Source organism: Callithrix jacchus, chromosome 18 (assembly GCF_049354715.1).
Source record: "Callithrix jacchus isolate 240 chromosome 18, calJac240_pri, whole genome shotgun sequence".
In the NCBI taxonomy this organism is placed as follows: Eukaryota; Metazoa; Chordata; class Mammalia; order Primates; family Cebidae; genus Callithrix; species Callithrix jacchus.
Genome location: NC_133519.1, coordinates 16,910,182 through 17,045,286, shown reverse-complemented (window position 1 = coordinate 17,045,286; position 135,105 = coordinate 16,910,182). Strand labels below are relative to the sequence as shown.

The window sequence follows — 135,105 nt, the reverse complement described above, 5'->3', positions numbered from 1 at the left end:
CTGCACTCCAGCCTGGGTGACAGTGCAAGACTCCATCTCAGAAAAAGAAAAGGGAAGGAAAAAAAATGCCCCAGGCAGGGATGCAAGACTGAAAGGGACAGAGGAAGGTGCCTGGGAGACTCTGGGGAGGAAGGGACCTCAATCTCTTCACTTCGTTAAACAAATATGAGTTGAACTGAATTCCAACTGTGGACCAGGAATTGCTCGAGGCCTGGAAATGAAATCCCAATTCTTCTAGTAGAAAGAGGGGATCTGAGAAGGCCTTTGGGGACAGGTCTGGGCAGCCTTAGGATATCTTTTTGCTCTCTTTAGAGCTCAGGAAAATCCCCCTGCCCCAGGACCATCTCAGCATGGATGCATGTGTTCAGCCTACGGGCTCGACAGGGCTTGAGGCCAGGCCAGCCAGGCTCAGCCAGGCAACCAAGTGGCTGAAATTTAATTCCAGTGGTGGCTCGGATGTAACCACAGTTCTTGCCTCAGGGAAACCTGGCTGTGACCAGAGAATGCAGAAAAAGTGACCTTCCTTACCACCTCTCCTCATGACCAGAAATGTTGGCACTCATTTTGGTGCCCTGGGGGAGTCCATCCTTGACTGAGGCCAGCAGCACTTGGGTCTGGACAAGGGCTGGTACCAGACAGTCTGTTCCAAAAGGCAGATCCCTGGTGGGAGACCAGACATGGTGAGAGAACAGGCAGCTGCTGTTGCGAACGCGAGGACTCTGGTATCACTGGCACTGAAGTCAAATTTCTGTTTTGTCATTTGCAATAGCAAACCTCAGAAAGGGCCCAGTTCCTCTGAAACTCTCACTTCTGAAGAACAGGCTGAATAATATCTACTGCACTGGGCAATATCTGCTGTACCTGGACTGGGCAAAGGAAACCCCTGGCCCATAACTTGGGCTCAGCAAAATCTAGTTCTTTTCCTTTGCCAATCACACACACACATGCGCGAACACACGGCAACCTAATCTGCTCAGATCCCCAGGCCAGGAGGCCAGGAGGTCAGAGGACCACTCCCCTGTGAATGGGATGGAGGGCTCATTGTTTGGGAGTGGAGTTCTTTCCAGAGGATTTATCAGGGGAGGAAATGGGCACCTCTCTGAGGCTTTTCCAACATTTCCAGCTGGGAAAATTCATACTGAAGGCTAACCGGCAGTTTGAACTGGCAATTGCTGATCAGGGGCTCTCTTTACAATTATGGCCATAAGCATCTTCTCCTGTTTCTCTTCACCTTCTGAGAGGAGGCAAGAACCAAGACCTCCCTCTGCCTAGCCCCTCCAGATCTCAGAAAGAGAGCGCCGGGGACTGGCTGAAAGCAAACAGAATCAATGGCAGCAGGAAGATTAAAAGCCAGATTTCAAGAAGAACCTCCTGTCTCAGTAATAGGAGAAACATTTCTCCAGTAACCTTGAGTATCTTCTGAACAAGGAAACTGAGACCCAAAGAGGTCCAGCAACTGTGCAGAGTCACACAGCATGGACTTGGCTGAACCAGGACCAAAACCCGAGTCTCCTGACTCCCAGGCCAGGGTTCCTGACAGGGCTCCCCAGATGTCTATCAGAGGAGGGAGAAAGAGGGAGGGAGAGTGTGGGCAGATCTCCTCCCTCTCCCACGTGCTGCCCAGCTGGCTGCCTCCCAGTCTCCTGGGCCCTGGGGAGTTTTCCAGCCTCTCTGGATGAGAACAATCAATCTCCTGCCTCCACCAGCCCCCCAATATCCCCCATCCATGCCAAAACCGAGGCCATGACCCAAGTTGAGAAAAGAGAATCTCCCCTCCATGCTCCTGCACCCTGAGTTCCCCCCATCTCCAGCATTAGCCCTGGCCCTTCCTCACTGGATTCCACTCCACAGGGGCCACTGGGGAAGCCTGTCCTTCTAACCTCTTTGAACACCTGCCCCCTTTCTCCCAAACTTGGAGTGGGGGCCTAGGCAGCTGAGTTCCTCTCTGAGACCCTGCACAGGCATCTGGGTCCTGTGCCACGGGCATGTGGGAGTAGGACTGAAGAGGGGGATGTGGGCCTGAATGCTGGCACAGCTGTGCTCAGAGAATGGGGGCTTTGATAGCTTCTGAAAAAGGCCAGGAAGCACAGGACCCCAGCCCAGGGAGGAGGGGGTTGGGGCAGAAATGGCTAGTATGGCTCCGAGGGCTCCTGCAGCCACAGACAGCGAGTGTGCAGTGGGCGGGGAGTGGGGCAGTAGGGAGACAGCAATGGGACCTACAGGCTGAACAGCATCATCAGAGAGTCCCCCTGCTGCACTAGCAGGAGCCAGCTGTCCCTGTATACTGGTCAGACTCTCGCTTTGAGGGCTGTAAACCCATGTGTTTAGAGGAGACCATCAGCTTGTTCCATAAGGAATAGCCAGAGAGGCTGGGCATGGTGGCTCATACCTGTAATCCCAGCACTTTGAGAGGCCAAAGCAGACAGATCACAAGGTCAGGAGTTTGAGATAAGCCTGGCCAGCATAGTGAAATCCTGTCCCTACTAAAAATATACAAATTGGCCGGGCATGGTAGCACGCACCTGTAGTCCCAGTTACTGGGGAGGCTGAGGCAGGAGAATTGCTTGAACTCAGGAGGCGGATATTGCAGTGAGCCAAGACCATTCCATTGCACTCCAGTTTGGATGACAAAGTGAGACTCCATCTCAAAAAAAAAAAAAAAAAAAAAAAGAATAGCCAGAGGACTCGGAACTGGAGGGCTGGAGCCTGAGTACATCTGAATCTACCTCTCAGGGTCCCACCCGAAGGCTGCCTGCAGCGCCTCTCCCAGCCTCCTGTGGGGAAGGACCACTCACTTCTCTGTTAGGTTGGGGCAGGTACTAATCTCTCTGTGCTTCAGCTTCTTCACCTGTAAAATAGTAATAACCCCTTGTTGTATGGTTTTGATGTTGGAACCATGTAAATGTTTTATATAATTAAAACACAAAATCAATTAGAGTTTACATTCATTTTAGGTCAAACTAAAAAGAAGAAAAATAAAGCAATCCCTGCTAATATAAAACAAATTGTAACAAATGTACCCAACTGTATATGAAGTTGGAGCAAAACCACATAGAATAATTTTCTTTTGGCTGGGCTCAGTGCTATAATCCCAGCACTTAGGGAGGTAGAGGTGAGCAGATCACCTGAGGTCAGCAGTTCGAGACCAGCCTGGCCAAAAAGGTGAAGCCCCATCTCTACTAAAAATAGAAAAATTAGCTGTGCGTGGTGCTGCACACCTGTAATCTCAGCTACTCGAGCAGCTGAGGCACGAGGATCACTTGAACCTGGGAGGCAGAGGTTGCAGTAAGCCAAAATTGTGCCACTACACTCCAGTCTGGGTGACAGAGTGAGACTGTCTCAAAAAATATATGTTTTCAAGTGATTATAAAACTCAGCATTCAGCTGGGCGTGGTGGCTCACACCTATAATCCCAGCACTTTGGGAGGCTGAGGCGGGTGGATCACGAGGTCAACAGATCAAGACCATCCTGGTCAACGTGGTGAAACCCCGTCTCTACTAAAAATACAAAAATTAGCTGGGCATGGTGGTGCGCGCCTGTAGTCCCAGCTACTCGGGAGGCTGAGGCAGGAGAATTGCTTGAACCCAGGAGGCAGAGGTTGCGATGAGCTGAGATCGTGCCATTGCACTCCAGTCTGAGTAACAAGAGCGAAACTCCGTCTCAAAAAAGAAAAAAGAAAAACAGCATTTTGACTATATGTCTCCAATCTTAAAGGGCAAAAGGAGCCATGGATAAATTTTAATGTTGGCAGTATTATTTTGAGCATTATTATAACACACAGTCTACCATAATAAAGCAAATAAGTAATTAGTTATATTAATAGTGTTAGAAACCAAGATTCTGACTATAAGAGAAGGAGAGTTAAGCAAAAACTGCTAATCTTTTTTTTTGAGACACAGTCTCTTTCTGTGGCCCAGGCTGGAGTGCAGTGGTGCGATCTCGGCTCACTGCAACCTCCGCCTCCTGTGTTCAAGTGATTCTCCTGCCTCAGACTCCCAAGTAGCTGGAACTACAGGAGCATACCACCATTCCTGGCTAATTTTTCTATTATTATTTTTTTTTTTGAGACAGAGTCTCACTCTGTCGCCAGGTGCCAGGCTGGAGTGAAGTGGCACAATCTCGGCTCACTGCAACCTCCGCCTCCTGGGTTTAAGCAATTCTCCTGCCTCAGCCTCCCGAGTAGCTGGGACTACAGGCACACACCACCATGCCCAGCTAATTTTTGTATTTTTAGTAGAGACAGGGTTTCACCATGTTGGCCAGGATGGTCTCGATCTCTTGACCTCGTGATACACCCGCCTCGGTCTCCCAAAGTGCTGGGATTACAGGCTTGAGCCACTGCACCTGGCCTATTTTTGTATTTTTGATAGAGAGAGGGTTTCACCTTGTTGGCCAGGCTGGTCTCAAACTCCTGACCTCAGGTGATCTGCCCACCTCAGCCTCCCAAAGTGCTTCGATTCCAGGCATGAGCCACCACGCCCAGCAAATACAGCTAATCCTTCATCTGAATTGGAACTATCCGCATGAACTCACGCTACTGAAAAGGCTCAGAAGCAGTGACAACCCAATAGTAATGAATCCCTTGTGCGTCCCAATTGTGAGCTCTACATAGCACTTCCTACTAAAAGGAACAAGGACTCTTTGGAGAAAGTCCAGCTCTGGGCCAGGATAGCTCATCAGACTAGAGAATAAGGAACTTTGGCTGGATGCAGTGGTTCACATCTGTAATCCCAACACTTTAGAAGGCCAAGGCAGGAGGTTTGCTGGAACCCAGGAGGTTTTTGCTGGTACACCAGCCGGGCACACAGCAAGACTTGGTCTCTACCAATAATAATGAAGGAAAGAAAGAAAGAGAGAGGGAGGGAGGGAGGGAAGGAAAAAGGATTGGTCAGTTGGGCATGATGTCACATGTCTGTAGTTCTAATTTCTTGAAAGACTGAGGCAGGAGGATCACTTGAGCCTGGAGTATGAGGCTGCAGTGAGCTAGGACAGTGACACTGCACTCTAGCCTGAGTGACAGAGCAAGACCTTGTCTCTCTAAAAAAAAAAAAAAGATGAAGAAGAAGAAAAAGAGAGAGAGAATAAGGAATTTACAGGTATAAAACTCAGGTCAGGTCAGGGTCATTTAAAAAAGACCCAGTAACCAACGTGAGAAGACTCCCACTGGCCAAAGATGACACAGTTTCAGCATTAGAATGACTAAGTACTGTGGGAGATGGAAACATAGCAAACATGAAAAGTCCATGAGTCATAATGATACCAAAAACTAAAATCACTGGTCACCTTTGGACATCGATAGGGCACCGATTCAAGGTTTTGAAAATTAATAGGGGGTAGCAGATCTTGTTGGTGCCCTGATTCATGTTCCCTTAGCACTCAACAAGCCAAAGACTGCTTGCTGAGGACATTTTTGTCTGTGGAGGAATGCCCGGCCTAAGAGGGTTAATGCTCCTGGGACCAGCTCTCCACAAGTGACAGATGAGGAGCTGGTGAATTATTATTTTTATTTTGAGAGAGAGTCTCACTCTGTTGCCTGGCTGGAGTACAGTGGCATGATCTCAGCTCTGCAACCTCAGCCTCCTGGGTTCAAGTGATTCTCCTACCTCAGCCTCCACAGTAGCTGGGATTACAGGCGCATGTCACCACGCCTGGCTAATTTTTATATTTTTAGTATATATGGGGTTTCACCATGTTGGCCTCAGGTGATCTGCCCACCTCAGCCTCCCAAAGTGTTGAGATTACAGGCATGAGCCACCACACACAGCCGGAATTGGTAAATTAAAACCCCACTCTCCTCATCACTCAGGTGGGAAAACTGTGGCAAGTTCTACACTGGCTCCCAGGCGCCCCAGCAGGCATGCATTTCATTCGTCCATGGCCGCAGCCTATTCCATTACACAACCTTTATGGGATTCCTTCCCTTTCTTGTCTCCGCTTGCCGTCAAGATCTGGGACTTTTCAGACCCACCAAGTCATGAGGACACATGGGCACAGTGGCAGCCACAGTGGTACATTAAGGATTAGATGTATGTCCAGAGGGCATGGATAAAGTACAAGTGCAGGGTCCAGACCCCACCCTACCTGTCTCTGTTGCTCTGTACCTCTCTCAGCTCACCCTATAGTCTTGTGGGCATTTCTCTATAACCAGGTTTTAGAGGAGGGAAAAACGCAGGCCTGGTTTACAGATGGGTGTGTCTGATCCATTGATGTGAGCTAAACTTGGACGCTGCCACGCTACAGCCCCACTCAGGGCTGGCCTTGAAAGACAACGTGAGGGGAAACCCTCCAGGGAGGTTTCCAGCAGCACACTGATGGTCTACTCCGCAATAAGAGAGGTGACTTGAGGAAAGTATATCCACGTGGATTCTTGAGCAGTGGCAGGGGCTTGGTTGGCCAGGGGCCAGAAGAGAGCAAGGTTGGAAAGCTGGAGATAAAGATGTCCAGGGAAGAGATGTATGAATGGATGAATAGGAGTGACCACAAAGTGACAAATTTCTGTGTCTTATGTCAGTACCGTTAAAGAACATTCACTGCACAGGGGTCATTGGACAGCTCAGGGGGCATTGGACAGCTCAGGGGGCATTGGACAGCTCAGGGGGCATTGGACAGCTCAGGGGGCATTGAACAGCACAGGGGGCATTGGACAGCTCAGGGGGCATTGGACAGCTCAGGGGGCATTGGACAGCTCAGGGGGCATTGAACAGCTCAGGGGGCATTGGACAGCTCAGGGGGCATTGGACAGCTCAGGGGGCTTTGGACAGCTCAGGGGGCATTGGACAGCTCAGGGGGCATTGGACAGCTCAGGGGGCATTGAATAGCTCAGGGGGCATTGGACAGCTCAGGGGACATTGAACAGCTCAGGGGGCATTGGACAGCTCAGGGGGCATTGAACAGCTCAGGGGGCATTGAACAGCTCAGGGGGCATTGGACAGCTCAGGGGGCATTGGACAGCTCAGGGGGCATTGGACAGCTCAGGGGACATTGGACAGCTCAGGGGGCATTGGACAGCTCAGGGGGCATTGAACAGCTCAGGGGGCATTGAACAGCTCAGGGGGCATTGAACAGCTCAGGGGACAGAAGTACTCCAGCAAATAAACCAGGCTTTGTCATGCCAGGGTTTCATGGTGGGCCCGTGAATGGAGTCTAAGCATGCGCCCCCAGCACGGGCGGCCTCTCAGCGAGGCTCAGCCAGCTACTGCCACTGCTGAATGTTTGTCCTGTCCGCAGCAGAGACAGATGCTGACCCCTCGACATGGCACCAGCCCTCAAGGAGATCAACCAGCCACTTGATAGTTTGCTTTCTGTTTGTTTTGGAAGCAGGGTCTCACTCTGGTTGCCCAGGCTGGAGTGCAGTGGTGCGATCTTGGCTCACTGTGGCCTCGCCCTCCCAGGCTCAGGTGATTCTTCCACCTCAGCCTCCTGGGTAGCTGGGATTACAGGTGTGCAGTACTGCTCCTGGCAATTTTTTTTTTTGTATTTTTATTTTTATTTTATTTTTTGAGATGGAGTTTTGCTCTCGTTGCCCAAGCTGGAGTGCAGTGGTGCAATCTCGGCTCACCACAATCTCTGCCTCCTGGGTTCAAGCAGTTCTCCTGCCAAGTAGCTGGAATTACAGGCGTGCACCACCATGCCCTGTTAATTTTGTATTAAGACGGGGTTTCTGCATGTTGGTCAGGCTGGTCTTGAACTCCTGACCTCAGGTGATCTGCCCACCTCAGTCTCCCAAAGTGCTGGGATTACAGGTGTGAGCCACTGTAATCAGCATCTGTATTTTTATTTATTTATTTTTAGATGGAGTCTTGTCTGTTGTCCAGACGAGTGCAGTGGCGTGATCTCTTCTCACTGCAACCTCTGCCTCCTGGGTTCAAGCCTCCGTCTCCTGAGTAGCTGGGACTAGAGGTGCATACTCCCATGCCCGGCTAATTTTTTGTATTTTTGGTAGGGACAGGGTATCACCATGTTGGCAAAGATGCTCTCAATCTCCCGATCTCGTGATCTGCCTGCCTTGGCCTCCCAAAAAGTTGGGATTACCGGCATGAGCCAACGAGCCCAGCAATTTTTAAAAGATATGGGGCTTTGCTATATTGCCCAGGCTGGTCTGAAACTCCTGACCTCACGTGAATGCTTGCCTTGGCCTCCCAGAGTGCTGGGATTACAGGCATGGGCCACCGTGCCTGCCCAATGGTATGTTGGTTGCAATGTATCTCTTTCAATCTGCGGGAGGAGCAGTATGTCCTTACTGGGATTAGTGCATATTCTGGAAATGGATTTGTCTTTCCTGACCAAAAATGCCTTGACCAGCACCAAATATCCAAGGGCCCAAAGTCGACGATTTGTCCTTATAAGACCCTTTATAGTCTTACCTCTAACCAAGGGTCTCTACTTTATAGTGAAGGAAATGTGACAATGGACATGTAGCCACAGGGCCAGTGGTTCTATGCTACACTATATCACATCACCTTGAAACCGCCGCTTGGTAGTCCATTAGTATGGCCTCTTTTTTGTTTTAGAGACAGGGTTTCTTTTTTCTTTCTTTCTTTTTTTTTTTTTTTTTAGATGAGGTTTCACCATGGTGACCAGGCTGGTCTTGAACTCCTGACTTCAGGTGATTTGCCCACGTTGGCCTCCCAAAGTGCTGGCATTACAGGCCTGAGCCACTGCACCCGGCCCTAGTATGGCCTCTTTACAGCACATCTGAAGCCAGCTTGGGGAAAAGATCCTCTGGGATTGGGGTGCTGTCCTGCAAAATGCAGTACATATTTTGAGCTAATGGCCATTATATATTTCCAGATGGCTGGAAATCAGGGGTACAGGAACCAAGGCATAGAAGAAGGAATGCCCCTCTCACCATCAGTCCTAGTGACTCACTTGGAGGAATTGGTTCCTCCTGTCTTTATACATTTAAGGTCTACAGGATAGAAGCCCTGGTTCCTGGAGTGGCAGATGCAGCTACCAGAGGTCACAGTGAAGACACTACTAAACCCAAGGCTACAGCAGCCACTGGGTTTGGGGCATCTCATACCAACTGGCCAGTACACAAAGAAAGGAATTATGTGGGTCGGGCGCTGTCGCTCACACCTCTAATGCCAGCACTTTGGGAGGCCAAAGGGGGTAGATCACCTGAGGTGAGGAGTTCGAGACCAGCCTGGCCGACATGGTGAAACTCTATCTCTACTAAAAATACAAAACTTAGCTGGGCGTGGTGGCACCCACCTGTAATCCCAGCTACTTGAAAGGTTGAGGCAGAAGAATTGCTTGAACCTGGGAGGCAGAGGTTGCAGTGAGCCGAGATCATGCCATTGCACTCCAGCCTGGGCAACAAGAGCAAAACTTTGTCTCAAAAAAAAAAAAGGAATTATACAAGCAGAGATATTTGATCTTCATTATCCTATAAACCCATGAACAGGCAGTTGTATCCGTGATGACCTGGCTGGCAAGGGCATGGTAATGTAAGGTGAACTTCAGGTATGAAAGTCTGGATTTTCCATTGAGAAAGCCCTGCAGCCCTCTGCAGAATGAACTGTAGAGGAGGGAACTGTTGACTGTTCATTTCAGCCTTGAAACCAACTGCACTCATGGTTACAGTTTGTCCCACTAACCCTCCCATTGCACAATTTTTTTAAAAACACGGTATGGGATCTCACTCTGTCACCCAGGCTGGAGTGCAGTGGCACGATCATGGCTCACTGCAGCCTTGAACTACCAGGCTCAAGCAATCCTTCCATATCAGCCTCCCTAGTAGCTGGGGCTACAGATACATGCCACCACATGTGGTGGATTTTTAAATTATTTTTTAGAGATGGAGGTCTTGCTTTGTTGCTCAGACTGGTCTCGAACTCCTAGCTTCAAGGCCTCCCAAAGTGTTGGGATCACAGGCATGAGTCACCACACCCAGCCTATTGTTAAGACTTTCTTTTAAAAGAATTGGAGGCCGGGTGCGGTGGCTCACGCCTGTAATCCCAGCACTTTGGGAGGCCGAGGCAGGTGGATCACGAGGTCAAGAGATCGAGACCATCCTGGTCAACATGGTGAAACCCCGTCTCTACTAAAAATACAAAAAAAATTAGCTGATCATGGTGGCGCGTGCCTGTAATCCCAGCGACTTGGGAAGCTGAGGCAGAATTGCCTGAACCCAGGAGGCGGAGGTTGCGATGAGCCGAGATCGCGCCATTGCACTCCAGCCTGGGTAACAAGAGTGAAACTCCGTCTCAAAAAAAAAAAAGAATTGGAAATTGCAGTCAGCCACCACCTTGAAGCATCAGTGACAGGACAGCGTGAACTCATGAAATGAGAGGCACAAAATGGATTGGAGCAGTGCAAAGGGTAGATGGTAGCTATGACCCATATCCTTCAGCATTCACCTCAGAAGGAGAAGGCTTCTTTGTGAACATCTGTGACTCTGCCCCGAGGCATTTGTTCTGGCTGTGAGAGCACGTTTGTGCACAGGGCAAGCCAGGAATGCTAGAGAGTTAATGCTCCCAGAAGATCTCAACCAACAGACAGAGAGTTGACAATTATATCCTATTTCTTTGCCCCTTGGGTGGGATTCTCTGAGGCAGCTTCTACACTTCTGCCAGGTTCCTCAGCAGGATTGAGTCCCATTTGCCCACCTGCTCTATTACATGCCTCTAACTGGCTCCCTTCCCTTCCCCGTCCCACTTCTCCACTCCTCTCCCACCACCTGTTAGCATCACTTCCCAAATAAACTACTTATGCTCATGTTCCTGACTCAAGATCTGCTTTTAGGAAACCCCATCTAAGACAAATTGGAGAGAATCAAGCATTAATTCTACCTTTCCTGAATGGGTGAAATGTCAGAGTAACAAAACACTTATTGAGAGCAGTTTTTCTCACGGATGAGTCACAGCTAATACATGAAGGTGGGCCTGGCACAGTGGATCAATCATGCCTGTAATCCCAGCACTTTGGGAGGCTGAGGCAGGCAGATCACTTGAGGTCAGGAGTTCGAGAGTGGCCTGACCAACATGATTAAACCCCTTTTCTACTAAAAATACAAAAATTAGCTGGGCTTGGCGGTGTGCACCTGTAATTCCAGCTACTGTGGAGGCGGAGGCAGGAGAATCACTTGAACCCAGGAGGCAGAGGTTGCAGTGAGCTGAGATCACACCACTGCACCTCCAGCCTGGGTGACAGAACAAGACTCTGTCTCAAAAAAAAAAAAAAAAAAAAGGAGGAATGATAAAATTAGACAATCTCCATTTTGCAACTCCTAATGAATTAATGAATCTAGACAATGATCATCAGTGTCATCAGATAAAAGGTTGATAGGTATAGGGAGTTGAATAGTGGCCACAAGAAAATATGTCCATGGCCTAATCCCTGAAAACTGAATGCTACCGTGTTTGAGGAAAGGATCTTTGCAGATGTAAGTCATTACATGAATTCGTCCCTTACCTTCGGTTAAGGATCATGAAATGAGTTCACCTTGGATTAGCTGGGTGGGGTAAATCCTATGACTGACAGGTGTCTTTATGAGAGGTAGAGGAGGAAAAGACCCAGATGCATTAAGAGGAGGAGGCAACATGACCACAAAGGCAGAGATTGCAGCGATGCAGCTGAGGAAGCCAAGGAACAGAAGCCACCAGAAGCTGGAAGAGGCAAGGAAGGGTTCTGCCCACAACCTCCAGAGAGAGTGCGGCTGCTGACACCTAGGTTTTGTTGCTGCTGTTGCTGTTTACCACTGTGCTATTGAAAACCTAATTTGGGACTTCTGGCTGGTGGAGAATAAATGTCCCTATGGTAAGTTAATGAATGTCTGTTGTTTTAAACACAAAATTTGTCATAATTTGTTACAGCAGAAACTAATACAATGGAGAACCTTATAATGAATGGACTGACAGTCTCTGAATCTGTTAATTAATCTCAACATTATTGAACATAGATCAAGGGTGGGGCGAGGTGGCTTACACCTGTAATCCCAACATTTTGGGAGGCCAAGCCAGGAAGATCTTCTTTTTTTTTTTTTTTTTTGCACTCCAGTTCCCCCGCCCAGCTGGAAAATCTTTTGAGGCCAGGAGCTTGAGACCAGCCTGGGCAACATGGCAAAAACTCGTCTCTACAAAAAAGTTACAAAAGCTAGCTGGGTGTGGTGGTGCACGCCTGTCATCCCAACTACTCAGGAGGCTGAAACAGGAGGATCACTTGAGCCCGAGAGGCAAAGGTTGCAGTGAACTGAGATTGTGCCACTGCATTCCAGCCTGGGTGACAGAGCAAGACTCCGTCTTAAAAAACAAAAGAAAGTAGAACGGGCCAGGCGCAGTGGCTCACGCCTGTAATCCCAGCACTTTGGGAGGCCGAGGCGGGTGGATCACAAGGTCAAGAGATCAAGACCATCCTGGTCAACATGGTGAAACCCCGTCTCTACTAAAAATACAAAAAATTAGCTGGGCATGGTGGCGGGTGCCTGTAATCCCAGCTACTCAGGAGGCTGAGGCAGGAGAATTGCCTGAACCCAGGAGTCGGAGGTTGCGGTGAGCCGAGATCGCGCCATTGCACTCCAGCCTGGGTAACAAGAGCGAAACTCCGTCTCAAAAAAAAAAAAAAAAAAAAAGAAAGCAGAACAACTAGTCACCAGGTGCCTCCTGATGTGATGAAAGAGAAAGTATACAATATCACTCATGGATTGTTCCTAGAAAACAGCGACTGTGAATTTATTTATTTATTTAGAGATGGAGTCTCACTCAGATGCCCAAGCTAGAGTACAGTGGTGCAATCTCAGCTTACTGAAATGTCTGCCTCCTGGGTTCCAGCGATTTTCCTGCATCAGTCCCCCAAGTAGCTGGCATTACAGGATCCCCACCACCATGCCCGGCTAATTTTTTGAATTTTCAGTAGAGACGGGGTTTCACTATGTTGGCCAGGCTGATCTTGAACTTTTGACCTCAGGTGATCTGCCTACCTTGGCCTCTCAAAGTGCTGGGATTACGGGCGTGAGCCACTGTGTCTGGCTTGAATTTAATCAAACTTCTAAATATAATCACAGGGGACAAAGGAACATGATAAATGACATTTGCAAGGATACACTCAGCCAAACCCAGAATGTGGGAAACTTGATGGGAAAAAAATGACCTAGTTTCTTAAACAAACAAAATGGCATGGATAAAATGAAGGGGACAGAAGTATTATAGCTTAACTGAGGCAGAAGGAAATTACTCAGGAGGATAACTTGAATGCCGGAATTAAAGTCTAGCCTGGGCAACAGTGAAACCTTGTCTTTAAAAAAAAAAAAAGCATCAGGCCAGGCATGGTGGCTCATGCCTGTAATCCCAGCACTTTGGGAGGCCGAGATGGGTGGATCACAAGGTCAGGAGTTCAAGACCCACCTGGCCAAGATCGTGAAACCTTGTCTCTACTAAAAATACAAAAATCAGCCAGGCATGGTGGTGGATGCCTGTAATTCCAGCTACTCGGAAGGCTGAGGCAGGCAGCAGAATTGCTTGAACCCAGGAGGTGGAGGTCGTGGTGAGCCAAGATGGTACCACTGCACTCCAGCCTGGTGACAAAGAGAGACTCAGTCTCCAAAAAAAAAAAAAAAAGCATCAATTAACCCCCTCACCCTCCAAATTAACCAGTTGCAATGTTGTAGACCTTAGCTGGATTCTAGTTTGAGCAAATCAACCATAAAATTTTATTGTTTGGCCATTCAGAGAAAAATAATCATTTAAATAAAAATTAGTTTAATTTTTGGGAGGAAGTGTGATAACGGAATTATGGTTATTTTTAGAAGTTATTGTTAGAAACGAATATTGAGTCTTACAGTTGAAATGAGAGAATATCTGGGATTTACTTTCAGATACTCCAGCAAAACCGAACACGACTGAGAGGACCCAGGAAAAAAGAAGGGCTGAGTTTGATGATGGTCATCCAGGTGATGGAGTAGGTCATCATACTATTCTCAATACTTCCGTGTGCGTTTGAAGTTTTCTATAATAAGAAAGAGTGGTGTTAGCAACATGCAGAGTAGTTGTAGGAATGAGTGCTGCTGCAGTCTTATAGTTGAAGAAATGTTTTGCAGCAAATGGAAAGCTCCTCTCCTGGCCTTTTTGACCTTTTTTTTTCCTTCTTCTTCTTTTTTAACAAGGGGTCCCGCTCTGTCACCAGGCTGGAGTGCAGTGGTGTGATCGTGGCTTACTGCAGCCTTGACCAACCTCCCCGGCTCAAGCGATCCTCTCACCTCAGCCTCCCGAGTAGCTGGGACAACAGGCATGTGCCACCAAGCCCAGTTAATTTTTGTATTTTTTGCAGAGGTGAGGTTTTGCCATGTTGCCTAGGCTGGTCCCAAACTCCTGGGCTCAAGTAATCCACCCGCCTTGACCTCCCAAAGTGCTGGGATCACAGGCGTGAGCCACCATGCTCCCCCCATGGCCATTTCTCATATGATCTCTTGCCCTTGGACTGAAGACATTACACTGAAGAAAAGCCATCCTCCTGCTGGCTGAGCTGCTGGGGTCCAGTATCTTGGCTTTCTGGGGCTCTGACTTCATCATAGGCCATAGCTTAGAAAACCCCGGAAAGGGGTAGATGGATGGGTGACTACCAATATGTCCCAGAGTCTAGACTGCTCTCCTTGGTGCTTGTGGTGGACACTGAGGCTGTTATCAAACATTTCCACTTTCTCTATTTCTCGGCCAAAGAAGGATTGCTCTTTCTTGCCCCCTTGTGGTTGAGTGGAGCCATGTGATTAGTTCTGGCGAATGAGTTATGAACTGAAAGGACAGGTGTCACTTCTGGGTGGGAGTTATTAATTGCGTTTGTGAAACCCTGCAGAGCTCTTTTTACTTTTTCCTTCTGATGTGGTGATTGACAGTCTTCGAGATGGTGGCTGCTCTATCAGCCTGTGTTCCTGAATCACAAAAATAAGAGCTCCCTTCTTGACCACGATGCACATGTAGACTGAGTGAGAAATAAACCTTTTTATTTATTTATTTGTTTATTTCGAGACAGACTCTAGCCCTGTTGTCCAGGCTAGAGTGCATGGTGTGATCTCGGCTCACTGCCACCTCCACCTCCCGGGTTCAAGCAATTCTCCTGCCTCAGCCTCCTGAGTAGCTGGTATTACAGGCACCTGTCACCACATCCAGCTAATTTTTGTATTTTTTTTTTTTTTGAGACGGAGTTTCGCTGTTATTACTCTGACTGGAGTGCAATGGCACGATCTCAGCTCACCGCAACCTCCACCTCCTGGGTTCAAGCAATTCTCCTGCCTCAGCCTCCCAAGTAGCTGGGACTACAGGCACGAACCACCATGCCCAGCTAATTTTTGTATTTTTAGTAGAGACGGGGTTTCACCATGTTGACCAGGATGGTCTCGATCTCTTGACCTCGTGATCCACCCGCCTCGGCCTCCCAAAGTGCTGGGATTATAGGCGTGAGCCACCGCGCCAGGCCTAATTTTTCTATTTTTTAAAGTATGGATGGGGTTTCACCATGTTGGCCAGGCTGGTCTCAAACTCCTGACCTCAAATGATCCACCCACTTCAGCGTCCCACAGTGTTGGAATTACAGGTGTAAGCCGCTCTGCCCACCTGACTTTCCTATATTTGATAGTAGTCCCTGCATACCCTGCTGGGAGGTCTGCAGGCTGCACATTTGAAATGTTTAGGTCATCTTACATTTGTTATCTGAGATTTGGGAGTTGTTTGTTATCACAGCGTAATCTATCTGATCTTGACTAATATAGTGCCATACAACAACCAGTCCTCCAGGCTGCATGGTCAGAAGCTGAAAACTTATTGTCGTTGCCATATTACCATCATCACAATAATTATTAATTATTATAGGTACCACTTGCGTGCCCATTATGTGTGTACCAGTCATGTACTGCCCAGTACATGCAATGCCTCAACTGATTGCAATCACAAAAGACAAAAATTGGGCCGGGCATGGTGGCTCATGTTTGTAATCCCAGCACTTTGGGAAGCCAAGGCGGGTGGATCACGAGGTCAAGAGATTGAGACCATCCTGGTCAACATGGTAAAACCCCGTCTCTACTAAAAACACAAAAAATTAGCTGGGCATGGTGGCGAGTGCCTGTAATCCCAGCTACTCTGGAGGCTGAGGCAGGAGAATTGCCTGAACCCAGGAGGCAGAGGTTGGGGTGAGCCGAGATCGCGCCATTGAACTCCAGCCTGGGTAACAAGAGTGAAACTCTGTCTCAAAAAAAAAAAAAAAAAAAAGACAAATTATTATCCCACACCAAGATGAGAAAACCAAGGTTTAGGAAATGGCACAAATACCTCATTTGCTGTTGATGGTTATTGAAGATGGTGTTCATTCTATCATTCTCTGCAGAGAAGGGGTTTCACTGTGTTGGCCAGGCTGGTCTCTTTAGCAATTATATCAAGAACCCCCTTGGAAATCAATTTTGCAACATATATCAAGCACCATTAGAGTGTTATACCCTTTGCCCCAATCACTACTATTATCTAGCTCAGGCTTTTTGTGGTATAGTTAGAAACCAATGTATATACACCAATCTATACGTGAAAAGTGAATTAATAGCATTAGAACTTGTCTCTTGAATTGCTAGTATGTTTCCTGTAGCCACGGTGGAGAATGTTACTTGTCCAGTTCCCCCTTTGCCTTGGTAGTCCTGGTGTTCGGTGTTTGCCTCCTCCTGCTGCAGGGTTAATTTCCTGTCAATTCTAACAACAGTATCACTTTTCTATCTTTAATAGTAGTCCCAGCAAACGCTTCAGGAAGGTCTGCAGGCTGCTGCACATTTTGAAATATGTTTAAGTTGTCTATTTGTTATCTGGGGTACACAGGGTAGGCCTGGGGGCATGGGGCGCCCTGGCAGATTTGAACTAATCTTAGGTGAGTGTGCAGCGCCCCCGCGTGGCGCCTGGCGCAACAACATCCTGTGCTCTCCCGCGTGGGTCCCGGCCAGGCTCCCACGACGTCTCCACCTCTCCCTCTCCCTTGGCCTATGGGTGCCCTCCGGCCGCACTCCTGCTCTTCCACTGACCCTCCCCGTAACGGCAACAGCCCTGTCCCTTACTCTGTCTTAGGAGCTCAGTGGCCACGCAGGGTCCCGGGTCATCAGGCCAGACACGCACACACGCACACTCACACACACATCCACGCCTCGCAGCGCTTACAGCTCCGTCCAACACAAAAGGTCCCCAGGTTATTTTATTGCCATTAATACTCCCGGCCTCCCCTCCCGCCCACCGGCGGCTGAGCCCACTGCGGGGGCTCGCGAACCTCAGCGGGTCCGAGGGTCACCGCCGCACCTCGCCGCCGGGGGCGCACCCGCCTCCCCTCCCCATCGCCGGGCCAGCCGGGATCCGGGGCCCGCAGCACCCGCTGGGAAGGCAGGTCTGGAGAGGCCGCTCCGGGTCTGAAGCTCCGGAAAGGGGTGGCGAGCGAACCCCGCAACGACTCCCACGCGTTGTTGCGCGCGCTGGAGAGGACACGATGACACTAATTCTCGGCATAGCAGTAGGTCCCGTAGGCTGCCTGCTGGGGCCTGGGGAAGCCGAAGCTGCGCACTCCGGGATCCGGGAGACCCCCGCAGCGCGGCCGCGGCGTGGTGATGGGGAAGCGCACACTGCCGTCAGCCAGCCAGCCGCCGTCGCACTGGTCTAGCCCCGAGAACTTCCAGGCTGCGTAGAGGTGCCCAACCTTGGCCACCACGGCGCCGCGTCGCCGGCACGCCGCGTGGGCTTCAGACAGCGTCAGCCGCCCGGGTACGAAGAACACTTGGCCTAGGGACCACAGCGGGTCACTGACCGAGAGCAGGGTGGGCGGGGCGGGACAGGGAGGCCTACTCCCAGGCGGCGGAGTTGGGGCGCAGGCCGCAGAGGGGCGGGATCGGGCTTGGGTACCAGGAGTGGGGGGATCGAGGCAGAAGTGCCGGGAGGGTTTGGAGAGGTGGTCTGGAACCTGGGCGGTTGCTGGCGGGCTGACGGAGGGGCGGTGCCTTGGAGGGACCCGGAGACCCTGCCCTAATCTCACGCTGAGGTCCACTCCCCGCCTCCCACACTTTTCAGACCCCGCCCCAAGACCCTGTCTTCACCCCTCCCCTCACCCGCCAGCGCCGAGGTGAAGCAGAAGGCGTCGTAGCGGTCGCGCATCAGGTCGCGGGGCCCGTAGCTGCGGATCCCGGGCCTGCCTCGGCCTCCACACGGGGCGCGCGCGGTGAGCACAGGGTAGCGCACGGAGCCCTCGAGCAGCCAGCCCGCGTTACACCAGTCCAGACCCTCGGTCCACGCTGGCGGAAGACGGCGGGGGTCGGGGATGAGAGGTGTTCCAGGCCGGAGCCAGACTGAGCTCGCCTGGCGCCCTCTGTCGGGCCCCTGCGACAGCTCGGCGGGGCCTGGGCTGTGCTGGGTTCGGCCGCTCACCCTGGTAGAGCTGGGAGTAGGTGGCCAGGCGTCCGTCCTGCTCCTCGCACGCCTGCTTCGCCTCGTAGTAATTGAACTGGTACCGGCCCCGGCTGGGTTGGTACGGAAATACCACACCTAGGGGGTGGCGGGGTGGCAGGGGAGGGCCAGCAGACGATGGTGGAGGGGGAGGAAGGGCGGTGCTGCCTGGGAGAGGGAGCTGCGGTCCCCGGGGGTGCGAGGGAGATACTGGGAAGGAGCCCGGGGAGACCCCAGGCGAGACGGCCCCGCCTGCTAGAGAGGAATAGGGCGGGAGCGGAAGGGCCTCACCCTCCAGGCTCAGGGTCAGCGCCACGCTCTCGTCCTCAATGCCGTTGATGAGCTCGCAGCGGTACCGGCCCTCGTCCTCCAGGCGCACGCCCGCGATGACCAGGGAGGCGTCTAGCCGATGCCCCCTCCGCATCCTGGCGCGCCCTCCCAGGGGCCCGTACCCCCGAGCTTGCAGTCCGTTGGTGACGAGGATCAGCGTTTCCCGGAGCTCCCCGGGCTCCACCTTGCTCCAGCGCACCTTGTAGCTGGGAGGCGAGGTGCCCAGGACGCAGGGCAGCGTGGCCGTGGCCCCACGATGAGAGTGAATGACCTCGTGGATGGGGGGCAGGAGGTAGTGGGGGCCCGGGTGGGATGCTGAGCAGAGGGGGCCAGAGTGGCAGGAACCCCTTGATCCTCACTGCCCCAAGTGCCCATCAGACCCTGCTCCCCAAATGCTTTCTCCAGAGCCCCCCAACCCTCTCCTCCATTGCCTTCTCAGCAATGACTTTCACTCCCTGGGTACCTGCAACAGCTGCCCTTTCCCCTTTCCCCACCCTTGCAGTCTCTGCAAGCCTTCCTCAGAGTCTGGGCTGGGCTGGGGTCTTACCTGGGTCTCCCTGGGCTTTATGGAAGATGGTGAAGGCCCAAAGGAGCAGGAAACAGCAGAGCGCGGGGAGGGTGAGCCAGCCTGGCATGATGGAGAGTTAGCCAGGAACTGTCTGCAGGGCAGGAAGGATGGTAAGTTCTCAGGACTGAGGCAAAAGGGTGGGGAAGAGCAGGGTTGGGGGTGAACTCCCATCAGAGATTCCTAGAAGGGACTGTCCAGCTGGAAGCCACTGGGGCAGAGAAAAGGGGTTAGTGACAAAAGGAAGGTGATGAGGGGAGGAAGGCAGTAGCAACCCCCTTCCTCTCCCTCTCTTCCTCTCACATCCTCTCAGCCTGCAGGTACTAATTTAGCACCTCCTCTACCTGTCCCCCTCATCACAAGTGCTACTTCCCAAGCTTGCCATCTGGACTGCCAGCTCATCTCTATCCTCTCCCAGCACCCATTCTCCATCTTGAGAATGCCAAAGTCAAAATGATCTTGTCACTCTCTTGCCTTTTTTTTTTTTGAGATCAAGTCTCGCTCCAAGGTCCAGGCTGGAGTGCAGTGGCATGATCACGGCTCACTGCAGCCCCTAGCTTCTAGGCCCAGGTGATCCTCCCACCTCAGCCTCCTGAGTAGCTGAGAATACAGACATGCGCTGCCACACCCAGCTACTTTTTTCTTTTTAAGTTTTTATAGAGACCAGGTCCTGCTGTGTTGGCAAGGCTGGTGCTAGGATTACAGCAGGCGACTGTGCCTGGCCTTGTCATTCTCCTGTTGGAAAGTGACTTCTGATTGCCCTGAGGATAAAATCCAGTGTCATAACCACAGCTTCCAAGGCTGTCTATAATCTAGTTGCTCCATGCACCGCCAGCCCGGCCCCGCCTCACCTCTTACCACGTTGGCCTCTGCACTGTGCCCCAGACATGCTGGACTTCTGGCAGTTTCCCACACAGTCCAAGTTTGCACTCACTTCCTTTCTTTTGTGCCCGTCTTGGTTACACAGGCCTCACCTCCTTTGGGAAACCTTTCCTCACCCCCAGTTTGCTACACTGTAGTGCACTGTCATCTGCTGAACTGGGGACTTTTTTTTTTGTTGAGACAGGATTTCACTCCTTCACCCAGACTGGAGTGCGGTGGCATGATCACAGCTTACTGCAGCCTCCTCCCAGGCTCAAGCCATCCTCCCACCTCAGCCTCCCGAGTAGCTGGGACTATTGGCACACACCACCACGCCCCACTAATTTTTTTTTCTTTTGTATTTTTTGTAGCGATGGAGCTTCGACATGTTGCCCAGGCTGGTCTTAACTCCTGGGCTCAAGTAATCCATCTGCCTTGGCCTCCCGGAATGCTGGGATTACAAGCCCGGGCCAGCACTTTTTGTCTTACAAGTACTCTTACTGGCACCTAAATTTAACAGTGTGAGTTTGAACTATATGCATATGCATATATAGACTATATCAAGTAGGTTTTCCAAAAACTATGAAGTTAAAAAATATAAAATTATAAAGTTTTTTTTAAAAAACTATTTTAAATGCAATTATCTATTTCAGTACAGTAGTTGATACCCCTCCTCTTTATTTATTTATTTTTTTAATTTTTTTTTAGAGACAGGATCTCTAAAATGTTGCCCAGGTTGGCCTCCAACTCCTGGGCTCAAGGAATCCTCCCACCTCAGCCTCCCAATTAGCTGGAACTACAGGTCTGAGTCACTGCATCCGGTTCCTCCTTTATTGTATCATTCTTATCACCCTGACCTTTAAAAAAAAAAATGAACCCACCAACAAAAAAAGAAAAAAAAATGAACTGGGTCAGGCACAGTGGCTCATCCCTGTAATCCCAACACTTTGGAAGGCCAAGGCGGGTGGATCACTTGAGGTCAGGAGTTCAAGACCAACGTGGCCAACATGGTGAAATCCCATCTCTACTAAAAACAAAAAATGTAGCTGGGTGTGATGGCATGCACCTGTCATCACAGCTACTCAGGAGGCTGAGGCAGGAGAATCGTTTGAACCCAGGAGGTGGAGGCTGCAGTGAGCCGAGTTCGTCCCACTGTATTCCAGCCTGGGGGGTAGAGCAAGACCCTGTCTCCAAGAAAATAAAAAAATTGACTGAAGACTTCCTGACTTCACTGCATTTATTTTCCAAATCTGGCTCCTCTATTTCCTAATTGCATGACTATGCATAAGCTACTTATGCATAAGTTACTTGCCCTCTCTCTGCCTCAGGGTCCTCATCAGTGAAATGTGGGGAATAACAGCACACCTACCTCACTGGGTAGTTGTGACGGTTAAATGAAGTGAGATGTGAAAATGCTTGAAATAGTGTCGGGAATGTAATAAGTGCTCTGCATGTGTTAGCTGTTATCTCCAGTTCCCAGCATAGCTTCTGGCACATAGTGGTGCTGAATAAGTGTGTGTGGTTTAATGAATGAACTTACATTAAAGACTCATGGGAAGACAGGATGGGGAATGGAGAGAGGGAGGAAGCACCCAAAGTCTCACTCTTGTCCCCCAGGCTGGAGTACAATGGCACAATCTCAGCTCACTGCAACCTTTGCCTCCTAGGTTCAAGCCATTCTCCTGCCTCAGCCTCCCAAGGAGCTGGGATTACAGGTCCCTGCCACCATGCCTCGATAATTTTTGCATTTTTAGTAGAGACAGGATTTCACCATTTTGGCCAGGCTGATCTTGACCTCCTGACCTCAGGTGATTTGTCCACCTCAGCCTCCCAAAGTGCTGGGATTACAGGCATGAGCCGCTGCGCTCAGCCACATGTATATTTTTATATTTACTCCTCCCAGCAATCCTCTGAGGCAGAAACAATGATAAATCCCATTGTACACCTGTTGAAACAAAGGTTCACACATTTTAGGAAATGAGGTCACACAGCTAGTAAGAGGAAGGGTTTGCTGGGATTTGGATCCAGATCTGACAGTGAGGCTCGAGCACTTAATCACTGATCTATATTTCTGTATTTCAAAACGGGTGCGCATGCTCTTCATACCCCCTAACAGAAAATGAGAGTAGTCAGCGGCTCCATTGCCTACCTGGTCTCTTCACAGAGATGGAGGGAGCAGTGCTTAGCGGCTTTTTGCCTTGCTTGAGGAAGAGGTTCTGGAAGAAGCTGTTGCCAGGCTCCTGGGAGTTCCAAGCACCTTAAAATTCTGGAACTTGAGTACCTGAGCAACATAGTTTCTCCTTTTGCACCTTTGAGGAAAAGCTTCTGTCCTGTGCTCAAAGAAGCAGCCAAGGTGCTAAGAACGACCCCCCACCCCAACCAGTCCACTCAGCCCTGTTAAGTGACCTGTGTCCAGCCCTGTGACTATATCTGTGAAAAGCAGTATTCTGGAACTAGGGGAAGATGATGGGCTTGGGATGACGGCTGGGAACCCACTAAGGGGAATGGAATAAAGGGGGCAACTCAGGCATGATGACCTGGGAGAGTGCAGACAGTGAGACACTTCATTGTTTCTCGATGCCTTTAGACCAGAGAGGGGTAGATTGATCGTTGGATATGAAGGTGTTGGACTGATGGGGATGGGGATGAACTCTAAATGTGGCTCAAAGATCCATAACTGCCAAGCTCCAGCTGCCTCGTTTTCCATACGCACCTCATCTAAGCAGCACCCCCGTCTCCCCTCACCCCGCAACAGAGTACTCACCTCTGCCCTCTGGTGCCTGAGTGCGCATTGCCTTTGTCAACGGACTCTCAGGTGGGAACCATCCAGGACTTCCAGCTGCTTCAGGAAACCTGACCTCTTCTGTACAGCCCCCTGTCTGTCTGTCTATCCTTTCTTTCTCAGTCCCCACCCCATCGGAAGCACAATTTCCCATTGTCTCTGTCTTTTCCCCTATTGTTGAATAACAGGGCCCCTTTCTTTATTCTGTGGGTAATGGCAATGAAATGTCAACAGCTGGGGATGTGGGATGCAGGACGCAGGACCGGCTGGCACATACCACCGGAAAAAGGCCTGGGTGGGGGGCGGGCTCAGAACAGGAATTGACATCTCCAAGAGAAGAGAATAGGGTGAGGGGCAGACAACGGATGGTGGAAAGGTTGAAATGGAATCTCTCTCAATACTTCAAACTACAGGGCTCTAAAGAGATTTTGTCTGCAGCCAGGAGAAAGGCTGGGCTCCATGAGGGCAGAGGGAGTGGCTAGCATTGCAATAGGAGAGATGGAGATTAGACAGGAAAGAGGATTTTTCTGTCCTTGGGGAGGAACATGAGAATTTCTGAGGATAGCAGGCCTTTGGAAATCTCTCCAAAACAGAGGTTATCTTTTTTTTTTTTTTGAGACAGAGTTTTGCTGTTGTTACCCAGACTGGAGTGCAATGGCACGATTTCGGCTCACCGCAACCTCCGCCTCCTGGGTTCAAGCAATTCTCCTGCCTCAGCCTCTCTAGTAGCTGGGACTACAGGCGCGCACCACCATGCCCAGCTAATTTTTGTATTTTTAGTAGAGATGGGGTTTCACCATGTTGACCAGGATGGTCTCGATCTCTTGACCTTGTGATCCACTCGCCTCAGCCTCCCAAAGTGCTGGGTTTATAGGCGTGAGCCACTGTACCCAGCCAACAGAGGTTATCTTTTTGCTTCCCTAATTTTCTACCTCTTCCCTCAGCACAAATAGATAACCTTTTTAAAGTACTCAGAAGGAGGTCCTTAATCTTCCTAGATGGAAAATCATTTAAAGAGACAGGGGTCTCCATCTGTTGCCCAAGCAGGAGAGCAGTGGCCCAATCACAGCTCTCTGCAGCCTCAAACACCTGGGCTCAAGTGATCTTCCCGCCTTCGCCTCAGAATTAGCTAGGACTACAGGTGTGCACCACCACACGTGGCCAATTAATTTTTTTTTTTTTTTTTTTTTTTTTGAGACAGAGTCTGGCTCTGTCACCCAGGCTGGAGTGTAGTGGTGCAATCTCGGCTCACTGCTACCTCTGCCTCCTGGGTCCAAGCCATCCTCCACTCACCTCTCAGCCTTCTGAGTAGCTGGGACTACAGGTGTGTGCCACCACGCCCATCTAATTTTTGTATTTTTGTAGAGATGGGGTTTCACCAAGTTGCCCAGGCTGGTCTCGAACTCCTGGGCTCAAGCAATCTGCCTGCCTCAGCCTCCCAAAGTGCTGGGATTACAGGTATAAGCCACTGTTACCGGCCTAATGAAGTCCGTTTTAAAAACTTTCCCAGGCCGGGCGTGGTGGCTCAAGCCTGTAATCCCAGCACTTTGGGAGGCAGAGGCAGGTGGATCACGAGGTCAAGAGATCAAGACCATCCTGGTCAACATGGTGAAACCCCGTCTCTACTAAAAATACTAAAAATTAGCTGGGCTTGGTGGTTCGTGCCTGTAATTCCAGCTACTCAGGAGGTTGAGGCAGGAGAATTGCCTGAACCCAGGAGGCGGAGGTTGCGGTGAGCCGAGATTGTGCCATTGCACTCCAGCCTGGGTAACAAGAGCGAAACTCCGTCTCGGAAAAAAAAAAAAAAAAAAAAAAACCTTTCCCATTGAGGCATGATTTACATACAAAAAGTGCATGGAAATTATGTGTACAGGTAAATGAATTTTTATCTGCATAAATATGATGTACACAGGTAAAAACCCACCAGATCAAGATACAGAACATTTCCAACAAGGCCGAATAGGCCTGACTGTGTTTTGTTTTCTATCATTCACAGGGCGGACCCCTCCACCTGCCCCTGTAAACAGCCATTTAGAAATGTTCTGACCTTTAAGTTGCATTTTAGCCTTATTCTCTCTCTGTTGAGCAGCCCCATGGAAGTTCCTTTGCATTATTAAAAACACGTAATTTCATGTTCTGTAAGTTAAAACATTAAAATAAATAAATAAATAAATAAAAAGAGTCCGGGCACTATGACTCACGCCTGTAATCCCAGCATTTTGGGAGGCCAAAGTGGGTGGATCACCTGAGGTCAGGAGTTCGAGACCAGCCTGGCCAGCATGGTGAAACTCTGCCACTACTAAAAATACAAAAATTAGCCAGGCGTGATGGTGCACACCTGTAATCCCAGCTCCTCAGGAGGCCTGAGGTGGGAGAATCATTTGAACCCGGGAGACAGTGGTTGCAACGAGCTAAGATGGCGCCGCTGCACTCCAGCCTGGGCAACAGAATGAAACAGAGTGAGACTCCATCTCAAAAAAAAACAAAAACAAAAACAAAAAACCATCCCCTTTCAGAACTGGAGGAGACCTCAGGATGCTGAACATTTACTAGAGGAGGAGACAGAGGAGATGGAGAGGAAGGTGGCTTCCCCCAAATCACACACAGTCCTTGAGTCAAACCTAGAAATTTCCCCTTTTCCCACTAATCTTCTGCCTCTCTCCTTGGCTGTCCAGTTCAGACAAGTTCCAGGTTTTTGCTTAGGCCATATCTAATAAGAGGAAGCCCACCCTGAACATATATATTTTTTCTTTTTTTGAGACTGGGTCTCATTCTGTCACCCAGGCTGGAGTGCAGTGATGTGATCACAGCAGACTGCAGCCTCGACCTCCCAGGCGCAAATGATGCCTCCCACCTCAGCCTCTCAAGTAGCTTAGTGCCCAATGTGTAACACCACACCCGCCCAACTTTTAAAAATTATCTGTAAAGACAGGGCCTCCCTATCTTGCCCAGGCTGCTCTGGAACCCCTGGACTCAAGTGACCCTTCCCCCTTGGCCTCCCAAAGTGCTGGGATTACAGGCATGAGCCACTGCACCAGGCCGACTACACTCTTGAGAGATTTGACTATCTTTTCCCTCTACTCCCTGTTTTTAAGCACTTCCCTCCTCCTCCCACGACTGTCTCTCTCATGGGAGAAGACAAATAGTCCCCTGTCTCCTTGGTCAGGACACCCTGATCCAGTGCATCTGATTGGCTTCCTCCCAACTCAAACAAACAGCCTCCGGCAGAGGGAGGAGTAGATATAAATGGCTCCACAGCCTGGGGGCCACTGCAGCCATTCCCAGGCTCATTCTTTACTGCTCCTTTCTCCACAAATCACTTCTGAATGGTGGCTTGGAAGTCTCCCGGTATGTAAATCCGTAAAAGGCTGGAAGGGGAGGAAAGCCTAGAACTATTTGATAGATGCAAAAACAACCCATTAAGGATAGAATAAGAAAGGAACAGACAGGAATACACGTAATGAATAGCTAAACTGTGTTTAGTTTACTCAAGATCACTTTCATTCTGTTTCCCCCCAGACGCTAAAACAGGAGTGGAGTGAGATGACTGAGATATCTGGGGTCTCCTCACTGACCCAGCGTCTCTGAGGAGGGGCTTTGACAGTCCTGTACCTACTGACCAGGGTGTGGTGCAGTGATTTCAGACACGCACGGAGTCTCAACGTCTCCTCCTCTCTTTTTTATTTTTTATTTTTTAATTATTTTATTTTATTTTCTTTTTTTAAGATGGGGTTTCACCATGATGGCCAGGCTGGTCTTGATCTCCTGATCTCAGGTGATCCACCTGCCTCGGCCTCCCAAAGTGCTGGGACTATAGGTGTGAGCCACTGCGCCTGGCTCTTTTTTTTTTTTTAAGATGGAGTTTCGCTCTTGTTACCCAGGCTGGAGTGCAATGGGGCGATCTCGGCTCACCGCAACCTCCACCTCCTGGGTTCAGGCAATTCTCCTGCCTCAGCCTCCTGAGTAGCTGGGATTACAGGCGTGCGCCACCATGCCCAGCTAATTTTTGTATTTTCAGTAGAGACGGGGTTTCACCATGTTGACCAGGATGGTCTCGATCTCTTGACCTCGTGATCCACCCACCTCAGCCTCCCAAAGTGCTGGGATTACAGGCTTGAGCCACCGCACCCGGCTGATTTTTTTTTTATTAATAATTTTTTTTTTCTCAGCCCTATACTGGCTGACCGACTTCTCCTTCTCTAACACCCACACTCAGCTTCTTCCCTCCACGCGGGTTCAGCTAGCCAGTTTTCCTGACCCCAGTTTATGATCAGGATTGTTGTGTGAATGGCTGAAAAGGTTAGCAAGACAACAACGCTTTAGGGAGGACTTTAAAAGGGATAGCTGTCTCTGGTCAGGATGGTCTCGATCTCTTGACCTCGTGATCCACCTGCCTCAGCCTCTCAAAGTGCTGGGATTACAGGCTTCAGCCACCGTGCCTGGCCAAAAATTTTTTAAAGAGATGTGATCTGCCTCTGTAGCACAAAACTGCAGTACAGTGGCATGATCATTGCTCACTGCAGCCTCAAACATCTGCGTTCAAGTGATTCTCCTGCCTCACCCTCCTGATTAGCTGTGACTACAGGCAGGCACCCCATGCCTGGCTCTCCAGCATTTCTCCAGGGCCAAAAGGCAGGAACATTGAACTTAGCCTGGTGCTTTAGTTGAGCTCTCACCTAGATTCTACTCCTGGCCACATACAGAGGCCTGGGGTATGCGAGGCACACTGCCCAGAGCATGCGAGGTAGACTCTGCAGTACCAACCTCTACAGCCACTGGGCATAGGAGAGCTTCTATTAGAGGACAGGAGGCTCGGGTTCTACTTACAGTTCTACCACTGTGTCACCTTAGGTAAGGGCTTTGCCACCGGGCCTGTTTCTTCATCTGCACAATGGAAGCTGAATTCCATTTAAATTAGTTTCTGAAGGGTCTCAGTGTGCAGAGACACAGAAGCAAATGACCTTATGAAGCTCCTGACTGTGTGAAGTTCTCAGTCAAACGGAATAGTACCTCTACTGCCCATCTCAGAGGTAGAGGAGGGTAAGGTAAAATAATGGAAAGCACAAAGAACAGTAAAAGTCAAGAAACTGCAAAGTTACCAACATATAAAATTAGATTTTACTTATTAATAATCATGTCACTTGTCACTCTGTTTATAACCATCAGTCCACTGCTGATATTCAAGTAGACCATTTAAACTGTGTTTTTGCTCAGCTACCCCTGCAAATGTCTCAAGATCTTGACTCTTCATTTTCTTTCTTTCCTTCCTTCCTTCTTTCTTTCTTTCTTTCTTTCTTTCTCTTTCTTTCTTTCTCTCATTTTCTTTCTTTCCTTCCTTCCTTCTTTCTTTCTTTCTCTTTCTTTCTTTCTTTCTTTCTTTCTTTCTTTCTCTCTCTTTCTTTCTTTCTTTCTTTTTTTTCTTTTTTTGAGACGGAGTTTCACTCTTGTTACCCAGGCTGGAGTGCAATGGCGCGATCTCAGCTCACTGCAACCTCCGCCTCCTGGGTTCAGGCAATTCTCCTGCCTCAGCCTCCTGAGTAGCTGGGATTACAGGCACGTGCCACCATGCCCAGTCAATTTTTTGTATTTTTAGTAGAGACCGGGTTTCACCATGTTGACCAGGATGGTCTCAATCTCTTGACCTGGTGATCCACCCGCCTAGGCCTCCCAAAGTGCTGGGATTACAGGCGTGAGCCACCACGTGCGGCCCGACTCTTCATCTTCTTAGCCCATCTCATTCTCCCAGGCCTCAAAGCTTGCTGTCTCAAGTCCCTGCTTCTCTTCTCATTCTGGCCAGTCTAGGCAGGGTCTGACTTCAGTTTGTACAGATTCTCACTCCCAATCTCATATTGGTCAGACAAACCCAGAAGTAAGAAGATCTACAAGTATTAATCAACCATTCTTAGACCAGGATTAGAATAATTTAAAAAAGTGAACCCTGTCTTATAGCTCTATATTCTTTCATGTGGGAGAAATAAGTTCTATCACAGTATTATTATTCCCATTTTGTAGATCAGGAAACTGATGCCCAGAACGGGTAAGTTGGTATCTTGTCCCAGTTCATACACTAAGTAACCCAGGTAGCTTATCTCCAAAGCTAGCTGAGTTCTTCTTTGCTGTGAAAGAATAATTTCTGGAAACCCGAAAAAGGTAAAAAGGATTTTTCGGTTTCTTGCTTTTGTTTTTTTGATATCACATTAAAGCATTTTCTATTCTTCTTCTTTTATTTATTTATCTGAGATGGAGTCTTGCTCTGTCACCCAGGCTAAAGTGCAATGGTTCGATCTCGGCTCACTGCAACCTCCGCCTCCTGGGTTCAAGCAATTCTCCTATCTCAGCCTCCCAAGTAGCTAGGATTACCAGCATGTGCCACCACACCCAGCTAATTTTTAAAAATTACTTATTTATTTATTTATTTCATTTTGAGACGGAGTCTCACTCTGTCAGCCAGGCTGGAGTGCAGTGGCGCGATCTTGGCTCACTACAACCTCTGCCTCCCAGGTTCAAGCAATTCTCTGCCTTAACCTCCCGAGTAGCTGGGATTACAGACATCTGACATCACGCCCAGCTAATTTTTGCATTTTTAGTAAAGACAAGGTCTCATCATCTTGGCCAGCCTGGTCTTGAACTCCTGACCTCGTGCTCCACCTGCCTCGGCCTCCCAAAGTGCTGAGATTACAGGCATGAGCCACCAAGCCCAGCCATTTTTTTGTATTTTTAGTAGAGACTGGGCTTCACCATATTGGCCAGGCTGATCTCAAACTCCTGACTTCAAGTGATCCATCCGCCTCAGCCTCTCAAAGTGTTGGGAGTATAGGCATGACCCACTGCACCTGGCCTAGAGCCTTCTCTAATAAGCTTGCTTGACACTGGTATGACTCTCCCAGGGAATGTGACTTTGTTGTCACAGTACATTTGATAAATAATCTACAACTTACAAATGCACAGACATTTATAGTCGTGTTGGGTAAAAGCTAACCACACCCCGCCAATTTTTTTGTATTTCCAGTAGACAGTGGGGGTTTCACCATGTTAGGCCAGGCTGGTCTCAAACTCCTGACCTTGTGATCCACCCGCATCAGCCTCCCAAAGTGCTGGGATTACAGGCGTGAGCCACCACTCCCAGCCTGACAATTATTTTCTTATTTAAATTCCTGTTTAAATTCCTGTTTCTTGGGCCAGGCACAGTGGCTCACCCCTATAATCCCAGCACTTTGGAGGCTGATGTGGGCGGATCACAACGACAGGAGATTGAGACAATTCTGGCAAACATGGTGAAACCCTGTCTCTACTAAACAATACAAAAAACTCCCCAGGCATGGTGGCACATACCTGTAGTCCCAGCTACTCAGGAGGCTGAGGTAGGGGGATCGTTTGAACCAGGGAGGTGGAGGTTGCAGTGAGCTGAGATTGTGCCATTGCACTCCAGCCTGGCAACAGAGCAAGACTCCATGTCAAAAAATAAATAAATAAATAAATAAAAGTCCTGTTTCTAAAATGCTCCTCAAAGCAGCTTTTTTGTCTCCTTATTGGTTCACTCATTAATGAGTTAAATAAAATGATGACATGACTTAACAAATAACAAAAAAGCTTGAGAATTGTGTTTTTCCACTTCTCAACTTCCCTTTATCGAGGGCAACAGACTAGCAGCCTCCTCTTCCCTTCAATAAATGCGCTGGCAGAACTACTACAAGAGTTCCTAGGGAGCTAAAACTCTTGGAAGGATAGGACCACTTTGTATCTCCAGCTATGGGCTCCAAGAGGAAGTGGCCATTATCAGCAAGAATCCTCTGCAAGGCCTTCTCCTAGCTAAGGACATCCTTTGCTCTTTGCTGGTCCTGTGGGCCACCATTTTTGCTCCTCAGTCCCACTAGCAACATCAAAGACACTTTAGGTGCACCCATTTGTGCTTCCTCCGGGGAAGCTTTCCTTAACGAAAGCAAGAAGCAGGAGCCAGGCACAGTGACAGGTGCCTGTGGTCCCAGTTACTCTGGAGGCTGAGGCAGGAGAAATGGCAACATGTAATAAGGCAGACAGCCAGCAGGTGGGGCAAGAAGGCTGCATCTCCACCGCTGAGTGCCCCTGTAGCGTTCTGGGCGCTGCACCTGGCTCAGGTCTTGTGCACGTTTGAGGGATCACCAGGTGTCGTGGGGGGTTGGTGTACAGATTATTTTTCAGTATGTAAAGGTATTAGTTTTGTTTCATTAGAAACAGATAAAAATCGTTAAGTAAGTGGAATGTGATTTTCATTTGTTTATGGATTTTATGTCCTTTTCTTTCTTTCTTTTTTTTTTTTTTTTGAGACGGAGTTTCGCTCTTGTTACCCAGGCTGGAGTGCAATGGCGTGATCCCGGCTCACCGCAACCTCCGCCTCCTGGGTTCAGGCAATTCTCCTGCCTCAGCCTCCTGAGTAGCTGGGATTACAGGCACGCGCCACCGTGCCCAGTTAATTTTTTGTATTTTTAGTAGAGACGGGGTTTCACCATGTTGACCAGGATGGTCGCCGTCTCTTGACCTCGTGATCCACCCGCCTCGGCCTCCCAAAGTGCTGGGATTACAGGCGTGAGCCACAGCGCCCAGCCCGGATTTTATGTCCTCTTAAAAATTAGGTGGCTGAGCCCAGTGGCGCACACCTGTAATCCCAGCACTTTGTGGAGCTGAGATGGGTGGATCTCTTGAGCCTAGGAGTTTGAGACCACCAGCCTGGGAAACTTGGTGAAACCCCATCTCTACAAAAAAATACAAAAATGAGCTGGGCATGGTGGCACACGCCTGTAATCCCAGCAATTTGGGAGGCTGAGATGGGAGGATCACGTGAGCCTAGAGAGGTCGAGGCTGCAGTGAGCTATGATTGCACCACTGAACTCCAACCTGTGCCAGAGTGAGACCCTAAAAAAAAAACAAAACAAACAAAAAACCAGCACTTTGGGAGGCTGAGGTGAGCCAAACCCTTGAGGTCAGGAGTTCAAGACCAGCCTGGCCAACATGGTGAAACCCAATCTCTAATAAAACACAAAAATTAGCTGGATGTGGTAGCAGGTGTCTGTAATCCCAGTTGCTCAGGAGGCTGAGGCAGAAGAAGCATTTGAACCTGGGCAGAGGTTGCAGTGAGCCTCGAGCAACTGCACTCCAGCCCACGAGACAGGGAGAGGCTCACTCTCAAAAAAAAGAAAAGAAAAAGAAAAAAATTATTCAATGACACTTGTTAATGCATGGTAAGGTGACTTTATTCAGGATCATTGAGATAGGTATGGAGACCACCACAGTGGGATTTTGCAGTGGGAGAGAACAAGAAATTGGGCTCAACTCTCAATACAGCATGGGAAGTGGGAATTTATAAGCGAGGTGCAGGGTGGTGGTCAGTAGATGGGAAATTATTAAGAGAAAACACCAGGGGTAAAGGGGATTTGTGCTAAAACCTTACAAGATTCTTGCTGAAGACAGGCTTGGGTAATCAGATATCACCAGATGGCTGGTGAAGGATGAGGAACCTGATCAGATATCAAGGGTGATCAGGTATCAAAAGTAGGGGGCTTAGGATGGGCGCAGTGGCTCACTCCTGTAATCCCAGCACTTTGGGAGGCCGAGGCAGGAGGAACACTTGAGCCCAGGAGTTGGAGACCAGTCTGAGCAACATGGCGAAACCCCATCTCCACAAAAAATACTAAAATTAGCCAGGTGTGGTGGGCCATGCCTGTGGTCCCAGCTACTCAGGAGGCTGAGGTGTAAGGATTACTTGAGTCCAGCAGGTCAAGGCTGCAGGAAGCCATGATCTCGCCACTGCACTCCAGCCTGGGCAACAGAGAAAGACCCCATCCCAAAAACAAAACAAAACAGAATGGGGGGGGGGGCTTCATGCTAAATTGACTTAACAGGATTCTTTCCTTTTTTTTTTTTTTTTGAGACAGTCTCACTCTTGTCACCTAGGCTGGAGCACAGTGGCACAACCACAGCTCACTGCAGCCTTCACTTCTCAGGCTCAAGCGGTCCTCCCACCTCCCAAGTGGCTGGGGCTATGGGTGTTGGCCACCACACTCGGTTACTTTTTAGATTTTAATTATTTTATTTATTTATTATTTTTTTTTGAGACAGAGTTTTGCTCTTTTGCCCAGGCTGGAGTGAAGCGCGGTCTTGGCTCACTGCAACTTCTGCCTCCTGGGTTCAAGTGATTCTCCTGCCTCAGCCTCCCGAGTAGCTAAGATTATAGGCACCGGCCACCATGCCAGCTAATTTTTGTATTTTTAGTAGAGATGGGGTTTCACCATGTTGGCCAGGCTGGTCTCGAACTCCTGACCTCAGGTGATCCACCCACCCTGGCCTCCCAAAGTGCTAGGATTACAGGCATGCATGAGCCACCACACCCAGCTAATTTTTATTTTTTAATTTTTATTTTAGTAGAGATGATGTCTCACTACGTTGCCCGGGCTAGTCTCAAACTCCTGAGCTCAAGTGATCCTCCTGCCTTGGCCTCCCAAAGCACTGGGATTACAGGCATGAGTCACTGTGTGCAACCAATACCATTTGTTGAAAAGATTATTCTTTCTCCGTTGAACTGTTTTGGCACTTTTGTTCAAAATCAATTGCCCATAAACGTATGGGTTTATTTTTGGATTCTCAATTCCATTTCAGTGATCTATGTATCTATCCTCTTTGAAAACCACAAAGTCTGTAGCTTTGTAATAAGTTTTGAAATCAGGAAGTGTAAGTCCTACAACTTGGTTCCTTTCAAAGACTGTTATGACTATTGTGGGCCCTTTGCACTTCTTTTCTTCTCTCTCTCTCTCTCTCTTTTTTTTTTTTTTTGAGACAGAGTCTTACCCTGTCACCCAGGCTGGAATGCAATGGCATGATCTCGGCTCACTGCACCTTCCACCTCCCAGGTTCAAGCGATTCTCATGTCTCCCAAATAGCTAGGATTACAGACTTGTGCCACCACACCTGGCTAATTTTTGTATTTTTAGTAGAGATGGGGTTTCACCATATTGTCCAGGCTGATCTCGAACTCCTGACCTCAGGTGATCCTCCTGCTTCTGCCTCCCAAAGTGCTGGGATTACAGGTGTTAGCCACTGGGCCCAGCCGGCCCTTTACATTTCTACATGAATTCTAGGATGAGCTTGTTGATTTATGCAAAAAAAAAAAAAAAGCCAGCTGGGATTTTGATAGAGATTGTGTTGAAATTATAGATCAATTTGGAGAGTATTGTCATCTTAACAATATTGTCTTCCATTTCATGAACACCGGATATCTTTCCATTTACTTAGCTCTTCTTAGTTTTTTCAATGAGGTTTTGTAGCTTCAATGTATAAAGCTCGCACTTCTTTTGTTAAATTTATTCCTAAGTATTTTATTACTTTTGATCCTATTGCCTTTGAATTTTTAACATAGATAGGTTCTTGCTGTAGGTAATATTTTGTATTTTCTTTCATTTCAATTACATCACAGACATGTACCCAAGCTATTAAGAATTCTTTGGCCAGGCTCGGGGGTTCATGCCTTTAATCCCAATGCTTTGGGAGGCTGAGGCAGGCAGATCACAAGGTGAAGAGATTGAGACCATCCTGGCCAACACGGTGAAACTAAATGCAAAAATACAAAAATTAGCCAGGGATGGTGGTGCGCACCTGTAGTCCCAGCTACTCAGGAGGCTGAGGCAGGAGAATCGCTTGAACCTAGGAGGTGGAGGTTGCAGTGAGCTGAGATCACACCACTGCACTCCAGCCTGGTGGCAGAGCAAGACTTCATCTCAAAAAAAAAAAATTATTCAACATAATTTTTGAAGACTACACATTAGTCCATTGTATGTTTACATTGTAATTTATTTTGCCTTTCTCCTGTCAGGAGATAATTTTGATTCTTGCCAATTTTTCCATTTTATAAATGTTACTGTAATAAATATTCCTATGCATCTTGTTATCAGCATTTTAGGTCATTTCTTTATAAGTATTTATGTATTCTTGTTTTCTAATAATGGCGTTTATTTCTACCCTTGCAAGGAGGTAGGAGACCACATTAAACTGTGAACTCCTTGAGACCCATTTCTCTTGCAATCCCTCATCAAGTCAGGCAGAATGGTAAGCTCAAAGACTTAGGCCAGACTAGGAATCTTCATTCAAAGATTTATGGCCATTAAGTCTTCGGAGTGGCTGGCAAAGTGCATCACACAAAAACTCTAGGTTGGAAAGGGACCTTGAGGGTTATCTCATTCAGAATTTTAAAAACTGTTATATATTACATGTATATATATACACACACATGACTATGTATATATATATGTGTACATACATATATGTATGAACACATATGTATGAATTTAAAATTCCTTTTAGATACAAGGAATAGAAGAGATGGAGAGGTAGGGGGTGTGTGGAAATTGAAGCCCTGCCTGTGGAACTTTCTCAGTGACTGCAAGACACCACGGCAAAACTCAAGTTTGCCCGTAGAACTGGTGTCTCACCATGTCGCCCAGGCAGGCTGGTCTTGAACTCCTGGGCACAAGCTATCTGCCTGTCTTGGTTTCCCAAAGTACAGGAGCCACCAAGCCTCGCCCATCCTGCATCTTTCTCCAAGTCTCACTGGCCATGTCCTCCATCCAATCCCACTCAAGGTCCCAACTTTCCCAGGCTAGACTGGGTGTTACCCGAAATCAAGACCCATGACTTATGCATCTTTGTATCCCCCGCTACCAAAGGGACAAGTTCTGGCACACAGTGGTACCGAGAACCAGCTTTGTCGAGAGACACCCATCCAGGCAGCGCTGAAGGTATCTGAGAGGCAGTCACCCAGCTAGCACAACAGAGTGGATCTAACCTGGGGACTAACAGCCTGAAAGCCTGCTGGGCTGACAGCTCTCCAGACTAAAGGCCCGGAGCAGATTCTCATCCACGCATTTATTTGCTCTTTGACAGGTAATTCTTATTAATACACAGGTGCTCTACATTTACACATAACTCAAGAATATACCAAGGAGGCAGCTGTTACACGCCTACCACTAATTACAAACTAAAAGGTATCCTCCACAGAGGAGCCATGGGGGCAGGGCAAACTTAATGTTTCTCAACACAGTGGTAAGTCGAAAAGTGTTTGATGAGGCCGATCATGGTGGCTTAGGCCTGTAATCCCACCATTTTGGGAGGCCGAGGAGTGTTTATTATTTGAGGCCAGGAGTTGGAGACCAACTTGGGCAACGTGGCAAGACCCCTTCTCTACAAAAAATTCAAAACTTAGCCAGGAATGGTGGTGCATGCCTGTGGTCCCAGCTACTCAGGAGGCTGAGGTGAGAGGATCACTTGAGCCCAGGAGGCAGAGGTGGCAGTGAGCCAAGATCGCGCCACTGCACTCAAGTCTGGGCACAGAGATCCTGTCTCCGGGAGGGAAAAAAAGTGCTTAATGAACCTATTGAGATGTCTAGTCTCTAGGCTTGTATAAATAACTGTTCCTGTGAAGGCTGAGTATTCATGAGTATTCAATCCTGCAAAATCAGGACACAGTTGTCAGGACACAGAATAGCCATCACCTATTCTGCCTCCACGAATTTCTCAAGCTACTCTTGAAGCTTCCCTAGAGTTTTGCTTCCTGATATTTGTACCCGGGACTAGCTCAGTGTAGGACACACAGCAGTTCTTGGCATCCTGAGAGGGCTACTTAGTGCTGAAGTCCCTTGGCTGGTCAAGGATTGCAGGCATGAGGCAAATCCTTGAGCCTCTGAACCTCCGAAATGGGCACGCTCCAGGTCCCAGTTTCTATGGCAACCATACCGGCTAGTTGGCCTACGCAATGGTTTCTCTTGGGAGGATCGTGATTTTCGGGCCCGCGGACGTCTCTATGGTTTTTACAGCCTAGAAGGAACAACATGGCATTTCCGGGAAGATGGCGACGCACAAGTCACGTTTGACACATGTTTCCGCGGAGAGGATCCGGCGATGACGGTAAGGGGCCCCCTTCCCGGAACGGTGGTAGTCGGAGCCCGGGCTTAGTAGCAAATGTAAGAGGAGCGGAGTATTTTTTATCCTAGTGGCGCTGTGATAGGAGGGCTAGAATTTAGACATCAAGAGCAAGGAAGGCTAGGGAAAGTGCAGCCGGCTCTTTCGGACTGCTGTAAGACGAGTGGACCTGGGGCCACTTCTGAAAACGCAGACTGTAGAGGGGACAGTGTCCAAAGTGTGAGCACAGCTTTCAGAAACACTGGGGTGCACAGCTTCTGTCCAGTTCCATTGAAAATCCGTTAAAGCCATTCCCACTCATTCAGTTCAACAAATAACGACTGAATGTACGCCGCGTTACGTGCTCTGGAGTTGCGGAATAAAGCTGGTCACTTACTTCCAGGGCATGTAGTTTTGAATTACTGCGACAAGGGTTAGACTGTGGTCTTACAGGAGAAAGCACAAAAAGCTTGAGACTGAAGAGTGTAGTGATGAAGAACATCAGTTCTTGCTCGGACACCGTGACTCACACCTGTAATCCCAGCACTTTGGGAGGTTCCGTTGGGTGGATCACCGGAGGTCAGGAGTTCAAGACCAGCCTGGCCAACATGGTGAAACCCCCATCTCTACTAAAAATACAAAAATTAGCCGGGCATGGTGGCACACGTCTGTAGTCACAGCTATTCGGGAGGCTGAGGCAGGAGAATTGCTTCAGGCTGCGAGGCACAGGTTGCAGTGAGCCAAGATCACACTATTGCACGCCAGTCTGGGTGACAGGCTGCGACTCCAAAAGAAAGGAGGGAGGGAGGGAGAAAGGGAGAGAGAGAGAAAAAAGAGAAAGAAGAGAGAAAAGAAAGAAAGAGGACCACTTTGGAGTCGGGCAACGTGGGCTTATATTCTAGCTCCATCGTTTAATTCCAGCTCCATTATTTACTAGCCATGTAACCTTAGGCAAGAAACCCAGGCCTTGTTTTCCTCATTTGTAAAATAATAATAATATCTGTCTCACAAGACTATCAAGATTAAATGAGTTAAGCATGGTGGCTCACACTTGTAATTCCAGCATTTTGGAAAGCAGAGATGGGCAGATCTCTTGGGCCCAGGAGTTAGAGAGCAGCCCGGACAACATGGCAAAACCCTGTATGTACAAAAGCAAAAATTAGCCAGGTGTGGTGGCATGTGCCTGTGGTCCCAGCGACTCGAGAGGCTGTGGTGGGAGGATTGCTTGGGCCCAGGAGTTTGAGGCTGCAATGGACCATGATTGTATCACTGCACTCCATCCAGCCTGGGTGACAGAGCAACCCTGTCTCAAAAAAAAGATTGACTGAGTTAATATGACAATGTGTCAATATATGTAAGCTACCTCTTATGCAGTAAGTGCTCAATAAGAATGCCCTTCCTAATCTGGACACTTTTTTTTTTTTTTTTGAGATGGAGTTTCACTCTTGTTACCCAGGCTGGAGTGCAATGGCACGATCTCTGCTCACTGCAACCTCCGCCTCCTGGGTTCAGGCAATTCTCCTGTCTCAGCCTCCTGAGTAGCCGGGATTACAGGCACGTGCCACCATGCCCAGCTAATTTTTTGTATTTTTAGTAGAGATGGGGTTTCATCATGTTGACCAGGATGGTCTCGATCTCTTGACCTCGTGATCCACCCATCTCGGCCTCCCAAAGTGCTGGGATTACACGCATGAGCCACCGTGCCGGGCCCCTGGACACTTTCAAAAGGGAAACTCCAGCCAGACTGAAATACAGCAGTGGTGTCGGAGAAGTGTGTAGCCCCCACACCAAGACGACAGTGTAAATGCTGAAGCATAAGTACAGGATCTGGTCTCAACCAAGTACCATTATCTTATGACTCAGGTTAATAAGCACCTCATTAGGTTCGTGTTTACAAGGTAATATATTTTGGGAGATACTGTGTAAAGAGTATAGATTTACAGAGTAGAGTATAGATTCTGCAGACAAGCTGCCTGGGCTTGAATTCTACATGTTACCTCTGTGACTTGAAGTCACCTAACCTCTTTAAGCCTTACTTTACTCATTTGTAAAATAGGCTAATATTTCTCTGAATGGGCTGGGAAGATTAAATGAAATAATCTTTGTAAAGTCTTAGCACATCCTGGCATGCGGTGGGCACACCATAAATGTAGGTATCTGAATTGAGACACCATTCCTCCTTGACTTCTCCGTATATTGGCGTCTCTGTAGCCAGATAGGGAGCTCCCCAAAGACTAGGCCACCTCCTTCCTCTGTCTCTCCCCAGCGCTCAAGAAAGATAATTCTTTTTTTAATTTTTAATTTTTCCTAGAGACAGGGTCTCACTATGTTGCCCACACTGGTCTGGAACTGCCGGGCTCAAGTGATCCTCCTACTTTGGCCTTCCAAAGTGCTGAGATTACAAACGTGAACCACTGCACCTGGCTGCTTTCTTTTTATAAGAGAGGGTCTTGCTCTACTGCCCAGGCTGGACTCGTCAATCCCACCTCAGTCCCAGCTACCTCCCATGTAGCTGGGACTACAGGTGTGTGCCACTACACCCAACTAGCAGAGAATTCTTAAGCAGTCAGGATGGAACTGATGGCTGTTTGGGTACTTTTTCCTTTCTTCTTAAAAGGATGATATCACCTCTTCTTCTCTGGTGAGAGTCTGAGGATAGAGAGTTTTTTCTCACCATGAATGTCACTCCAGAGGTCAAGAGTCGTGGGATGAAGTTTGCTGAGGAGCAGCTGCTAAAGCATGGATGGACTCAAGGTGATCCCCATGGGGCCTCTTCCACATCCCCCAACTCCCCGCCTACCTTCTGCACAGGGGAGAGGCATCATCCTGGATTATCTCCCATGTGGTCCATTTAATTAAAGGAGGAAAAGGGAAATTTGCAGAAGAAAATTTCTGACTTTCCCAGAAAAGGAAAGAATCGAAGAAATTTGACAGTGGATAATAAGTAGTTAGGAGGACTAGAGGAAAGAAGAGACATGGTCTCTCTCCCGAAAGAATTATGAAGGAAGAGAGAGTTCAGACTCACACAAAGGCAGGGAACTATATGGAGTGGTACTAGAAAGAAAGGAGCTGGGAGGGCTGCTCAGAGGTACAGAGTATACCCCAGTGTCAGCTGTCTGGAATGGCAAGAGGCACATGTCGGGGGTGCCTTGTGAGGGCTGATGGCAGGCAGGAGAATCAGCCAAGTTACTCACTGTCCTCTGCAGGCAAAGGCCTTGGCCGGAAGGAAAATGGTATCACCCAGGCCCTCAGGGTGACGCTGAAGCAAGACACTCATGGGGTAAGATTGGATAGGCTGAGGGAGGTTAGCATGCGTGAGAGAGGGTACCCTTGAGGCAGGCACTCAGAGCTCATACGTATTCCCCTGGCAGGTAGGACATGACCCTGCCAAGGAGTTCACAAACCACTGGTGGAATGAGCTCTTCAACAAGACTGCGGCTAACTTGGTAGTGGAAACTGGGCAGGTATGAGCTCTTGATAGATGGGCACATGAAACAGGGCCTGGGACCTGTGGGGTGGGCCGGCAGTCACAGTATGTCACCCACTCACTGGTGCTGATCATTCTCTACAGGATGGAGTACAGATAAGGAGCCTTTCTAAGGAGACCACCCGTTATAATCATCCCAAGCCCAACTTGCTGTATCAGAAGTTTGTGAAGGTATTAGAGGCTGTGGGTGACAGAGTCCATCCTCTTCTCTTCCCTGGTCTCCCCGGGGCCTGAACAGTTGCCTTATATGCCTTATCAATTCTCAGGACTTCCCTAACATAGTGGGCTCCTGTGGCCAGCCTTGCTATTGCTTACTTAAGACTACCCAGACCCTGACAGCAGGAATTGAGATCTTCAGGTTCCATGGATCCTGCCATCTGTTAAGGGAGCAGTAATAGGGAGTGGGAGGTAGGGTACAGTCTCTTAAGTCAGGATCTGCCAATCCTGGGGGGGCCAGGGGACATCTAATTCAAAGGACTTAGAAGCCAGAGGAGACCTGAGAGATTATCTGAACCATCCCTGCTTTGCAGATGTGGTTAAAAGGGTAAAAAGTGGTTTGCTGGAGTCCACAGCAGGCTGGTAATGGCAAAGAGGACTGGAACGCAGGTCTCAAGACCTCCCCTTTCTACTGCACCAACAGAAGGAAGCTAACATAATGGTCATTGTGTGTTAAGGGCTACTCATGTTATCCGGCAAATCTACCCCATTTCTCTGCCTCTCTGTTGCCATCTACATCCCATTTCGGGCCGTCATCATTTCTTGCCTAATTACTTTCTCCACCAGCCTCCTAAGGACACCTCTACTCTCACTCCCCAACCCAACCAGTCCATCCTACACGAAGCATCCAGATTGTTCTAAAACAGAAATGTCATCAAGTCTCTGGGCCTTCTTTGACCTAGGATGACACAGTCCAGATTTAGCGGACTGGCTTACGTGGCCCTGCATGCCTGTTCCTGCCATCACCAGCCTCATCTCTTGCCACTTCTCTCCAGGACCACGACACTTTAGCCTAACCACTAGCCTAACGACTCCAACCCGTTTCTTTGGTCCTACATTCTTCCTTCTTCGGGTTATTGCATGTTACTCCCTCTGCTTGGGACACTTTCCCTTTCCCCCTTTACTTGCTATTTCTTATCATCCAGAGCTCAGTGTATACGTTGGTTATTTTTAGAAGCCATTCTCTGAAGTTTGAGTTGAGTACCCTTCCTCTAGCACAGGCAACACTAGCATCATAACTGCCTGTGTAAATTCCTCCTGGGCTGGACCCATGTCATTCTTCATCCACTCTGAGTCCCCAGCTCCTTGGCCCAGAGTAGGCTCTTAATCTGATGAAGTGAAGGTACTATGAACAGGTACTCTGGTGGGGGTGGAGCAGGGCATCTTTACTGTCGATCACTGGCACTTGTCCCACTGTAAAGACCTGATGAACCAGAGCATTTCCTTTTCTTGTTCTGCTCACCAGCCAGCTGTGGGCCAGAGAGGGCAAAGCTACTGCACATCCCAACAGCAGCAACCTGTCTCCTGTCCATGTTCAAGTATGCAGGATGGCACACCTCCCCGTGGCTCCTCAAGGAGCAGTGGTGGGGGCTGGCAAAGTCCTGCCTGGAGCTGTGAATTCTTAGGGGGCTTCCACAAGGGAATAGGGATGGTCGGTGGTGTTGAGAAGGCCTTGTCCACCCCCATGACCCCTCCTAGACAGCCACGTTGACTTCAGGTGAAGAGAAGCCGCACAAAGACTTGGAGAGCTGCAGTGATGACAACCAGGGGCCCAAGTCCCCAAAGATGTGAGACTTCATTTTAGCTCTTGGGGAATGTGGGAGATGTCCTCAGATCACAAGAGAAAGTCCTAAGTCTAATGCTTTACTGGGGGCTTCTTGGGGGTGGGTGGAACTGTGTTGTACTAATCTTTGTATCCCTAGTACCTCAAAAAGTGCCAGGTCCTAAATAAGAATTGTGTTGAAGGAATGTTTTAGAGGTAGGAGAGGTTAAGCCTTTCCACCAGGTCTGTTTGTAACTGCCAGTCTCCCCTAACAGTCTGACTGATGAGATGCTGCTCCAAGCCTGTGAGGGGCGAACAGCACACAAGTAAGTAGTGGTCAGCTCCTTGAGCTCCCTTTTCTTCCCACCTTTGAGCATGGCCCATGCCACTTCTTGGTTCTTTTTACCCCAGGGAAATGATTTCTGCTACTTACCCATCTATTCCTGAAGATAGGCAGCTCCCCACTCCTGCCCTCCACCGACTTTCTGTAGGCTTAAGGACTAGGCCAGTTTCCCCCAATAGCCTCGCTCTGACTTGGACCCTGTCTGTTTCAGGGCTGCCCATCTTGGGATCACAATGAAGGCAAAGCTTGCTCGCCTAGAGGCCCAGGAGCAGGCCTTCCTGGCTCGTCTCAAAGGCCAGGACCCTGGGGCCCCTCAACCACAGTCAGAGAGCATGCCCCCCAAAAAAAAGAAAAAGAAAAGGAAGCAGAAAGAGGAAGAAGCTACAGTATTTGAAAGGAATGATGCTGATGAGAAGCACCCAGAACATGCTGACCAGAGCATCAGAAAAAGCAAGAAGAAGAAAAGGCGACATCAAGGAAAGGTCTCAGATGAAAGAGAAGATACAACTGAAGGGAATGAGGAGGAGGAGGAGGATGCTGCAGGAACAAGTGGGCTTGGGGAATTGAATAGCAGAGAGCAAACCAATCAGTCCCTCAGGAAAAAGAAGAAAAAGAAGAGGTGGCACCATGAAGAGGAGAAGATGGGGGTCTTAGAAGAAAGAGGAAAAGGCAAGGAGGCTGCAGGCAGTGTCAGGACAGAGGAGGTAGAGAGCAGGGCATACGCTGACCGATGCAGCCAAAGAAAGAAGAGGCAGCAACAGGAGGAGGAGGACTTGAACCTAGAGTATGGAGGTGAGGAAACTGTTTTAGGTGGTGGGACCAGGGAAGCAGAGAGCAGAGCATGCAGTGATGGAAGACGCAGGAGAAGCAAGAAGAAAACACAGCAGCATCAAGAGGGGGAGGATATCTTGGATGTAAGGGATGAGGAGGATGGCGGGGCTAGGGAAGCAGAGAGCAGAGCGCGTACAGGCTCAAGCAGCAGAGGTAAGAGGAGGAGGCAGCAGCATCCCGAGGAGGAAAGAGCTGGAGTCAGCACTGGCCAGAGAGCCAAAAAGAAGAAACAGAAAGAGAGAGACTAAAGGCCTGACCAAGGTGGGGCTCAAGCGATTCATTTTCAGGAGTGGAAGGCTCAAAGAACAGGATCGATGCAGGTCTGCAGGTCTTCTGCACCCCCTCATTGAGGAGTCCCTCCCAAAAAGGAAACTGATCTCCAGGATGTCCACTTCTGAGAGGAGCCAGCAGTAGTATTATACCTTAGTTGAGGGAACCAGCATAGTCCCCTCTGTAGCTTGTAACCCAGGATCATGAACTCAGGTGCCTAGAGGAGTCAGGCTGCTAAGGGACAAGGAATGCTGAGGGCTGTGGGAACAGGGATGCAGATACCCTTTCAAGGAGCTTTCCTCTTAAAAGAAGCTGAAAATGTAGCCTTATGTGAAGTGCTCTGATTTCTAAATATTGTGAAGGTTAAGAAAAACAAATTTAGGTCTATGGGCTAGATTTAGCCCACAGTTGCCAGTTTCTAGCACTACCAGATGAATGAATAAACATCAACTTGGGTTCCTAGCCTAGAGACAAATCCCGACTGGCATCTCTGTTCCCAGCATGGGAAGGTCCTGAATACAAATTAGAAGATACTCCTTGGAGGCCTTTGAAGAAATTCCTTCTGTTAACCTCCTTGTAGTCTTGCTACTGATAAGTGGAAGTAGCTCCCTATCTGTTTCCCAAATGAATAAGAATTGTGTAAAGGACAGCACAACTCACTTGGCATCTGACAGTCAACTTTCATTGTTTCCAAATACCATAGCAATCTCTTGCCTGTTGTGTTACCCCTAGAGAGATGGCACCCAATCCCCAGGGTTGCTCTCTGACTTCCATCACTCACTGACCTTTATTGCCAGAGGAGCTCCCAGGACTCCACAGTTCCAGAAGAGAGGGGCTTCTAAGTCTTTATTGGGAAGAATACCCACCCACCTTCCCTCACTGCAGACGATAGACACACTCGGTGTCAGGGTAGGGTGGCAGGTTCAGCTGGTACTTCTTTTCCAGAGCAGGTGGCACAAAACGACCCCCCAGGTAATGGTAGCGACCAGTAAACTGGGCTGCGGATGTTTTGGGTGCCGTAAGGGAGATGAGCAAGTCTGGCTGGATCCCTGCAGGGTTTCCCTTCTCCACATCCCATCCTGAAAAAGGGTGGTATTCAGGAAGAGGCCAGATGTCCTGTCCCCTTCTACACCTTATTTTACCCTAGTCCCAGAGAAGTGGGAAGTCTTCTCAGTTCCCACCTAAGGAGCTCTCATCCTACAAGCTCCACGTACCCTTGGGCCGTGGTCTCTTCATGGGCCCAACATGTAAAGGGGACTTCTGAATGCCATTCCCCGTCTCTGATGGGGGTCCAGAAAGCTATGTTCTGCCCCTCTATACTCATATTATTTTAGACCTGTCTGGGCAAAAATCAGGAGGGTAGGGCCCCAATCTCCACTCATTCCCACCCCACCTCCTGGGTCCCAGCACCTGAGGGAATGTCGATGCTGGCAATGGGCACAGTGAGTCCCTTCAGGACACTCAGGATGCTGTGGAACGGTTCCCGAACATCACCTTTGAAGCTGAAGCCAAAGATGGCATCCACCACCAGCTCATACAGTTCATCAATCACCATGGGCTGTGGTGGATTAGAAAAAGGATGTCAGAGCCAGCAGCTGCACAAACAACCTTAACTGGAGAGGCTGTCCTCTGCACCTGCAGACCATTCACAGAGGCACAAGTATTGTATTCCATTAAGAGGGTAGCCTGAGGCCTAGAGAAAGTGTGAGTTGGTCACTGATTCAGGTCAAACTGAGTCCAGACAGTTTTTGTTCTGGGTGCCTGCCTGCCACTGGGGAGGCTACAGGGTGGGATAGCCTGAGATGGCGTCAAGAGAGCCAGATGCTGGTTTTAGCTCTGCCATGATCCAATTCAGTGACTAGGCAAACCACTTCTCTGTGCCTCAGTATCTTCATCTGTAAAATGGGTTAAGGAAAAAAAATTACTCAATTTCCCATCCCTTAATCTATGCATCTGCAGAAAGAGTTTCAGATAGGGCAGTCACTCCAGCCTCTGAGGGGCAGATCATGTGTTGACTGCATGCTAGGGCAAGGGGATCTGACTAGAGTGGAAGGAGGGACCAGAGAGATGAAAGGGGAAGGAAGCTTTAGAGAAGGTGTTGTGGTTCTGTGATACTAAGCAGTGAGTTTGTGGGGGGGGAGGGGAAGGTGTGGGAGACTCATGGAGCACACTTTGTGAAGAAGAAGGCTCTTACACACTTATTCAAATAGCATCCATTAGGCATCTTCTGTACCAGGCACTAAAATGAGCTCAGCCTGGAAACCTGAAGGAAGGGCAGAGCACAGTCAGTGGTTAATGGGAGATGAGGTATTAAACTGTAGCCACCTACCTCTGAGGGCATCTCCCCAAGGAAAGGGATGTCCATTTTCTGACACTGGGTCACCAACGCAGTGAAGAGAGGCTTGTTAGGCCTTTTGGGGTAATAGATGGTTGGCTGGTAGCCCTAGGAAGAAAGGAAAATGGGAATTCGAACCCAGATCCCAGAGCCCTCACACCCTCCCCGACAGCCCAGCCTGGCATACTCACAAAGAGTTTGAGGTGTCGAGCACAGACCAGACCATCTCCTCCATTATTCCCCGGGCCACAGATGACCAGGACAGTAGGGGGGCTCCTGGACATGGACGTGGGGGGATATGCCTGAAGGCAGAGTCAAGGGTGGTTCAGCGGGGTTTCAGGCAGTAACAGACCAGACTGGCCCAGCTGTCTCTCCCACCGCTTTGTGCCTAGGCCCGGGGGCTGGGACAGTGACTCCTGCCTGGATGCTCCCAAAGGTCTAGAGCTGTGCCACTGACCTTGGCGATGGCTGTGGCACAGCTCAGCCCGGCCAGCTCCATAAGTTGGTCCACGCTGAACTGGTACTCGTTAAATAGCTCCTGGTCCACGGCCTGGGCCTCCTCCTGGCTGAGGAAAACCCGCGGACTGAGTCCCGCCCCTCGTGTTCTCCGTCGCACAGGTGGCCAAGCAGTTCCAGGTCCCGCCCACCCGAGACCCGCGCCTACCTCAGGTACTTCACCGCCGTGCTAGCCATGACCTCTGAGTTCCAGCGGACACCCGAGTTCTGCCGCTGCGGTCCCCACCAGGTCGGTCCCGAGCGGCAGGCGCTGGTCTGGGTTGTGATTCGCTGCAGGCGCGAGCCCGCAACCAGCAGCCCGAGCCCTAGCAACGCTCGCAGCCCAGACATCCAAATCACAGGGTTCGCGCCCCCAGCCCGGCCCGGCGCGGTCCAACGCCGGCGCATGCGCGGCGCTCGCCCCGCCCCCGGAGTGGCCGGGCCAGCACGCACGGGTTCCGGAAGCAGCTCCGGGCTAGAGGGTCCGGGCTCTAGCAGCGCTTGGATCGGAGAACCGTTCCCACCTGGGTCAGCTTGCCTTACAGCCGGGATCTCAGGTCACCTCGGGAGCGTTTACAGATTGCCACACATTTCCAGATGCGCTGAAATGCCTTGCTCCCAGCCGCCCTTTGATAATAAGTGCTGGTTTTGTAACTCTGAGAAAGCCGTGTGGCGTAGCGGTTAGCCTCGATTCCTGCCCCACTGCTTAGTGGCCGAGTGAATGTGGACACTGTTGGTTTCAGTGTCTCGCGTATGCAACAGGAAACAAGTACATACTTCGCAGATGCTAATGCCTGCAAAGCCGTCGCAGAGGGCGTGGTACCTGGTACAGAAAGCTACTGTCTTATTGACACCACCGAGCGTTCTGTGTAACTTAGACCCCCCTCCACTACATTAGCTTCCCCTGCCTCTGTTTTACCAGGATATCACGCAGTACTTCCCTAGTCATATTTACCTCCTTTACCGAGATAATAGCTACGGAAATAGAAAATTACAAACCTAAAGTAGGTTGGGGAAGCTATGGTTTAAAATGTAATTGAAACCATAGGCTCCAGGTCACGACGCTGTTACATTACAATTCTTGGGAGGAGAAGTAGAGTTTATCTGAGAGGTTTTGAGAATGCAAACATACTTATGCATGGTTAGGGGGAAAGGTTGGAGAATAACGAACCAGTTACCATTAAGGCCCTAAGATAAAGATAATTATCCAGCCCGCTATGGACTCAATGCTTGTGTCCCCTTCCCCCCTCCCAAATTCATATGTTGAAGCCCTAACCCCCAATGTGATGGTATTTGGAGACAGGGTAGTTGGGAGGTGATTAGCATTGGTTGGGGTATAAGGGGTAGGCCCTGGTCTGGTAGCATTAGTGCCCTTATAAGACTTTCTTCTCTCCCCGCCCCTCCTCTCTGTCACCATACTGGAACCCTGATCTGACTTCCAGTCCCCAGAACTGTGAGAAAATTAATTTGTTGTTTGGGCATCCAGTCTATGATGTTTCATCTTTTTTTTCTTTCTTTTTTTTTTTTTTTTTTTTTGTGCTGTCACCAATGACATTTTATTATGACAGCCCAAGCTAAGACACAGGTAAAGGGAAGGTCTTTTTTGTTTCTTAGACTGTCAGATTGCCACACATTTTTGTTTGTTTGTTGCTCTGTCACTCAGGCTGCAGTGCAGCCACCTGATCCCAGCCTGGACCTCTGGGATCAAGTGATCTCCAGCCTCAGCCTCCCCAGTAACTGGAACTACAGGCACGCACCACCACACCAAACTAATTTTCATATTTTTTTGTAGAAATGAGGTCTCAGCAGGGCGAGGTGGCTCATGCCTATAGTCCCAGCACTTTGGGAGGCCAAGGTGAGTGGATCACTTGAGGTCAGGAGTTCAAGACCAGCCTGGCCAACATGCTGAAATACCACTGTAGGGTCCAGCCCTACAGTGTTCTGTGAGCTGCTCCTGGCTGGTGCGGAGACGAGAAATTGTAGAAATAAAAGACACAAACTCTATTTTCTCTATCCACAGAGATAGAGAAAATAGAGTTTGGACCCAGGGATCCACTGCTACCCAAATCTCGGAGACCAGCAGTGGTCCCAAAGGCTGGGACACTCTCACTTTTATTGAGATGCAAATCTGGGGGCAGGGTAGGTAGGGCATGGCCTTGGTGGTCGGTGATGGGGGCAGTGATAGGGTCAAGTACATCATGTGTCATTCAGGTAGGGGCTCAGGAATTTCTGGCACCCGAATTGAGGTAAGGAGCATAATGCATCAGCACTTTTCCCATACTTATCAAGAAAGAACTAAAACATTAAGATTTATATTACTATTACTGATTATCTTTTCTAAGACAAAAGGAACCAGGTGCAGAAGTAGAACCTAAGAGTAGACATGGAACATGACCACTGAAGCACAGCATCACATAGAAACAGTTAAGCCCCCGGATGTCTGCGGGCCAACCTGACAGTCGTCAGGCCTATGGCAAGAGCTTGGAGCAGCGAGTTTTCTGCAAACTTCCCCAGGAAGGAGATGTCTCGGCCATTTTGGACATCTTCTTCCCTAGCTGGCTAAACAGCAGGCCCTTTCACAGCACTGGCACTGCCACACAGCTGAGGTGCCCTCCAGCAGCCTTAGTGTCGTCCATTTCACAAAGTCACCCCAGGTTCACACTTCCGACCTGAGAGGCATGAGTAAAAGAATTAAGATCACGTATGAATAACTAAGATCACATGTGAATAACTAATAACTACTTCAGTTATATTTCTAGTTACTTTCTTCTTCATTATTTATATGGAAATAGGCTGAGGCCTTTTGCTCCTGCCTCAGCGCTTATGGGCTTCTTCCCTACATGCCACCTCTACTAAAAATATAAAAATTTTTATGGTTGCAGGCACCTGTAGTCCCAGCTACTCAGGAGGCTGATGCAGGAGAATCACTTGAATCCGGGAGATGGACATTGCAGTTAGCTGAGATTGCACAAGTGCACTCCAGCCTGGGTGACAGAGCAAGACTCTGTCTAAAAAAAAAAAAAAAGAAGAAGAAGAAGAAGAAACAAGGTCTCACTGTGTTGCCCAGGCTAGTCCTTGGTGGTAGGGCTCCTGGGCTCAAACTATCCTCTTGCCTCAGCCTCCCAAACTGCTGGATTACAGGCATGAGCCATGACACCCAGCCAAGGTCTTCTTTTTATGCTACATTAATTCTTATTCTGTATCATGAAATGCATTTCTGGTTAGTTCACAGCAAAAAGCAAGAACTCCCCCTGCTTTAATCTTCTGATAGCCTCCTTTTTAATTATAAGAGCTTTATTATCTCCAATGGGATGTACCCTATGTGCTCTTGGCCTCAAGCTATGCTTGTTTTATATGTTTGTTGTGGGAAACTGAATTGGTCAGACTGTGATTATGGTGGGAAATTAAGTTCACTAAACTAATGTACATACCCATGTACAATAGGATAATGTTATCTAAAACCTCATTAACTTTAACTTCTAACTTCACAATATAAGTGGCTTCACTTTTACCTGTTATTTGAGACTCCCAATGGGTCTGAGAAAATAACTTTGGCGATTCAGAAAATTCATTTCTAAAACACAATGTGAAGTGTTTCTTTGACACTGATAACGTTTTTAAGCACTTATATGTGCCAGATGCTAACATCAATCGTTTCATTTAATTCTCACGGCAATGCTACTGTTATTCCCATTTTACAGATGAGACAACTGAAACTTCGTATTGAATGACATGCCCAGTGGTACAGCGATAGCTCTTGATGGAGTTGGGATCCAAGCAGCCTGACTTAGGGTCTGCATTGAAGCATTATTCTGCACTGAACTGCTTCAACAAATGCAGAAATATAATGTAAATCAAGTGTTGTCACTGATGACTTCATTCTGATGAGCTGTAACTCTAAAATAACAAAACAAAAGTTTTTATATAACTCTAAATAACACCACACACCCCCAGAATTTATAAAACAACTAAATAGGGATCGTGAAAAAAACAAACCCGGAAGGCGGTACCCAGGAGAGAATCCATCTTGTTCCTGCCATTCAGACTTTGGAGTTTTCTTTGGAAATGCTTTCAAAACCAATTCAGGAAGGACATGTGGATTGAGCACCTGCTGAGTTCCAGATGCTTTGCATATATTATCTAATTTAATCCCATCAATCCTGTTATATATTTTAATCCTCATGTTACAGATGAGAAAATTGAGTAGCAAAGGTATGACTTCATTTTCCTAAGATATGTTAGCTGTCAGGTGGTAGAGCCAGTGATGGTTGATAGCGGGTTGGCCTGACCCAAGAGCAATATTCCTGTGGGCCAGGTGCTGCTTGCTATTGGCCCCTCATAACCCATTCGCCTTTCTTCCTTAGGTAACAGATCCCTGACTTTTATCCCACCATGTGGCTGCCCAGCTAAACGCTACATTTCCCTTGCAGCAGCTAGACATGGCCATGTAACTAAATTCTGACCAGTGTGACGTTGCAGATGTATGTGATTCCCAGGTCGTACCCTTTAGGAAAATGTTTCCTCCCACTTTCTCTTTTCCTCTTACTGACTGGAATGAAGGTTTGATGCTGGAGCTAAAGCATCTAAAGCAGCCATTTAAGACCATGAGACGGAAATCTTGTGTTAAGAATGGCAGAGCATCCCGTCTAGATATCCAAGCTCCATGGAGCTACCATATCAGCCCTCGGCTGCTTAGATGAGAAGGAAAGTTCTCTCTGTTTAAACGCACTGTTATTTTGGCCTTTGTTATGGCTGGTGAACCTACATCCTAATCAAAACATTTTGACCTGAGAAGATAATAAGCTCCATTTAGATGAGGAAGATTATCAGTTGTGTCTCTACCACCTGGTATCTTGCCTAGCGCATAGTAGGTCCCCTACAAATATTTTAACGAATCCTCAAGATGTCCTTGTGATGTAGTTGGCAATAGAGTAGAAGCCCTTGAAGAATGGTAGAATATGCCACCTCAAAATATGCCATTTTGGCATAACAATTATTTGAGATAAAGGCATTTGAAAAACAATAAGTAGGCTGGGTGCAATGGCTCAGGCCTGTAATCCCAGCACTTCAGGAGGCTAAGGCAGGCAGATCACTTGAGGTCAGGAGTTTGAGACCAGCCTGACTAACATGGTGAAACCTTGTCCCTACTAAAAATACAAAAATTAGCTGGGCATGGTGGTGAGCACCTGTAATCCCAGCTACTTGGGAGGCGGAGGCAGGAGAATTGTTTGAACCCAGGAGACAGAGGTTGCAGTGAGCAGAGATTGTGCCACTGCATTTCAGCCTGGATGACACAGCCAGATTCCATCTCAAAAAAAAAAGAAAAAGAAAAACAGTATAACAAGAGTGCTATAATCTCCCCCTTTCTTCTTGAAAGCAGGAAACAAAATTCCCACGTGAACAATGCCTTCCTCCAGGAGGAAAGAAGCATTCTCATCACCAGAGACAGGGAGTTGAAGCCAAGAGAAGTCTGTACAAACACACCTTGTTAAAATATCTCTTATCTTCCTTTAGCCTCCCCATATATTTTATTTTAATTATTTTTTTTGGAGACAGTCTCACTCTGTCACCCAGGTTGAAGTGCAATGGCATGATCTTGGCTCGCGGCAACCTCTGCCTCCTGGGTTCAAGCGATTCTCCTGCCTCAGCCTCCCTAGTAGCTGGGTCCACAGGTGTGTGCCACCACACCTGGCTAATTTTTGTACTTTTTGTAGAGACTGGGTCTCACCATGTTGCCCAGGTTGGTCTCAAACTCCTGGGCTCAATCGATCCACCCGCCTTAGCCTCCCAAAGTGCTAGGATTACAGGCGTGAGCCCCTGAGCCCGGCCTCCCCATATATTTTAGCTGCTTTTCCACAGTTGCCTCTTTGTTCAACCTAGTATAAAACATTTAGGTTTTGTCTTTGGGTCTTCATTGCTTTATGAGGGCTCCTGTGTCACATAAAATTTATATTAAGTAAATCTGTATGCTTTTCTCTTGTTAATCTGTTTTATTTCCATTTAATTCTCTGTCCCAGCCAGAGACCCTAAGAGAGTGGCGGTAAAGTTTTGCCTTCCCTACATTCTCTTATCTGACATGATCAGGAGTGGATTATTTTATTTCGGCTTTAAAATATACATTAATTTTCCATCTGTCAAAATGTGGCCAGGGTCTTTTCTGTGAGGATGGGGCCAGTGATTGGAGTTCCTCATCTTCTTTCTGGTATAAACCTCCCCAGTTATATATCACTGCAATTTCCAGTTTGCTTCCTTAAAGCAAAACTTAAAAATTAATGGCATATTTGAAGCAATCTTGAGTGCAGATTACATTTTTATGATTATTCCCTCAATTTGTAATAATCTTGTTGCTCACATCTAATTCCATAGCAGCTTTGATCTTTTCTTTTGAGACACAGTCTCACTCTGTCACCCAAGCTGGAATGTACAGGCATGATCTCAGCTCACTGCAACCTCTGCCTCCTGGATTCAAGTGAATTCTCCTGCTTCAGCCTCCTGAGTAGCTGAGATTACAGGCACACACCACCATACCAGCTAATTTTTTGTATTTTTAATAGAGATGGAGTTTCATTATGTTGGCCAGGCTGGTCTTGAACTCCTGGCCTCAAGTGATCCATCCACCTTGGCCTCCCTGAGTGCTGGGATTACAGGCATAAGCTACCATGCCCAGCCCACAGCAGTTTTTTGTTTGTTTGTTTGTTTTTTTAATGCTTCAGTTCCAATGCATACAGCAGCTTTTTAAGTAACTCTCAGAAACTGGGCACAGTGGCTGATGCCTGTAAACCCAGCACTTTGGGAGGCTGAGGTGGGCAGATCAACTGAGGCCAGGAGGTTGAGATCAGCCTGGCCAATATGGGGAAACCCGGTCTCTACTAAAAATACAAAAATTAGCCGGGTGTGGTGGCATGCACCTGTAATCCCAGCTGTTCGAGAGGCTGAGGCAGGAGAATCACTTAAACCGGAGAGGCGGAGGTTGCAGTGAGCTGAGATCGTGCCACTGCACTCCAGCATGGGCAACAGAGCAAGATTCCGTCTCAAATAAATAAATAAATAAACAAATAAATAAATAAAGTAACTCACAGGCTGGGGACCATGGCTCACACCTGTAATCCCAACATTTTGGGATGCTGAGGTGGGAAGATAGCTTGAGCCCTGAAGTTTGAGACCAGCCTAGGCAACATAGTGAGACCCTGGCTCTATACATTTTTTTTTTAATTAGCCTAGCATGGCTTTTTTAAATTGGCCTAGCACCTATCATCCTAGCAGGAGGCTGAGGTGGGAGGATCACCTGATCCCAGGGGTTGAGGCTGCAGTTAGATGTGATTGTGCCACTGCACGCCAGCCTGAGCAACAGAGCGAGACCCTGTCTCAATAAATAAATAAATAAACTCCCTTATTTCTCCATCACTGGAATAAAAGGAATAAAAGTGATAAAGAAAAAATAATTTACCTTAGTTGAGTCTTCTAAGGATCCAACTTAGTTTTTATAGAAACTGTTTGTTTTCCCACTCTTAGTTCATCAATTTATTTTATTTTATTTTTTTTCAAGAAAAAAATATATTCTTGGCCCGGCGCGGTGGCTCACACCTATAATCCCAGCACTTTGGGAGGCCGAGGCAGGTGGATCACGAGGTCAAGAGATCGAGACCATCCTGGTCAACATGGTGAAACCCCGTCTCTACTAAAAATACAAAAATCATCTGGGCATGGTGGCGCGTGCCTGTAATCCCAGCTACTCGGGAGGCTGAGGCAGGAGAATTGCCTGAACCCAGGAAGGCGGAGGTTGTGGTGAGCTGAGATCGTGCCATTGCACTCCAGTCTGGGTAACAACAGTGAAACTCCGTCTGAAAAAAAAAGATATTCTTTTACATTGAGATGGAGATCTCACTATGTTGCCCAGGGTGGTCTCAAACTCCTGGGCTCAAGCAATCCTCCTACCCTGGCCTCCCAAAGTTCTAGGATTACAGGGGTGAGTCACCCTGCCTGGCCTGTTCATCAATGTATATAGAATTTAATTAAATTACAAATCACAACAACACATAAAACGGGCATAAACACACTTGGTATTAAATCACAACTGACTGAGTAAGCGAGGGCTCAGCTGCGGAGGTGGAACTGCACAGCATTCTAGAAAGTGCTCACTGCCTAGGTTTGAGTCCCAGCTTCTCTACGTACTAGTTATGTGTCCTGGGAATGCAGACTACTGACACATTGTGCCCTCTTTTCCTCATTTGCAAAAGGGGATGATAATAGCACGTCATAGATTTGTTGTGAGGATTAGAGGAGAATACACTTGTGAAGCCCCTAGAATAGGGTGGGGCATGAGCTAAGTGCTCGGGAAACAGTACATCACATCACTGTTCCTGTGGCTTCTAGAAGGAACTGTCCTACAGGCTACAGACTACAGTCCAGGCCTGCGTCCAGCATCCCCCGTGTTTCACAGAGGAAGTGGGGTGCATCGGTTGGGTAAGGTGTATCTTCTGTAGTATTATATGCTCATTTTCCATATGCAAAAATGAAGGTCTGGAGACCGTCAGTGACTCCAAAGCTACTTGACCACGAAGTCAGTTTCTGGAACTGCCAGGTCCCTAGCATTCATGAGATTTGGGTCCACAACAACAAATGGAATTCGCCATTCATTTTCCTTTTTTCTTTTACCTACGGAGTCCAAAAATCCCAAACAGAGCCTCTCAGGGCTGAGCCAGCAAAGCCCTTGGCCAGGCTCCTCAGGAGTCCGCTGGATGCATTGTTTCACATCCCTGCGGGGTTGAGCAACTGGGAAGAGGCTTGGTCCCCAGGACCCCCTAGTGTGTGTGTGGTGGTCAGGTGCTGCAGAGATGAAGGCTGTGGCCACAGGGGGAGGTCACAGGATGGTGCAGATGCCTGACTCCGTGGGTCTCCTCTGGTGGCTCCTGCTGAGGCTTTCTGTAAGCCACGTGGATGACCTGAAGGAGACAGGGAGGGGCTTGCCTGGGGGTGACTGGGGAGACAGCAGGAGGCAGCCTGCCCTGGCTTCAGCTTTCCTCTGCCCTATTTGGCCCTTACCTCTGCTGGTGGGCTCCAGAGGAGGGAGTCGGCTTAAGCTTCATATCCCCCCATTCTGCAGCACCCTGTCTTTCACTGGGGCCTACCATCGGGCCATTCGGGAAGCAGGGCATAGAGCTGGCTGAGGGTTGTTCGCATTGCCAATGGCAAAGACAAAGTGGGGCTCAGGGTCCTATATTCCCAAGCATGAGATCCCCACTTCCCCCAACTCCAACAGTGGTCACGTTCCTTTAAAATCATCCCAAGGCAGCCGGGCGTGGTGGCTCATGCCTATAATCCCTATAATCCCAGCACTTTAGGAGGCTGAGGTGGGTGGATCATGAGGTCAGGAGTTCAAGACCAGCCTGATGAACATGGTGAAACCCCATCTCTACTAAAAATACAAAAATTAGCTGGGTGTGGTGGTGGGCACTTGTAACCCAGCTACTCAGGAGGCTGAGACAGGAGAATTACTTGAACCCAGGAGATAGAAGTTGCAGTGAGCCAGGATCGCACCACTGCACTCCAGCCTGGGCGACAGAGCTAGACACCATCTCAAAAAAAAAAAAAATCCCAAGTCACATCTTCTACTTTCTTTGCTATTCTCCAGGCCTCCTTCTCTCCCCTAAGGACCCACCTATTGGCTTGAGGGCCATTGGGTACCAGGAAGCTAGGGTTCTCCACTCTGGGAGGGCCTGGACCCACAAATGGAAGATGGGCCCTGGGTCCTGGACCTAGATGGAGAAGGACAGACACATTCATCACAGGCCTCTGTGCACCTGGTGCAAGAACTGCCATGGTGGAAAAAAAGCTCTGGGAGAAGAACCAGGAGTTGGGGCGGTGTCAGGGGATGCACTGCTCGTTATACATGAGGCTTTGCCAAGGACTGTCCCTCTACAGGGCGTGTGCTTGGTGAACACGGGGCACGTAGAAGCTAACGGTGGGAATGATTCACTGTGCCTGGAAGGAAACAACTGAGAAGGAGACATAGGGAATTCAGGTCAGCTCAACAAGTCGTTCACAGGAACTCTGCTCCCGGAGTTGCAAGTTTTTGTGGGAAAGAGACTAGTGAGTAGCAGGTGGAGTAAGAACAGCACCTGAGCCATGTTGGGCATGTAGTAGGCTTTCAACAAAACCTTGGTGCTCCAAGATGCAAAGTTCTAGAAGTTAGGAAAACCACGAGAGCAGTTCTGGAAAGGTTCAGGGAAGATGGTCCAGGGCCTTGAGAGACAAGCAGAGAGCCGGGCGCGGTGGCTCACGCCTGTAATCCCAGCACTTTGGGAGGCCGAGGCGGGTGGATCACAAGGTCAAGAGATGGAGACCATCCTGGTCAACATGGTGAAACCCCGTCTCTACTAAAAAAAAGAAAAAAAAAAATACAAGAGAGACAAGCGGAAATCAGGGGAGGGCTGTTTGGGAGTTGTGATCTGGGACAGTCAGGGTCAGGGGTGGTGCCAGGCCTCAGAGAAAAGACAACAGGAAGCGGGGGGATGGTGGGATGGGCTTAAGAAGCAGGTGGGGATGAGAGTGCCACGCTTGCAGTTAGGAGAGGCACTGCCAGGAATAGCCTGCTTCAGCTCATGCTCCAATCTCCCCGGCCCAGCCCTCATGGGAATGTTTGCCAACCTCTCCTCTTTTTTCTCCTGGTGGCCCTCTTCAAACTCTTCATCTTCCCATCCACTGGAAGATCTGTAGGGGCAGGGAACCAGGGCACAGCTGGGCAGAGCGACACCAGTCCCCTCCTCCCTGGGGGTACCCATGGGGTCCTACCCCACTGCGAAGCACCCAACACCCTGCAGAGGCTGCACGCATCCTTGCTGTACCGCCCCACGCTCACCTGTGCTGGGCACCTGCTGCGCTGCTTCCTGTCTTTGCTGAGGTCGCCTCCACTTGGCTGGCCCCACCTGGAGCCTGGGGTCTTCCCGGAGCTGAGATCTGGGAATGAAAGTGAGTAAAGGGAATAGGTCTGAAAAAAAAGGCCATCTCAGCTATGTGGTTGCTCCCTCCAGAGACTTATGTGATAGAGACAATTCGGGCTGTGCCACTTGTCTCTGAGAATAAAATTCTGGAGTGAGGCTCTTTGTTCTATTAAGGTCCCTGCTAGTAACGCTCAAGCTTGGATTCAGACTTAGGGACTAGCAGACCTGGCCAGAGTCTGGCGACCACACCATCCCATCTGGGGACTCACATGGGAAAGTCACAGAAAGTTGGTGGCAGACATTGGCTAGGACCCAGGTAATCTGACCCCTCAATCCAATCCTCTGCCTATAGCAGGCTAATTTAATTTTGCTTGCACATTTTAAATATGGTGACTTTAAATATGGTCTTTAAAATGCAAGGGCATAAAACCTATTAAATACATAAAATATTACAGTATAATTTCAATTCCTGGAGTGGGAAAAGGTGTTCTGGGGTTGTCTCAAAATGTGAAAGAGGGGCCGGGCGCGGTGGCTCATGCCTATGATCCCAGCACTTTGGGAGGCTGAGGCGGGTGGATCACGAGGTCAAGAGATCGAGACCATTCTGGTCAACAAGGTGAAACCCAGTCTCTACTAAAAATACAAAAATTAGCTGGGCACGGTGGTGCGCGCCTGTAGTCCCAGCTACTCGGGAGGCTGAGGCAGGAGAATTGCTCGAACCCAGAAGGCGGAGGTTGCGGTAAGCCGAGATCGCGCCATTGCACTCCAGCCTGGGTAACAAGAGCGAAACTCCGTCTCAAAAAAAAAAATAAACAAAAATAAAGATAAAAATAAATGTGGAGGACGCGGTTGGAGAGACAACGAATTGTTTAAAGAGACCTGGAGGTAGAAACAGGTTAAAGCAGAGACCGGGAAGGAGGAACACGGTGGAGACCCACAGAGAAATGACCCCAGAGACCTAAAGACGGCAGAGAGGGACTTTCCTGGAGCACATCTCCATCATGTGGCCATTTAGGGAACTGCAGTCAAGAACGTTAATCACCTACACATCACACAGGAAGCTTAGGATCCTTGATGGCAACCCCTAGCCTTCACCCAAAAGGCTTGTTACCGCTCAGCCAAAGCCCTGGAACAGCCCTTGTGTTGAAGACGTGCCACAACCCCCCACCCACGTCCCACCCCTGGAAAGTGATACATCCCATGCACAGGCTCAGGGCGGATGAACACAGATGAGCGGCCAAGCGCGCAGCATCCCAGGGAACATCGGCTCTGCTCGCCACCAACCTCTTCTCTGGGTAACCTCTCTCCACCCCCATCTCCTTGTCTCAGGTGTCATCTCACCAGGGTGTGAGTCTGGACCAGCCCCACCTGGGCCAAGTGCGTCCTCACGGCGTCTGCCAGCTTGGCCACCAGCCGTTCTCGCACAGAATCTGGCTCCTTCTGGGAAGAGGGTGGATAATAGGGTAATGGGGAATGCCTGGATTTTGTGGTCCTCTGGGGGCTGGGGAAGAAGGAAACAGGAAAAGGAGGAGGGAGGGAGGCTTTGTTGCCCCTCTTCCACCCATCCCCATGCCTTTCCCAGGATTCTGCCACCACCTGCCCAGAACTGTGGACAGTGATGGATTCTTTCTCACAATAGTATCCCAAGGCCTAGCACACTGTGTCCAGTGCATGTTTGATGATTGAATGAGTGGTGGTAGAAGACAAGGAGTGAAGGCAGGAATGTCAGCCAGGGATAGCAGGGGAGAGGTGGAATCGGAATGGAGGATCTCACCTGACACTGGGCCAGTGCTTTCTTATAGTACTTCACGGCCTGGTCATACTGTCCCAGCCTGGCTGCAGCAGCCCCCAGACCCTCACAGGCCTGCCACTGTCCTTTCATGTCCCCTGAGAAAGACAGCCTGGAAGGTCTTTTCATGGTTCCCTACCCCACTGACCTGCCCCCCAGAGGCACTCACTACCCTCATTTCCCCCCATCTACCTCCCCACCGGCCCCTAGGACCCTCAGCCTTCCCCACTGCCCCAGTCACATCCCACCCCCTCACCCTTACCTGAGTCGCGGGCAGCCTGCAGGGCATGCAGGTAGTTGTCTCTGGCGGCCTTGTGGTCCCCCAGCTGGCTCAATGCAAATGCCAGGCTGCCAAAGCTCCGGCCCTGCTCCCACCGCTGCCCCACAGAGCCTGATGACAGAGCCCACCCCGTCCTCAGAGGGGACTCTGGCTGTTGGGACATCAGGACCCCAGCCCCCAGCAACCAAGACAGAGCTCCCAGGAGGCCCGGTGCCCAGCCCCAGCACACCTCCAGATGTACCCAAGAGGCCTGAGCCCTCCACACTGGGTTCTGGTCTGAGCACCTCCACCTGGCTCGTTTGAGTCAGGCAACAACCTGAGATGCAGGCAAGGCAGGTGTTAATGGTCCTGTTTCTGTAAGTGTGGAAACTGAGGCTCGGAGAGTGAAAGTGATTCCTGAATGTCACACAGTCAGCGGAGAGGCTGGACTCCGCTTCAGGCCTCCTCTCCCAGCCAATACCCTTCCCCTGCCCACTGCTGCCTTCTCAAACCTGAGGCCTTGGTCTCTGGGCCCACAACCCTCTGTCCTGTCTGGCTGTCCTATCTCCTGCACTCCCAGCTCTCCCCCACTGTTTCTGGGCTTTCAGGCTCCATGAGTGTTCCCAAAGGGCCATCCACCCTTAAGCCTTGGGGCCCCTGCTGGAACTACTTCCTAAGGTCTTGGTCCCAGTTCCATTCCCTGGCCCCGGGGAACCCACCGTGCAGGTCAGCAGCCTTCTGGTGAAATTCCTGAGCTTCCTGATAGTTGCCAAGGGCGTTGTGGGCCATCCCGAGGTTTCTTAGCACTGTGGCCTGCTCTCCTGGCACCGAGCACAGGGGCAGGGCCTGCAGGAAGGCCTCCACAGCCAGCGGGAACAGCTGGAGCTTGTAGTAGCCCAGGCCTAGATCATTATAGAGGTGCCCTAGAGGGCATAGCCAGGGTCACTGGTAGCCGGACCAGATACAAATAAGCCTGTACTGGTCCAGCCCTTCTCCACTCCTCCAGGGCCCCCCTCAACCCAGCCCTCAGAGTATCGCCAGGCTCTGGGTCTCCCCAGATCCCACACCCTCCCTGCCTGAAGGTCTCACCCAGCAGTGTCTTCTCAGTGCTCGTCTCTGCAAGCCTCCGGCTTTTCTCCAGCATCTGCACAACTTCCCCTACCCCGTGCCGCCCACTCTTCAGCATACATCCTGCCGCAGCCCCCAGTGCCAGGGCTGCAGCCCGCGGCTGCCTCTCTTGGACATAGGCCTGGCTTGCTTCCTGCAGGCAGTGGGCTGCTAGCTCAGGCTGTCCCAGAGCCTGGTAGCAGGCTCCCATTTTTGCCCAGGCTTCTCCCTGGTCACCCTGTGGCTGGTAGTGGCCCACGGCCCTGTGGTACCAGGCCAAAGCTTGAGGCAGCTCACCGAGGGCGTGGTAGGCCAAGGCCACATTGAAACACTGGTCGCCATGGCGCCTGCCCTGTGCCTCCTCTTCAGGCTGAGCCTGTAGGAGCAGCTCGAGGCCTCTGGCTGGGTCCCCCATCTCCACATAGGCAGCCCCCAGGTTGAAGGCACAGGCCTGGAGCACAGGGGTGTCCCTGGTTCGTGGGGCCTTGGAGGCCAGAAGGAAGGCCTTCTGGAAGTTGGTCAAGGCCTCGTGGTTCCGGCCAGCCTGAAGGGCGCCATGGCCGGCCCTGGTGAGGGCTTGGATTCTGGCTTCTTGCTGCAGCCACTTTCTTTTCTTCTTTTTCTTATTGGAGCTTGAGGGCTCAGGCTCAGGCCTCTGGGACACATCCTCAGGGCTGGGGGAAGACATAGGGCTGACAAAGGGGAACAGAGGGGTCAGCATGTCAGCCTCGGCTTCCTCTAGAGCAGGACTTCCTTAGGGCAATTCAGCTCTACCCCTGCCCTAGCATGACCCTCAGGGTTTCAAGGATTTCTCTCTGACCACTCGCTTTGCTTCTTCTGTCCCACTGGGCACCATATCCACGCTCACTCCAATGTTCTGACTAATCCTAGTCCTCCTTCAAGACTCAACTCAAGTAACAGCTTCCTTCAGAACGCACCTTCTTCTCAACCAACTGGGAACTCCACTGGCACTTGATGCCTATGTCTTTTTTTTTTTTTTTTTTTGAGACGGAGTTTCGCTCTTGTTACCCAGGCTGGAGTGCAATGGCGCGATCTTGGCTCACCACAACCTCCGCCTCCTGGGTTCAAGCAATTCTCCTGCCTCAGCCTCCCCAGTAGCTGGGACTACAGGCAGCTACCACCATGCCAAGCTAACTTTTGTATTTTTAGTAGAGACGGTGTTTCACCTTGTTGACCAGGATGGTCTCGATCTCTTGACCTCGTGATCCACATGCCTCGTCAGCCTCCCAAAGTGCTGGTATTATAGGCATGAGCCACCACGCCCAGCTGACGCCTATGTCTTTTATAGCACTTATCACACTGGGTCAGAGTTGCTGACTTTCTTGTCTCTCCCCCACTACTAGACATGGAGCATCTTGCAGGGTCTGGCACATAGTAGATAATCAGTCAATGTTTATGGAAGGAGATGAAAAAGTTCTGGAGATGGATGGTTGTGTTGATTGCACAATAACGTGAGTGTACTTAATGCCACCGAACTGCTCATGTTAACATAAACTGGTAAATTGTATGTTATGTATATGTTACTACAAAACAAATGTTTTTGGAATGAACAAATAGGCGGGGCACAGTGGCTTACACCTGTAATCCCAGCACTTTGAGAGGCCAAGGCGGGCAGATCACCTGAGGTCAGGAGTTCGAGACCACCCTGGTCAACATGGCAAAACCCCATCTCTACTAAAAATACAAAAATTAGAGCCAGGCGCAGTGGCTCACACCTATAATCCCAGCACTTTGGGAGGCCGAGGCGGGTGGATCACAAGGTCAAGAGATCGAGACCATCTAGGTCAAGGTGGTGAAACCCCATCTCTACTAAAAATACAAAAATTAGCTGGGCATGGTGGCGCATGCCTGTAGTCCCAGCTACTTGGGAGGCTGAGGCAGGAGAATTGCTTGAACCCAGGAGGTGGAGGTTGCAGTAAGCCGAGATCGCACCATTGCACTCCAGCCTGGATAACAAGAGTGAAACTCCGTCTCAAAAAAAAAAAAAAAAATTAGCCAGGCATGGTGGCACATGCCTGTAATCCTAGATACTTGGGAAGCTGAGGCAGAAGAATTGTTTGAATCCAGGGGCAGAGGTTGCAGTGAGCTGAGATCGTGCCATTGCACTCCAGCCTGGGCAACAAGAGTGAAACTCTGTCTCAAAACACATACACACACACACACACACACATAAATAGATGAAGTGACTGCATATGCAGGGCCTCTCCTCCACATTGTGGCTCCACAGACACCCACCCAACTCATCATCGAGGTACTCCTGCTATCTAATCTCAAGATATAGTTCAGTTGAACAAACTCTCAGTGAGGCCCTCCTGTGTGCCAGGAGCCACACTAGGCACTGGGGACCCTGGGGTGAGGAGGCTACTGAATTGGCAAGGAGCCAACCTCCAGGAGAGACGGATTCTCTGAAAAGGAGTGTGGTGCGGGCCAGAACCTGCATTTGCTGCCCTTTCCCTGGCTCAAGGGGAAGCTCTCTCCCTCCATGTTTTCCGCTTTCTGTCTGCTGGCTGGTTCCAGGCCCCCAGCCTCCTGCTCCGGTCTCCAGAGCCCTCTTAAACCCGAATACAAGCATCTCATCAGCTTGTATATCCTGTCAGTATCTTTTCCCTTGAAAGGCAAAGGCTTTTCATGAACTCTCCTCCCAGGAGACAGGAAAATGAGTGGAAAAGACCCAGGCACTGGGCTCTTGATCCCTCCCATTTTATCCTTTTTTTCCCTTTTTAAAAGGAGGGGCAGGCAGAAGAAAAGCAGTGTCTTTTAAAATAAATTCCCCTGCTTCTAAGAACACCTGAAAATCTGCCTGTTCAAGGTCTTCCACTCCAGAGCATTCCTGATGACCCCCATCCAGAGTGGGGGTCCTCACTGCAGGATGCCTTACCTCCTTGGGTCTTCTCCGAAGCCGGCTCTCTGGAATGGCCCCTCTGGCTTGAGTTACCTCCCTAGCAGTTAGCTCAAAGCCCTGGGGGTTACTAGACAACCAGGTACCACCCTCCACTCCTAGGGAATTATTTGAGTGACAGCTCAGACACCGTATCTTAGTGCTGAACCTTAGTAGTGCTGCAGACGCACCTCCTCAAGTCCCTCACTTCAAGAAATGAATCAAGGCATCAGAGGGGTGCTTACTAGTTACAGCCTCAGAAATCATCCACTTCATCCCCTCATTTCACAGAGGAGGGGACCAAGCCTCAGACAGCAGACGTGACTTGACTAAGGTCACAGAGCAGTCAAGTAACTGGGGTTAGACTCTAGGTTTTTTTGTTGTTGTTTTTTGTTTTTGAGACGGAGTCTCACTCTATTGCCCAGGATTGAGTGCAGTGGTACGATCTTGGCTCACTGCAACCTCTGCCTCCTGGATTCAAGTGGTTCTCCTGCCTCAGCCTTTTGAGTAGCTAGGATTACAGACACCCACCACCACACCTGGCTAATTTTTGCATTTTTGTAGAGACTGAGTTTCATCATGTTGGCCAGGTTGGTCTTGAACTCCTGACCTCAGGGACCTGCCCACCTTGGCCTTCCAAAGTGCTAGGATTACAGGCATGAGCCACTGTACCCGGCCAGCTCTAGGTTTTTTGATTCAGGTGATTAGCCTAGGGTCCATTCCACTACCCTGTGTGATTGCAAGTTTTTGGTTTTTTTTGCGATGGAGTCTTGCTCTGTCATCTAGGCTGGAGTGCAGTAACATGATCATAGCTCACTGCAGCCTCTACCTTCTGGGCTCAAGTGATCCTCCCACCCCAGCCTCCCAAGTAGCTGGGACTACAGGTATGTGCCACCACACCTGGATAATTATTATTATTATGATTTTTGTAGATATATGGGGTTTTGATATGTTGCCCAGGATGGTCTCAAACTCCTGAGCTCAAATGATTCTCCTACCTACCTTGGCATCCCAAAGTGCTGGGATTACAGACTGCACCTGGCTTGTCCTGTGATTGCAAGCTTTAATGGGGCTTGAGCTGTCCTGGAAGTGAACCGTTTCTCTCTTCTCTCTCTACACACACACACACACACACACTCACACACACACACACACACTCTCTCATTCTCTCTCTCTCTCTCTCACACACACACACACACACACACACACACACATACTGTGCATCTGTGTGGTGGTTTCACATTTGGGAACAGGGTGAAAGACTGACCGTCAGGAAAGGCCTGGAGATCAGTAGAGACTCCCCCTAGACTGCTTTTTCCAACTCCACTGATCCACAACCTACGGGTTCTGCTTAATGAGAGGACAGCAGGCCCCAGGATGTTGGGAATATAATGTCCCAACTCACCAAGGGTGGCCTGCATCAGAAAGCAAATGCCCTCATTGCCTAGGGAAAGGCCTCTTTTAAGTAAGAGGCCTTTGCCAGAAACAAATTATGAAGTGATGGGGCTCACCTGCATTTGGCCTGCAGCCTTTACTAAATGCCTGCTATGTGCAGGTGTAGTGCTGGGCGCTATAGATGGTGCTGTGACGGAGTGAAAAATGGCTTCTCTCTACCCTTCTAGATTCTTTGGCTGAGCTACAAATGAAATTGACATAAAACAGATTAGCAGGAGAAAAACCATTTTAATTACAGTCATGTTTCACTTAGCAACAGGGATATGTTCTGAGAAATGCATTATTAGGTGATTTTGTCATTGTGCAAACATCTAAGTTTGTGTAAGTGTACTTACACAAACTTAGATGGTGTAGCCTGCTACCCACCCAGGCTCTCTGGTACAGCCTATTGTTCCTTGGCCACAAACCTATACAGCACGTTGCTCTCCTGAAAACTGTCACCAAGGCGGGGTGCAGTGGCTCACAGCTGTAAACCCAGCACTTTGGGAGGCCGAGGCAGGCAGATCACCTGAGGTCAGGAGTTTGAAACCAGCCGGGCCAACATGGCGAAACCCCATCTCTACTAAAACTACAAAAATTAGCTGGATGTGGTGGTGGGCACCTGTAATCCCAGCTACTCAGGAGGCTGAGGCAGGAGAATTGCTTGAACCCGGAAGGTGGAGATTGCAGTGAGCCGAGATCGTGCCATTGCACTCCAGCCTGGGCAACAGAACAAGACTCCATCTCAAAAAAAAAAAGAAAAAGAAAAAGAAAATTGTCACCAAATGTCATGCAATAATATTTGTGTATCTAAGCATATCTAAACAGAAAAAGCACCCTAAAGATATGGTATAGGATATTTAAGTGGGGCACAGTGGCTCATGTCTGTAATCCCAGGACTCTGAGAAGCTGAGGCAGGTGGATCACTTGAGGCCAGGAGTTCAAGACCAGCCTGGCCAACATGGTGAAACCCTGTCTCTACTAACAATAAAAAAGAGTAGCCATGTGTGGTCGCACACACCTGTAATCCCAGCTACTTGGGAGGTTGAGGTAGGAGAACTGCTTGAACCCAGAAGGTGGAGGCCGCAGTAAGCCAAGTTCACACCACTGCACTCCAGTCTGGGTGACAGAGAGAGACTCTGTCAAAAAATAAAAATAAAAAGGGGGGGAGATTTAAAATGGTACACCTGTATAGGGCACTTACCATGAATGGAGCTTGCAGAGCCAGAAGTTGCTCTGGGCAAGTGAGTGAGTGAGTGGTGAGTGAATGCGAGGGCCTAGGATATGATTGTTTTTTGTTTATGTTCTTGTTTTTTGTTTTTTGAGATAGAGTCTCTTTCTGCCCTCAGGCTGGAGTACAGTGGTGCAGTCACAACTCACTGCAGCCTCGACCCCCCAGGCTCAGGTAAACCTCCCAACTTAGCCTCCTGACTAGTTGGACTACAAGCGTGTGCCACCAAGCCCAGCTAATTTTTAAATTTTTTTGTGGAGACAGGGTCTCACTATGTTGCCAGGGTTGGCCTTGAACTCCTGGGCTCAAAAAAATCCTCCTGCATCAGCCTCCAAAGTGCTAGGATTACAGGCATAAGCCACCGACCGCATCCAGGCTAGGACGTTACGGTACATGTATATATGACTGCAGCATGGTAGGTCTGTTTACACCAGCATCACCTCAAGCACATGAGTGAGGCATTGTACTAAGACACTGGGTGGCTACCACATCACTAGCTGATAGGAATATTTTAGGTCTATTAAAATCTTTTTTTTTGATATGGAGTTTTAGCTGTTGTTACCCAGACTGGACTGCAATGGCACGATTTCACCTCACCGCAACCTTCGCCTCCTGGGTTCAAGCAATTCTCCTGCCTCAGCCTCCCGAGTAGCTGGGACTACAGGTGCGCACCACCATGCCCAGCTAATTTTTGTATTTTTAGTAGACATGGTGTTTCACCTTGTTGACCAGCATGGTCTCGATCTCTTGACCTCGTGATCCACCCACCTCGGCCGCCCAAAGTGCTGGGATTATAGGCGAGAGCCACCGCGACCAGCAGGTTTATTAAAATCTTATGGGACCATCATTGTACATGCGGTTTGTCGTTGACCAAAATGTTGTTATGAGGTTCATGGCTGTATGTGCAGATACACAGGAGCCCCACAACACATGAGACTTGAAGAAAGGTCAGATGATTGACATTTACATAACATCCCAAGCTATAGAAAGGAATAGGGGTTGGAGCATCTGGGCGGTGGTGCTGATCCAAGTTATCAGAACGTGAGGGAAGGAAGAGCATGGTGAACAGAGGTTGTCCAGCTAGGACAAACAAAAGTTCTCTCAGAGCAGCCCTCTTCCTGATACAGATACTTTACTAATGTAGATTTCCTTTACAGGTATCAATTTCTTTATATGAAGACAACTTTTCAGAGCTACTCCTGTGTCTGCAGTTTCTCAGAACAACCTGCTCAAATATGCCAAAGAAGTGCATTTTGAGGTGGCACATTCCAGTTTCCTACAGTCATATTTTGGGGGTGGTGTGTCCTGAGTTCCAACAGTGCCCATGCCCAAGGCAGGCTAACCCAGCTGTCTGCAGCTTCTGCCCACAGCTGGGCCTTTAAGATGCTACCACAGCCTGGTCAGGGCCAAATATGCAGCTCGGTTTGTCCTTCACTCAGCAGGCTTCCCTTAAGGAGGGAGGATGATTTAGGGAGAGGGCAGGGACTGAAACTGTTCTCACCAAGGCTCCAGTGACCTCCCAGTTACCCAGTGATCATTTCTGAATCATTTTCCTGTTTGATTCCTTTCTGTATCCACCACATCCTTGCACTCTTTTCACTTGGCTTCCATCATGTTCTGTCTCCTGGCTCTCTATTTTCTTCTCTGAAAATTCTCTTTCCATCTCCTCTGTTGGGCTGTCTACCTTTTAAATACTAGTGTCTCCCAACATGCTACCCTTTGCTATTTTCTCTTCTTTATATACTCTTCCAAGAACATTTCACTCACTCCTGTGATTTTAACACCGCTGACGGACGGTGTTACATCTCTAAATGTATACCTGTAGATGTGATTTCTCAAAGTGAAACTCACATTTTCCTAACTCTACCCTGCCTGTGGTCTCAGAGTTAATAGTAGGCCAACAAGCCAGTCTCTAAACCAGAAACTAAGGAGCCATTCTTGACTCCTTCTCTGGCTCTCAATCTCAGCCTATTGATTCTACCTTTGAAATTCTCCTCTATGCTTAGTATACCCTTTGCACTGCAGTCTCATGCCTTGGAGGTGGTATAATATATAGTGGTTAAGAACTCAACCAAGCCTTGGGCCAAGCCTGGTGGCTCATGCCTATAATCCAGCACTTTGGGAGGCTGAGGCACGTGGATCACCCAAGGTCTGGAGTTCGAGACCAGCCTGACCAACATGGTAAAACCCCATCTCTACTAAAAACACAAAAAAAAAACTAGCCAGGTGTGGTGGTGGGGACCTATAATCCCAGCTGCTTGGGAGGCTGAGGTAGGAGAATTGCTTGAACCCAGGAGGTGGATTTAACTCTAGTCTCTACCAGTTATTAGCTGTGTGACCTTTCTAAGCCTCAGTTTCTAATCTGTATTGTAAAGATTAAATAAGACAGTTCTTATAAGATGATGCTAAATATAGTACCCATCATATAGTAAACACTATATTTGTGTTCATCCATAACTCTGGTGTGGAGGAAATTCATCTCTACTCAACTCTGTTTCAAGCCCTGATTCCACTGGGATGATGGAAACAAGGTGAATCTGCTTGGGGGTTTGCCCCTCCTTTTCCCCAGGCTGGAGTCTAAGTAGGAGGAGGTACGTGATGCCAAGGTGAGGCTCATCTGGTCCTCAGCCAACTGTTCACAAAGGTATCCACTGACACCTTCTTTCTTCCCATTTACCTGGCCCTTTCAAGCCCAGAGACCAAGCAGAAGAGGGGAGTAATTCATTCAGATACTTCCTTCTGTCTAGGTCGGGAATTTCTGTAAGCTGTCTATTATCTGCCTGGCTCATTATGCAACTGTTCTTTCTCAGGGTCCTGTAAACCTAGGGTCCCTTCCAGGAAGCAGAGAATGGGACCCCAGTTGCCAGGAGCCACCAACATCTAGACTGTATTTCCCACAGCTGATGTGAGGTAAGGGGAATCCCCCGGGTCTTCAGGGGGCCATCCACTCTCTTCAAACCATACTTTTCCTAGTTTTTTCTCAGCCCCTGAGTCTCTTCTGTTCCTCTGAAGGCTATGTATGGATTTCTGTTTTCTGTTCCTTCACATTCTCCTCTCCTACCTGCCCAAGTTACAAGCCTAGCCCACTGTCTGGTTGCTTGCATGGAGTGTGGGGAAAGGGGAAGGGAGAAATACAAGATGGGGAAACCTATCAGATCATACTTTTTTCAGCATAGTTGTTGGTGTCATAATAATAATAATAATTTATTTATTATTATTTTTTGAAACGGAGTTTCGCTCGTTACCCAGGCTGGAGTGCAATGGCGGGATCTCGGCTCACTGCAACCTCCGCCTCCTAAATTCAGGCAATTCTCATGCCTCAGCCTACTGAGTAGCTGGGATTACAGGCATGTGCCACCATGCCCAGCTAATTTTTTTTGTATTTTTAGTAGAGACGGGGTTTCACCATGTTGACCAGGATGTTCTCGATCTCTTGACCTCGTGATCCACCCGCCTCGGCCTCCCAAAGTGCTGGGATTACAGGTGTGAGCCACTGTGCCCGGCATCATAATAATTTTTTACATGGCCAGTAATTTTTTTTTTTTTTAAGACGGGGTTTCACCTTGTTGGTCAGGCTGGTCTTGAACTCCCGACCTCAGGTGATCCACCCACCTTGGCCTCCAAAGTGCTTGGATTATAGGCATGAGCCACCACACCCAGTCATAATTATTTTTTATTAGTTCAGGCTCTTTTTTTTTTAGATGGAGTCTCACTCTGTCACCCAGGCTGGAGTGCAATGGCACAGTCTCATCTCACTGCAACCTCTGCCTCCCAGGTTCAAGTGATTCTCCTGCATCAGCCTCCGGAGAAGCTGGGATTATAGGCATGCACCACCATGCCCGGTTAATATTTGTATTTTTACTAGTGATGGGGTTTTATCATGTTGGCCTGGCTGGTCTCGAACTCCTGACCTCAGGTGATCCACCTGCCTCGGCCTCCCAAAGTGCTGCGATTACAGGTGTGAGCCACCGCACCTGGCCCTGTGCCTACTTCAGGTTCTTATTATCCCGCTTCTGTGCTACTGCAGTAGCCTTCCAACTGGTCTCTGTCCCTAGCCTCACCCCCTTTCAATTCCCCACTGTAAGATGGCTCTTTTTAAAAGACACATCTGGCTTTGACTTATGTATAAAGTCAAGTTCTTGGCTGGTGACTGCTCACCAGACCCCATGCCAGGGCTCTAGCATGGTGCCCAAGGAGCTACTGGATCTGGCCCTGTGCCTCCAGGCTCCCTTCCAGCCTCTCCCTGATTGAGCTTTGCTCTTCTCTAAAGCTGAACCTAGTTTAGCTTCCCAAACTCACCTCCTTGTTCTTGCACACTCTGGTTCCACTGAATGCACCGCCTCTCTTCTGCAATCTGATCAATTCTCTTTCGCTTCTCAACCCAAATCAGCTGTCACTTCCACTAGGAAGTTTTCTCTGCCTTTCGCTGCTCTTAACCACAGCAATGACCCCCTCCCTCTGTGCATCACCAGCCTCTCATTTATTTCACTATACGTCCATCACTCGTGCCAGAATAGCAAACTTTTTAAGAGCATTGCCTGCGCTTATACATCTCTGCATTCGCATCACCTATCTTAGTGGATAGCGCCAAGTAGGCCCACAGTTAGCTGGACCCGGGAATACAGGAAGCAGAGTAGGGGTTAATGGGAATACTGGTGGAAATGACAGAGGCAATGGCAGGGGCAGCAGCTAGAATAAGACTGTTTAGCAGAGACAGAGTCTGGGAGGAACAAGCTAAAGAACTGCTGTAAGGGGAGCCGGCCCGGCCCGGGGCTCCTCTTCTTCCAGCACCTGGGTGGCCCGCCTCCGCGGCCCGGAACTACAAATCCCAGGATTCTCCGCGGTGCGGACAGGAAGTGTCCTGTCCAGCCGTGGCAACGGTGAGGGGCGGTGGCCCAACGGCGGGAGATTCAAACCTGGAAGAAGGAGGAACATGGAGAGGAAAGCAGAGGTCCCGGGCCGGACAGCCTGTGAGTGCCGTAAGAAGGGTTCCGCAGTGGTGCGGCTGGTCGGGGGCTTGGCCGTCCCGTGAGAGATTGGGGCGTGGGTCGGGCGTGGAGCCTGAGGGGCGAGGGCGGTGGGACTGCTCAGTGGGACGGGAATCCTCAGCCCGGGCGCCGCGGGCCCGAGTGGAACTATGAGTGGCGCATTGCCCCTTGACGAATGTGCTGCTCTGTAAAGCTAACAAAGAACGTTCTCCCTGTTTCTAAGTTCTGGAGCTCCGAGGTCGAGAGAGTGTAGGTGATCCTAATGATCCTTAAAATTCAGCAGTTACTGCTGGCTACCGTACTTGCCCAGCGCTGCCACGGCACAAGACGCCTAAAGGATCTGGGGGACTCTTCGGTTTTGTGATGCCGCTTTCAGACAATGCCTCTCAAACTTAGGGGCTGAAATTACCCGGGAAGCTCGTTTGAAATGCAGATTCCTGGGACCTATCCCAGAGCTGCTGTTCCAGAAGGTCCGGATTGGGGCCCATAATCTGCATTTACAACAAACACCGCTGAGCTTCTTCCCTCACCTCAGGTGAATGCGAGGGAAGTAGTCCCTGGGCCACACTTTCAAAAAAACACTGTTTTAGAAAGAGAGAGACTGGAGTTGGAAGGAAGGGAGGGGCAGAAAGTTTCTATCTGATTTTCCGAATGAAAGTCACAATCTGCTCCTTCTTCCACCCCTCCCTTCCTCTCCATTAGGATTCAAAAAGCAAACTCCATGTCCACTCTTCTGTTAAAGGAAAACTAGTTCCAGACCTGAGAAGGACAGGAAAACTGTTTTTTGTTTTTTATTTTTTTTGAGACAGCATGTATTTGTACAAAATCCCTCCCATGGCCCGCAGTCCTCAGCTCATAACTCTGAGGTGATGTCATTCACTTACTGGTTTATTTTCCATGCTTAACAACCAACACTTGTTCCTTGTACACTCCCTTGGAGGAACCGATGGCTTTCCTGTGGTTGGCCAGTGTTTTCAAATCTGTATGTGGTGGGGCGTGTGTGCGCGTGTGCCTGTGTTTTAATTTACTCAACTGCTCATTCAAATAAGCCCTGCCCTTCCCTAAATCATATTGCAGAATATGCAATATAAGTAAATAGAATAAAGACTGGGAATGACAGTAAGTGCTGAGTCAAAGTCAGATTGGTTAAGCTCTGCCTTTTTTTAAGCCCTTGAGTTCATTTTCTAACTGTGTGTAGCTTTCTCTTACTCTTTCTGTTTGATTTTGTATTGTGTTTCTCAAGGAGAATAGAGAGAGGAGAGAAAGGAGAATTAAGGGAGGCTATGACTAAGGCAAATTAGGAGGGCTGTCTCACTTGAGGGATTCTCTATTCTTGAGTTTGAGAATCAGTATTCTGCATTTATATTTAGCTTGAAGATTATTTTCCTCCTCAAGTGACCTATACCCAAAAGCGTTGTGAAGGTACGTTTGTGATCTTTTAAAATGTTTTTTATCTATCCTTCCACTTATTTGGAAGTGAATGGCATTTTTCCCTCTGTTGGACTGCCTTTCCCCCATATTTCTGCCTATTTACTCCTTAAGATCTAGTTCATAGCTAGAATCCTTTGCTTCCTCTGCTGCTTCCATCGATTTTATTCATGGGCCATAATCATACTTATCACATTAGATTTATTTATTTACATGTTTTTCTCTTCTTTTTTTTTTTTTGAGACGGAGTTTCGCTCTTGTTACCCAGGCTGGAGTGCAATGGCGCCATCTCGGCTCACCGCAACCTCCGCCTCCTGGGTTCAGGCAATTCTCCTGCCTCGCCTCCTGAGTAACTGAGATTATAGGCACGTGCCACCATGCCCAGCTGATTTTTTGTATTTTTAGTAGAGATGGGGTTTCACCATGTTGACCAGGATGGTCTCGATATCTTGACCTTGTGATCCACCTGCCTCGGCCTCCCAAAGTGTTGGGATTACAGGCTTGAGCCACCACGCCCAGCCTTTCTCTTCTAATAATAATCTTTGGCTGGGTACTGTGGTTCATGTCTATAATCCCAGCACTTTAGGAGGCCAAGGTAGGAGGATCACTTGAGCCCAGGAGTTTGAGACCAGCCTGCGCAACATGGCAAGACCCAGTTGCAACAAAAAATACAAGAATGAGTCAGACGTGGTGGTACGCATCTGTGGTCCCAGCTATTTGGGGATTGGGGGCTGAGGTGGGAGGATCACCTGAGCCCAGGAGGTCAAGGCTGCAGTGAGCTGTGATCGCACTACTGCACTCCAGCCCGGACAACAGAGTGACACCCTGTTTCAAAAACAAAACAAAACAAAAAACCACTAATACCTCTGTTATCCAGGCTGGAGTGCAGTGGCATGATCATGGCTGACTGCAGCCTGGACCTCTTGGGCTCAGGTGATCTTCCCACCTCAGCCCCATCCCAAATAGCTGGGACTACAGACGTGCATCATTACGCTAGGCTAATTTTTGTATTTTTTGTCAAGACAGGGTCTCACCATGTTGCCCAGCATGGTCTCAAACTCCTGGGCTCAAGTGATCTACCTGCCTCAGCCTCCACAAGTGCTGGGATTGCAGGCATGAGCCACCATGCAGGCCTTTATCTCTAAATTTCTTTTTTTTTTTGAGACGGAGTTTCACTCTTGTTACCCAGGCTGGAGTGCAATGGCGTGATCTCGGCTCACCACAACCTCCGCCTCCTGGGTTCAGGCAATTCTCCTGCCTCAGCCTCCTGAGTAGCTGGGATTACAGGCACGTGCCACCATGCCCAGCTAATTTTTGTATTTTTAGTAGAGACGGGGTTTCACCATGTTGACCAGGATGGTCTCGATCTCTTGACCTCATGATCCACCCGCCTCCACCTCCGAAAGTGCTGGGATTACAGGCTTGAGCCACCGCGCCCGGCCTATCTCTACATTTCTTAAGAGTAGGGGTCTACTCCTGTTTCCCACGTACTCCACCTTCCATTCCTTGTCCTGCCCTGAGCCAAGTCCTGTATCAGCCCTTTATCCTCACATACTTTTCTACAATGATGTTCAATAAAGTGCATGTGTTCCTGGAAAAAAAAAGAGTCAGGGGCGGGGTCTGCTAGTCCAGTGCCTGACATAAAGGAGGTATTGATGAATGAATGAATCAGTCAATCCTTGTTGGTTCTAGTACCTCACCTCTGAGTGGGTAACCAACAAGGATGACACAGGTCTACTTCTTGGAGAAGTCAGTCTAATTAGGGGTAAGAAAAGGAGTTAAGTTTCAAGCCAAGGAAGGCTCTGGATGTCCCAGCTGGGAGGTACTGAGGGAAGGGCCATGAGTTGTCTTAGGGAGGAAGAGGACAGGAGGATAGCTGCAGAGGAAAGAGAAATGCCTCCACTACAGGAGGAGGTCACCTGTTAAAGGATATCCTGGGAAGAAAAGGAGGGACACATGGGAGATGCTTCAGGTCTCTGAGCAGGGTTGCCTAAGCAAGTCTGTTAAGAAAAAGCTTCAATGCTAAGGCCCCTCTGATGTTCTCTTCATTGACCCTATCCCATTTAACTCCTCAGATGAACGCCTCACAGCTGAGGAGATGGATGAGCAGAGGCGGCAGAACGTTGCCTATCAATACCTGTGCCGGCTGGAGGAAGCCAAGCGGTGAGCAGAGTCCATGAAGATGGACTCTTTCTGATCTCCCTTTCCACCACCCCCCACCCTAGGCATCTGCCCCCAAAGTAAATGCAACAGATCAAGAGTCCATGCTGTGGGAAAGGGCAAGTTGAAATAGCTTTTTAATTTTTTTTTTTTTTTTTTTTTTGAGATGGAGCCTCACTCTGTTGCCCAGGCTGGAGTACAGTGGTGTGATTGGCTCACTGCAACCTCCGCCTCCCAAGTACAAGCGATTCTTCTGCTTCAGCCTCCCGAGAAGCTGGGACTACAGGCACATGCCACCATGCCTGGCTAAGTTTTTATTTTTAGTAGAGACAGGATTTTACCACATTGGCCAGGCTATCTTGGACTCCTGACCTCAGCTGATCCTCCCGCCTAGGCCTCCCAAAGTGCTGGGATTACAGGTGTGAGCCACTGTGCCCTGGCCTTTAATTTTTTTTTTTTTTAAGCAAATCTCAGTCACATCCTTTTATCTCTATATATGCAATACATCTCTCTAAAATAAGCGGACGTTTGCTTATATAACCACAATGCCATTATAGTAGCTTTAGTTAATCCTTGGAAGATCAATACCCAGGCCACTTTCAAATTTTTTTGCTTGTCTTTAAAAAAAAAAAACCTGTTTTTACAGTTATCTTATTCAAATAATGATCCAAAAAGCTCACTAATTACATCTGCTTGTATGTGTCTTAAGTCTTATATAATCTCGAGCAGCCCATCTCCCCATTTCAGTTCGTTATATTATTGACTTGCTGGGAAAAAAAGTGTCATTTTTCCTAAAGAATATTCTACATTTTGTCTTTTTTCTCTTCTTTTTTTTTAAGAGATTGTTATCTAATTGCTTTTTTATGTCATTCAGCTTGTTCCTCTATACTCTGTATTTCCTATAAATGAATGTTGGCTTAATTAGATTTAGGTTCAACATTTTTGACAAGCAACATGGCGAAACCCCATCTCTATAAAAAATACAAAAATTAGCCAGGCATGGTGGCATGCACCCATAGTCCCAGCTACTTGGGGGGCTGAGGAAGGAGGATTGCTTGAACCTGGGAGGTCAAGGAGGCTGCAATGAGCCAAGATTGCGCCACTGCACTCCAGCCTGCGCCTGGTGATAGAATGAGACTCTGCCTCAAAATAAATAAATAAATAAATACATTTTATTTATTTATTTATTTTGAGACGGAGTTTCACTCTTGTTACCCAGGCTCTAGTGCAATGGCGTGATCTCGGCTCACCGCAACCTCCGCCTCCTGGGTTCAGGCAATTCTCCTGCCTCAGCCTCCCTAGTAGCTGGGATTACAGGCATGCACCACCGTGCCCAGCTAATTTTTTTTGTATTTTTAGTAGAGACAGGGTTTCACCATGTTGACCAGGATGGTCTTGATCTCTTGACCTCGTGATCCACCTCCCTCGGCCTCCCAAAGTGCTGGGGTTCCAGGTGTGAGCCACCGCGCCCGGCCAAAAAAAATTTTTTTAAAGCCAACAAAAATCTGGATGGGTGCAGTGGCTCATGCCTTTAATCCCAGCACTTTGGGAGGCTGAGGTAGATGGATCACCTGAGGTCAGGAGTTTGAGCCCAGCCTGGCCAACATGGTAAAACCCTGTCTCTACAAAAAAATACAAAAATTATCTGGGCACTGTGGTGCATGCCTGTAATCCCAGCTACTCGGGAGGCTAAGACAGGAGAATCACTTGAACCCAGGAGGCAGAGGTTGCAGTGATCTGAGATCATGCCACTACACTCCAGTCTGGTCGAAAAAGTGAGACATCGTCTCATAAAAACAAAAACAAAAAAACATTTTTGACAAGTCTTCATTAGTGTTGGTGTTGGGTTTTTTCCCCCACTCACATCCTTTTACTCCTATATACTGGAATGCGTGTATCTAAAATATGTGATATATAACATATGTAAGATACGTGTTCCATATCACATCTCATAGAAAGACAGTGTCTGCTTGTTCCACTTTCAGTGATGGTAAGTTCAATCTGGGAGTTTAGGTGAAACCAACGTGATTTACACATCATAAAATTTCCCATTAACTTTTCATCTAATGCTTTCTTCATTCATTGTTGGTCCACATCAGAATTTATTATTTTACCAAGGGTGCAAAATGACTATTTTTGAGTTCTGTCATTTCTTCCGTATTTACTAGCTGAATTCCAAATAACTTTTTCTCATCATCTTAGGACTATTTGGTTACCCTAAAATTCAATCCGTGCAGGAAAAGCAGGATGCATACTTAATTCTTTGCTTTTAATCAACAGGATACTCTTAATGTTCTTAAGGGAAGTCGGTAGGATGAGGCAATCAGGAAAAATCAGGTGTCTAAGGCAGGGAAGGTATGAAACAATGTGACTGGCTCTCTGTTTGGAAATGGATACTTTCCAATTAGACCCCAATATATAGGGAAGTTTGGAGATTCTCTCCGAGGAGACTTTAATCTCTTCCTCATACAACCATCAGCAATAATAATACTTTACATTTATATTCAAAGTGTTTTCACATTCATTAGCTCATTTGATCCTGGCAGCTGCCCACTGAAGGAAGTACAGGTGGCATTGTCCTCATTTTGCAAATTGTGCAACTGAGGCTCACAGAGGTAAAGTAGGGGAGATAATGTGGAAAGCAGGCCTTCGAACTCCAAGAGCTGTGATCTTTCTGTCCCTTTGTGCAGCTCCCCTTCCATCAGCCCCACTACTCCCATCATCATTAAACCTGGGTTATGAGCCACGTAGATCATTTAGGCAGACATGACCTTTCTGCACCCAGGTTCTCAGACAACAATGCAGAATGAAAGAAGTGAGCAGATACAATTTGGTTTAACAGTCAACGATGTAACTAGACTGAGTGAGAACCTGTGTAACAGTTAAGCCTCACTGAAGATAGACAGGTTCAGGATCTGTCAAGGAAGATTTCCTAAGGTGGGTGGGACTGAGGGTTGAATAATCCAGATATTTGGAGCAGCCTGGGAGAAGGTGGGAAGAGCCAGACAATGGGCAGAGAGGGGAATTAGGGGTAGGGCCAGAATAGGAGGCAGAGGAGGGTCAGGAACCACTTGAAAGGTGGGAGAGAGGGAAGTTCTATAGTTAGAATAAATCCCTGTGGTCTACCAGAGTTCGTGAGAAGGTGATCTCATGTTCATAGCTGGATGGAGGCCTGCCTGAAGGAGGAGCTTCCTTCCCCAGTGGAGCTGGAGGAGAGCCTTCGGAATGGAGTGCTGCTGGCCAAGCTGGGCCACTGTTTTGCACCCTCCGTGGTTCCCTTGAAGAAAATCTATGATGTGGAGCAGCTGCGGTACCAGGTGGGAGGATTGGACCCCACCTTCTACCTTCTTTCTCTCAAACTATCCCTTCACCTCAAAGCTGTGAGGGTAGGGTGACCATATAACTTATTGTCCAAATCTGGATAAAAGTGGGGGTTATTTCTCTGTCCTGGTGGGGTTGGAAAATCCATAGCATGGGGTCCTCTGGTTCCCCTCTGCCCTTCTCTCCTGAATCTTTAAGCTGTGGTCTGAGCTTTACCCATATGGAGTGCTGAGAACTGTGGAAATAGATTTTCTTTTTCTTTCCCTCTCAGGCAACTGGCTTACATTTCCGTCACACAGACAACATCAACTTTTGGCTGTCTGCAATAGCCCACATCGGTCTGCCTTCGGTAATATTGGGCCTGAAGATTGGTATTCATCTTTACTCCTTACCAGCCACCCCCCACAATCCCATGCTTTATCTCCCTGGGCCCTTTAGCCCTATTTCCATGTGTCTTTTAAACTAACTCAATCTAAGAGAACAGTTCCTTGGGGCTATGTGTCTTTGAACCAAGTTATTTTTTCTCTGCCTCCTCTTCCCTATGGACGAAAGGAGGTGAAGTTTCCCTGGCCTGAGTGGCATGGTTCCCATTACGCAGTGGGGGCCTCCTATGTCATGCTCATGTTGGCCAGCCCTGCCTCCACCAAAGTTCACAGTTTGAAGCAAGGGTATACACATCTCTAGGTAGTAGACGACTTCAGGTTAGCAGCCCAGGCCCAAAACCAAAGCTGGACACATGGTTTTACTCTTTGAACCTCAGTTTACTACTCATCTGTAAAATAGGTTTAGTGAGTCTTGCCCTGTCTACCTAACACTGTTGCCAGGAGGATCATGTGGTCTGTGTGAACTCCCTTTGTGAATTGTGAAGAGTTATACAAATGAAGGCATGATAGGATTCTGCAATGTATGGTTTCTTTCTGCTTTGTTTTTCTTTGCTGCAGAAAGGAACTATAAGACAGGAAACAGCAGTAAAAAAAGACACTTTCATGGGAGGCAGAAGCAATAGAGGTCATGTGTCTTCAGTGGGACTGGAACACTCTAGGTGTCTAGATTTGGTTCATTATTGTGAACCTAAATGTAACCAAGATATATTGAGGTTAGGCCTCATTACCGTTGTCAGGTGCATTGAGAAGCCATACCTGGTGCCACTCCGTTCTTCGAAGGGCTCTCATTGGTCAGAAGCCGCTGGCTTGGAGACAGGGATAACAGCCCGACACTTTTGTGGTCCTTGACAATATATGCTTCAATGGGCCCTCCATGGGAATAGGCCAGCTCTCCAGCAAACCACCTTTCTGGCAAGAGTCTAAAGTGAAGCATGCAGGCTCACTGTAGACATCTGGAAGACAGCTGGGGGCCTAGCTTTGTAGTTACTGTTTTTGGAGGAGATGGCTTATATCTCGTAACCTTGATAGCTCTATCTGGTGTTTGGTCAATCCAGGGCACCCTAGGACTGTGTTCTGTGGCTGAGCCTTGGCTTAGTATGCATCCCAGTGCCTTTCTTTTATACTAGGCTGACTTGAAATGGTTGGGGGAGACTGACCTAGACACCCCAGGTAACAAGGGAGCACACACCTCAGGTTGGAGAGGAAGACCCATTACTTGGCACCCCCTCTCCGTATCTGGTGCTGCTTAAAGGTTCCCAATGACAGTAACTGGCTGGTTTCCCCTCTAGACCTTCTTCCCAGAGACCACGGACATCTATGACAAAAAGAATATGCCCCGGGTAGTCTACTGCATCCATGCTCTCAGGTGAGAAACCTAAAATTTTATCATCCAGGCTCCTCTGGGTGGATGTGAGCAACAATCAACAGAACAAACACAGCAAGAAGGATGAAGGGTAGACCACAGGGAGCACTGCTCAGGAGAGTGAGCTTTCCGATTTACAGAATTGTGTTTAGATTTTTGTGCATGTCTGTGAGCGCAGTTATGTATGGCCTGTGTGGGTGAAGGGGTAGGGCAGGCAGGATAGCAGAGGCAGGAAGGTATCAAGGTGGGGCCTTCAGCTTGTGACTGGGCATAAAGGAATCAGAACAGGACCTACTGAGAGCAATACATGCCAGCCGCTTAGTGTGAACGGCATAGGCTCTTTGGTCCTACTTAGAGCCTGCCATCAGCAACCAGTTGGCTAAATCACAGTGACTGCCAGTTCTTTGTGTTCACCATGTCATCTCTTTCTGACTTCACTTCCCATGTCCTTTTGTGCCCCTGTGCCTTAGCTCAGCAGGTATCTGCTTGCTGTGCCCTTCCTGTCCTCTGTTTCCACTGAGTGACCTGTTACTGCAATTTGGCCTTCTCTGTGAAGGCTTTCCAGTCCCCCCAGACCCCCAACACCATCTTATTTACCTTCTGCAGCATTTTCCTTGGGCTGATTTAAGGTCATATTTCTGTGGGTTGGTGGTGACTTGAGGGCACATGCTGAGTGGTCTTCATCTCCAGGTCCCCATAGTATCTCCTTCAAACCCATCATGGGCAGAGTGTTGAAATGAATAAGCCCCAGTGCCTTCCAATGCCTTGCATTTCCTCCTAGTCTCTTCCTCTTCCGGCTGGGATTGGCCCCTCAGATACATGATCTATATGGGAAAGTGAAATTTACAGGTAAGCCCAGCTCCTTCCCTGACCACACAGCCTGGGCAGAGTCTTGGGGGTTCTGGGCCTGATGAAGGGCACCTGTGGCATCATTGCAGCTGAGGAGCTCAGCAACATGGCATCTGAACTGGCCAAATATGGCCTCCAGCTGCCTGCCTTCAGCAAGATCGGGGGCATCCTGGCCAATGAGCTCTCGGTGGATGAGGCTGCAGGTAAGGACTGGACTCCGCCCTGCCAAGAGTAGACTCTGTGGGTGTGGGAGGGCTTCAAGCCTCACAGCCATTGAATGGATTCTGGCCACCTCTCACTACAGGTAGGGCCATCAGGCTACCTGGTTTGCCTGGCCCCTGAGGGTGGGAAAAAGGGTGATTTCAGAGTGGCCTGCTACTGGTTGTGCTCTGATCTGGGGTTCACTCTGGTCTCCTGACCTTGTTTCCATGCCCCACTCCCAGTCCATGCAGCTGTTCTTGCCATCAATGAAGCAGTGGAGCGAGGGGTGGTGGAGGACACCCTGGCTGCCTTGCAGAATCCCAGTGCTCTTCTGGGGAATCTCCGAGAGCCTCTGGCCGCCATCTACCAGGAGATACTGGCCCAGGCCAAGATGGAGAAGGCAGCCAATGCCAGGAACCATGTAAGGAGTAGTCTTGGGATGCAGGGGCCAAAAAGTTGAGTGGCTGGAAAGTCTCAAGTGAAACCAGCACTCCTATCTGTCATGTCTCTAGGATCCAGAATTGCTTCTTAGAGAAACCATAACTTTTCGGTGATTTTAGATAAATAGGAAAGGAACTTGGGAGAATGATGAGAATTCAGAAGAGAAGAGTGGAGAAGAGGTTCTTGGGGGATGATCTTCAGGGAAGCCTGAGAGGGGATCTGGAATGTAGAACAGAATGAGATTGGACTGGAGGTTCCAAAGGTTAGTTTGGCTTAATTGTGTCAGTGCCAGGTGTTTAGACCCCACATTTTCCTGAATTTGGCCTTGGGAAGGTCCCCAGAAGAAGAAAATAGGTGTAGCCAGGGAGGGTAGAGCAGGACAAGAAGATTGAATTGGGTTCCCCAAGTTCCCTCTCAATGTAGTTTTTGCAGGATGACGGAGAAAGCCAGGACATCTATGACCACTACCTAACTCAGGCTGAAATCCAGGGCAATATCAACCATGTCAACGGTAAGAGAGATCGGCCAGGAGTGGTTTGAGGGTGCCCTCAGTGTAAGCCCCTGCACTGGGAGGTTTGGGGATAGCTTCTCTCAAACCAGAAAGCCCTACGGTCTCACTTTCGCCAACCCTTGCCTCGGGGAAAGATCAGATTCCAAGGAGCTTGTGCGCTGCTTTCTGAGAAGTGGTCCATGTCCAGGAAGCTTCTGTCTGAATGGAGAACCATGGAGAGGAGCAGCTCTTGATGCAGACTGGGGTCCTTCAAGAGGGGCAGTGTGGAAAATACATGAGGATGGGGGAATCTGGGTAGGAGCTGTGTGAAGGCTCAGGATGGGTGGGCATTTGCCTATTTGGGTAAGGATATCCTCAGGGTCTGGGGTGGTGAAGTGAGAAGGCTGTGAAGACTAAGCTGAAGAATTTGGACTGAACCGAATGGGCCCAGGAGCCAAGGTGGAAAGGATGGGGGTAACTCTGGGCAGGCAGGAAGAGGGCAAATTTCTAAGGCTGGACTAGGGGATTGTGAGAGGTAGCTTTCTCACACCGTCCATTATGGAGTCTTGGTTTTTTTCAGTCCATGGGGCTCTAGAAGTTGTTGATGATGCCCTGGAAAGGCAGAGTCCTGAAGCCTTGTTCAAGGCCCTTCAAGACCCTGCCCTGGCCCTGCAAGGGGTGAAGAGAGACTTTGCTGACTGGTACCTGGAGCAGTTGAGCTCAGACAGAGAGCAGAAGGCACAGGTTAGCCTCTGTCTATTACCTGCCACACACTAACTATAGGATGGGAGAGGGCCTCTTACTCAGGCCTCACCATTATTGGTCCTTTTTATTCTGTAAGTGCTACCTACATGTTTAAATGGTTAAATCACCCCAAGGCCTAGTAGACCAGACTGATCAGCTTCTGTCCCTGAGAGTCCCCTAGACTGACCAGGAGGAACCGAAGGACAGTCCCATAGGCAGTAATGTGCTCCCCCACTGGTGACCTGGTGCCTCCACTTAGCAATCTTGTTTTCAACCCAGTTGACTTTCCCCCTGACACTATTCATTTTGTCTATGTTGTTATTTTAGATGCTTGCTGAGCAAGAAAGGTTAAAGATGAGTTAATAGGGCTGGGTGCCGTGGCTCATGCCTGTAATCCCAGCACTTTGGGAGGCTGAGATGGGTGGATCACTTGAGGTCAGGAGTTTGAAACCAACTTGGCCAATATGGTGAAACCCCATCTCTACTAAAAATATAAAAATTAGCCGGTGTGGTGGCAGGTACCCATAATCCAGCTACGGGGGAGGCTGAGACAAGAGAATCACTTGAACCCAGGAAGCAGAGGTTACCGTGAGCCAAGATTGTGCCACTGCACTCTAGCCTGGGCATCAGAGCAAGACTCCCTCTCAAAAAAAAGGGTTAATAGGGATGGGTGAGCCTGACTAAAGCAGAGAGGTGGTAGTATTGAGGGTAGGCGGCCGGGTAGACCTGGGAGTTCATGCTGGCAGCTCCTAACGCATGGTCATGGCCCCAGGAGGACTCCATTCTGCTGCATCTCTTCCCTCTTAGGAGCTGGGCATGATGGAGCTTCTAGAAAAGGAGGAAGTCCAGGCTGGTGTGGCTGCAGCCAACACAAAGGGTGATCAGGAACAAGCCAGTAAGTCATCCCCAGGTCTGAGGCCTGCTCTGGGCTTATCTCTGACTCTTAGAAGGGCATCCCACCTCTTTGCTGGCTTCCGTATTGGGCAATACACACTGCTGCTGTTTCCCAGCCTGGCTAGGGACTTCTCCCCTCACTTAATCTGCTCTATTCCTGCCGCCTGCGGGGGCACTAGAGATAAGTTCATTAAGGCCTTAGAGATAATGACATGCCAATACTGCACTGGGCTGGTCTCCTGGGGCAGGCAGTTTTCTTCCAGGCAGTTTGCCTGTAATTTTGACAGTTTTAACCTGCTTGAATTCCTTTGGCTTCTGAAATGTAGTAATTTTCCAGAATAGGAGCAAGAAACTCATCTTCTAACTCAGTTTCCCTTAAAAACATTATATACAAATATATTCTTTTTTGTTTTTAGTTTTTGTTTGAGACAGAGCTTCACTCTGTTGCCCAGGCTGGAGTGCAGTGACACAATCTTGGCTCACTGCAACCTCCACTTCCTGGGTTCAAAGGATTCTCATGCCTCAGCCTCCCGAGTAGCTGGGTTGACAGCCGCCTGCCGCCATGGCAGGTTAACTTTTGCATTTTTAGTAGAGATGGGGTTCTTTGTGTTGGCCAGGCTGGTCTCGAACTCCTGGACTCAAGTAATCTGCCTGTCTTGGCCTCCCAAAGTGCTGGGATTACAGGCATGAGTCACTGCGCCCGGCCACGAATAGAATTCTTTATTACAAGAATGTGAGTTAGTAATTGTCTTTCTCCAAGAGATCAATCTGCACTGCAAGTCTGAAGAGAAACAGAGTGCTGAGGCAAAATGCAGTAGCCTGTGGACACTAGACCTGTTGACAGTTGCTTGCCCAAGTCTGGACTTGCTGTCAGGTTTAGAGGTTGCTCAGTAACCATTTACCTTTGTCTAACAGAGCTTTCCCACACTCACTAGCTTGCGGTAGTCCCCAGGCCACTCCTGGCTGGCTGCTTGCCTAATCCGCTCAGTTCATTCCTGATTGCTGCTGCCAAAGTAATCTCTGAAGCACAGATCTGATCTTATCTCCCTTGTTGAACATCTTCAGACCTTCATGGGTTCTTCCATTATTTAGCCCACGCTTTAGTCCTATCTCCTTGTCCTGGCAGATAAGACCTTTCCAGAGTTCTTCCCCAGCTCTTCTGGTCACATTCCGCCCAGTTCAGCGGAGCAAACAATCTGTTCTTCCCAGATTGCCCTCCAGCCTTTCCCATCACTGGGCCCCTGGTCCTCTGGGTTACATTTCTCCCACATTCTCACCTGTTGATAAGCAGGTGAAAACATTCTCCAGAGCTGTCTCCAAGGCTTCCTCTTCTGTGAAGTCTTCCTGCTCTCTCCCAGCCAGAGCCCCTCCCCTGCACTGCCATAGCATTGTGGGGGGTGGGGGGAGGTGGACTTCTAACATGACATGACAGGGGCGCACTGTAGGTACTTTGGTATTCTTAGTTCTTCCCGGTAGATTGTGCTTTCCTTGATGCCAGTGCCCGTATCTGCTTGGCATTTTATAAGCCCCAGAGTTGGTAAAGTCAGACTACAATGAGGCACCACAGCCCCTCTTAAGCTTACCGCTGTGCTTTGCAGCAAACGGCTCCACCATGGAGTTGGTGCCTTATTCTTCTGTGCTGTCATCAAGCCTTGGTCCCTAGAGCCTCCTGACTAACCTCATCTTAGTTATGCTCCACAGCCACCTGTCAATCATGTGCTCACTACCTTAGGAACTCACCCTTTGCCATGACAGCCACTCTCTGTTACATGCTGAGCTACTCAATTTCTAGGCCTGACAAATTGCTTCTTACAGAGTCTCTTCTTAAAGTGACCCAGCCCCTTTTCTTCCTGAACATTTAGAAATGCATTTTAGACCTAGCAGAAAACTAGCAGGTCTTCGAGAGCAGTTACAAAGCCATTTCCCCACCAAGATCCCCTGGCAGAGCCTGGTTGGTCAGGAGAGTGGAGATGCCCCTGAATGTCCAGCCTGTGCAACCTGTTGCTCTCCTCCCTTGCAGTGCTCCAGGCTGTGCAGCGGATTAACAAAGCCATCCGGAGGGGAGTGGCTGCTGACACTGTGAAGGAGCTCATGCGCCCTGAGGCCCTGCTGCCTCCAGTGTACCCTGTTGCGTCGACTGTGTACCAGCAGGAGCTGGCAGTGCTCCAGCGGCAGCAGCAGGGGGTGAGCTCCAGAAATGTGTGTCTAGCTCTGCAGTCCCCAGGCAGCTAGAGGGATCAGGACAGGCGGCCCAGGCCACCCTCTTGTGAGTGCAACATGAGATCAAGATTAGGATGGGGGGAAGAGCTACCATCCCTGCCTTATTGAGCATATTTTAATAGCCAATACCTTGAGCAAACACTGCTTTACATACTCATTTAATCCTTAAAATGACCCTATGAGGGACGCGTTCTATTTTAGAGATGGGGAAACTGAGATGCAGAGGTTAAGTCACTTGCCCACCACAGCTGTGAGCGCCAGTGCTGAGAGTAGATGCAGAAGACTATGCTTTCAACCACTTCTCTGTCCCACCTCGTCCCAGTCCATACCTCTTCTCTGACAGTGAGGTGACAGGGCCTCACTTAGGGACTTTCTGTCTGTCGGAGGAGTTAGAATACATCTGAGGGTCCACATAGAGACACAGGGAGAGAAGAGCAGATGACAGGTGATAGAAGTCTTCAGACCAAGGAAATGGAGAGGCAGAGCTGCGAAGACGTCCTGGAAGAGAATCAGTAGAGAACTACACCCACAACAGGGGTTTATAGAGCGTCTACTGCCAGCATGACTTGGACGCGGGCACAGCCTCAACATATGAATGACTATGTACAAGGAGGCATAAAATAAGTACGAAGAAGTAAAGCACTGTGACTAAAATTGTGGACTTTAGAGCCAGGCTGCCTGAGTTCAAATCCATCTCTGCTAGTTCTTAGCTATGTGACGTTGGGCAAGTTCTTTACTTTCTCTGCTGCTCAATTGCTTTAATATAAAATGGGAATAATAATTATTTGCCTCATAGGCTATAGGATTAAATGAGGTAACGTGCTTAGAGAAGAAGCTGGAAAGTAAGCTTTAGCTATTAATATTATTGTTGTTGACATTCATAACATTCTGTTAGTAGAAGATAGGAAGAGGGCTGGGCACAGGGGTTCACACCTATAATCCTAGCACTTTGGGAGGCTGAGGCAGGCGGATCACTTGAGGCCAGGAGTTCAAGACCAGCCTGGCCAACATGGCGAAACCCCATCTCTATGAAAAATACAAAAATTAACCAGACGTGGTGGTGGCACATGCCTGTAATCCCAGCTACTCCAGAGGCTGAGGCAGGAGATCACTTGAACCCGGGAGGTAGAGGTTGCAGTGGGCAACAAAGCGAAACTCCACCTCAAAAAAAGAAGAAGAAGAAGATAGAAAGGGTGTTCTAGACAGAGGCCACAGCATAAGCAGATGTTTGAAAAGGAGACAGACAGGGCAGGGAAATGGGTCTAGGGCTTATTGGGTGTGAGATGCAGTATGGAAGTGACCACTCCATCTTCATCTCTGTATACTGGGGACCTAATCCGGTTCAATTTTTTTTTTTTTTAAGACAAGGTCTGGCTCTGTCACCCAGGCTAGAGTGCAGTGGCGTGATCTCGGCTCATTGCAATCTCCACCTCCTGGGTTTAAGCGATCAGCCTCAGCCTCCCGAGTAGCTGGGATGATAAGTGTGTGCCACCACCATGCTCAGCTAATATTTGTATTTTTAGTAGAGACAGGGTTTTGCCATGTTGGCCAGGCTAGTCTCAAACTCCTGAGTTCAAGCAGTCTGCCCACCTTGGCCCCCAAAGTGCCAGGATTACAGGTGTGGGCCACTGCACCTGGCTAATACAGTTCTTGATGTGCAGTAGGGACCAGAGAGAGCTGGTAGAGCTCGCTTGTTAAGTGTGGGCTTTGAAGTTACATTATTGGTTGTGGGCTCATCTGTGAAATGGGGATATTAATGGTACTATGGTTCTGTTGTCGGCTTATTATGAAAATTAAATGATAATGTATGTGAAGTACTTATAACTGAGCACATAGTAAGCATTCTCAAGTGTTTCATATGATTGATTATTAGTGAATGAATCAGACCACTGGAGTTTTGGGATAGAGACTCTGGAATATTTGAGAACCTTGGGGGCAGGATGGTGGATAGACCTTTAGACCCTTCACCTGCCCACTTGGGAATTGGCTCTCCCACCCATTGTAGGAGCTTGGCCAGGAGGAGCTCTTCGTGGCAGTGGAGATGCTCTCAGCTGTGGTCCTGATTAACCGGGCCCTGGAGGCCCAGGATGCCAGCGGCTTCTGGAGCAGCCTGGTGAACCCCGCCACGGGCCTGGCTGAGGTGGAAGGAGAAAATGCCCAGCGGTGAGAAAGTCTTAGCCACACATTGGGAGTGAGGGATGGGGGAATGCAGCCAAGACTCAGCACTCTTCTGTTGGAGACTTGACTGATGCATGAAGTCCCATTCTTGGGCCCAGGCCCACCCTCTGGGTCTGTTCACAGTTCTTTGGCCTGTGTTTCTTCCTGGGAGTGGATGGGTTCACAATCATTCCTCTTTTCTTCATTGATTCATTCTTTCCTAGCAGATGTTAGAGTTTCCACCCATGTGCCAGATATTATTTTAGGTGATGGGAAACAGCAGTGAACAAAACACCTTTTGCTCTTGTCAAACTTACATGCTAGTAGAGGGAGACAGATGATTAGAAAGGAAGAGGTGGCTGGGTGCAGTGGCTCACACCTGTAATCCCAGCACTTTGGAAGGCCAAGACGGGCGGATCACCTGAGGTTGGGAGTTCAAGACCAGCCTGAACAACATGGAGAAACCCTGTCTCTACTAAAAATACAAAATTTAGCTGGGCATGGTCGCGCATACCTGTAATCCCAACTACTCGGGAGGCTGAGGCAGGAGAATCGCTTGAACCTGGGAGGCGGAGTTGCGGTGAGCCAAGATCGCACCGTTGCACTCCAGCCTGGGCAACAAGAGCAAAACTCCATCTCAATAAAAAAGAAAAGAAGAAGAAGTGTAGAGAAAAATAAAACAGGGCAAAGAGGGTAACGGGTAGAGACATAGTAGGGACGGTTTTTCGGTTTTACATACTGTGGTTATGGAAAGTGTCTTTGCTGAGGAGGTCATTTTGAAAGAGATTTAAAGGGCGTAAATGATGGCCATGAGGCTATGTGGGGCAGAGGCTTTGAGAAAGCAATGTGCGTGGTGTGTTCAAAGAACACCAGGAAGCCATTGTGGAGTGAAGTGAGGAAGAAAGAGGAGTGGGAGATGAAGACAGAGTAGCAGAGGCCAGACCATGTAGGACTCTGGTTTTTTCTGAGTGAGGAAGGAAGCCATAGAAGAGTTTTGAGCCAGGAGGGAGATGATCTGACCTACTTTGTGTTTTTACTTTTAGAGACAAGGTCTTGCTCTGTCACCCAGGCTAGAGTGTAGTGGTGCAGTCACAGCTCACTGCAGCGTTGAACTCCAGGCTCAAGTGATCCTCCCGACTCAGCCTCCTGAGTAGCTAGGACTACAGGCACATGCCACTATGCCCAGCTAATTTTTAAGTTTTTTTGTAAAGATAGGATCTCTCTATGTTGCCCAGGCTGGTCTTGAATTCCTGGGCTCAAACTGTCCTCCCACCTTGGCCTCCCAAAGTGTTGGGATCACAGGTGTGAGCCACTGGGCCCAGCAATCTGATCTACCTAACAGGATCATTCTGGCTGCTGTGCTGAGAACTGACTGCGGGAGTACAAAGAGAAAGCAGGGAGACCTGTTAGACAGCTATTGGAGTAATCTAGGCAAGAGATGTTGGGGGCTTGGCCTAGAGCAGTAGCCATGGAGATAGGGAAAAGGAGTCAGATTTCGGATACATTTTGAAAGTAAACTGACAAGATTTGGTTATGTGATAGATATGAGATTTAAGAGACAATGGAATTAGGTATGACTCCAAGTTTTGGGGCAAGATGGGAGAGACCATGAGACACATAGGTTAAGCAGGGGAATCAGTTTAGATGTGAGCTGTTGGGTTTGAGGTGCTTGTTAGACATTCACTTGGAAATCACAAGGAGCTGGCTGGAATAAATGAATGGGCTGGAGGTGTGCTTGCAGGAGCAGATGGTGTTAAAGTCATGAGATTGGGTGAGATCACCTAGGATGTGAGCATGCAGAGAGAGGAGGTCTGAAGCCTGAAGACTGGAATGCTCCAATGTTTAGATGTCAGGGAGCAGCAGAGGTGTTTCAGAAAGAACAGCCTGTGAGACGAGAAGAGAACTCAAAGAATGTGGTGTCCTGGAGGCCAAGTGAGGAAAATCGTTCAAATGTTTCCCCTGACTTCTGACTGATGATTCACATGCTGCTCACCTCTCTGCCCTTCACCCCGCTGCCAGTTACTTCGATGCCCTGCTGAAACTGCGACAGGAGCGTGGGACGGACAAGGACTTCCTGAGCTGGAATGACCTGCAGGCCACCGTGAGCCAGGTCAATGCACAGGCCCAGGAAGAGATCGATAGTGAGTATAGTCTGGAGCTGGGCGGAGATGGCCCAGCTTAGGCAGTCCTGTCCCTTAGCCATAAGTCTAGGGGCCCCTCACCCACCTACATCTCTCTTCCTTAGGGGTCCTCGCAGTCAGCCTCATCAATGAGGCTCTGGACAAAGGCAGCCCTGAGAAGACTCTGTCTGCCCTACTGCTTCCTGCAGCTGGCCTAGATGATGTCAGCCTCCCTGTTGCCCCTCGGTACCATCTCCTCCTAGTGGCAGCCAAAAGGCAGAAGGCCCAGGTGAAGTTAGGGCTGGCTGGGTTGGTCATCAGAGCAGGAAGAACATTCCCTGTGGGTAGCACTGTACCTAGTCTGGCAGAGGTCTAGTCTGATGGACACAGTGGCTTCTGGGTGAGGGTGAGGGGGTGTTCCAATCTGGTGAAGGAGTATGGCCCCCCCATTGCCAGGGCAGTGGGCAGTCCATGGGAAGAGCACAGGCCTGGGAGCCAGAGAACCAGGCTGGATTTCCCACTCTGACCCTTAGTGACCATGTGACCTTGGTATCTCTGATCTCTATTTACTCATCTGTAAAGTACTGCCTACGCTGGTCCTACCCAGCTGCCAGAATGAGGGTGAAAATCAAATAAATTGACAAATGGGATAGGGTTTTGAATCTGAAATGCCCTGAGTATATTGCAGTAGAGAGTGGTTGACAGCTCAGGCTCCTGAGCCAGACTACTGGAGCTTAGGTCCCAGCAGCCTGACCCTGCATATGTTCCTTAAGCTCTCTGTCTCTGTTTCCTCACCTACAAGCTTGTAACAGTAACGAGCGTATCTCAGAGTTACGCTCTGGGGTGTAAGTGAGATAATATGACAGTAGTAATGGCTAACATTTATTGAGTTCTCACTCTGTGCCACACATCATTTTATGTGCTTTACAAGTATTAATGCATAAGAAAGTGCATTAGGGCCGGGTGCGGCGGCTCAAGCCTGTAATCCCAGCACTTTGGGAGGCCGAGGCGGGTGGATCACGAGGTCAAGAGATCGAGACCATCCTGGTCAACATGGTGAAACCTCGTCTCTACTAAAAATACAAAAAATTAGCTGAGCATGGTGGCGCATGCCTGTAATCCCAGCTACTCAGTAGGCTGAGGCAGGAGAATTGCCTGAACCCAGTAGGCGGAGGTTGCGGTGAGCCGAGATCACGCCATTGCACTCCAGCCTGGGTAACAAGAGCAAAACTCCATCTCAAAAAAAAGAAAGTGCATTAGAATACTGCCTGGTACATAGTCAGTACTCAATAAAATGTTAGTTTACAAAGTCTATTATTAATGAGGAGATTGGGGAAGGAATAGAACCTGGGGTTGTATGAGGCAAGGGAGGGGAGAAGCCTTCATCAGTCTAACCTTGTGGCAGGCATGGGCTTACTTGACCTGGGGCCTCATGTAATCTTCCCACTACCTTGTCAGGTAGAGGAGTGTGGAGCAAGGAAAGGAAGGAGAAGGTAAAGGTCAGGGTCAGGATCGGCCTGAGAAGGTATGCAGTGAGGCAGAGGGCAGTGGGGAGTGAGGGCAGGTCAGTGGAGGCTCCAGTGTGGGCTATCCCTGGACATGGCTGAGGCACAAAGGCAGGGAATTGAGCTGTTTAGAAAGTGGTGGATGCTGAGAGTTTGAGGAGCTATGCAGAGCCCCTGTGGTTCTGGAGGTGCTGTGGCCAAGCCAAGTAGACCTGAAAGCCCAGTAGGAAAAGAGACTTCTGAGCCTGGCAGCATCCCAGGGAACCACAGGTCACACATGCCCACATAGGGCAGTAATCCCAGGAAACCCCAGGCCATGCACACCCACAGAGACCAGGAGAGCTGAGTGGAGATTGCCGTCCCTGTGGCTCCCAATGCCTGCCTGCAGTTTGGTTCCCTTGGCATCTTGGCCTGGGAACCTAGAGAGACCAGCTTGGAGTCTCATCTTTTTTATCTCTCTCAATCTGCCAGGTGACAGGGGATCCTGGAGCTGTGCTGTGGCTTGAGGAGATCCGCCAGGGAGTGGTCAGAGCCAACCAGGACACAAATACAGCTCAGAAAAGTAAATGGACTGGGCAGGGGACCCTGGGAGGGAATGGAAAGCGATGTGTGCTCAGCAGCAGCCCAGATGATCAGGTGGCCTCACTGGTCACCTCCCACTCCCTTCAACCTCTGTGGGGAGGCAGGCTACAGTCAGAGCAGGAGGGCTGCTGTTTGGACTGCAGGGTGGGCTGCTGTTCCTGGCAGTCAGCGAGGCAGGAAATTCCCAGGAGGTGAGAATCCATAGTTCACCCACTGCCTTCCTCTATGCCTTCCTGTGGGCACTTTCCCTGTAATGTGGGCATGTGAGATCACGTGGTAGCCAGAAATCCCATTTCCATTTCTGCTGGTTGCTTGAGTTTGGGTTTCAACAGTCAATCAGCTCTGGCTAGAAAATGTCTAGACTTGGAGTGAGAGAAGAGGAATTGGCAGGGGTTTGAGGAAAATAGGAGAATCAGTACAAATAGGGGTGTGCTGATGTGTGGTGCTGGTGGTGTTAGTTCTTAGTGGCTGGTGTCTCTCTGTCTTTCTGTCTGTCTGCTAGTGACTGGAAGGCAGATGCTACATCAGCCATTCCCACATCTTAGGCTCTCTACTCCTAAGAAACTGTCCCAGGCTCCTCTGCCCATATCCTGCCTTTATGCTTCTTTTTTGAGACAGGGTCTTGTTCTGTCACCCAGGCTAGAGGGCAGTGTACCACGATCTCGGTTCACTGCAACCTTTGAAATGATCCTCCCACTTCAGACTCCTGAGTAGCTGGGACCACAGGCATGCACTACCACACCTAGCTAATTTTTTTTTGTTTTTGAGACAGAGTCTTGCTCTGTCGTCCAGGATGGAGTGCAGTGGTGCTGTCTTGGCTCACTGCAATCTCCACCTCCCAGATTCAAGCGATTCTCCTGCCTCAGCCTCCTGAGTAGCTGGGATTATATGTGCCCACCACTGCAGCTGATTAATTTTTGTGTTTTTAGTAGAGACGGGGTTTTACCACAGTAGCAAGGCCGGTCTCAAACTCCTGACCTCAGGTGATCCACCCACCTCAGCCTCAAAGTACTGGGATTACAGGCGTGAGCCACCACACCCGGCCAATTTTTGTTTTTTATTGAGACAGGGTTTTGCTATGTTGGCCAGGCTAGTCTCGAACTCCTGAGCTCAAGTGATGTGCCTGGTTCGGCCTCCCAAAGTGTTGGGATCATAGACGTGAGCCATTGCTCTGGGCCTCTGCCTTTATGCTCTGTTCAAACTGATTTTCCTTTTCTCAAGCCCCAACTCAGCCCAGCCCCTCACTGCCTCCCTCAGGAGTGCTTCCTTGACTGCTGCCTTTCCTTCCAAGCACAGTTGCCTGCTGCTGCTTTTCATGTATGTGTCTCTGTCCATTCCGGGATGTTCCCATCTATTCCTGTCCATCCAAAATCAAACAGGATGATTTTGTGTCCTCTTTAATTGAATCTGTCCCTAGTGGACAGGCCAAGGCCCAGGGGAGGGACTCGGGAGAAGGATTGACTGCTCTCTCCTGATTTCTCTGTCAGTGGCTCTTGGTGTGGCCGCCATCAATCAAGCCATCAAGGAGGGCAAGGCAGCCCAAACTGAGCGGGTGTTGAGGAACCCCGCAGTGGCCCTTCGAGGGGTAGTTCCCGACTGTGCCAAAGGCTACCAGCGAGCCCTGGAAGGTGTCATGGCAAAGAAACAGCATCCAGGTAAGGGCCCTAGCCTGACCCTCCTCTTCTCTGCCTGCCCCTTGCCTGCTCTGAACCTTCTCTGCTTGCTTGGTTTCTGCTTAGCAGACACAGCTTTCTGGGTTCAACATGACATGAAGGATGGCACTGCCTACTACTTCCATCTGCAAACCTTCCAGGGGACCTGGGAGCAACCCACTGGCTGCCGCCTCAACACCTCTCACCTGACCTGGGAGGAGATCCAGGTTGGCAGAGCCCCTGCAAGGATAGGGAATCTCAGATGTGAATGCCCTGAAGAAGAGGCTCCCACTCCCCAAAAGACCACAGCATCTCTCTCCTGCCCCCACAGTCAGCTGTCACCAAGGTCACTGCTGCCTATGACCGCCAACAGCTCTGGAAGGCCAACGTCAGCTTTATCATCCAACTCCAGGCCCGCCTCCGTGGCTTCCTAGTTCGGCAGAAGTTTGCTGAGCGTTCCCACTTTCTGAGGACCTGGCTCCCAGCAGTCATCAAGATCCAGGTGGCAGGCTCTGGCTTTCTCAGTCTTCAGGGCCTGGGCTTATCTGGGCTCCAGGGTGTCCACCCTACTTCCTTTTTACTGAGTGGGCATGGGAATGATCTTTTGGCCTCTGAATAGTAGTGGTTAAGAGCATAGGTTCTGGAGCCAGACCATGTACATTTGAATCCCAGCTCTACCACCTCTTAGCTGTGTGACCCTGGCAAGTTACTTACTCTCCCTCAGTTTCCTCACTGGTCCCTCAGTCTTTTCATCTGAAAAATGGGGATAATGATCCCTATAGAGTTGTTATGAGGATTAAGTTAGGTAATATCTCAAGTGTTTATATTAACAGTGCCAGGAGGTAGGTAAGAACATGGTAGAAGTTACCATGCTAGTTATATCATCATCATCACTATCCAGAGTCAGAGCTGCTTTTTAGCTTCCCCAAGGGAAGAGTGAAATAAGATTTAGCTGGGCACAATGGCTCACACGTGTGATTCCAGTCACTCAGAAGGCTGAGGTAAGAGGATTGCATGAGGCCAGGAGTTTGAGGCTGAAATGATTTGTAATGGCACCAGTGCACTCCAGCCTGGGCAACAGAGCAAGACCCTGTCTCTAAAAATGTGTGTGTGTGTGTGTGTGTGTGTGTGTGTGTATTTAGTAAGACATCAGGCCTTAGACACCAGGAGGGCTCAAAGAAGTGGCGGTGGTTAAACAGAAACGGGATGGAATATCCTTTAGGAAAAGAAGAGTCTTCTACCTTTTCTCTCCAACCAGCCCTTCCCATTTTTATTCTTTCAACCCGTGGATGAAGTAATTGAGACATGAGGTCAGTAGGGAAGATAGCCAGAGGCTCTGCAAGCCAGGAACGATGAGCAGAGACCTTCCCAGGCAGATGTGGTCTGGAGGGCCTCATGGAGGTGCTGGCAATGTGAAGATGTTTTCATAAACTTCTTTGAATGCCAAGAGCATGCCACTTGGCATTGGGCAAGGGTGGGAGATGGATGTGAGGCCCATGGGTGAGTGATCACATCTCTCCCCTCACAGAAATTGGAGTACACTTGATGCTAGACATTGTGATAGGAGGGGCATGAAGACAACACCAGAGAAGCCCAAGGGAGAGGATGTGCAGACTGGGACTGGCAAATGGCCCTTGATGATGACCGAGGGTGTAGGGGGGTAACTGAGAGCTCAGGCTTTGGGGTTAGAAGCTGGAGTTTGCCTCCTGGTCCTACCACTTCTGGGTCGTATGACACTGGGCACCTTACTTAAGCCCTCTCTAGCACTCAGTTTCCTCATTCATAATGATGGCACTCACCTCATATGCTGATTGGGAGGGTTGAGTAGGAAAATCACATGCAGCACTTAGCATGGTAAGTGCTCCGTTGGTGGGAGCCATTATGAGATTTTGTTTTCAGGGCATTGGTCCCAGAACTCAATACACAACTTTAGTGATCTGTATTTAGTGGTCTGAATCATGGGATTTCTCCCTCCTGAGCCCAGACTGCAATTTCACACTAAGGCGATGAAAAACCACACCAACAGTGGGAGAGAAGATGGAGTCAGAGGGAACATTTGTCACTAGTACCAAAGCTGTGTGGGCTCTGGCCTGAGTCCTGGGAGACAGAGAAAGAGAGAGGTAGTCCAGAGCCTTGAGCCTCTAGCCCTCCAGCGATGGGGAAATGAGAATCCAAAATGAGGCTGCCTGGGTGTACTGAGACTTTATCTGCTAAAAGCTTTGACCCTGGCCAGAACTCCAACCAGGGTCCTGTACTCTAACTAATTCAGAGGTCTTAAGGAGTCTGGTAGAAGTTGGGTAGTGGGTAAGAGCAGAGAGCAGACCACTCTGCCTTTTCCCACAGCAACTTTCCAGGTAGTACCTGGAGGATGAGAGGAAAGAGTCCTGAGGGCAGGCATGGAAATGGGGCTTCCTGGCCTCTAGACTCCAACATGGACAACTGGCATGGACCAAGCTATCCTCTTTTACATCCTATCCCAACAGAGGGGCCACGTAAGCCTTGAGGGAAAGCTGGCAGAACTGGCTTTAGGAAGGGCTGGGAGCAACTGAACGAAAGGGGTTGCTTACAAGTCTTACCAAACTGAGACAATGTCAGTGGTAGAGTGTCTCCCAGGGCCTGTGTCCTAGGAGATGCTGGATGTGGGCCCTAAGAGACAGGAAGGGCCAAGGATGGCGGCTCACGCCTGTAACCTCAGCACTTCGGGGAGGCCAAGGTGGAAGGATCGCTTGAGCCGAGGAGTTCAAGACTGGCTTGGACAACATAGTAAGAACCCATCTCTACAGAACATAAAGAATTAATCAGGCATGGTGACACATGCCTGTGATTCCGGCTACTTAGGAGGCTGAGGAGAAAGGATCACTTGAGCCCAGGAGATTGAGGCTGAAGTGAGCCATGACAGAACCACTGCACTCCAGTCTGGGTGACAGAGCAAGACCCTGTCTCAAAAAAAAAAAGATGGGAATGATTTCAGTGGGTAGACATAGGGCTGGGGGCAAAGGTGAGTGTAAAAGTTTCAGGGACAGAAAACCGTAAGGCATGTTTAGAAGAAAATGAAAGTCTGATGCATCTAGAATCCTTAAGAAGATAGGGGCCAGTGGAAAGTCAAAGAGGGAGTGTGGGGTCAGGTGGTTGAGAACTCAGAGTACAGGGAAAAGGCTCCTAGGAAGGAGACCGGAATGGAAGAGGCCTTGATATTTGTGTTTCAGAGACCAAATGAGGCATGATTTGTGAAGGTGTCAGTTGGACTCTTTGCAGCAGGTCAGCTAGGGGAGAGGCCATCAGCCTGACGGCTGAATTACTGGAGACCTTGGAAGATTTGCTGAGAGCTAGGGTCAGGAGCTGGATTGTGTTGTAAAGAGAATGTGTTATGAGAGCGTTAGTGACCTCCTGCCTAGGTGGCCGCTGGCAGAGATGGTGAGCACACGGCTCTGTGCCTATACACACTTCCCATCCACACAACCGCATGCATTTCCAGACTGCTCTCTGCCCACTTTCTGTGCACATGAGGAAGGGTGGAGTGTGTGATAGGGTGTGGGTGGTCTGCATATGGGTGTATGAGTGTATTTTAGGCTGATATGGTACATACTTTGGTGAAGTTTGTGAGTAGGTGTATGCTTTATTATCTTATCGGCCTGTATCTTATAGTTGAGTTTCTGTGAAAAGGTGTTGGTTAGGGGTGTGTGGGTGTGGGTGTGTGGGTGTTTGTGCTGGGACCAGGGAGTATGGCAGAGGGCATTGTTGGCTATGTGCAGCCCTCTGGTCTTCCCCATGAAGCTGGAAATTCTTTGGGAACAGGGCCGCTGCCCCCTTCCGTTCCCTGAAGGGCCTAGGACAAGGATTTTTCTAAAAGCTTCTCTGGCCAAAGGATACCTGCTTGTGTTACTTCCCTTTCTCTCCTGATGTAGGCTCATTGGCGGGGTTATAGACAGCGGAAGATTTACCTGCAGCGGCTGCAGTATTTTAAAGCAAACCTGGATGCCATAATCAAGGTAGCTCCAATGGTTGTGGCGGGCTCCTCTCTCACTTGAAGGACCCTCTGAGAACAATCCTGTAGTCCTGTTGCCTCCTCTTGACCTCTGGATTTGGCTGAATTGGCCTGGGACTGAGGGTGGGCCCCAGGCTGGAGCTGAGGCAGTGTGTTTCTCCTCCCAGATCCAGGCCTGGGCCCGGATGTGGGCAGCTCGGAGGCAATACCTGAGGCGTCTGCACTACTTCCAGAAGAATGTGAGTGTCGCCTTGCTCCCCCTGCCCACATAACCAATCTTTACCCACGGGACTAGAGCAAGGCAGCCAGCAAGCCTTTTCCCATCCGTGTTCACGGCAGGTTAACTCCATTGTGAAGATCCAGGCATTTTTCCGAGCCAGGAAAGCCCGGGATGACTACAGGATATTAGGTGAGCTGCCTGATCCGCCCTTCCCAGCTGATGGGAGGGAGAGGACCCCATAGTGCCAGGCAGGTCTAGACATCCTTCTGGGACTGCACAGCAGGTAAGGGGAAAGTTGTCAGAAGTTGTCTGTGCAGAAACGTGGAACAAGGGTTGTAACAAAAGCCGCTCTGCTCATCCCAATCACAGATTGGGATAATCTAAAGAGCCTCTAAAATGCTCTTTGTGTCCCAGGCTTAGATTATCTACCTATTGCTATCACCAAAGCAAAAAGAAAAGGATCTTGCTTCTTTCCCTAGGGTTCAACCTTCTCCCCTCCAACCTCTGTGGCCCAGCAGAAACAAGGCCTGGTGAGGTACATAGAGTCCATTCTGTGGTGTGGGGAATGTGAGAAGCACTCAAGGAAGGGCCATTTTCCTGCTCCATATTCCCCATTAGCCTTAAAGAGGTCCTTCCTGGCCCTTGATCTTCAAGTTCAGAAGCCCAGCAAATGGCATCCCCTTCTTTTTTGTGAATTGATAAGTAGTCCATTTCCACATTCACCTCTAGCCCCCTGGGTTCCTAAAGACCCCTTTCTTTCCTGGCCTTGAGGCTGCACTCTTGGGCTTCTAGTGAAATATCCCGCTCAGGAATCCTCTCCTTCACCTCCTCAGTCCTTCTTTGCCCCATCCTGACCACAGGGGCTTTGCCTGCCCCTTCTCTGGCCATGCACACTCAGACCATCTGCTTCCTGGCAAGAAGCTCCCTTCTCTCCTCTCTCCCCAGCCTAGCTCTTTCTATTTTGTCTCTCTGGTTGCACTAACACCATTGTCCTGGCCGTTCTTGATATCTTTCTCTTCTCTTCATATCATGCTTTTTCTGGAAGAACTTGTTTTTCCCTAGTGCTGTCTCCTGACTTCACTGGCCCCCAGACTCTACTCAGAGCTCTGCCATTTACTAGCTGTGTAGCCCTAGACAAGTTACTTAACATCTGTCTGTCTGTCTGTCTGTCTGTCTGTTTATTTATTTGAGACAGAGTCTCACTCTGTCACCCTGGCTGGAGTGCAGTGGCACGATCACAGCTCACTGCAGCCTCAACCTTCTAGGCTTAAGTGATCCTTCCACCTCAGCCTCCTGAGTACTGGGACTGCATGCAGGTGTACACCACCACACCTGGCTAACTTTTGATTTTTTTTGTAGAGATGGGGTTCTCCCCATTTTGCCCAGGCTGGTCTCAAACTCCTGAGCTAATGTGATCCACTTGCCTTAGCCACCCGAAGTGCTGGGATTACAGGCGTGAGATACTGCGCCCGGCCACTTAACTTCCTTATTGCACACTTTTCTCCTTTATAAACTGGAGATAATGCTAATACCTATCTTGTAGGGCTGTTTTGAGGATAAAATGACTTAATATGCTGTATTTCATCGAATCCACGATGCCATGAATTGTCTTGGATTCTACTCCTCTTCACTCCTCAAAGATGTGTCCACAGCCCAGGCGTGGTGGCTCACACCAGTAATCCCAGCACTTTGGGAGGTCAAGGCAGGAGGATCACTTGAGGTCAGGAGTTTAAGACCAGTGTGACCAACATGGTGAAACCCCATCTCTACTAAAAATACAAAAAGTAGCCAGACGTGGTGACTGGCACCTGTAATCCCAGCTATTTGGGAGGCTGGGGCAGGAGAATCTCTTGAGCTAGGGAGGCAGAGGTTGCAGGGAGCCGAGATCGCAGGACTGAATTTCAGCCTGGGCAACAGAGTGAGACTTTGCTAAACAAAAAAAAAAAAATCATTCCCCTACTATACCCAGAGTAATCCATTAAACCTGTACATGTGATCTTGTCACTCACCTACTTAAGACTTACCGTGATTCCCTGTTGCCCTGAGGATAAAGTCCAATCTACTAACCACAGCTTTAGGGCTCTCTGTGATCTAGCCTTTCCCAGTACCTCTAACCTCACTGACCTGCCCCTCACTACCCGCACCTTCTGCACTGTGTTCCAGATACTGTGGACTTCCAGCACTCCCTACATTCACCCTTTCCACCTCCTTTTCACCAGCATCAGGGGATCTTACCTCCTCCTCGCAGTGTTTCTTCACTCCCCAGGTGGGATTGGATGACTGGCTTTTGTTTTCCCATGCTTGCTTCTCTCAAAGCACTAACCACATTGCAGTGAATTGTGGTTTGTTTGTCTAATTTCCTACTAGACTGCCTTTGAGGACAGGGACTAGTTTTATTCATCTTCCAAATCTGACTCCTTCATTAATTACCAGCTGTGTAACGTAGGGCAAGTTGCTTACCTTCTCTGAGTCTCAGAGGTATCATTGGTAAGAGGGGATCATTCCAGCATACTGACCTCACAGGTGGTCTTAAGTGTAAAGCCCTTAGAACAGTTTCTGTCTCATAGTAAACATTATATGTATGAGTTGCTATTTTTTTGTTATTTCCAATAAATTAGCTCAGAGGCTTCTTTCTTTTTTGCTCAAATACCAATTCCAAAGGTGATTCAAGGAGAATCACCAGCTAGCTCTGACATCCCCTATATTATAAAGCCCACTGTCCATCCCATCTGTGCTTCCTGGTATGCACAGAAACTCCTGACAGAGGAGCACTGTGAGGGCAAGTGGGGCTGAGTGGTGGCTGGTAGGTAATGGGAAGAGGAGCAGGTTGGCCCAGCAGAAGTGAGTAGTAATTGGGGTAGACTTGGGAGGTCTAGAAGGATCATCAGAAGGAGCTGTGGCTCTGGCTTTGGTGTCAGAGGTCCCTGGGATAGGCCCAGGCTGGGGTGAATCAGAGGCAGGGGAAGAGCAGCTATTATGTCATCTCCAGTTATAACACAGGGAGCTCAGGGACAGGCCTGGCTGGGAGGCTACCCACTGCCCTCCAAGTGTAAGCAGAACCAGTTAGGAGAGTACTAGGGTTGGGGACCTACTGATCCTAAGCAGAATGGGGACTGGGATGTGCTGACTCTGAGGCCTCCGATGAGGCATCCTAATCCTGATGCCTCCTCCCTTCCTCCCAGTGCATGCACCCCACCCTCCTCTTAGTGTGGTACGCAGATTTGCCCATCTCTTGAATCAAAGCCAGCAGGACTTCTTGGCTGAGGCAGAGCTGCTGAAGCTCCAGGAAGAAGTAGTTAGGAAGATCCGATCCAATCAGCAGCTGGAGCAGGACCTCAACATCATGGACATCAAGATTGGCCTGCTGGTGAAGAACCGGATCACTCTGCAGGTAAGGGGCCCATCAGTCCTCTCCTCCCCAGATCTGCCTGCCTCTGGAGATGTGATGCTAACCATTCTCTGCTTCCTAATCAATTTTTTTCAAAATGGTGTGGATTTTATCACCTGACTTGGGTCCTTGTTCCAGTGGCCCTCTGCCATTCTAATAAATCATTTTGGGGGACCCATGACAGAGTAGAAAGAGCACTAGACCTAGAATTGGGATGACTGGCTCTGCTGATTCCTAGGGATAGGGCTGTGCCTAGTCATTTAACTTCTAAGTCTGTTTTCTCATTAGCAAACTGGGAGTAATGAGAATGTCCACTTCTCTAGGCCAAATATAGATATGAAAGCTCTTTAAATAATAAATTACCATATAAATATGCAGTGTCAGGGTAGTAGTGATGTAGTGATATCTCCACCTCAGATGTGTGTAGCAGTCTAATAAGAAATGATAGCAAAAGCCAAATAGACACAGTCCTCAGCCTGGCAACTCATTTCTCTTTGAGGACTCACTCCCATGACAGGAGAGAAACCAGATGGAGTCTCAGGTACTAGGAGGGGCCCTTCCTCACCCTAGAACTGCTTCTCTCCCCCAGCTTATGCCTGTTTCTTGAACAACAGAAAACCCTGGCTCTTCAAGGCACTGATTCTAGACCATATGTTCTGTGCCCTGGGATGGCCTATGCTGGTTGTATCACCTGCTCCTCCACCCCTGCAGGAAGTGGTCTCCCACTGCAAGAAGCTGACCAAGAGGAATAAGGAACAGCTGTCGGATATGATGGTTCTGGACAAGCAGAAGGGATTAAAGTCGCTGAGCAAAGAGAAACGGCAGAAACTAGAAGCATACCAACACCTCTTCTACCTGCTCCAGGTTAGCAGAGGACTTTCCGAGGAGAAGTTTCTTCCATCTCCTGAGGGTCTGAGACTTCAAGACTTTCTTGTCTGTGCCTTTAGCACCGTGCAAGGTGTCCTTTCCCATCATCTTAATTCCTTATCCCCAGGAAAAGAGACTACCTCTTCCCCTGTTTGTCTGAAATGTTACTAGCACCGAGAGAAAGTGTGACAGTGTTTTCTCCATTCCAGGTTTCCATCAGGGGAAAACCCTTCCTTATCCTATCACTAGTCCTCAAGGTGCATGGTCAGCCATTCCTGTCTCCCCTTTGGCTTGCAGACTCAGCCCATCTACCTGGCCAAGCTGATCTTTCAGATGCCACAGAACAAAACCACCAAGTTCATGGAGGCAGTGATTTTCAGCCTATACAACTATGCCTCCAGCCGTCGAGAGGCCTATCTCCTGCTCCAGCTGTTCAAGACAGCACTCCAGGAGGAAATCAGGTAGGCTCTCTAGACACAAAGAAATGGGGAGAGGGGCCGGGCGCGGTGGCTCACACCTGTAATCCCAGGACTTCGGGAGGCCGAGGCAGGTGGATCACGAGGTCAACAGATCGAGACCATCCTGGTCAACATGGTGAAACCCCGTCTCTACTAAAAATACAAAAAATTAGCTGGACACGGTGGCACGTGCCTGTAATCCCAGCTACTCAGGAAGCTGAGGCAGGAGAATTGCCTGAACCCAGGAGGCAGAGGTTGCGGTGAGCCGAGATCTCACCATTGCACTCCACCTGGGTATAAGAGCGAAACTCCGTCTCAAAAAAAAAAAAAAAAAAGAAATGGGGAGAGAATGGGTTAAGAGATGCCCCTGTTGGCTCCTTCATAAGATGACAGCTTGTTGAGGTTTAAGGGTAGAAATGGAATAAGAAGACCTCTTTTCTCCACCTCCTGTGGAGAAACTGTAAAACATCTGGGACAACACAGTGGGAGGATATGGCTGACATGCTAGCACAAAGGATGAGAGAGAGATATCAGGATATTCCTTAAAAGGGGGACACCAGAGCAGGCTTTGAGAGACAAAATCTCAAAAAGGAAAAGCAATGATTCGTCTTACACAAAGGCAGAAGACCAGCTTCAATGACCTCTTGAACCACAGGTCAAAGGTGGAGCAGCCCCAAGACGTGGTGACAGGCAACCCAACAGTGGTGAGGCTGGTGGTGAGATTCTACCGTAATGGGCGGGGACAGAGTGCCCTGCAGGAGATTCTGAGCAAGGTTATCCAGGACGTGCTAGAGGACAAAGTGCTCAGCATCCACACAGACCCTGTCCACCTTTATAAGAATTGGATCAACCAGACTGAGGCCCAGACAGGGCAGCGCAGGTGAGCACAAGGGCAGAGGGAGAGCTCTCTCTGATCAGCTGTGTCTTGGACCTTACTGGGGAAGCTTGGGTGTACTTTGAAGGTGACATATAAATGGGCATGCTGATTTATGCAAATATGACACCAGCTTTGTAGGCATGAATAAGGTAGTCTCTTAGACCCCCTCTGATAATTAACATGAAACTGATGTAAATGACTCCAGACCTGGTGGGCTTAACATAAAATTAGTACAGATGAATATGCAAATGAGCTTAATTGCTATGTCAGTGCTTGCAAATGATATGTCAGATTTGCTGGGAGTAGGGCCAAGCATGGTGACTCACGCCTGTAATCCCAGCACTTTGGGAGACCCAGGCAGGAGGATCACCTGAGGTCAGGAGTTTGAGACCAACCTGGCCAACATGGTGAAACCCCATCTCTACTGAAAATACAAAAATTAGCTGAGCATCGTGGCACGCTCCTGTAGTCCCAGCTCCTCAGGAGGCTGAGGCAGAAGAATTGCTTGAACCCGGGAGGTGGAAGTTGCAGTCAGCAGAGATCAGGACATTGCACTCCAGCTGTGGGTGGCAGAATGAGACTCTTGTCTCAAAAAAAAAATTTCTTGGGAGTTAGGATCTAGACTCCTATTGATAGAGGTATTGATCTCTATTTACAGATGAATAGGCAAATGAGATAATGGGAGAAATAGGTTGGCCTTACAGCCTGGGGTCACTGCTCAGGTCTCTAGGTACTAGGGAAACCTAGCCACTGAGGCCAGCAGGCAATCCTGGTGGCTGCTCTGGATGGCACAGGAGGCTTTAGGCGAGGGAACTCTAAGGCCCTGACCCAGCCTCCCCATGGTTCCAAACTGCCAAAGACTATTTGCAGCACAACCCCCTACTTGTCATCTGTTCCCCTTGGAAATGTCCATAGATTCCAGATTCTCCATTCCTTCCTACACTCTTCCAGCTTCCCTGTAGGTACTCCACTGTCTGCCTCATCTCCCAGCTGCATCTCTCCAGTCCTTTCTCTCATTCTGGCCCTTTCTTCTTTAGGATGTTGGGCTCCCCTTAGCACATCTGTATCGGATCTTACTGTTGGACAAGAGTTTAAGGAATAGGGCCTTGGGGAAGGAGGCCATTGGAGGGGACTGCTGCTTATATCTTGTCTCTCTGTTCATAGCTATCTCCCCTATGACATCACCCCGGAGCAGGCCTTGAGCCACCCCGAGGTCCAGAGACGACTGGACATCTCCCTACGCAACCTCCTCACCATGACTGATAAGTTCCTTGTAGCCATCACCTCATCTGTGGACCAAATTCCGTATGTGCAATAGCCCCACCCCAACCTATACGTGAGATTTCAAGAGGGCCAGGCCACCATGGGAGCAGAGCAGGGTGACCGTCCTGCAGGGAGGAAGGTGGGGAGGGAGATGGAGCCAGGGCTACTTAGAGGGGTTCCTGGAGAGATGTGGGGAATGGTCAAAGCTCCTGCTAGAGAGCTGAGCTGAAAGACAGCATGCAGGTCTGTGTGTGGCCTGATAGGATGTCAGTGGAGCCAGAGGAGGGACCCTAAAGTGATCTCAGGGACACTTGATTATCCGAGCGCAAATGAGGAGAAAATGGGACTCTTCAGTTCCCAATATCAAAGCTAAATATTTTAAGCCCATAAAGTACTTTATAGTTCTCTCTTTTCTTAAAATGTAGTCAATAAATTCGGCTTTCTACATTTATTTTTTGACACATAATAATTGTATATATTCATAGAGTACAGTGTGATGTTTCAATACAAGTATCCATGTGCAATGAATGATCAAATCAGGGTAACTAACATATCTGTTACCTCAGACATTTATTTCTTTGTGGTTGAGAACATTCAGAGTCCTCTCTTGTAGCTATTTTGAGATATACAATACGTGATTATCAACTGCAGTCACCCTGTGTGCAATAGAGCACCAGAGCTTACTCTTCCCACCTGACTGACTGTGTACCCATTGACCAACCTCTCCCATCCTCTCACTCCCGCCCGCCCTCTCCAGGCTCTGGTATCCACCACTCTACTCTCTACTCCTGCGAAATCACCTTGTTTAGATTCCGCCTATGAGTGAGATCATGCAGTATTTGTCTGTGTTTGGCTTAACACGAACCTCTAGGTTCATCTATGTTGTCAAAAATGACAGGATTTCATTCTTTTTTTTTCCTCATTTTTCTTTATGTATTATTATTATTTTTGAGACAGGGTCTCACTCTGTTTGTTGCCCAGGCTGAAATGCCCAGGGCAAGATGAGGATGCTGGAAGGGGGAACCCACAGAGTTTATAACGCTGCTCCCCAAACCTGGAGAAGTGGCTTAAGAGTTTACAATTAGGAGTAAGAAAAGATTGGTCTAGGCTTAAGAAAGGAAAGTACACAACGAGCTGTGAACTTCTGTCTCTGGTACCCCAGCAGTGGAAATTGCTTTTAAAGGAATTTAGTTACATTGGTAGGAGGCAGATCTATAGTAGGAATAGGAATGATAATAAAGTCCAGCCTATTTGAATAGTACTCTGCCATGGTATGGTTCTTTCATGGACATAATTTCACTTAATCCTCAGAAAACCCTGTGAGAAGAGAGGGCAAGAACGACCATTCGCGTTTTCTAGACAAGGGACAGTCTTACAAAGGGGGAGGAAATAGGCTAAGATGATATCTCTGGTTGGTGGTGGAGTCAAAACTGGAGCTTCTTCTCCAGGCTCAGGCTCATTGATCCCCTCGGGGCCCTGCCTCTAGCCCAGACTAGGCCCCTCACAGCTGCTCTGTGATAAGCTGACAAGGTTGACTACCTTGGAGCCACCTGGGCTGTCCTAGGACAGGGTTTTGGCTGTGAGTGTCAGATACCCAAGCTTTAGGCTAACGCTGTCTCTGGGGGAATGGGGTATGGCTATGGTGATCAGGGGTGCTCTGCAGGGGAGACCAGAGACTCTCAAAGAAGAGGCTCTTGAGCCAGGTTGGAGGCTATGTGAGAGATTTAGTAAATGAAAGGGCCCTGGTCCTGACTACTGACACAGGCAGGAAGGGAGAAGGCCCAGAGGTGTCTGGAGGAAGGCAGCAGGGAGCTGGCTATGGATAGTGGAGTTGAGCTTCACTCTGGAGTGGCTGAGCCCAGGGAAGGAGAGAAAGCCAGGCACTTAAGCTCTGACCTCTGGCAGAGAGCCATGGGCAGAGGCACAGGCACCGTGCACCTATTTCTTTGTCCCCAGGTACGGGATGCGATATGTGGCCAAAGTCCTAAAGACAACTCTGGTAGAGAAATTCCCTGATGCCACAGAGAGCGAGGTCTATAAGGCAAGTGTGGTCTCCCTACCCCCACCTCCCAGTCCCTCCTGTGCTCTGCTGGTAGCTTTGATCCCCAGACTGAGACAAAAACACAGAGAATCCTATGCCATAAAAATCCAAGGAAGGAAATATGCTGCCCCCTATAAATGGAGCCTGGCTCACCAGCAGGGCTTCAGGTGGCAAGTGGGAAGGCAGCTGGGGCATAAGCAAACAGAGCGGGCAACACTGGGCTTCTTGTCAGGAGATCTGGGTTCACATCTCAGCTCTTGTTCAGGTTTGCTGTGTGGCCTTGAGCAAGTTGCCCACCTGCTCTGGGCCTGTTTTCTTTGAAGTAAGGGAGTTGGCCCAGGTATTTCTTCCAGCCAAGCAGGCTGGGAATGTGGGGCTGCAGCAGTCAAGGCGGCCCCCTGCCACTTCAGGGAGACTCTTCTCTGCCCTCAGGTGGTTGGGAACCTCCTGTATTACCGCTTCCTGAACCCAGCTGTGGTGGCTCCCGATGCCTTCGACATAGTGGCCATGGCAGCTGGTGGCGCCCTGACTGCCCCCCAGCGCCATGCCCTGGGGGCTGTGGCTCAGCTCCTGCAGCATGCTGCAGCCGGCAAGGCCTTCTCTGGGCAGAGCCAGCACCTGCGGGTCCTGAACGACTATCTGGAGGAAACACACCTCAAGTTCAGGTCTTGGATCCCTTTCCTTTCTGTCCCCTTCCTTCCCTCTTCTCATCTTCAACATCCCACTTCTTCCCTCCAGAATCCATGAGGACAGAGGCATAAATAGAGGAGAAGAGGGGAGTGAGTGGGGTGGAGGATAGGTGTTGGCAGGACTCCCCAGTGGAGAGAAAGGGAGACTATTAAGAGAGATTGGCTTGAGGGGTCATGGGATGGAGGTGGGGCAGGACAGAGGGCAGAAGCTGAGACTGGAGAGCCTGAATTGGCCTGAGCAGTCGCTGGAGAAGGCTGGGGAAATGATGGGGACAGAACATGTATGGGGTGCTGGCCCTCCCCACTCTCACATGCCCTCCCTCTGGACAGGAAGTTCATCCAGAGAGCCTGCCAGGTGCCAGAGCCAGAGGAGCGTTTTGCAGTAGATGAGTACTCAGACATGGTGGCTGTGGCCAAACCCGTGGTGTACATCACCGTGGGGGAGCTGGTCAACACGCACAAGGTGAGAGCTGTGATCTGCAGGGTGTTGGCCGGGTGGGTGGGGGTTTGGTAGCCCATGACGGGGTAGTAGGCTGGCCCACGGGGGAGCCTGGCTCAGACCCTGCACCTCCTTTTCTTCCTCCATCCTGCAGCTGCTGCTGGAACACCAGGACTGCATTGCCCCCGATCACCAAGACCCCCTGCATGAGCTCCTGGAAGACCTCGGGGAGCTGCCCACCATCCCTGACCTTATCGGTGTGTGCCCCCCTTGACAGCTGGGGCCAGCTGGGGGGCCTGCAGGGAGGGAGAGACAGGCAGGCCAACAGCAAATGGGTGTGTGCCCATGCAGTCTAGGTCTTGTGCCAGGGAGCTAGTTCCACACTCTCTCTCTCTGATCCTGACGTGGGCACAGGAACACAGATTGATGTGGAGAAGGTAGACAGTAGAGGGACCCATGATCATCATGTAAATAGCCAATTAAATGATGTGCAGGAGGCACAAGGATAAGGGTCTCATTAGGTCTGGCTGAGGAGGAGGGATTTCCGGACCATGGAATAGGAGGAAGCCGATTTACTGGGACGAAGGACAGAATGAAGATGGTGACTGGAGAGAGCCAGGAGCTGCAGGCTCAGGGGGCATGGCTCCTCTACCCTCAGAGCACCCAGGGCTGAGGGCGTAGGGGTGGCACAGCCCCAGTAACGCAAGGGTACTCTGGTTAACAGCCCTTCCATCAGTGCTAAGGGTTGCGGGCACAGGGTGGTTCCGCGGGCCAGTGTGGGAAAACTTCCTGGAAGAGGGGCACGTGGAGGGGCCGACTTAACGTGACCCCATTGGTGTGTGTGTGTGCGTGTGTGCGTGTGCCTGTCTCCCTCTCATTCCTCACCATGCCTCAGGGGACAGCATTGCTGCAGGTGGGCACACGGACCTGAGCAAACTAGAAGTGTCCCTGACACTGACCCACAAGTTTGAAGGACTAGAGGCAGACACCGATGACTCCAACACGCGTAGCCTGCTTCTGAGGTGGGTGACGCTGGCCTCTGCCCCTCCCTCCCTGAGCTCCCGAGCCCTGAGGCCCGTAACATAGCCTGACTCTGAGGGGCCCATTCCACCTCCTTCCTGGGCTCCGTTATCCTTCAGGAAGCTCTCCCTGAAGCCTACCTTTATTCCCCTCGCGGCAGCCTTGGCTCTTTTCCATCTGGCATCCTTAGCTTTTCGCTCTGTGTTGTACTGAAGGTAAAGGAATGGCAAAGATATTGGCAACAGCAGGTGTCTGCATAAGGTACTGTTTACCAAGTGCTTTTTTCTTTTTTAAGTACACACAAAGTCTCGCCATGTTGTCCAAGCTGGTCTCAAACTCCTGGCCTCAAAGCCATCCACCTGCCTCAGCCTCCCAAAGTGCTAGGATTACAGGCTTGAGCCACTGTGCCTGGCCCAAATGCGTTTTATATGCTATCATTTATTCTCAGGAAGCAGCTACGAGGTAGATGGTGGCTTCCCCTCTTCATAGTTGAGGAAAGACTCAGGAGTTACGTGATTTGTCCGAAGTTTCACAGCCAGTGGGTTGTAGAGCTCATGTTCTAATTCCACATTCTTTTTTTTTTTTGAGATGGAATCTCACTCTGTTGCCCAGGCTGGAGTGCCGTGACTCTCAGCTCACTGCAACCTCCACCTTCTGTGCTCAAGCAATTCTCCTACCTCAGCCTCCCGAGTAGCTGGGAGTACAGGCTCCTGCCACCATGCCTGGCTAATTTTTGTATTTTTAGTAGAGATGGGATTTCACCATGTTGGCCAGCCTGGTTCTGAACCTCTGACATCAAGTGGTTTGCCTGCCCAGCCCAAAGTGCTGGGATTGCAGGTGTGAGCTACCACACCCGCATAATTCCACATTCTTGTTAAGTGTGATGGTTAGGAGATAGGCCTGAGCTTTTTCTTCCCCAATTCTGCAAAAGTGAGAAGGGCTGGGCTGCTCATCTGGGCAGACGAGGAGCCAAAGTACAAGCTCAAGCTCCCTGCCAACAAGGGAACCCCTTCCACCCGTTAATTCACTCATAACCAGTGAGCCGAGTATCATCTTTGTCCTGCCATCCAAGGGCTGAGAGCAGGGTTGGGCTAGGGTTGAACACAGTCAGAGCACCACCAACAGTGATGGGTGTCAGATGCATTGAGAGCCAGGGAGAAGTGATGGCTGGGCAGGGAGGACATGTGTGCTCAGCTGAAGGACTCAAAGGAAGATAGTTTGTGTGAAGGGTATTCTAGGCAACGTCATCCCCCATCCCTCGCGCTCTCTCCTTACCTCCTAGCAGCCATGCTATAGAGCAGGGTCCACTCACTCTCAGACCTCTGGCCAGTCCCATGTCCAGGCCCTGCCCTTGCCCCTCACCTTTCCTCCATCCCTGCCCTCCTTGTGTAGCACCAAGCAGCTGTTGGTGGATATCATACAGTTCCATCCTGGGGACACCCTCAAGGAGATCCTGTCCTCCTCAGCTTCCAGAGAGCAGGTGCGTGGCCGGGCCAGCCCCCAGGTTCTGTCTCATTCTTCCCCGCCTCACCCCACCTGCACCGCTGCTTCCCTCCTCTGAACTCACCCACAGAAGCAGATACCTGTGTTCACCAGTAATGAGTACTCTGGAGGCCTACCGGGTGAGGGGCACAGCCTTAGCTTTGGGAAGCCTCAGGCTGCAGAGTCATGGGGCCCCACCCATCTCCCTCCTGCACACGCTGAATCCAGCACCAACACTAGGGCCATGGGGGGCGCTGAGAGGCGATCTGGGAAGGCTCCCCTGGAAAGCCTGCACTCAGAAAAGAGTGGTCTACTAGAAGGCCTAGAGGCAGAAGGTGGTAGACCCGGGGCCAGGGGCAGGTTGGGCCAGCTGGAGTGAAGACTGAACCCAGGTCTTCCCAGAGAAAAGGTGGGGATGGCCACTAGAGGGATATATCAAAACAGAACAGAAGGGGAAATGCCTCAAACACCCTGTGCTGTCACAAAGGTCCATTGTTGTGAAGTCACTGCGGGTGTCTGTTCGGAGTCCTTTATGCTTCAGCTTCAGTTTGGCTTTCCTTTGGGCCACCCCTCCCCTGTGGTGATCCATGAGGCCCTCCCATGTGTGACACCGTGTGTTATGATGTTATACCTTTATTGTCTTCCTAAGCTATGCCCTGCCCAGCCATACCCTGAAGAGGCTGGGCTCTGGGGCACATTCTTTTTTTTTTTTTTTTCTTTTTTGAGACAGAGTTTTGCTCTTGTTATCCGGGCTGGAGTGCAATGGCGCGATCTCGGCTCACTGCAACCGCCGCCTCCTGGGTTCAGGCAATTCTCCTGCCTCAGCCTCCAAAGCAGCTGGGATTACAGGCATGCGCCACTATGCCCAGCTAATTTTTTGTATTTTTAGTAGAGACCGGGTTTCACCATGTTGACCAGGATGGTCTCGATCTCTTGACCTTGTGATCCACCTGCCTCGGCCTCCCAAAGTGCTGGGATTACAGGCTTGAGCCACCACGCCCGGCTCTGGGGCACATTCTTAATGACACCCAGAAAAATGTTCAGGCCTCCCTTGGTTTTTGGTGCCCTTGGGGCCTTCCCTGGTGTGGGGACAGAAAGGTAGGGTCTGGTAGACCCCTCCAGCATCTCTGTGTCCCCAGGAAGCAGCCCATAAGCAGCTGATGAGCCAACGCCAGGCCTGTGCAGCCCAGACCCCGGAGCCACTGCGACGACACCGCTCGCTGACAGCTCACTCCCTCCTGCCACTGGCAGAGAAGCAGCGGCGCGTCCTGCGGAACCTGCGCCGACTTGAAGGCCTGGGGTTGGTCAGCGCCAGCAATGGCTACCAGGGGCTAGTGGATGACCTGGCCAAGGTAACAACCTGGGCCTGGGCTCTGTGTGCCCATGTGTATGTGCGTGCATGTACATGTTGATCCATAGTGTTGGCAGGCCCCTCCCTGATGAGTGCCCACCCAAAATTGTCACCAGCCAGGGGAAGGCTCAGGGTCATCTTTGAAGGAAAGATTTTTTTTTTTTTTTTTTTGAGATGGAGTCTTGCTCTGTCCCCAGGCTGGAGTGCAGTGTCGCAATCTCGGTTCACTGCAACCTCCGCCTCCTGGCTTCAAGCGATTCTTCTGGCTCAGCCTCTCGAGTAGCTGGGACCACAGGCGCGTGCCACCATGCCCAGCTAATTTTTGTATTTTTTTAGTAGAAACGGGATTTCACCATGTTGGCCAGGATGGTCTCCATCTCTTGACCTTGTGATCCGCCCACCTCAGCCTCCCAAAATGCTGGGATTATAGGCGTGAGCCACCACACCCGGCCAATTTTTTTTTTTTTTAATCGAGACAGTCTTGCTCTGTCACCCAGGCTGGAGTGCAGTGGTGCAATCTTGGCTGACTGCAACCTTCACCTCCCGGGTTCAAGCGATTCTACTGCCTCAGCCTCCCAAGTAGCTGGGATTACAGGTGCCCACCACCATGCCTCGCTAATTTTTGTATTTTTAATAGAGACAGGGTTTAACCATATTGGCCTGACTGGTTTCAAACTTCTGATCTCAGGGTCTTCCCACCTTGGCCTCCCCAAATGCTGGGATTGCAGGTGTGAGCCACTGCACCTGGCTGCCAGATGTTTGTATTTTTAGTAGAGATAGGGTTTTACCGTGTTGGCCAGGCTGGTCTCAAACTCCTGACCTCAAATAATCTGTCTGCCTTGGGCTACCTACAAAGTGCTGGGATTACAGGTGTGAATCACCACACCTGCCCTGAAGGAAAGATCTTGAAATTAGGGAGGAGGTGTTCTTGCAACTCTCTCTCTCTCTCTCTTTTTTTTTCCACATTAGCCAGGTAACCTGCCCAGATCAGAACATTTGATGGTCGCAGACCTCACACATGAGTGTGAAAACCCAATCCTTTGCTTAAGACCTACAAAAGTATCCTTGCAACTTTCTTGTACTAAAAAACAAAGAGCGTTGAAACCAGTTAGTGTTCAATGGGAAGAGGCCCTGAGGACATGCTTTGAGGATTTGAGATACCATCCTTGAGATTGTCCTTCTAGGAAAACAGCATTGAAGCCTGCTCTTCTGAAGAGCCTCCCAGTGTATAGTTCTTGGGCCTGTGGCTCTCCTGCCCTAAGGCTCTCCTGCCAGGAAGGACCACTCATCCTTCCCACTGTTCCCCAACCTCAGGACATCCGAAGCCAGCACAGACACAGGCACAGGCGGAAAGCGGAGCTGGTGAAGCTTCAGGCCACATTACGGGGCCTGAGCACTAAGACCACCTTCTATGAGGAGCAGGGGGACTACTACAGCCAGTACATCCGGGCCTGCCTGGACCACCTGGCTCCTGACTCCAAGTAGGTGCTGCTTTCCTGCACTCAGAAGGTTATGTGTGACTTCTCACCTCGGCCCATGTCACCTTTGCCCCACCATCTCCCAGCTTTAAAAGGGGAATCTCACCCAGCACAGCACAGTTCCTTCCTAAGTCTGGTCTTTGAGCCTCACTTACAAAGTCCTGGGCTCAAGTGCAATCCCCCTCCTCTGTCTTCCATCAGTGAGAAGTCTTCCTCGGGGTCTCATTTCCTTTCCAACCACAGGGAATGAGTGTCTTTGGTGGTAAAGAGTTTGTGGGATGAATTCTCTGGGGCCTTCTTTTAATCAGGAGTTCTGGGAAGGGGAAGAAACAGCCTTCTCTTCATTACACTGCTGCTCAGCTCCTGGAAAAGGGTGTCTTGGTGGAAATTGAAGATCTTCCCGCCTCTCAGTAGGTTTCTTTGGAGGGCAGGATGTCAGCCCCTTCCTGTCCTCTCACCTGGGGGTGGAACTCTGGGCTGGACACCGGGTGGAAGGGAAGGAGGAGCATGGTCCCGGCCTTGGAGGAGCTGCTAGAATGATGGTGGAGACAGAGCATGCCCAGACAGAATGTGAAGGACCATGGAATGGTCTAGCACAATTCTAGGTGCCCTGAGGCAGAGAGTACTGGGAAAGCTTTGGAGAGGTGAGAACAGCTGGATAGGGCAGGGCAGGTAAAGACATGGTGTCGGGAGCAGAAGTAAAACTGGGAGGAGACAGCCAGCTGGGCCCTCTGGAGTGACAGAGGGGAAAGCTGGCTCCGGATGACACTGCTGCCCAGGATGAGGAGCAGTGGGTGCAAGAATGTGGCCGTAGCCCTGGAAAGAGGCAGTGGGTTTCCTGTTTTGAATGTGGTTCCTGACAGCTTCAGAAACGTCATCTTTGACATCACCCCGGGAGATGAGGCAGGAAAGTTTGAAGTAAATGCCAAGTTCCTGGGTGTGGACATGGAGCGATTCCAGCTTCACTATCAGGTGAGAGGACAGTTCCATGAACCTGCAAGACACCTGCTGGACTTTAGATGCTGGCCTGAAGAGAACAGTGGCCTCACTGCCCTAGTCCTCAGATGACACCAGCTCAGCTCTTCAGTATCTTCTCTTCCTGAAGAGAAGGGTGAGGGTCTGTGCAGCCCAAGGCCCGCTTTCCCCATACCCTGACACCCCACTACCAAGCATCAGGGAGACTGGAGTAGGCCGCTGGTGTCAGAAGCAGGATTAATATTTGAAACCCTATCACATGTCAGGGACTTTACATGTTACCTCCTTTAATCCTCTCCGCAGCTCTGAAGTATTATCCCTATTTTACAGGCTCTGCGGCGAAAAGGTTAAGAAGCTGGCCTAAGTCATAGGCCAGTGTGTGTGTGTGTGTGTGTGTGTGTGTTTTTGAGATGAAGTCTTGCTCTGTCGCCCAGGCTGGAGTGCCGTGGCATGATCTCGGCTCACTGCAACCTCCACCTCCCAGATTCAAGCGATTATTCTTCCTCAGCCTCCTGAGTAGCTGGGATTACAGGCATGCACCACCATGCCCAGTTAATTTTTTAAAATTATTTTTAGTAGAGACGGGGTTTCACCATGTTGGTCAGGCTGGTCTCAAACTCCTGACCTTGTGATCTGCCCACCTCAGCCTCCCAAAGTGCTGGGACTACAGGTGTGAGCCACCACACCCAGCCGAGCAGTGGTTTCAAATCTTTTTGCTCTGGTGTTTTGTCTTTTGAATAAGAAAAACTATTTCAGCCGGGCACGGTGACTCACGCCTGTAATCCCAGCACTTGGGGAGGCCAAGGTGGGCAGATCACCTGAAGTCAGGAATTCAAGACCAGCCTGGCCAATATGGTGAAATCTGTCTCTACTAAAAATACAAAAATTAGCCAAGCATGGTGGCGGGTGCCTGTAGTCCCAGCTAATTGGGAGGCTTAGGCAGAAGAATCACTGGAACCCAGGAGACGGAGGTTGCAGTGAGCTGAGATCACGCCACTGCACTCCAGCCTGGACAACAGAGCATGACTCCATCTCAAAAAAAAGAAAGATAGAAAGAAAAGAAAAATGATTTCAAGCCCTGGTTCTGCTTGGATTGACATTGAAAAAGTCACCGTACCTCTCTTGCCTCAGTTTCTTCATTTGCGAAGTGGGTTCAGCGGCCTGCTTCAGTGGCCAGTGCCACTGGTGACTGCAGAAGCCCCATGATGTGAGTGTTTTGTACACTGTCTGGCTAGACCACATTCAGAATCCCTTAAACTCCCCTCCCTGCCTCTTCCCTCCTAGGACCTCCTGCAGCTCCAGTATGAGGGTGTGGCTGTCATGAAACTTTTCAACAAGGCCAAAGTCAATGTCAACCTTCTCATCTTCCTCCTCAACAAGAAGTTTTTGCGGAAGTGACAGAGGCAAAGGGTGCTACCCAAGCCCCTCTTGCCTCACTGGATGCTTTCCTTAACACTAACTCACCACTGCGCTTCTCTGCAGACACCTAGAGCTCAGGACTGGGCCAGGCCCAGGGATTCTCACCCCTTCCCCAGCTGGGAGGAGCTTGCCTGCCTGGCCACAGTGTATCTTCTAATTGGCCAAAGTGGGCCTTGCCTAGAGTCCAGCTGTGTCGCTTTTATCATGCATGATAAACCCCTGGCTTTCCTGCCAGATGGTAGAGCATGGGCCTTGGCCTAGGAAGGCCACTACTCTTGTATCTGCTACTGCCCTCCCATGGTCACCCCAATCTTACTCCAGCGGCTTGATGTCCCCACTGCCTTCCTTCTCTCTACACTCCCACAAAGCCAGGGCCAGGCTCCCCATCCCTACCTCCCACTGCATTAGCAGCGGGTGCTCCCTGCCTGCCTGAGTCTGGGCAGCTCTGCTGCTGTGATCTGCGTACCCTCCAACCCAGGCAGGGACTGAGGGTATGCAGTGTGCATTAATGCCCACGTGGCATTGCAGCACTGTTGGCCCCCTGGCAGCATGGGCAACATGACCTTCCATTAACCTCAAGCCTCGTTCTCGTTCGTAGTGTTTTATATGTGGGTCACTAGGGTATTTATTCTCTCTCCCATCCCTACACTCTGGATCATTGTGCAGCCTTAATCAGGGTTTTAATTCTTTGATTTTTTTGAGCTCAAAGAGAGAGTTCTCATTTTTCCTATTCAAACTAATATCCATACCAGTGGGTTGTTGTTGGAAACTGAGTTTCGCTCTCGTTGCCCAGGTTGGAGTGCAGTGGCGCAATCTTGGCTCACCACAACTTCCGCCTCCCAGGTTCAAGGGATTCTCCTGCCTCAGCCTCCCGAGTAGCTGGGATTACAGGCATGCGCCACCACGTCCAGCTAATTTTGTAGTTTTAGTAGAGGTGGGGTTTCTCTATGTTGGTCAGGCTAGTCTCGAACTCCTGACCTCAGGTGATCTCCCCGCCTCGTCCTCCCAAAGTGCTGGGATTACAGGCATGAGCCACTGTGCCCGGCCCATGCCAGTGTTTTATACCTTGGATTTAAAGTCAGTTTAGGTTGGGGCAACAGAGTTCTCACTCATATTTAAGATCTCCTTATTTCAGCTCCACAAGATCAAAGAGGAGTCGAGTCTTTCCCTTCTCTCTTACCTTCAGGATTCTCATGCCTTGCAGCTGACTCTTCCAGGCAATTTCCATAGATCTGCAGTCCTGCCTCTGTCACAGTCTCTGTTGTCCCCATATCTACCCAACTTCCTGTACTGTTGCCCTTCTGATGTTAATAAAAGCAGCTGTTACTCCCACATCTGTTAACCCTTATTTCATTTTCTGTGGAGCCGGCCTCCAAGTTCTGGAGCACATCTTCCCTGAGAGAGCTGGGGAATCCTTCCTGCAGCCTCCCCCAGCCCTCTGCCTGCCTCCTGTGTGGGTCCACTCTGCCTGCCTGAGCTCGTAAAAGCTTAATGAGATGTGGCATTTATTCTCTCTTCCCTCCCCCAGGGGACAGAGAGGAGGAAGGAATGCTTAGGTTTCAATTCTGTTTTTATCGGCCACTCTGAAGACTAAAGCTGAGAGGAGAAGCCAGTCTGACTTCTACCCTACCCGTTTCACACACGGTACCAGCAGGTTCTTTTCCTGAGCCTTGGGTAGTGATACCCACCAAGGCTCTTAAGCTTTAACCTCTTAGGTATTGTAGATTCTACACTCTGATCAAAATCTCCTTTCTAAGAGGAAAGCCCCCTCCTCTCCTCCTTGCTTTCAGAAAGTAGGGAGGGAAGTCTGCTGGGGAGGAGACAGTACAGACACTTGCCCTGACATCTGAACTCCCAGGCAGCCCCTGTTGGGGACACACCTTTGCCTGGTGCAGCCTGCCTCCCTCCATTCCATTCCATTCTGTCACTCAGGATCTGTCTTGCTGTCACATCCAATCTTAGTCACAGCCTCTCCCCCCCCTTAACATGTCACAGCAAAGACTTCAAGTACTGCCTTGCTCTGGGTGACAGTGACATTTACCAGTAGATCCAAGTTTCTACATGTGATCAGTCATGATTAAAAATCTCACACTCACCAAATGGCTGCCACTCTCCCCCACAATCACATGATCTCAGCCACATATACCACATATAGAAATGTCACAATAGCTACAGTTATTGAGAGCCTATTGTGGGCTGGGATATTTACATACATTTGCTCCTCACAACAACCCTGCAAAGGTGGTTGTGGGCACCATCTTGGTTTAACATGATGAAACAGACTCAGAGAGTTGGATCTGATAACTGACCAAGACTACTCAGCTGGAAAGGAGCAGAACAGGGCTTCAAACTCAGGCCCATCTACTCACAGAAGAAATGTACATTCCCTTGCATTTTTCTCTTCTCTGAGAGAAACATTTTTGCTTCCTTAACCTCCCCTTTCATGACACTCTCAAGTTCCTCCCACACTCCACTCTGCTGTGTGTCCCTGATAAACTCGAGCTCATCAGTGTCCTTGCTAACCTTAGGGGCCCAATCTGAGATACAGTCTCTTAGCTCCTATGGATGCAACTTTATCAGTGTAACCTCTGTGGAGGACAATTTGGGAACATCAAAAATGTAAGTGCTTCTTAGACAAAGTGGCAAAAAAAAAAAATTAAGTGCAGGGTGCCAAGATAATTCAACAGAGAAAGTCTTTTCAACAAATGGTGTCAGGACAACTGGAAATCCACATGCAAAAGGGGGAAGTTGGACCCCTACCCCACACCATATACACAAATAAACTCAAAATGGATCACAGACCTAACTGTAAGAGATAAAACTCTAAAACTTTTTAAAAAGGCCAGGCATGGTGGCTCACGCCTGTAATCCCAGCACTGTGGAAGGCCAAAATGGGAGATTGCTTGAGCCCAGGGAGTTCAAGACCAGCCTGGGCAACATAGTGAGACTCTAATCTCTTAAATATGTATTTTAGGCCGGGCGTGGTGGTTCATGCCTGTAATCCCAGCACTTTGGGAGGCTGATGTGGATGAGGTCAGGAGTTTGAGACCAGCCTGACCAACGTGGAGAACCTCATCTCTACTAAAAATACAAAATTAGCTGGGCGTGGCAACGCATGCCTGTAATCCCAGCTAAACAGGAGGCTGAGGCAGGAGAATCGCTTGAACCTGGAAGGCAGAGGTTGCAGTAAGCCAAGACTGCACCACGGCACTCCAGCCTGGGCAGCAAGAGCGAAACTCCATCTCAAATAAATAAATAATAAATTATATATATATATATATATATATATATATATATATATATAAAATTTAAATAAGCCAGGCACGGTGGATCACACCTGTAATCCCAGCAATCTGGGAGGCCAAAGCAGGCAGATCGCTTGAGGTCAGGAGTTGGAGATCAGCCTGACCAACATGACAAAACCCTGTCTCTACTAAAAATACAAAAATTAGCCAGGTGTTGTAGTGGGCACCTGTAATCCCAGCTACTTGGAGGCCAAGGCGGGAGAATTGCTTGAACCCAGGAGGCAGAGGTTGCAGTGAGCTGAGATTGTGCCACTGCACTCCAGCCTGGGCAACAGAGCAAGACTCCATTTTGAAAAATAAAAATAAAATTTTTTTTTTAAATTAAAAAACCCACCAAGTGGGAGAGAGTAGTTGCTAATCATATATGTGATAAGGGGTTTATATCCGGACTATATAAATAACTCATAACAATAAAAAGACAACCCAATTAAGAAATAGGCAAAGGATTGGAATACACATTTCTCCTAAAACAACGTATACAAATGGCCTTTTTTCTTTTGAAAGCAAGTTTCACTCTGTCACCCACGCTGGAGTGCAATGGCGTGATCACGGCTTGCTGAAGCCTTAACCTCCCGGGGCTCAGGTGATCTCCCATCTCAGCCTCCCAAGTAGCTGGGACTACAGGCCTGTGCCACCATGCCTGGCTAATTTTTGTGTTTTTTGTAGAGACAAAGTATTCACCATGCTGCCCAGGCTAGTCTTGAACTCCTGGACTCAAGTGATTCGCTCACATTAGCCTCCTGAAGTACTGGGATTGCAGGCCTGGGCCACTGTGCCCAGCCATCACTAGCCATTAGAGAAATGCAAATCAGGCTGGGCGTGGTGGCTCATGCCTATAATCCCAGCACTTTGGGAGGCTGAGTCAGCAGGTGGATCACGATGTCAAGAGATTGAGACCATCCTGGTCAACAAGGTGAAACCCTGTCTCTACTAAAAATACAAAAATTAGCTGGGCATGGTGGTGCGCGCCTGTAGTCCCAGCTACTCAGGAGGCTGAGGCAGAGGAATTGCTTGAACCCAGAAGGCGGAGGTTGCGGTGAGCCGAGATCACGCCATTGCACTCCAGTCTGGGTAACAACAGCAAAACTCCATCTCAAAAAAAAAAAAGAAATGCAAATCAAAATCACTGTAAGATCCCATTTTACTCCCATTAGGATGGCTAAAATAAAGCAGACACGATGACCAGTGTTGGTGAGGAGAAATAACAACTCTCATACATTGCCGGAAGGGTTAAATGGTGGAGCCACTTTGATAAACAATTGGCAACTGCTCAAAATGGTAAACACGGAGACATCGTGTGACCCAACAATTCCACTCCTACATATATACCCAAGAAAACTGAAAGCATATGTCCACACAAAAACCCGCACAGGAATATCTACAGCAGCGCTGTTCATAACAGCTAAAAAATGGAAGCGATTCAAATGGCCATCAACTGATGAGTGGATAAACTAAGGTAGTATCTCCACGCAATGGACTATTATTCACCCATCAAAAGGAATGACGTACTGACACATGCAACAACTGCTAAGTGAAAGAAGCCAGACACAAAATGCCACATATTGTATTTTTGTTGGTGGTGGTGTTTTTTTTGTTTGTTTGTTTGTTTGTTTGAGACAGAGTTTTCTCGTTACTCAGGCTGGAGTGCAATGGCACGATCTCGGCTCACCACAACCTCTGCCTCCTGGGTTCAGGCAATTCTCCTGCCTCAGCCTCCTGAGTAGCTGGGATTACAGGCACGCGCCACCGTGCCCAGCTAATTTTTTGTATTTTTAGTAGAGACGGGGTTTCACCATGTTGACCAGGATGGTCTCGATCTCTTGACCTCATGATCCACCCGCCTCGGCCTCCCAACGTGCTGGGATTACAGGCGTGAGCCCCCGCGCCGGGCCTGGGCGTTCTTTTATGGATGATGAAAGTGTTCTGTAATTAGTGGTGATAGATGCACAACTCTGAGTATAATAAAAATCACACAATGATGTATTTAAAAGGGTGAATTGTATGATCTGTGAATTAAGTTTCAATAATGTTTGTTTTTCTTAATATAACTACCCATACCCAGCAAGGGCTTTTTCCTTTGGATGTACCTGGATATGTGGGCAAAGAGTTCTGGAGCATTTGTTGCAGTATTGTTTGTAACGGCAATAAAATCAGTAGGCAGCCACACAATGGAACATTATGCAGTCAATAAAAATTATCAGCTGGAAGCTGGATATGTGGATCATGCCTGTAATCCCAGCACTTGGGAGGTCAAGGCCAGAGGATAGCTTAAACTCAGGAGTTCAAGACCAGCCTAGGAAGGCTGGGCACTGTGACTCAGGCCTGTAATATCAGCGCTTTGGGAGGCCAAGGCAAGAGAATCATCTGAGGTCAGGAGTTCAAGCCAGGCATGGTGACATGTGCCTGTGAACCCAACTACTTGGGAGGCTGAGGCAGGAGAATTTCTTGAACCTGGGAGGCAGAGGTTGCAACAAGCCAAGACTGTGCCACTGCACTCCACCCTGTTGACAGAGCAAGACTCCGACTCGAAAAAAAAAAGAGGACGGGCACGGTGGCTCAGGCCTGTAATCCCAGCACTTTGGGAGGCCGAGGCGGGTGGATCACCTGAGGTCCAGAGTTTGAAACCAGCCTGACCAACATGGAGAAACCCCATCTCTACTGAAAATACAAAATTAGCTGGGCATAGTGGCCTATGCCTGTAATCCCAGCTACTTGGGAGGCTGAGGCAGGAGAATTACTTGAATCCAGTAGGTGGAGGTTGCGGTGAGCCAAGATTGTGTCATTGAGCTCCAGCCTGGGCAACAAGAGAGTAACTCATCTCAAAAAAAAAAAAAAAAGTAGTCCCATCTACATGGGAGGCTGAGGTGGGAGGATCGCTTGAGCTCAGGAATTCTGGGCTGTAGTCTGCTATGCTGATCAGGTGTCTGCACTAAGTTCGGCATCAATATGGTGACCTCCCTGGAGCGGGGGACCACCAGGCTGCCTAAGGAGGGGTGAACCGACCAAGGTCAGAAATGGAGCAGGTCAAATCTCCTGTGCTGATCAGTAATGGGATCGCACCTGTTAATAGCCACTGCACTCCAGCTAACCAGGGCAACATAATGAGACCCCATCCCTAAAAAAACAAACAAACAAACAAAACAAAAACAAAAAGACCAGCCTGGGCAACACAGTGAGACCCTGTCTCTTAAAAAATGAGGGTGTGGTGGCTCATACCTGTAATCCCAGCACTTTGGGAGGCCAAGGAGGGTGGATCACAAGGTCAGGAGTTCGAGACCAGCCTGACCAACATAGTGAAGCCCTGTCTCTGCTAAAAATACAAAAAAATTAGCCAGGCGTGGTGGCGGGTGCCTATAATCCCAGCTACTTGGGAGGCTGAGGCAGGAGAATTGCTTCAACCTAGAAGGTGGGGGTTGCAGTGAGCTGAGCTCTCACCATTGCACTCCAGCCTGGATGACAGAGGGGGACTCCATCTCAAAAAAAAGGGCCGGGCACAGTGGCTCAAGCCTGTAATCCCAGCACTTTGGGAGGCCGAGGCGGGTGGATCACGAGGTCAAGAGATCGAGACCATCCTGGTCAACATGGTGAAACCCCGTCTCTACTAAAAATACAAAAAATTAGCTGGGCACGGTGGCGCGTCCCTGTAATCCCAGCTACTCAGGAGACTGAGGCAGGAGAATTGCCTGAACCCAGGAGGCAGAGGTTGCGGTGAGCCGAGATCCCGCCATTGCACTCCAGTCTGGGTAACAAGAGCGAAGCTCCGTCTCAAAAAAAAAAGAAAAGAAAAGAAAAAAAGAGGTGGATCTGTGTGTGCCAATGTGGAAAGCTGTCATTTTGGACTGATACACAAGAAGCTTGACAGTGGTCACTTTTGGACAGTAGAGATGAGGGAAAGGCTCTTCTTGTACTATAAATACAATAAGCTTATATTGCTCTTTAAACAAAAATAGAGATGGGATCTCCCTGTGTTGCCCAGATGTGAGCAGCATGGCAGAGTGGCATACCACTTGTTCTAGAGTGTTACTGACTCACAGCTGGATACATGCAATAATTGAGAGCAAGCATTTAGACGCTTATAGGAACTGCCAGTAATTTTCCATCTGAATGTAATAATTTTAAAAATTGAGGCCTGTGTTTTATAGGTCTTTTAAATTTCAGTTTTCTAGTAACTAGTTGTCCTGTATTTCACAAAAATATTACTCCATAAAAGATTGGAGGCCGGGCGCGGTTGCTCAAGCCTGTAATCCCAGCACTTTGGGAGGTGGGTGGATCACGAGGTCAAGAGATCGAGACCATCCTGGTCAACATGGTGAAACCCCGTCTCTACTAAAAATACAAAAAATTAGCTGGGCACGGTGGCGCGTGCCTGTAATCCCAGCTACTCAGGAGGCTGAGGCAGGAGAATTGCCTGAACCCAGGAGGCGGAGGTTGCGGTGAGCCGAGATCACGCCATTGCACTCCAGCCTGGGTAACAAGAGCGAAACTCCGTCTCCAAAAAAAAAAGATTGGAAAAATTTTAAAATGCATTCTTCACTACAGACAGTTTGAGAACTGTTGTAGAGGCATACTTCAATAACGTGATATAAGAATGCATTAGCTCTGTTGAGTCAAACTAGAGACTTATATAGCACTATAATTTGTCAATTTACAATAAAAATAAATAACAGGACTTGAGAGTAGCTGAGAGCATATTGTAGATGCAATTTTAGATTCTGCTTTATTCACTCAGCCATGAAAAATATTTTCCTCTGTCTTTAAAATTTCTTCAAAAATATTAATGCCTATAATATTGCCCATATGTACTTAATATTTCTACAAGATTGAATTGTTTTACATTATCACTAGTATAAGTAATTATGTAATGGATATCTTTGTAGATAAAATCTTTGTTGCATTTCTTTCTTTTTTTTTAGACAGGGTCCCACTCTGTCGCCCAGGCTGGAGGGAGTGACGTGATCACAGCTCACTGCCACCTCCAACTCCTGGGGTCAAGGGATCCTCTCACTTCAGCCACCTGAGTAGCTGGGACTACAGGTATTTACCACTATGCCCAGCTAATGTTTAATTGTTTTTTTAAGACAGGGTATTCACCATGTTGCTCGAACTGGTCTCGAACTCCTGGGCTCAAGTGATCTTCCCACCTCAGCCTCCCAAAATGCTGGGATTACAAGCATGAGCCACTGCACCTGGCTCTCTACTACATTTCTAATTAACTCCTGAGAATAGAACACTAGAACAGAAGGTAGTTCAAAGAGTATACACTTCTTTAAAAAAGTATAGGTTTTTGGCTGGGTGCAGGCTCACACCTGTAACCCCAGCACTTTGGGAGGCTGCAGTGGGCGGATCACGAGGTCAGGAATTTGAGACAAGCCTTGTGAATATGGTGAAACCCTGTCTCAACTAAAAATACAAAAATTAGCCGGCATGGTAGTGCACACCTGTAATCCTAGCTACTTGGGAGGCTGAGGGGGGAGAATCAGTTGAACCCGGGAGGCAGAGTTTGCAGTGAGCTGAGATTGTGCCATTGCACTCTAGCCTGGGCAACACAGCAAGACTCCATCTCAAAAAAAAAAATTATAGGTTTTTTTTCCTAATTATAATACATATTTATTGTGGGAAATTTAGAAAATATATTTTTAAAGGGTAAAAATAACTCATGATGCCATAACAAGTGGTGACCACTTGTAACATTTTCTTCCAATTATATTTATAATTAGAACCATGCTATGCATCTTCTTTTATAACCTGCTTTTTCCATTTATCATTATAAACTTTTTCCCATATTAAATGGGATACAACATAATCTACTTAATGCATTCACTATGAAGTAAGTAGATTGTTTAAGTTTTAGTATAATAATGCTGTATTGGCCAGGCGCAATGGCTCACGCCTGTAATCCCAACACTTCGGGAGGCCGAGGCAGGGGGATCACTTGAGGCCAGGAGTTTGAGACCAGCTTGAAACCCCACCTCTACTAAAAATACAAAAATTAGCTGTGCCCAGTGACATGCATCTGTAGTCCCAGCTACTAGGGAGGCTGAGGCAGGAGAATTGCTTGAACCTGGGAGATGGAGGTTGCAGTGAGCCAAGATCACGCCACTGCACTCCAGCCTGGGGACCGAGTGAGACTCCATCTCAAAAAAATAAAATAAGTAAAATAATGCTGTATTGGAATATATGTCTAGATGAGAAGTGGCTCAGTCAGAGTGTATGCATTTTATAAAGGATCTTTTTACATGTGGCCTAACACCCTAAAGAAAATCTGTGCCAATTAACAGAAAGAAAGAAGGGACAGAAAGTGAGAGAAAATGGTCCACACTACTGGGGCCAGTACTCCAGAGTCAAGAAAGAAGCCCAGGCCAACTTAGCTGCAAATTTACACAAATCTGTGTCTCCTGGGGCTTATGAAACCTCTCAGTTGCCTTTCCACTAGGGTAGCATAAGAGGGCCCCTGTCTCCGCAAGAAACATGGACATTTAAAAAATATGTGTTGTCGAATACAATTTGGTAACCAGTATTGGATCCTGGCACAGAAGAAAAGGGGACATTAATAGAAAACTGGTGAAATTTAATAAATTCTGGAGTTTATTTAATAGTAATATGTTCATAGCGGTTTCCGAGTTTCAGAAATGTACCACAGTAATGTGAGGTGTTAAGCTGAGGGTAGACTCAGTGAGGAGTACACAGGAACTCACTGTATTATCTTAGCAACTTTTCCATAAATCTAAAATTTAGTACAAAATTTACAGTTTTGTTTAAAAAATGTATTGCACCTTCTGGCCGCTGCTCTTGAAAAAAAAAATGTATTACACCAATGTATAGTCCCACTAAAAATGCGTGGGAGTGTTAGTGTAACCACACCCTTGCCAGCAGCAAAGATTTTTTTTTAATCTAATCCTTCAACAACTATTTATTAAGTGCCCTCTGTGTGCCAGACACTGCCCTAGGTACTTGGAATTCATCCCTGAGCAAAGCAGACATAGATCAATGACCCAGTGGAGCTGACGCTGCAGCAGAAGAAGACAGACACTCTAGTATGTTAGAAGAAACAAGTGACTTGTGGACGGGCATGGTGGCTCACACCTGTAATCCCAGAACTTGGGAAGCCAAGGTGGACAGATTGCTTAAGGTCAGGAGTTCGAGACCAGCCAGGCCAATATGGTGAAATCCCATCTCTACCAAAAACGCAAACATTATCCGGGTGTGGTGGCGTGTGCCTGTAATTCCAGCTACTCTGGAGCCTGAGGCAGGAGAATCACTTGAACCTGGGAAGCAGAGGTTGCTGTGAGCCGAGATCATGCCACTACACTCCAGCCTGGGTGACAGAACAAGACTCTGTCTCAAAAAACAAAAAAGAAGGAATAAGTGCCTTGGAAAAAGGAAAAACAGGGTAAGGGACATCAGAAGTGGAGGAGAAGAGTGGGTTGCAATTTTAAGTAGGGTGATCAGGAGGGGCTTCCTTGAGAAGACAACATCTCACTGGGCGCTGTGGCTCATGCCTGTAATCCTAGCACTTTGGGAGGCTGAGGTGGGTGGATCACCTGAGGTCAGGAGTTCAAGACCAGCCTGGCCATCATGGTGAAACCCCGTCTTTAAAAAAAAAGAGAGAAGGCAACATCTCACAGTGACTTGAAGGAGGTGAAAGATGAGCTACGTGTGAATGCCTGGAGACAAGTTCTAAAAAGTAAGGTGGAAGAACACATCTGATACAGCCTTGCAGGCTGTAACAAGTTGTGGCAGAGACCACCAAACACTCACCAAAAACCCCATTTTCTCTGCTGCATTTCCCAATCCCCTTGCAGTTAGGCAGAACTATATGACTGGTGAAAGCTAACTGGAAGTACAGTGTGCCGTTTCCATGCTGAGGCAATAAAAATCCCCTATGTGTCCAGGCACAGTGGCTCACACCTCTAATCCCAACACTTTGGGAGGCTGAGGTGGGAGGATTGCCTGAGCCCAGGAGTTTGAGACCAGCCTGGGCCACTCAGCAAGACCCCATTACATTTTTTTTTTTTTTTTTCGAAACAGGATCTCAGTCTGTTGCCCAGGCTAGAGTGCAGTTGTGTGATCAGGACTCGCTGCAGCCTCAACCTCCTGGGCCCAAGCAGTCCTCCCACCTCAGCCTCCCAAGTGACTAGGATCATAGGCATGTGTCACCACACTCAGATAATTTTTTTTTTTTTTTTTTTTTGGTAAAGACGGGGTCTCCCTATGTTGGCCAGGTTGGTCTCAAAGTCCTGGACTCAAGGGATCCCCCTACCTCGGCCTCCCAAAGTGCTGGGATTACAGGCATGAGCCACCACACCCAGGCCTTTTTTAAGAAAAATAAAAATTTGGCCAGCACAGTGGCTCATGCCTATAATCCCAGCACTTTGGGAGACTGAGGTGGGTAAATCACCTGAGGTCAGAAGTTCGAGACCAGCATGGCCAACACGGTGAAACCCCATCGCTACTAAAAACACAAAAATTATCCAGGCATGGTGGTGCGCGCCTGTAATCCCAGCTACTCAGGGAGGCTAAGGCAGGAAACCAGGGGATGGAGGTTGAAACCAGGGAATGGAGGTTGCAGTAAGCTGAGATCAGCCCATTGCACTCCGGCCTGGGCAGCAAGAGCAAAACTTTGTTTTAAAATTAAAATTAAAGGCCGGTCGCGGTGGCTCACGCCTGTAATCCCAGCACTTTGGGAGGCCAAGGCAGGCAGATCACGAGGTCAGGACATCAAGAACATCCTGGCCAACATGGTGAAATCCCGTCTTTACTAAAATTACAAAAAAATTAGCTGGGCATGGTGGCGCGCGCCTGTAATCCCAGCTACTCCGGAGGCTGAGACAGGAGAATTGCTTGAACCCGGGAGGCGGAGGTTGCAGTGAGCCGAGGTCGCGTCACTGCACTCCAGCCTGGCACCTGGTGACGGAGTGACACTGTCTCAAAAAAAAAAAAAATTACAATTAAAATAAAAAATATAAAAATCCCATATGTGATTCTCTGATCTTTCTTTCCCAGATGTGGCATCTGTGCTCCAGATGGTGCAGCTAGAAGATGGTAGAGCCTCCATCAGCCTGGGTCCCTGAGTGACTGAGTGGAGCAGAGCCTCCCCTACGAACCTGAGTGTGACATGTGTCATGGGCTGTCACCGGCTGGTAGCAACCTGGAAAGAAAGACAGCCACTATCTATCACTGAGACTTATTACGTTAAGCTACTGAGAACTGGGGGACGGTTACCGCTATAGCAAAGAAGGGCTGGACTTTTTTACTTCCTGTAAACTGAGTCACCTGTTACTTTGAAGAAGGGGAAGTGTCACTGATTAGTTTTAATTTATTTGATAATTAGTGAATGCAGCAGGTATTATTTTTCTTTCTTTCTTTTCATTTGATTGATTGATTGATTGAGGTGAAGTTTTGCTCTGTTGCCCAGGCTGGAATGCAGTGGCACAATCTTGGCTCACTGCAACCTCTGCCTCCGGGGTTCGAGTGATTCTCCTGCCTCAGCCTCCTGAGTAGATGGGACTACAGTTGTGTGCCACCATGCCCAGCTACTTTTTGTATTTCTAGTAGAGCCAGGTGTCACCACGTCAGCCAGGCTGGTCTCGAACTCCTGATCACAAATGATCCATGATCCACCCCCCTTGGCCTCCCAAAGTGCTGGGATTACAGGTGTAAACCACTGCTCCCAATCCAGCAGGTTTTATTTCCTAAAATGGCCATAAGAAAACCTCAGCTTCTTCATGTTCTTCTTACAGGGGTATTATCCCTCATCCCATTGAGAGGTGGCATCCATGGTCCCTCCCTTTGAATTTTGGAAGGCCTCTAACTACAGTGAGAGTGAGGTTACGTGACTTACAACTTCCACCTGGTCCTGGCCTGGCGTGGTGGCTCACGCCTGTAATCCCAGCACTTTGGGAGGCCGAGGCAGGTGGATCGCCAGGTCAAGAGGTCGAGACCATCCTGGCCAACATGGTGAAACCCTGTCTGTACTAAAAATACAAAAATTCGCCAGGCGTTTGGCACGCGCCTGCAGTCCCAGCTACTTGGGAGGCTGAGGCGGAAGAATCGCTTGAACCCAGGAGGCGGAGGTTGCAGTGAGCTGAGACTGCACCACTGCACTCCAACCTGGTGACAGAGCAAGACTCCATCTCAAAAAAATAAAATAAAATAAATAAAAAATAAAAAACAACTTCCACCTGGTCCTATGGGCCATTTGCTGTGGGAACCCAGCTGCCATACCGTGAGGAAGTTGAGGCCACCTGGAGAAGTCAGCATCTATGTGATGTTCCTGTTGACCTTCCCAGCTAAGATCCTAGCTGACAACCAGACACACAAGGAAGCCTTTGAGATGACTCCAGCTGCTGTCTGCAACCACAGGAGAGACCTGTCAGGTGACAACTGCCTAGTTTAGCCCAGTAGAGCCCAGGACCATAAGAATAATGAAAGAATGTTGTTCGAAGCTTCCAAGTTTTAAGGTGGTCTGTGACATAGCAATAGATACATGGAAGAGTTGGTCTGGACATTTCCCACTGCTTTAATCTCATATATTCAAGTCTTTTTGCACCAATGAGCCACCTTCTTGCAAGTCTGCCTTTTCTCTTTCCACACAAAAGTGCCAAACAGCACAGGGCAATGGATGGAGCTACCAGCGATATCTCTCCAAGCTGACTCAGATTTACTAACAAGATTTTCGGGGTATAGCTGTTCCATTAACACACAGTAGGCATTCAATGACTATCAGTTAAGTGGATGCGTAATGCTGGCCACGTTCCTGCATCTTTTTAAAAAGATAATCAACCTAATGAAATGCTTTCATAAAATTCAGATGCATTATGCAACACTCCTCAGAAATACCAATCTATTAAACCCTTTTATTATAAAAAGCCTACAGCAAATTTATTCTTTTCTGAGTTGCCGTTTCATTAAACAAATAAAATAATGTATATATCATCTCAATATAAAAGGCCCAAGTCATATGTACAAAAGTAAGGTAAAATATATCTGCATCTTCCCGAGGAACAAACCTTGTTGATAATTTGGTATAGATCCCGGCAGGCCTCCCTTCTATACATTTGCCCTCGTATATATGCTCATACTGTGGCAGAATGTATTTTCCAAATATGGCCACGACATTTCCCATTTCACGAGCTCTTCCAAAACCCTGAAATTTGGAGCCTCCCCATGAGGTAGAAGGCTCTGTCCTCTACACTGGAACATGGGCAGGCCTCTGTGACTGCCTCCACTAATATATGACAGCGATGCTGGGTGACACCCAAGGCTAGGTCATGAAAAGCAATATTGATTCCCCTTGGCTCTCTATCTCAGGATAATGCCTTCAGAGCCCTAGTCCTCCTTGTAAGAAGGCTGGCTACCCTGAAGCCCTCGTGCTGGAGAGACCAGAGAGAGAAAGAGACTGTAGCTGTTCTGGATGCCACCTGCTTGAGTGTTCCCAGCCTCTGTGGCAGACATGCAAAGACTTTGAGAACCCTGATCCAAGCCCTGTCAGACTGCAGCAGCATGAGACCCCAAGGGAAAATCACCTGGCGGAGCCCAGTCAGTCCCCAAAACCAAAAGCAGTAACTGCTGTTTTAAGCCACTGAGTGTTGATAGTTGATGAATACACATATACCTCTTCATGCTTATTTACATAAGTAGCCTAGACTATAGATTGCACTGAGAATTGCTTTTTGCTTTTTTCTTATTTATTTATTTATTTACTTTGAGACACAGTCTCACTTTGTCACCCAGGCTGCAATGCAATGATGTGATCTCGGCTCACTGCAACCTCTGCTTCCCGGGTTTAAGTGAGTCTTCTGCCTCAGCCTCCTGAGTAGCTGGGATTACAGGCACCTGCCACCATGCCCGGCTAATTTTTGCATTTTTAGTAGAGACAGGGTTTCACCATGTTGGTCAGGCTGGTCTCGAACTCCTAATCTCAGGTGATCCACCAGCCTTGACCTCCCAAATTGCTGGGATTACAGGCGTGAGCCACCATGCCTGGCCCGAGACTTGCTTTTTTCACTAAACAATTTGTCTCTGGGACCATTCCGTCAGTGGGCCTAGATCCAGTTCATGCCTCGTAAGGCTGAGCAGCATTCCATAGCGCAGATGTTCCATAACATAGTACAGATGATTTTCAAACATCTTTGGCTGTGGCCCCACACTTCAAAGGAAAGTTTAGTTGGAAGCCCACTGTGTAAAATAAATGAACGAAGCCATGGGGCAAAGGGGGCAGAACCCTGCCTCACACAGTGCCCCTCCGCTCCTCTCCTGGAGAAAGAGGTTTCCGAAGGAACTCTGAGCTTTCCATGGCACCTTTAACATTACTCACCTACTTATGGAGTTCAAGAACAGGTTATGGGCTGGGCACAGTGGCTCACGCCTATAATCCCAGCACTTTGGGAGGCCAAGGTGGGTGAATCACTAGGTCAGGAGTTTGAGACTAGCCTGGTCAACGTGGTAAAACCCCACTTCTACTAAAAATACAAAAATTAGCCGGACATGGTGGTACATGCCTGTAATTCCAGCTACTCAGGAGGCTGAGGCAGGAGAATTGCCTGAACCCAGAGACGGAGGTTGCAGTGAGCTAAGATCATGCCACTGCACTCCAGCCTGAGCGACAGAGCAGAACTCTGTCTCCAAAAATAAAAGAAAAGAACAGGTTACGCAGTGCATCTCAGTCTTGAACGTACATTTGAATCACCTATGCCTCTTGTTAAAGTACAAACTGTGATTCGCAGGTCCGGAGTGGAGTAGGATCCTTTGCCATTCTGACAACCTCCCCGGTGATGACCATTCTCACTGGAGTAGTCAGGGGTTAATTAGTAAACCCCAACTTGCTCCTGATGGCCCCTCTTTTTTTCTCTAACCTTCCACAACAGTCGTGGGGATGAAATCCCAGAGTTTTGAAAATATCTTTTCCCCTCTTAAAGATTAGAACCTCCTATTTCTGTCTATAGTCGTTTGACACCTCTTATCCAGAATTCCTCACACACCAGGGACAATGCCACCAAACCATCTGGGCAAGCTCCCTCGGTGAACTTCACAGGGTGGAGATAGGAAGTCACTGAACGAGTGCGGCTGTGGGTTTGATTCTCACATTTTCAGAACTCCAGTTGTCTTATTTCCACTTTAAACATCTGTCTTGGAGAGAAATGGGAAGGAAATAGGAGTTGGGAGTTCAATTCACTCTGTCATCTGTCACCATTACCTGCTCCAGCAGAGATCCCTTTTTTGGTTTTTCTTGATACTCTTGCTCCAAAAATGACTCCCCTCCCCCAGTGCCCTCCTCCCACCTCCCACCTTGACAGACGCAGAGAGAGAAAGGGCCTTTTGCTATCCTTTGCCTATTCCACAAGCCTCTGTGGGCTTCCTGATTCTATACCTTCCTGATTTTTTTTTTTTTTTTTTTTTTGAGACAGAGTTTTGCTCTTGTTACCCAGGCTGGAGTGCAATGGCGCCATCTCGGCTCACCGCAACCTCCGCCTCCTGGGTTCAGGCAATTCTCCTGCCTCAGCCTCCTGAGTAGCTGGGACTACAGGCACACGCCACCATGCCCAGCTAATTTTTTGTATTTTTAGTAGAGACGGGGTTTCACCATGTTGACCAGGATGGTCTCGATCTCTTGACCTCGTGATCCACCCGCCTCGGCCTCCCAAAGTGCTGGGATTACAGGCGTGAGCCACCACGCCCAGCCTACCTTCTTGATTCTATCTGATTTGCACCCTCTTGAATTTGCTCTTGGTTACCTCTTCCTCTTTCTGTGGAGGATGGAAGGAGAGGTGCCATCCGTTGCTGCAAGGCAATGAAGTACATTGTACATAGTTTACATGATCTACAGTAATGTTGGCAGCACTTCACAAACATTGCTGTCATACCATCTCTGAGAAAACTGAGAAAGGGTGAGTGACTCGCCCAAGATCACACAGCCGTAAATGACTGAGCTGGGGCTGAATCTCAGGTCTGTTTGACCCAATCTTCTCTCCCAACCTTCTCTAAATCTGAGCACTTAAGAGGTCCCTGGGTGACTGGATCTTTCTGTGCCCTCTTCTGTCTCAGTAGCACTTTCAACATTGAGTTAGGGAGGGTATTATCCCAACTGTACTCTATGGGTTGAAATCCCCAGAGCCACTTTGTGCTGTATGAACATGAACTTCTCCTTATCCCCTCTGAGCGTCAGTTTCATCGTCTGTAAAATGAGGCTGTTCGTTCTTTGTCAGATGTCAGACAAAGAATTATGGGCTATTGTATGATGATGAAAATAGTGCACATAATGCCTTCCAGAGTGCCTGGCATACAGCAGGAATGAAAGCATAACAAGCCTGTAGCTTCCTTGTCCCCAGTGTGACATCTTTCTTGTGGGTCAGGAATAAGAAGGCCTCACATTGCCCCCAGTGTCTACTCAGCAAATGCAGCCTCTGGGGCGTGCGAGATGTAAGACTCAAAACTTCCTAGCCTGTAGTGAGAGAAGGAGGGGGCTGAAGCACACACTGTTCCCTGCGGAATTTGGGGACCGTGCCAGGATGGACAGCAAGAAGCTATTAACCAGTATGTGCAACATGTGTGAGTGTAGTGTCTGATGGGAGAACAGGAGCCTGCCAAGAGGAGATGGGCACCATGGAGGAGGGGCTGGGTGTCGGCCACCATGGCACCCACCCCTGAGCACTTTCCCAGCACCCTGGCTGGCATATCACAAGTGTTCGATCCTTGCTTCTTGAATAAGGTGCACTCTTCCAGATAGGGGTTGAGGCAATGGAGGAAGTGACAGAAAAAGGGCAGCAATGGTCCTGTGTCACCCTTAGCTGCTCCTCACATTTACAGGCCCACAGGCTTGTTACAGATGCAGTGAGGCAGGTGACAGGGTCAGTGGAGGGGTCTTTCCCTCTCGATCGTTACCTCACTCAAACTCCTGTCCACCAGGAAAAAAAATAATAAATGGGAAGAAACATAATGACATACAGCGCAGCCCTTCAGCTTTGAGGACACTGAGACTTCCAGCAGATGGCTGATGGGTGCGGGGCCCCTGCTGTCCTGCCGCCTCCCTTCTGTGTAGGCTCCTCGGTAGCCTCTGCAACTGGGAGGCTGGCCCAGGTTCCAACGAGCTTCTCTTCCCATTCTGTCACCTCCCTAAGTCTCTGCTCTCAGGCCTTTGGATTTCCACAGAAGTTCCTACCATTTAGCAGACAGTAAAGTCCTCGACCTTCCTCCAAGACTGGTGTGAAAGATGCTCACCCTTGTCTTTCATGCCCTACCTAGCTCCACCCCCTCCAAAACTCTCAGTCCATGGAGCGTCACACCGGTTGCACACACAATCGCAGCCTCCCGGGGGACTGAGAGCTAACTCAACAGGCTTCCTGAGTGACCGGTCCATCCCTCCTCTGCAACTGTCTTGGGGAGGATGGGAGAGGGAGCCTTGAGCTTGGTCCATCATTTACTGTCTCCCTGCCTCCCCCATGCCTACAGTGCCAGGGTCCCCTCCTAGGCCCTCCAGGTGCACAGCCTCTTGTTGCTTAGCGACAGTGCACCTCTTCCCCATACCTCAGCAACCTCCCCCAGCAGCCAAGGAGCAGCCGTGAAAGGGAGAGCTGGGCTGGACCTCGCAGGAGCTGCCACTGCTGCTGACGGAGATGTGTGGGAACAAGCCCCAAAATAGGCCTGAGTGTGAAACCCAAGGCTCTTTTTAAACACTCGGGTCCCACACTGACTCTTGGAAAGCCCTGCCATGCTCCCCTGTCCCGGCTCTGCCAGGCTGCTGCTCCCCGTCCCACACCTCCACTTCCGTGCTCTCAGCTGTCAACCCCTCTGTCTGCCCTGGGTCTTTGGGTCTGCTCCTGGAGTCTCTCCCTTCTTGGGGCTCAAGTATCACTTTTGCTGCCTCTTGTCCTTCTGTCCCTCCTATAACTCCTGCTCATGTGTGGGTCTCTGTGGCTGCCACAGCCTCCCTTGCCCTTCTTCCTGCTCAAGCTGTGTAACTGCCGGTCTCTCTCTCACTAGCAAGAATCCTCTCATTCCCACCCCCAAAGACCAGTCACTGTGACAATCCCACATTGCCAGAGCCACCATGACTACAACCCTCCGTTACTACCTTTTTAGGAAAGGCCTGTGGTAGGAAGGGTCACAGAAGCGGCCCTCAGGGAGACGAGCCTTTCTCACTTAGCTTGCCCGATGTTCCCGTTTCAATGGAAACTGACATTGGACTTCAGCCTAGTCCAATTAGAAGAGGACCAAGCCCATAAAAGAAAAGGACTAGGTCCTTCCTGCTACCTTACCTCCATCCCTTCAGCTACCATGTCAGAGTTCCCAAGAGAAGCTCCTGAAGAGGCTCAGCACTGGTGACAGCTG

General features: G+C 49.1%; 5 protein-coding genes, 1 long non-coding RNA gene and 1 other non-coding gene across 19 annotated transcripts; 3 read left to right on the top strand and 4 right to left on the bottom strand.

The window, feature by feature from the left end:
* Positions 1 to 17,137: 17,137 nt before the first annotated feature.
* HAPLN2 (hyaluronan and proteoglycan link protein 2) lies at positions 17,138 to 23,028 on the bottom strand. 2 transcript variants are annotated; one of them, XM_078355999.1, is made up of 7 exons: positions 22,908 to 23,028; positions 22,293 to 22,424; positions 19,265 to 19,376; positions 18,679 to 19,032; positions 18,370 to 18,486; positions 18,054 to 18,236; positions 17,138 to 17,730 (listed from the first exon to the last, which is right to left on the bottom strand). In XM_078355999.1, exons 3-7 carry the CDS (start codon positions 19,350 to 19,352, stop codon positions 17,447 to 17,449), a joined length of 1,026 nt encoding a protein of 341 aa, XP_078212125.1. In that variant the 5' UTR covers positions 19,353 to 19,376; positions 22,293 to 22,424; positions 22,908 to 23,028; the 3' UTR covers positions 17,138 to 17,446. The 2 variants fall into 2 exon arrangements, with proteins under 2 accessions (XP_078212125.1, XP_035135229.1); XM_035279338.3 differs by lacking the exon at positions 22,293 to 22,424.
* On the top strand, positions 17,302 to 19,249 carry LOC128930133 (uncharacterized). Its single transcript, XR_008477819.2, has 2 exons — positions 17,302 to 17,712; positions 18,016 to 19,249. It is a non-coding gene; the product is annotated as an uncharacterized LOC128930133 (long non-coding RNA).
* A 13,759-nt stretch (positions 23,029 to 36,787) lies between the features above and the next one.
* Positions 36,788 to 44,010, top strand: GPATCH4 (G-patch domain containing 4). 6 transcript variants are annotated; one of them, XM_008984605.5, is made up of 8 exons: positions 36,788 to 36,851; positions 39,463 to 39,599; positions 40,052 to 40,125; positions 40,217 to 40,309; positions 40,417 to 40,503; positions 42,028 to 42,116; positions 42,367 to 42,417; positions 42,646 to 44,010. In XM_008984605.5, the coding sequence occupies exons 2-8, from the start codon at positions 39,521 to 39,523 to the stop codon at positions 43,511 to 43,513; spliced, it is 1,341 nt and encodes a 446-aa protein (XP_008982853.3). In that variant the 5' UTR covers positions 36,788 to 36,851; positions 39,463 to 39,520; the 3' UTR covers positions 43,514 to 44,010. The 6 variants fall into 6 exon arrangements, with proteins under 6 accessions (XP_008982853.3, XP_078212123.1, XP_078212122.1 ...); XM_078355997.1 differs by lacking the exon at positions 40,052 to 40,125; XM_078355996.1 differs by lacking the exon at positions 40,417 to 40,503.
* A 193-nt stretch (positions 44,011 to 44,203) lies between these two features.
* NAXE (NAD(P)HX epimerase) lies at positions 44,204 to 46,773 on the bottom strand. Its single transcript, XM_002760108.6, has 6 exons — positions 46,535 to 46,773; positions 46,328 to 46,436; positions 46,062 to 46,172; positions 45,865 to 45,978; positions 44,946 to 45,093; positions 44,204 to 44,614 (listed from the first exon to the last, which is right to left on the bottom strand). Exons 1-6 carry the CDS (start codon positions 46,771 to 46,773, stop codon positions 44,412 to 44,414), a joined length of 924 nt encoding a protein of 307 aa, XP_002760154.3. The 3' UTR covers positions 44,204 to 44,411.
* A 7,584-nt stretch (positions 46,774 to 54,357) lies between these two features.
* On the bottom strand, positions 54,358 to 61,268 carry TTC24 (tetratricopeptide repeat domain 24). Its single transcript, XM_035279708.3, is given in 11 exon segments — positions 54,358 to 55,307; positions 56,024 to 56,120; positions 56,243 to 56,326; positions 56,329 to 56,360; positions 56,965 to 57,075; positions 57,224 to 57,321; positions 58,647 to 58,745; positions 59,080 to 59,192; positions 59,357 to 59,485; positions 60,073 to 60,276; positions 60,443 to 61,268. Coding segments are annotated over 11 exon segments (1,788 nt in total). The 5' UTR covers positions 61,182 to 61,268; the 3' UTR covers positions 54,358 to 55,225.
* Positions 61,269 to 70,929: 9,661 nt separating this feature from the next.
* On the top strand, positions 70,930 to 116,806 carry IQGAP3 (IQ motif containing GTPase activating protein 3). 7 transcript variants are annotated; one of them, XM_035279330.3, is made up of 38 exons: positions 70,930 to 70,994; positions 74,516 to 74,603; positions 77,761 to 77,917; positions 78,193 to 78,270; positions 79,594 to 79,670; positions 80,449 to 80,516; positions 80,606 to 80,719; positions 80,960 to 81,138; positions 81,591 to 81,669; positions 82,229 to 82,392; positions 83,200 to 83,287; positions 85,307 to 85,470; positions 87,512 to 87,669; positions 89,683 to 89,804; positions 89,909 to 90,072; positions 91,760 to 91,850; positions 93,358 to 93,525; positions 93,610 to 93,749; positions 93,854 to 94,024; positions 97,428 to 97,511; positions 97,675 to 97,746; positions 97,847 to 97,916; positions 100,910 to 101,118; positions 101,827 to 101,979; positions 102,280 to 102,443; positions 103,096 to 103,320; positions 104,482 to 104,622; positions 106,537 to 106,621; positions 107,054 to 107,286; positions 107,641 to 107,773; positions 107,904 to 108,006; positions 108,645 to 108,771; positions 110,162 to 110,249; positions 111,391 to 111,603; positions 112,917 to 113,083; positions 113,389 to 113,490; positions 113,944 to 114,052; positions 115,340 to 116,806. In XM_035279330.3, the coding sequence occupies exons 1-38, from the start codon at positions 70,958 to 70,960 to the stop codon at positions 115,451 to 115,453; spliced, it is 4,899 nt and encodes a 1,632-aa protein (XP_035135221.3). In that variant the 5' UTR covers positions 70,930 to 70,957; the 3' UTR covers positions 115,454 to 116,806. The 7 variants fall into 7 exon arrangements, with proteins under 7 accessions (XP_035135221.3, XP_078212116.1, XP_008982852.3 ...); XM_078355990.1 differs by having other exon boundaries at positions 81,582 to 81,669; positions 93,613 to 93,749; XM_008984604.5 differs by having other exon boundaries at positions 81,582 to 81,669.
* On the bottom strand, positions 112,566 to 112,665 carry LOC118149371 (small nucleolar RNA U13). Its single transcript, XR_004736751.1, has one exon. It is a non-coding gene; the product is annotated as a small nucleolar RNA U13 (small nucleolar RNA).
* Positions 116,807 to 135,105: the final 18,299 nt, after the last annotated feature.

Excerpts from the sequence above, each read along its gene's own strand:
- IQGAP3 (XM_008984604.5), top strand. The coding sequence starts at position 70,958 with ATGGAGAGGAAAGCAGAGGTCCCGGGCCGGACAGCCT. Across the intron at positions 77,918-78,192 it reads TGGAGCAGCTGCGGTACCAG|GCAACTGGCTTACATTTCCG; the intron begins GTGGGAGGATTG and ends TTTCCCTCTCAG. Across the intron at positions 104,623-106,536 it reads TCATCTGTGGACCAAATTCC|GTACGGGATGCGATATGTGG; the intron begins GTATGTGCAATA and ends CTTTGTCCCCAG.
- HAPLN2 (XM_078355999.1), bottom strand. The coding sequence starts at position 19,352 with ATGCCAGGCTGGCTCACCCTCCCCGCGCTCTGCTGTTTCCTGCTCCTT. Across the intron at positions 19,033-19,264 it reads TAAAGCCCAGGGAGACCCAG|CATCCCACCCGGGCCCCCAC; the intron begins GTAAGACCCCAG and ends CCCTCTGCTCAG. Across the intron at positions 18,487-18,678 it reads GCTGACCCTGAGCCTGGAGG|GTGTGGTATTTCCGTACCAA; the intron begins GTGAGGCCCTTC and ends GCCACCCCCTAG.
- NAXE (XM_002760108.6), bottom strand. The coding sequence starts at position 46,773 with ATGCGCCGGCGTTGGACCGCGCCGGGCCGGGCTGGGGGCGCGAACCCT. Across the intron at positions 45,094-45,864 it reads TTGGGGAGATGCCCTCAGAG|CCCATGGTGATTGATGAACT; the intron begins GTAGGTGGCTAC and ends AATCCACCACAG. Across the intron at positions 44,615-44,945 it reads CAGCATCGACATTCCCTCAG|GATGGGATGTGGAGAAGGGA; the intron begins GTGCTGGGACCC and ends ACCCTTTTTCAG.
- GPATCH4 (XM_078355994.1), top strand. The coding sequence starts at position 39,967 with ATGGCAAGAGGCACATGTCGGGGGTGCCTTGTGAGGGCTGATGGCAGG. Across the intron at positions 40,126-40,216 it reads TGAAGCAAGACACTCATGGG|GTAGGACATGACCCTGCCAA; the intron begins GTAAGATTGGAT and ends TTCCCCTGGCAG. Across the intron at positions 40,310-40,416 it reads TGGTAGTGGAAACTGGGCAG|GATGGAGTACAGATAAGGAG; the intron begins GTATGAGCTCTT and ends CATTCTCTACAG.